Source organism: Rhinopithecus roxellana, chromosome 22 (assembly GCF_007565055.1).
Source record: "Rhinopithecus roxellana isolate Shanxi Qingling chromosome 22, ASM756505v1, whole genome shotgun sequence".
NCBI lineage: Eukaryota > Metazoa > Chordata > Mammalia > Primates > Cercopithecidae > Rhinopithecus > Rhinopithecus roxellana.
In genome coordinates, this window is record NC_044570.1 from 5,201,810 (window position 1) to 5,345,988 (window position 144,179).

At 36.6% G+C, this 144,179-nt stretch overlaps 1 protein-coding gene across 3 annotated transcripts; it reads right to left on the bottom strand.

The window, feature by feature from the left end:
* Positions 1-26,586: 26,586 nt before the first annotated feature.
* Positions 26,587-87,810, bottom strand: LOC104655798 (deleted in azoospermia protein 1-like). 3 transcript variants are annotated; one of them, XM_030926259.1, is made up of 25 exons: positions 87,772-87,810; positions 87,406-87,497; positions 86,336-86,387; positions 85,836-85,899; positions 85,600-85,748; positions 77,674-77,820; positions 77,306-77,397; positions 76,697-76,748; positions 76,197-76,260; positions 75,961-76,109; positions 60,204-60,350; positions 59,543-59,634; positions 58,934-58,985; positions 58,430-58,493; positions 58,203-58,342; positions 56,752-56,823; positions 54,341-54,412; positions 51,913-51,984; positions 49,482-49,553; positions 46,959-47,030; positions 44,543-44,614; positions 42,127-42,198; positions 39,712-39,783; positions 34,893-34,964; positions 26,587-26,601 (listed from the first exon to the last, which is right to left on the bottom strand). In XM_030926259.1, the coding sequence occupies exons 1-25, from the start codon at positions 87,808-87,810 to the stop codon at positions 26,587-26,589; spliced, it is 2,058 nt and encodes a 685-aa protein (XP_030782119.1). The 3 variants fall into 3 exon arrangements, with proteins under 3 accessions (XP_030782119.1, XP_030782120.1, XP_030782121.1); XM_030926260.1 differs by lacking the exons at positions 58,203-58,342; positions 58,430-58,493; positions 58,934-58,985; ... (5 more) ...; positions 77,306-77,397; positions 77,674-77,820 and adding exons at positions 27,430-27,498; positions 30,119-30,190; positions 32,470-32,541; positions 37,297-37,368; positions 83,596-83,667; XM_030926261.1 differs by lacking the exons at positions 39,712-39,783; positions 42,127-42,198; positions 75,961-76,109; ... (7 more) ...; positions 87,406-87,497; positions 87,772-87,810 and having other exon boundaries at positions 60,204-60,242.
* Positions 87,811-144,179: the final 56,369 nt, after the last annotated feature.

Below are 144,179 nucleotides of genomic sequence, written 5' to 3' on the forward strand. Positions count from 1 at the left end.
GAAACTGCATAACACCAAATACCTATTTTGCAAAAAAAGAAATGACTCAAGGCAATGACTTCAGGATCAATCTCAAGAAATAAATAATATAAACAAGAGTGTAAACTAAACTCAAGTGAAGCAGACATTAAGAAATAATAAAGATTAAAAGATAAATCAATGTGCAAAAATCACAAGCATTCTTATACACCAGTAACAGACAAGCAGAGAGCCAAATCAGGAATGAACTTCCATTCACAATTGCTTCAAAGAGAATAAAATACCTAGGAATCCAGCTTACAAGGGATGTCAAGGACCTCTTCAAGGAGAACCACAAACCACTGCTCCGTGAAATAAAAGAGGACACAAACAAATGGAAGAACATACCATGCTCATGGATAGGAAGAATCAATATCGTGAAAATGGCCATACTGCCCAAGGTTATTTATAGATTCAATGCCATCCCCATCAAGTTACCAATGAGTTTCTTCACAGAATTGGAAAAAACTGCTTTAAAGTTCATATGGAACCAAAAAAGAGCCCACATTGCCAAGACAATCCTAAGTCAAAAGGACAAAGCTGGAGGCGTCACGCTAACTGACTTCAAACTATACTACAAGGCTACAGCAACCAAAACAGCATGGTACTGGTACCAAAACAGAGATATAGACCAATGGAACAGAACAGAGTCCTCAGAAATAATACCACACATCTACAGCCATCTGATCTTTGACAAACCTGAGAGAAACAAGAAATGGGGAAAGGATTCCCTATTTAATAAATGGTGCTGGGAAAATTGGCTAGCCATAAGTAGAAAGCTGAAACTGGATCCTTTCCTTACTCCTTATACGAAGATTAATTCAAGATGGATTAGAGACTTAAATGTTAGACCTAACACCATAAAAACCCTAGAAGAAAATCTAGGTAGTACCATTCAGGACATAGGCATGGGCAAGGACTTCATGTCTAAAACACCAAAAGCAACGGCAGCAAAAGCCAAAATTGACAAATGGGATCTAATTAAACTAAAGAGCTTTTTCACAGCAAAATAAACTACCATCAGAGTGAACAGGCAACCTACAGAATGGGAGAAAATTTTTGCAACCTACTCATCTGACAAAGGGCTAATATCCAGAATCTACAAAGAACTCAAACAAATATACAAGAAAAAAACAAAGAACCCCATCAAAAAGTGGGCAAAGGATATGAACAGACATTTCTCAAAAGAAGACATTCATACAGCCAACAGACACATGAAAAAACGCTCATCATCACTCGCCATCAGAGAAATGCAAATCAAAACCACAATGAGATACCATCTCACACCAGTTAGAATGGCAATCATTAAGAAGTCAGGAAACAACAGGTGTTGGAGAGGTTGTGGAGAAATAGGAACACTTTTACACTGTTGGTGGGATTGTAAACTAGTTCAACCATTATGGAAAAGAGTATGGCAATTCCTCAAGGATCTAGAACTAGATGTACCATATGACCCAGCCATCCCACTACTGGGTATATACCCATAGGATTATAAATTACTCTACTACAAAGACACATGCACACGTATGTTTATTGTGGCACTATTCACAATAGCAAAGACTTGGAATCAACCCAAATGTCCATCTGTGACAGACTGGATTAAGAAAATGTGGCACATATACACACCATGGAATACTATGCAGCCATAAAAAAGGATGAGTTTGCGTCCTTTGTAGGGACATGGATGCAGCTGGAAACCATCATTCTTAGCAAACTATCACAAGAACAGAAAACCAAACACTGCATGTTCTCACTCATAGGTGGGAACTGAACAATGAGATCACTTGGACTCGGGAAGGGGAACATCACACACTAGGGCCTATCATGGGGAGGGGGGAGGAGGGAGGGATTGCCTTGGGGAGTTATACATGATATAAATGATGAATTGATGGGTGCTGACGAGTTGATGGGTGCAGCACACCAACATGGCATAAGTATACATATGTAACAAACCTGCACGTTATGCACATGTACCCTAGAACTTAAAGTATAATAAAAAAAAAGAAAAAAAGAAAAAAGAAAAAAAAAGAAAAAAAAAAGATAAATCAATACAATAGAAGACAGCAAAACAAAGAAAATCAACAAAACAAAGTTGGTTCTTTGACAGGAAAAATAAAATGAAGCTGGGCATGGTGGCTCATGCCAGTAATCCCACCACTCTGGAAGGCTGGGGCAGGTGGATCACTTGAGGTTAGGAGTTCGAGACGAGCCTGACCGATATGGTGAAACACCATCTCTACTGAAAAATGCAAAAATTAGCTGGGCTTGGTGATGTACACCTATAATCCCAGCTACTCAGCATGCTGAGGCAGGAGAATTGCCTAAACGCAGAGGTAGAGGTTGCCCCATTGAGCTGAGATTGCCCCCTTGCACTCCAGCCTGGGCAACAAGACTAAATCACCATCTCAGAGAGGAAAAAACCAAAAGAAAATGGATAAACCTCAAGACAGACTGATTAGGAAAAAGGACAGATCAAAATTTTTCATATTAGGAATGAAAGAATGGGTATCACTAGTTTCTAAGATATTAAAAAGGATAAAAAGGGAGTATCATTTTAAAAATTTTATGCTCATAAATTTTACAATGGAAATGAAATTAACAAATCTCCTAAAACACATAGGCAGGGCGCAGTGGCTCAAGCCTGTAATCCCAGCACTTTGGGAGGCCGAGACGGGCGGATCACGAGCTCAGGAGATCCAGACCATCCTGGCTAACACGGTGAAACCCCGTCTCTACTAAAAATACAAAACATTAGCTGGGCATGGTGGCGGCGCCTGTAGTCCCAGCTACTTGGGAGGCTGAGGCGGGAGAATGGTGTGAACCCGGGAGGCAGAGCTTGCAGTGAGCTGAGATCCGGCCACTGCACTCCAGCCTGGGTGACAGAGCAAGACTCCGTCTCAAAAAAAAAAAAAAAAAAAAAAAAAAAAACACACACACACACACAGAAAATATCAAAGCTCAGTCACAAACAGGTAATAGCCTTCTATTTTAAAAAATGTTCAATATAGGCTGTGCACGGTGGCTCATGCCTATAATCCCAACACATTGGGAGGCTCAGATGGGCGGATCATCTCTGAGGTCAGGAGTTGAGGCCAGGGTGACTAACATGGCAAAACCCTGTCTCTACTAAAAATTCAAAAACAGTAGTTGGGCTCACACCACTGGACTCCAGCCTAGGCGACAGAAAGAGACTCCACCTCAGAAAATAAATAAATGTATAAATAAAAATAAATTTAAAAATTTTCAATTTGCAGTTAGAAATCTTCCTACAGAGAAAATTTGAGACCCAGATAGCTTTGCCAGTGAATTCTACCAAATATTTAGTGAAGAAATAATGCCAATTCTATACAAACGATTCCAGAGAATTTATGAGGTGGGAATACTTATAAGAGACCAGAATTACCATGATACAAAAATCTTACAAAGATGTAACGAAAAAGCAAACTATAGGCCAAGTTCCTTCATGAATATATATGGAAAAAATAAATTTTAGCAAGTTGAATTCAAAATACGTAAAAAGAATAAAATATCATGATAAATTAGGATTTTCCTTCCTAGGAATTCAGGATCATTTTACACTGAAAATACATCAATACAATTCTCCACGTTAGCAAAAAGAAAAATCATACGATCATCTCAAAAGTCACAGAAAAAGCAAGTAGCAAAAATCTAACACATATTATTAAATAAAAACTTTCAGCAAACTAAGTATAGAAAAGCATTTCCTCAAACTCATAAAGGGCATCTGTGATGGTTAATACTGAGTGTTAACTTGACTAGATTGAAGTATGCAAAGTAATGTTCTTCAGTGTATCTGTGAGGGTGTTGCCAAATGAGATTAACATTGGGGTCAGTAGACTGGGAGAGGCAGACCGGCCCTCATTCTGGGTGGGCACAATCTAATCAGCTGCCAGCACAGCTAGAATAAATCAGGCAGAAAAACATGTAAGAACTAGACTTGCTGAGTCTTCTGGTTTTCATCTTTCTCCTGTACTGGATGCTTCCTGCCCTCAAACATCGGACTGCAGGTTTTTCAGCTTTTGGACTCTCGGGCTTAATGTCAGTGGTTTGCTAAGGGCTCGCAGGCCTTCAGCCACAGAATGAAGGCTGCACTGTTGACTTCCCTACTTTTCAGGTTTTGGGGATCAGACTGGCTTTGTTGCTCATCAATGTGTAGATGGCCTATCATGGGACTTCACCTTGTGATCATGTGAGTAAGTACTCCTTAATAAACTCCCTTTCACATATACATTTGTCCTATTAGTTCCGTCCCTCTGGAGACCCCTGAATAATAATACAGCATCTATGAAAAATCTATAGCTAACAACATACTTAATGATAAAAGACTGAATGCAATTCCTTTGTGATCAGCAGTAAGACAAGGATGTCTGCTCTCACCACTTGTATTCAACCTTGTGCTGGAGATTCTGGAACACATAATCAGACATGAAAAAAAATGCATACTGAATGGAAGAAATAAAACTGTGTTTATATATAGCCAACATAATTGTCCATGTAGAAAATCTAACAGAAACCACAAAAAATTAGAAGTAATAATTGATTTTAGCTAAGGTTTTAGGATAAAATATCGATAAAAAATCAATTGTATTTTTACAGACCAGCAAAGAACAATCAGAAGTTGAAATTTTAAAAATACTTTGAACAACATAAAAATATGAAATACTTAGGGATAAATCTTACATAAAATGTGAAAGACCTGTACACTATAAACCATAATACATTGCCAAGATAAATTAAAGACCTATATAAATGGAGAGATATACCATGTTTACGGATTAAAAGACTCATTATTATTAATACGCCAATTATCTCCAATTATGGATTCAGTGGAATCACAATCAAAACCCTAGCAGACATTTTATAGAAATTGACAAACTGACTTAAGATTACTGTGGAAATGAAAATGACCTATACTAGACAAAACAATTTGGGAAAAGAAGATCTAAGCGGATTAACACTATCTCACTTCAAGATTTATTACTAAGCAAAAGTAACCAAAATAGTGGGTACTGACATCACAATAGACAAGGGATATCATTAAAAAATATAGAGAGCCCAGAAAGAGACCTACACATATAGGGTGTGTGTGTGTGTGTGTGTGTGTGTGTGTGTGTGTGTACAAAGTGGAGAAAGGACAGTCTTTTCAACAAATGGTGCTAGAATAATTGGTTACCATATGCAAAATCCAAAATTCACACTGTACACAGAAATGAACTGAAAAATGGGTCACAGGCCTAAGTTAGAAACCAAAAACGATAACATTTCTAGAAGAAAATCTCTGTGACTTTGCACTGGGCAAAGATTTCTTAACTATGACACTAAAAGCATGATCCATAAAAGAATTAACTGATAAACTGGATTTCATCAAAATTTAAAACTTCTGTTCTTCAGGTGATGCGATTAAGAGAATGAGAAAACAAGCCAGACTGGGAGAAAATATTTGCACAGAATATGTCTGATAACAGCCCTCATCCAGAATGTATAAAGTACTCTCAAAACTCAGTTAGAAAAACAATAAAACAATGGGCAAAATATTTGAACAGACACTTCCACGAAGAAGATATATGTAAGGGAAATAAGCATAAGAAAAGATGTTCAAAATCATTAGTAGTTAGGAAAATAAAAATTAAAAGTACTATATGCCTATTACAATAGCTAAATTTATAAAGATTGACAATACCAAATGTTGTCAAGGAGGTGGAGGAATTGTAACTGCTATACTGTTGGAAACGAAAAATGGAAAACAGTTTGGCAGTTTCTTAAAAAGTCAAACATATACCTACTATATGATCCAGCACTTGTATATCCAAGAGAACTACAAACATATCATAAAATGACTCATATATAAATGCTTATAGTAGCTTTATTTGTAAAAGTCCCACACTGAAAACAACCCAAATGTCCATAACAAGTAACTAGAAAAGTAAACTTTGGTGTGTTTGTACAATGAAATACTATTCAGCAAAAAAAGAAAGATCTATGGATACATATAACAATATGAATGAATGTGTTAAAGTAATTATGCTGAGTAAAAGAAGCCATACCAAAAGAATTTATTGTATTATAACATTTTTAGTAGCCTCTGGAAAATTAAAACTAATCAATATGACAGAAAGAAGATCAGTGGTTGCCTGAGAAGACTGCACATAGAGAGAGACAGGAAGGAGAGATTACAAAGGAGCACAAGGATACATTTTGGGGGTTACACGTATGTTCACTATATTGATTGGCTTCATGGGTATATACATACATCAAAATTTATCAAATTGTACACTAGATATATATGCTGTTTATGTCACTTATACTTCAAAATGCTGTTAAAACTCTCACCAAATTAGGTATGGAAGGAATGTTCCTCAATAGAATAAAGGCCATATTTGACAAGCCCAGAGCCAACATCATACTCAATGGTAAAAAGCAGAAAGCTTTTCTCCTATGATCAGGAACAAGGGTGCCCACACTCACCACTTCTGTTGTGCATAGTACTACAAGTGCTACCTAGAACAGTTAGGCAAGAAAAAGAAATAAAAAGTGTCCAAATCAGAAAGGAAGTAGCAAAATTGTCTCTGCAGATGACATGACCTTGTATATAGAAACTCTATGAAGAAACTGTTAGACCTAAAAAAAGAATTCAGTAAAGTTGCAGAACACCAAAATCAACACAGAAAATGAATTGCACTTCTAGAAACCAACAACAAACTATGTGAAAAAGAAAGAAAGAAAACAATCCTACTTACAGTAGCATCAACCACAATAAAAATACTTAGGAATACATTTAATCAAGAAGTTTAAATATCAGTATATTGACAACTATAAAACAGTGAGAAAATAAATTGAAGATGACACAAATAAAAATAAAGATATCACTTGTTTATGTATCAGAATTAATATTATTAAAATGTCCATACTACCCAAGGTGATCTATAGGTTCATTGCAATCTCTATCAAAATTCCAATGGCTGCATTCTTCATAAATAGAGAAAAAATAATTCTAAAATTCATACGGAATCACACACACACACACAAACCTGAATAACCAAAGCAATCTTGAGAAAGAAGAGCAAAGCTGGAGGCATCACATTTCCTGATTTCAAACTATGTTACAAAGCTATGTTAATCTAAAGAGTACATGGTACTGGCATAAAAACAAACACATAGACTAATAAAACAATATGACTTTGAATGGTACAGTCCACTTACATGTGAATTGTCTTCTGTGTCTGCCACACCTGAGACAGCAAGATCAATCTTCCTCTTCCTTCTCTTCCTCAGTCTACCCAACAGGAAGACTATGGGCATGAAGACCTCTCCATTTTGACTTAAGGAATAGTAAATATACTTTATTTTCCTTATGATTTTCTTAATAACACCGTCTTTTCTATAGCTTACCTTAGTGTAAGAATACAGTATATAATACATATGCAAAATACATGTTAATCAACTGTTTACGTTATTGATAAGGCTTCTGGTCAATACTAGGTTATTAGTAGTTAAGTTTTTGGAGAGTCAAAAGTTTTATGCAAGAGCTGGTCACAGTGGAATACATCAGTAGTCCTAGCTACTCAGGAGCCTGAGGCAGGAGGACCCCTAAAACCCAGTAATTCAAGGTCAATCTGGGAAATATAGTGAGACCCCATGTCTTAAGAAAAAGTTTTATGCTGATTTGGGACTATGCAGGGGTCAGTGCTCAAACTCCATGTTTTTCACTGTTCACCAGCATATTATATGCAGAATCTAAGACAGTCAAACTCGTCAAAACAGATTACAATGGCAGTTGCCAAGGAATGGGAGTGGGGTAAATGGGTAGATTTTGACCAAAGGGCACAAGCTTTCAGTTATAAGATGAGCAATTTCTGAGAATCTAATGTATAGCATGAGTGGCAATGCATGTATTAATTAATTTGATTGTAGTAATCATAATCACAATCAAACCACATTTCATTCAAATTATAATTATAATCAAACTAATTGCACCAACCTAATATATGTATATCAAACAATTACATTACACACCTTGCGTATATACAACCTTCATCAATTAAATAAAAATAAAAGTTTTCAGATGAGTTTAATGATTAAGAATCTGAAAGTGGGAAAAGTCAGTTAAAATTTTACTTGTAGTTAGAGAATAGAGCCAAATATGTACAATTTCCTTGTTCAATGAAAAATCACTAAAAAATTAACACTAATGTGAATGTATGCTAATTGTGCAATGGTTTTGTACAGAGTGGTAATCTACAAGTTCAAATGCTACACATTCATTTAAAAAATCATTGTGAAAATGTTTATGGTCCAATGCTAACTGAGTAAAGGAGACTGAAAAATTGTGCCTAAACCCATGGATGACAATTTTCCTTCTTACTATTGAAACTGGTTTTGAGCAATAATTAGTAATAAAATAGGAATGAAAACATTTTAAGGCTATTAATTTTTAATCAATGACTTAAAGATAGTCACTTTTTTTTTTTTGTTTTCCTAAATGATTCCAAACCTAAACAGGTTGTATGGAGGAAAGCCCTGCACTTTTTGAGGAGTGTGAATAATCAGGCAATTGACCACATCAAACAAATTAATCTCTAGGCAGAGGTTGAAAATCCCTTCTCCAAAATGCTTGAAACCAGTGTGTTTCAGATTTGGCATTTGGTTGGTTGGTTGTTTTGGTTTTGATTTTGGAATATTTGCATATACATAATGAGCTATCTGGGAGCGACACCTAAAGCTAAACATGAAATTCATTTATGTTTCATATATACCTTAGGCACATAATCTGAAAGTAATTTTATACAACACTTTAAATAATTTTGTGTATGAAACAATGTTTTTGTACACTGAACCATCTGAAAGCAAAGGTTTCACTATCTCATGTTAGCACTCAAAAACTTTCAGATTCAGGTGCATTTTTGGAATTGGGATTTTTGTGTTAGGGATGCACATCCTGTATTGATTTTAAAAGAAAGCTTTCCAGGGAATGATGCAGCCCAATAGTAACGGCAACTGCCATTAAAAGCAAAAAGCTAGATTGAAATATTATCAGAATAAGTTGCCACATCACTGATTATTCACTGAAACACTTCTATTCAAAAGGCCCAATTTTTGTAGATTGCTGAAGTAGGACCCGAGACAAGGCATTACAAATTTACAACCTTACCACTTAAGCTTTTTAAAACTTTCTTACCAGGATCCCTGGTCTTCTGGGTGCCATGGCAACTCCAACTAGAAAAAGAAATGAAATTCCCTTTGGCTGGAAACTGTTCATGTCATTCATGAGCCCCCTTCCCCACCCCAGGTGACTATTGAAGATTATATAAACTACAGTTCACAAATGCACTTTGCATTTGTTCCACAAACGTATTGAACACCTGTTTTGTAGCAGATTCCACATGCTGGGCATACAAGAATGAATAAAATACAGTCTCTGCCCTGGAAGAATTTACAAAGAAATAGTGGTACTACAGGTGCTGTGGAATGGCAAAGAGTGCATAAATATTAGCTTAATGGTATCTTTCTAACATCAAACTTTTTATTTTATTTGTTCTGTTTTCACATTCTCATTGCAAAAAACCTCAAACAATTCAGAAAAGAATAAACAAGAAAATTTAAAATCTCTTTGAAATCCTACCATCAAGTAATAAGCATCACTAACATTTGGTGAATATCTTTCTTAAGTATTCATGTATTAAATACATGAGAATTATACTCTAAATGCTATTTGTATAAACTCAGTGCTATTTTTCAACATTCCTTTTCCTAATCAGCAGCATGAGTAGATCTCATGAGATGTTGCTTTTTTTTTTTTTTTTTTTTTTTTTTTTTTTGAGATGGAGTTTTGCTCTTGTTGCCTAGGCTGGAGTGCAATGGCACAACTTTGGCTCACAGCAACCTCTGCCTCCCGGGTTCAAGCAATTCTCCTGCCTCAGCCTTCCGAGTACCTGGGATTACAGGCATGCATCACCATGCCTGGCTAATTTTGTATTTTTAGGAGAGATGGGGTTTCTCCATGTTGGTCAGGCTGGTCTCTCGAACTCCTGACCTGAGGTGATTCGCCCGCCTCGGCCTCCCAAAACGCTGGGATTATAGGCGTGAGCCACCGTGCCCGGCCGATGTTGCATATTTTTAATGTGATGTCAGCTATTATCATTTATATGCATTGGCCTGTCATAAAAGTCATGTCATGACCATGCTGACTCCTTTATGTACTATGTATGGCCATTTCTGTGCTACAATAGCAGAATTGATTATTTCTGACAGAAACCATATGGCCCAACATATGGCCCAACATAATATTTGCTGAATATTTGCTAACATAGTTAGAGAATCTAACTCTAGCCACCTATGTTCATTCACCTCCACCTTATCTTGCAGGTGCTGCCTGTTGTCCCAGTGTGGAAGGAACCCTGACCTTGCAATTGAAAGGCTTTGCTTCTGGTGCTGATCATGTTCTGACCCTCGTCTATCCCTTACTTAACTCCCTAAGTTCCAGTGTTCTTTTCTGTAAAATGAGGGTTGTAAATATTTGACCTGCTTGCCTTCTTCCCACTGGCTATGCCCTCTACCAAAACTCGGCTACTTGACCTCCAGGAATCTACAGTCCAGTGGGGGAGACAGGTAAGAAAAAATGAAATTGCAAAACACCCTCAAGGGCTACCTCACCCTAATATCCTAACAGTTTGTTCTCAACTCATATCTACAGAGTGACTCTTTAAATATGTAAATCAAATCTTGCAACTTGTATTAGTATGTTCTCTTGCTGCTAATAAAGACTGGATAATTTACAAAGAAATAGAAGTTTAATGGACTCGCAGTTCCATTAAGCTGGCTGGGGAGGTCTCACAATCATGGCAGAAGGCAAAGGAGGAGCAAAGGTATTTCTTACATGGTGTCAGGCAAGACAGTGTGTTCACGGGAACTGCCCTTTATAAAACCATCATACTTCATGAGACTCAGTCACCATCATGAGAAGAGCATGGGAACAACCTGTCCCCAGGATTCAATTACCTCCCACCAGGTCCCTATCATGACATGTGGGGATTATGCAAGCTACATTTCAAGATGAGATTTCAGTGGGGACACAGTCAAACAATATCACTACTGCTCTACTCAAAAATATTTCAGTGGCTACGAACTCATTCAGAGTAAAAACCGATGTCCTCACTATGATCTCTGAGGGCATTTGTGATCTGGCCACCCATTACCAATCTGTCCTCACTCCTGCCACTGTGTTCCTCCCTCACTCCACCTCAGTCACACAGATAACCTTGCTGTTCCTCAAGATCACCAGAAATGCTTTTCCCTCAGACCCTTTGCAATGGCTGTCCCCACTGTCTGCAATGCTCTTCCCCAAGATATCAGTATGATTTCCTACTTCAAGTCTTCGCTTATTTGTAACTTTCTGAGTAAGGTCTGCTGCGACCATTTCCATTTAAAATGGAAATCCCACCCTGCTGAATCCATGTGGATCTCCCTTGCTATCGTGCTCTGGTACTACTTGATAGTCTTGCATATGTGTCACTTGTTATTCTCCTTATCGTCTTTCTCCTTCACTAGAACATAAGCACTACAAGGGCAAACATTTTTGTATGCTTTGTTTCCTGATATTTGTGTCTAGAACAATGTCTAGGGTAGTAGCTGCCAAACAAATGCTTGTTGAATTCATTGGACACAGCTGAACAGAGAATGGAAGGTGGGAAGACTGCCTTGTCACACGACTCTGGTGGCACCCTTCACATGGTAGTTCATGTGATGGCATCTCCTGGAATTGTGTAACTGCACAGGCTTCACAGCTGTGCAGCAACCCCAACAGCAACCATGGAAGTACTTTGTCAAAGAGTATGAATTATTAAATAAAAATATTTTTTCTAGTAATGAAAAATATATAAAAAAAGGAAAACAATCATTTCAAATTCTCCAACTTAGTAGTAATACCTTCATTAATATTTGCTGAACATCCTTCTAGACACTTCTGTACTGATATGTATACATACCAATCTTCATTTTGCTAAGTGACATCATACCATAAATGCCATATTAATATCTGCTTTTGTTTTTACCCAATAGTATGTTACAATCGGCTCTCTGTGTCAGTAAATACAAATCTGTATCATCTTTGTAAAACAGGGGGTCTGCAAATTAAGGCTCATATGCTAAATCCACCTGGGTTTTTATTTTTTTTGTAAATAAAATTTTATTGGAAGATGACCATGCTGACTCCTTTATGTACTATGTATGGCCATTTCTGTGCTACAATAGCAGAATTGATTATTTCTGACAGAAACCATATGGCCCATGAATCTATAATATTTACTATCTATTCTTTTCCAGAAAAGTTTGCCAGCCCTGCTTCATAGCTGAGTATTAAATGGTATGAAAATAATCTATTTGAATTATTGCTCTATTAGAAAATATTTAGCTTGTTCCAAATTTTGTGGATGAATGCGTGGTATACACATCTTTCGACTCGTGTCCAGTATATCACCTTAAGATAACTTCCTAGCAGTGGATTGGCTGGGCCAGACATGAACTCCATAAAGATCCTTGATACACGTGATTAAAACACCCACAACGTGCAACCTTCATCTATCTCTGTGCTTTCGTATTTTCTTTGTGTATTTCAGTTTTGTTTAGTTGGCTCGAGTAAAATTATTTCCTTTTGGAAAAGTTCAGCTTGTATGAACTCAACTAAGGGTATCAGGAATTTCCACCCACAATCCAGCTAGGAGTTTGCTAAAGGCCAGGAGAGCTCCTGTCCAGGCAGCTCCAAAGAGGCCAGGGGTCTGGTGAGGAATGGAGAAGAGCAAGGCTGAAAACTTAGAAGAGAGCAGCCAGGGACTGATGAAGGATCCTTTGACCCTGCCAAAATAAATGAACTCTGGCCCACTTCTGTCCTTTTGACCCCATCAAGTTACTGAGAGTTTAGCCATCCATGCTCCACAGAACTGTAGTTTTTCTTCTTCTTCTGTGCACCTGTAACTCTGTCTCATCAGATTGCTCTGAATTTTGTTATTGATTACCTAGGAAAGAAACACAATCAACTTTTTGCCTATTTCCCAATTGTTATGGCTGGTAGAAATAATCAGCATAAAATAAAATTGACAACAGATGGCAACATTGCTATTAATTAAAAATGGAAGGAAGGCTTGCATCTTTTTAATAAAATTTGTTCAAATTTTATTTTTTGTTTTTGTTTTGATTTTTTATTTCAATAGTTCTAGGGGTATATATGGTTTTCTGTTACATGGATGAATTGTATAGTGGTGAAGTCTGAAATTTTAGTGCACCCATCACCTGAGTAGTGTATATTGTGCACAACACGTAGATTTTTACTTCTCATGCCTCACACCCTTTCTCCCCATCTTGATTCTCTGATGTCCATTGTATAACTCTGAATGCCTTTGTGTTCTTATAGGTTAGCTCTCACTTATAACTGAGAACACATGGTTTTTGGATCTCCATTCTTAAGTTACTTCATTTAGAATAATGGCATCCAGTTCTATCCAAGTTGCTGCAAAAGACATTTTCTTGGCCACATTTAGACTCGCAAAATTTGATGTCAGGGAGTTTTGGATTTGGAAAACAAAAGCAAAAATTGTAGTGGTTGAAACTAAATAGGGAAAATTTAATGTGATACAAAAAACTGATCAATGAATCTAATTTGTGTAAAAACAGTGAAAATAAGGATAGAATGGTAGTGAAAAGAAATTTCAACAAAATAAAAATAACAATAGCAAACATGGAAACTGGCTTTGCTGCATGGCACAGAACACAATCAAGGGATTAAATTGACTTGACATTGTGCTGGAAAATATTTTCTAGACGAAAAGCTACCTATGTTGGGGATGAAATTTCTTTAAACCAAGAGTTAGACAAATAACTTTCTACTCATTATTGGACTTTTCTTATTAGTCAAATTTTCACAAGAATGTTGGGGTCTCTGAAATCATTAAAGCCCCAGTAGAAAGGAAAATGGAATCTCCTAGTAGTTGCTGTATGCACAACCTTTTTTGCAAGCAAGTGGTAGCCAATGTTAACACTTCTCACACTGACCTTACCAATTCCTAGAATATTAAAAAGATTCTGCACAGAAATTAAGGATTATGTACTTATTTCTAACAATTCCAAGGACGTAAACATTAGTGTACAATTTCTTTCTTTTCTTTTTTTTTTTTTTTTTTGAGATGGAGTCTCGCTCTGTCGCCCAGGCTGGACTGCAGTGGCCGGATCTCAGCTCACTGCAAGCTCCGCCTCCTGGGTTTACGCCATTCTCCTGACTCAGCCTCCCGAGTAGCTGAGACTACAGGCGCCTACCAACTCGCCCGGCTAGTTTTTTGTATTTTTTAGTAGAGACGGGGTTTCACCATATTAGCCAGGATGGTCTCGATCTCCTGACCTCATAATCCGCCCGTTTCGGCCTCCCAAAGTGCTGGGATTACAGGCTTGAGCAACCGCGCCCGGCCTATTGTACAATTTGAAAGTCTTTTTATAGTGTATGTTTAATAGCAAATAAGAGAATATTTTACAATTTGATTACATAATTTTACATATGAATTTTGTTGGATTTGTAGGCCATATTTTTTACCCATCTACTATACTTCTTTAATAGGCTTCTGGTGAGGATTTTATAATGTTACACTAGTTTGTCTTATTTTTATTAGAATATGCTTTTTATTGACGATTTCCTATATCAAAGACACAAACAAAGGAGAAAAATAAAATTCAAAAATTAGAAATCAGCCTTGGCCTCCATCGAGTGCAGTCACCAACGTGCCAATTCCAGAGGCAAAGTTTTTTTTGTTTTATTTTTATTTTTATGACTCATGTGGTGACTTCATTTAAAACTACTGTTCCCAAAGCTGAATTACGTAGGAAAGCAAATACAGGAGACAGGCAGCAGGGAAGGAAAAGAGTAAAATCAAGCAAGAAACATCTCATATAGCGTGAATGATTCTGTTATTTTTTTCCCCCTCATCAGGACTGACTCAAGGCCAGGGTTGCAAAATACAGAGAAAGACCAATTAAAAACTAAACTATCTGAAATGACTATGGTCACACAGGTGAAATTTTGTTTTCTTAAGAGAAAAAAGAAACTTGTCAGCTTCTTGAGGGCAGAAATATTGTTATAGCATCTCTATATTGCCAACACTTATTTTCACTCATATATGGGAGCCAAAATAATTGATCTCATGGAGGTAAAGAGTAGAACAGTAGTTAACTGAGGCTATAGAGAGTGAGTGTTGGGGTTGGGGAATGGGAATTAAGGGAAGTTGTTTACTGGATACAAAAATACAGTTAGAAGGAATAAGTTATAGTGTTTGACAGCAGAGAAGGGTGACTATAGTTACAATAATTTATTGTGTCATTCCAAATAGGTAGAAAATTAGTATCGTTGTTTTACAAAGGAGGAAACCGAGGCTCAGTGAGAAGCTCATCCAGGCTTACTTAGGAAGTATTTGGGACTGGGATTTAAGGTTCACTCTTTTTTTTATGATATTCTAGTATCAAAATGTTCAGAGGCATTTAAGAATGTTCATAGTAGCACAGTTTGTAACAGTAATTAACCAACCAACACAATTTAAACAATTAAAATAAAAAAAAATAACATCCAATTGTCCCCCAGCAAGGGAAATAATAAACCATAAAATATTCAACGGATACAGCTAAAACGCAGTGAAAATAAATACAATCTCCCAGTCAACATGGATGAGTCTAACAATGTGCCAAAAAAAAAAAAAAAGTTTCAGTGTAATGTTCTCTTGAAGTTCAAAATCATGTGAAAAGAAACCTTTTAAACAGCAGATAATTAAACCAAAATTCAATTTAGTGGTTTCTTCTTCTTGGGGAGGAAGAGGTTGTGATCAGGGAGCGAACATTTTTTAATTAATGAAACGTTCTATTTCTCAAGCTAACTTGGGTATTTATTCTTTAAATAAATATTTTTATACTTTTGAGTGAATTAAGTGTGAAATTTTAAAACACACACACACATACAAAAAAGAATATGGATATCAAATGCCTAAGGCTGTCTCTGTAACTTGATCTCAACATTATTTTGATATTGATTTGTTATTATCATTCTTGCTTAATGATGTAAGAGGTATTAGTTAATTCCCCAGCAGGGAAAGGAATAATGACAGGCCGAACTTTTCTAAAAACCATGCATAATACTATTTGTAAAGTTTGTCAAGTGGGTCAAAGGCATTGTTTTTCACTCCAGGAGGCAAGCACAGTGTCTCTGTCTCCACCGTATCCACTCTGCCCCTTCCTGCTCGAGCCTAGTCCCTCACCCTTGGCTTGCCTGCTGCTCTTGGCCTTGGAATCCAGCTTTGCCTCTGTAGTCACTCCCTCCTGTCACTGATTTCTGGCCACAAGTCTTGGTTTTCAAACTTTTTATGCATCCTCTTTCAGCCCATTCATGAGTCATCCTTGCCCATGGAAAGCTGACATTCCCAGGCACAGGCTTGGCAGGGAAAGATGAATTTGGTGAATTAAGTCAACGAAATCCTTTATGAAAGTCATAATGGACCTGACAGGGCTGTTTCTACCCTAAATCCAGGGGTATCTTGAGATGATATAATGAGAGCTCCCCAACTGAGGCCATATTTCTCAAAGTATGTGTTACAATCATCAGAATCACCTGGGGCACATGTTAAAAATGCAGATTACTGGATCCATCCAGGGCATTAGAATAGGAGCATGTGCGAATGGGGCCTAGGATTTGGCCTCTCTGTAAAACACTCCTGATGATATCTCTGATGCTCTTTGATTTCCCTGTAAAATTGGTATCAGTGAAGAAACCTGACCTATCAAGTATTGGGTTGATCTAATCATGGACACAACATCGGATGGTGAGCATACGGGTTTGTCAATGGAAGACATATCACCAACAAAAATGATGAGCAGTAACCGAGTCATGTTCGGAGGGGTGGGGGGGAAGTGCAGGTCACACTTTTCTCATATAGCAGGTTTACTGCTTAAACACTGTTCAGATTTTACTCACAGTGATGCTGCTCCAACAGTAGGTAGGGGATCAGCATAGACAGAGCAAAAACAAAGAATGTCCTCTGCCTTTTAAATTACCTCTCTCCATTCTTATTGGCCCAGTCAGATTTATGGACCGTGTGGAGGAGGCGGGAAGAGTCTTAACAAAATTTTTAAACAAATGTAAAGGGCAGAGGAGACATGTCCACTTCAACAGCTGGCCTGGCTGTATCAGTATCAACTGCCTTTCTTCTACAGTAGAGTTTCATTTAAGATTGAGCCAGAATGGAGTGTGTCTCTATCCATTTTATTTTGGACAAAGACAACAGATGTGATTAGAACCTTGTTTTTGCTAGACTTCTCTGTATTAGCTTATATATATATATATAAGCTAATTAAGGATTATAAAACCTCCAACTTTCCAAAGTGCTTAAAATGTTACTATTGCTTCAAATTTATAAAGAGCGTTCATGACCTCAATATCCCAGTCATGTAAGCATTTGTTCTATTGTTAAAGACCTAGTGAGCTGGTATCTGGAAGTTTTGTGTGGATAAATGCACATTCCTGGCATGCAGCATTAACGAAAGTGCACATAAGATAAAAAGCCTTGTCTTGGGAAAATGAACCGCAGACTTAACTAGAAAAATGCTTCAGACCAGTTAAAAATGTAAAATATAGCTACTGTAGAGTTTAATTTTACAGTGGTAATTTCAACTTCTGTTTCGAGTTTTTTTTTTTTTTTTTTTTTTTTGCATTTTCTTGGGATTGGCCCACAGCTACAGCCATATTGGACAGATGTTTTTAACTATAAATGCAATGTTGAATTACCTATTATTTCTTTGCTATGCAGACTTGATATTTTGCATGAGCATTTTAAAACATGTTTATAGTTTCAACTACTTATGTCTATTGTTTTATACTACAAAATGTACTGCCTACAGATGGAAAATTCTGTCTTTGATGACTGGTAAGGAACTGCTCAGAACAATCAGTTACATACAGGGACATACTACACATATTGGGAAGGAACAGTTATCAAAACATGTACAGGAAAAATCCTTATCTAGGGATTCCAAATGATCATACTCAACAGCTGGCCCATTAGCAAGACTTAGTCAATGGAAAATACTGCTCCTTTTCTCTCCCGTATGTTTCCCCACATTCTCTATTGCCATCTTTGTGAAAGCAGAGTGGTACGCTGCCTTACCGTTGCTGCTCCTTTATAACCTCAACTGACAGCAATGAAAGCAGGCAAGGTGATTAAGCAATGTGGCAGCCCATTTTTATCAGTTTACCTTTAAAGCCAAGAACATTTTAGTGAAAGACTAGAGGTGCTTTATAATGACAGGGAAGTGCTGTGGAGTATTTACGAGTCAATGACCTCCTTACAAGACAGGTACTATCAATTTTGAAGTTGTTTTGAATTAAAGGCAATCTGATTTTAGAAAAAGAAAAATCCAGTATGCAGAATACACTTAGGGTGGTGACCAACATTTTTAGAGTTGCTTGATTTTGCCATAACTTGAGCTTTTTTTTTTTTTTTTTTTTTTTTGAGACGGAGTCTTGCTCTGTCGCCCAGGCTGGAGTGCAGCGGCCGGATTTCAGCTCACTGCAAGCTCCGCCTCCTGGGTTTATGCCATTCTCCTGCCTCAGCCTCCCGAGTAGCTGGGACTACAGGCGCCCGCCACCACACCCGGCTAGTTTTTTGTATTTTTTAGTAGAGACAGGGTTTCACTGTGTTAGCCAGGATGGTCTCGATCTCCCAACCTCGTGATCCATAACTTGAGCTTTTTACAAAAAAGTGCTGAACTGTATATTTCAATTCCAAAGATTTGATTTTGTGTTAATAATACGAAACTATAAACATGTTTGAAATAACAAGATGGTATACAAAGCAATCATCTTATCTATATGTAGTTTAGTTTTGGGATCTGAAAATGCTATATACAGCTTGATCAACTAGAACCAAATATTCTGGATAATGGTTAGTATGTATCCACAGATATATGCATATGCAAACACACATATGTATACACATATTCACATAAAATAATTACTAATTTTTAGCCTATTATTGGACACTAAACATCACAATTTAATCTTTGGTGATGCAGAAAGCACTGTTTGGTATTCTGTAGATCCTTGGAGTCAACTTTATAGTTATGAATCAGTAAGCTTACTAAATAATGAAATACAAGAGTGTCTGAGGAATTTCCTCTCCACTGGACTCAGCTTATACAACTGAGTACTAGTACTAGAGCTAGAAGACGTGGTACTGATTTTTTTGATTGTATCCGCACGAAGTACATGCAATATAAAAAATTCAAGCTCTATTAGGCAACTGCAATGCCCTGAAATAAATGATCTAGAGACTAGTCCCAAAATGTACAATAGACAAAATGTTTCATAGTGTCCAAAATGTGAGGGACCTTAGCCGTGAGACATAAAAAAAGCTGCAGCATTAATACCAGTATTTTGCACAATTTGACACACAGCCATTAAGTTTGGCATTTTAAGGAACATTTTTTTTTTTTTACAAAAAAGAATGGTAACTCATTGAGAAGGTTACATACCTAGTAAATAGTAAAGTTTAGTTTGTCTTGTATTCTTTAAAAAAATCAGGCCCAGAATTTTAGTTATCCTAATTACCATCCCAGTCAAACTTGATATATATGTGTGGACTCTAGATAAAAGATAAAGTATTTTGAATAAATGTATGACTCACTGATTGGACTGTTTGCTTAAAATCTGTTTTACTGGGTTTAGATAAGAAGACTGTAATAAAGCTAACTATATATTGAGTTCCACTGATTAAAAATGTAGTTTTAAAAATTCTGCTTTTGTGGCAAATTTCTAGATAAATTATAAATGCAAAGCTCAATACTGTAAACACTGTACTGTTCACAGGCACTTTTGGAGAAGTGAAATGCTTGCGTTCAGACTATCAAAATTCTTACCCTTCAAATCAGGTTTTAAAAACTTTCATTGAAAATCAGTATTTGCTTTTAAACTCTTAAAATGCAAGTTTCAATTTTTTAAAAATACTTGCAGATACATCTTACTGTTCTTTCAATCTCAATTATTTTTTATTTTCAATCATATTAAACACAGAACAAGGTTCTGAATAAACATCTAATGAAGAACAGTTTCAACGTAAAATAAAACTTGAGAGTCTAATACAACTTATGCAGAAAGTTTCAGTGTGATTTAGCAAAATTCAGAATTTCGATAATTGTGGAAAACTTTTAGCTTAATATTCAAAACCAGCAACTTCGAAAGAAACTAGATAACTGAGAGGATCAAAAAGATTTAAATACTGCCAAACTTCCTCTGAAGTGATGCACTCTTTTATCCTGGAAAAGACAGAAATAGTCCTTTTATTTTACTGAAAATTTCTGATGACTACTATGGATCTGAAAGTTGTCAAAACTTAAATCATTTGTTTAAGATTTGTTTAGGATTTAAACGTTATAAATAATGAGAAAAAAAGATGATTCTTTTCAAGGAGCATATTTGAACACTAGGATAACAAATGTACCAAGATGGCTAGTTTTATTGAACAGTTTAAAAAAGAAATCGATAATAAAAAAATAATCCCAGTAAACTCAGAAATAACAGGACTTAAACTCAGTGTCATTTTATGTACTTCTTAGTTAATAATTTTGCAGGAATGTCCCAAAGACAGCTGGTAGAAAATGTAATTGTAAAAAATACTGTTTACACTAACTGAACTGCACTTAATAGGAACCACAGCTTGTGAACCGCTCTCCAAACTGAAATGTCAGGCTTTTAGGTTAAAATATGTAAGTTTTGGCATTTAAAGACACATCATTAACCTGTGAAGATATATCATTCCTTAGAAAGGAAGGTAAAAATGTAAAATACATGCAAAACTTTCTTTTCAGTCTATGTTGCCTACAGATGTGTAGAGAGAAGTGAGAGAGGACTTACAAGAAAGAATGGGAAAGAGCGAATGAGTAGTAACATAATAGTATTTCCTTTTCTACAAAGCTAACTGTGCCCTTTTTTAAGGACTTCAGTTTCATTTTCATATAAATAAAAGTGGCTTCTGAAAGTTAACTCATCTGTCAAAAGAGTGATATCCTATTTAGGTGAAAATCTAGAAAACTGGTCACTGACACCTATCTTCAGAGGTCATGTAGGAAACAAGATTGTGAAGGGGCTAGGGAATTAAAACAATGAAGAGTGAAATTAGCTATGGAAATTGTAAATAGATTCAAAAATACCTCAGGCATTCTAATTCAATGTAACAACATACAGTCAATCAGAATAGGTCTAGATGTCAGGTAACTACAGGATGCCAACTTTTGATTCCTCTCCCAATTGAGCAGAAAACTCTCTAAGTTTTAAAGGGAGTCTTTTGTCTAACACCAGGTGACAACTCAAGTTTAAAAATATATATTTTTAAAAAATATTAAATATATAAGTGGCTCACGCCTGTAATTCTAGCACTTTGGGAGGCTGAGGCAGGCAGATCACTTGAGTCCAGGAGTTCAAGACAAGCCAAGACAATATCGTAAGATTCTCTCTTAAAAAAAAAAAAAAAAAATCTTTTGACCAGGCACGGTGGCTCATGCCTGTAATCCCAGCACTTTGGGAGGCCAAAGAGGGTACATCACAAGGTCAGAAGATCGAGACCATCCTGGCTAACACGATGAAACCCTGTCTTTACTAAAAATACAAAAAGTTAAAAAGCATGGTGGCGGGTGCCTGTAGTCTCAGCTACTTGGGAGGCTGGGGCAGAAGAATGGCATGAACCTGGGAAGCAGAGCTGACACTGAGCCGAGATCATTCCATCGCACTCCAGCCTGGGTGACAGAGCAAGACTGTGTCTCAAAAAAAAAAAAAAAAAAAAAAAAAAAAAAATCCTTTTAACTAGTCAAGTGTGGTGGTGCAGGTCTGTAGTCCTAAGTATTTGGGAGGCTGAGGCAGAAGGATCCCTTGAATGTAGGAGTTTGAGGTTGTAGTAAGTTGTGATTGTGACACTGCACTTCAGGCTTCATGACCAAACGAGGTCACCATAAAAAAACAAAAAAACAAAAAAAACACACACACAACCCCCCCCCCACCCCCCCGCAACACACGACTTTGGGCAAGATAAGCTGATGTACAATTCCAGTTCTTTCTTTTCTAAATTACACTATCTATGTAGAATGAATCAACAAGAGAACAAATGTCCATTTTAAATATGTTTACTCCCTGTTGCAAAGATGTTAAGAGCTTAATTCTACTATTTGGGTCTACTCTTCTACATTATACAGGAGATCCATAATATAACCCTGTAAAAAGGCTTAGGCTTCATCTTATATCCATTCACAGATGAAAAAAAAGAAAAGCTAGTTCTGTTTTAAGACACAAAGTGATGGTTAAACATTTCCTTTTGAACGTAAAGTGTGTAGCCAGTTTTGACAAATCTGGCAGTTCACTAAAGGTTAAATATGACTTAGCAATTCCATTCCCAAGTATATACACAAGAGAAATAAGAACATGTCCACACAATAACTTGTGCGTGAATGTTCATAGCATTATTTAAACAGCTAAAAAAAAGGAAATAATCCAAATGTCTTTAACAGATGAATGGATAAACTGAATGAGGTAGTATCTATAAATAAAAAGAAATGAAGTTCTGATATGTGCTAGCGCATTGATGCACCTTAAAAACATTCTGCTGAGTGAAAAAATCCAGTCACTAAAGGCCACATTATATGATTCCATATACATGAAATGTCCAGGACAGGAAAATCCTTAGAGAAAGAAAGTAAATTAGTGGTTGCCTAGAGATACACAACTTCCAGGAAAACAGCAGCTGACTGCTAAGGTAGGGGGGTGATTTTTGGGGTGATTTAAATATTCTAAAATTGTGGACATGGTTGCAAAACTTTGAATATATTAAAAAAACAGGGAAGTGCACACTTTAAATACATAAATTGTATACTAGTATTATTTCAATAAAACTATCATTTAAAAACGCCTTCCCTTTATTAATCATATTATTTCTCTCCCACTGGACTGTTAGTTCTTTTTCATATTTATAGACTTAAAACCACAGGGACCCAGAAACCTTTAGTCCTGTACCTTCTCATTTTACACTTGTAAAAACTGGAGCCTTAAGATTTATCTATACAACATGGATAGAAAGTGGGATAAGAAATCACATCTTTCTGGAATTCAACTAGTCACATTCTCTTCCATTTCACCAACTCTAAATCAACCTTTCTTCTTTATACTGCTTCATTTTACCCCTTTTCTCCCTTTACACTGTTCAGGTATATCATCTGAATAAACCATTTCTTTTCTTCTCTTTAGTCCAATATGCATGTATTAAGTTCTACTTTTTTTGTCTCTTTTTTTTTCAGACAAGGTCTCCCACTCTGTTGCCCAGGGTGGCGTACAATAGCACGATCGTGGCTCAGTGCAGCCTCAGGTTCCCAGGCTCAAGTGATCCTCCTACTTCAGCCTCCTCTGGAGTAGTTGGGACTACAAACATAAACGATCACAACTGGCTGATTTTTGTAGAGATGTGGTTTTGCCATGTTACTCAGGGTGGTCTTGAACTCCTGAGCTCAAGCAATCCACCCACCTCAGCCCCCAAGTGTTGGAATTACAGGCCTGAGCCACAGCACCTGGCCAAGATCTGCTTTCTATATCTAAAATTTTCTTTTACTATTTGGTCAAGGTAGTCAACTAACTCTCTTCTCTGGTAAACCCTTTCAATTACAAATTTCTGCTGCAAGATTCTTCCCTAAATGTAACTATATTATATATCAAGGTTCGGCAGCAGAAAATACACTGCCAGGTAAAACCCACTCTGGTTTACTGGGTTACAATCAAATGCCAACCATTCAATTAAACGCTCTAGGCTAGGTGCAGTGGCTCACGCCTGTAATCCCAGCACTTTGGGAGGCCGAGGTGGGCGGATCACGAGGTCAGGAGATCGAGACCATCCTGGCTAACACAGTGAAACCCCGTCTCTACTAAATATACAAAAAAATTAGCCGGGCGTGGTGGCGGACGTCTGTAGTCCCAGCTACTCAGGTGGCTGAGGTAGGAGAATAGCATTAAGTAAACACAGGGGGTGGAGCTTGCAGTAGGCCTAGATGGCGCCACTGCACTCCAGCCTGGGCAACTCACTGTCTCAAAAAAATAAACAAACAAAAAAAAATGCTCTAAGAAATCTCAAAATACATATACCACAAGGAAAACACCTAACTTAAAAACTAAGAAGTGTGCTTTTTAATTATGATAGCGTTCCTTTCATACCTTGAAGTAGTCATGTTGAGTAACAACAGAATTTCTCAACCTGTTTTCTGGATTAAACAGACAAGATACCCGTTTGTATGCTTCGGTCCACAGATTTCTGAAACACAGAAGTTTTCAGTAATGTAAAGACAATTCTTTCTTTCACTCACTTTTAATACTTTTTTTTTTTTTTTTTTTTTTTTATTGTTTAGTGAACATACTAATTTACTTCTAAAGAAATGCAAAAAAATGCTAAAAGAGCCTGGGAGCGGTGACTCACACCTGTAATCCCAGCACTTTGGGAGACCGAGGTGGGCGGATCACCTGAGATCAGGAGTTCAAGACCATCCTGGCCAACAAGATGAAATCCCTTCTCTACTAAAAAATACAAAAATTAGCTAGGTGTGGTGGCGGGAGCCTGTAATCCCACCTACTCAAGAGGCTGAGGCAGGGAGAACTGCCTGAACCTAGGAGACGGAAGTTGTAGTGAGCCAAGATCACACCACTGCACTTCCAGGCTGGGTGACACCGTAAGACCCTGTCTTAAAAAAAAAAAAAAAAAAAAAAAAAAAAATCATCATAAAAATGCGACGTAATTCTTACCACGTATCACTCAGTAAGTTTTCTGACAAATCAAAGAATTATTTTAGAACCTTAGTGACAGAACACTGGTTTAAAAAGCTGAATTTGTTAAATCCCTAAGTGAACTCCAATATTTCAAGAAAAAATACTCAGACAAAACCTGACAATTATACTGTAAGATTATGTTTTAATATTTATTTGCATTTTAAAATCAGGTATCAAATCAAGAAATTTACACTCTGATGGGACTTCTTTGATATTATACATATTACCAGCACATCAACTACTCCCACACTCCCACCTATTTAACAGAACATATGTGACATAACAGTGACAATATTATTATAGAAATTTGCATTAATGATAAAAAGAAACAACCCTGTTTTAGTATCTGAATAATTACTACTGAGTTCACCACTGTTGGGAACTTCTGCCACATACAATGTTACGGAGAATGCCATAAACAATATTTTTCACTGCTTAAGACTGAAGCTGTTGTAAAAGAAAAGAGATATATAATTCATACTAATTCTTTTGAGTAGGATTCTAGAGGAAACCCTCTCATAGCATTCTGCTAAATCATATTAATACAGTATTTATTAAAGAACTTTTTTTAAAATTAGTGGAACTGAAATATAGGAAAGGATGGCTGAATTAGAAACTTCATGTATATACTGAAAATTTGGGGTATCTGAAATTTCAATGTTTACATCAACTGCTGAATATCAATTCATTATTTAAGCTCTGTGATTTATGGCTAACATCTTTAAATTTGGGCAAAAATATCTGCTTCTCAAAAAACCATTATTAAAACTAGAAAAAAATATGAAATACATATTAAGAAAAAAAAAATAGATGTTTGTTTTTTGTGGGCCATTTCCAGAGGGTGGGGTAACTCCATGAATTGAGCATTCATTTGGCACAGCACCACCTCCTGTATCAAATTCACTACAGTGGTAGTTAAGAGCTGAATAAGCCTATGTTTAAAATAATGAAAGTGTAATTAAACAGATACACACATATGTTTAAAAGCCACTTATTTATTCCTCAAAAGAGTAAGCTGGTATTGAAAATTTCAACATAGGCTGTATTGAAATTCAATTGCATTACTTCAGAAAACTTGTTTTAAATGAAAAGTTGAAATACATTAGTCTTTTGTTTTAAAATGTCTTCCAGGCATCAATATAACCAGAAGTAGAAGGACTCTAAGAAACGAACGTAGTAAGGGAGTGTTTGAGAATTTTAACACTTACATCATTCAAATATCCAGTGTGATGCAAGACAGCAGCTCTGGTGTATCAGATGTAATACTCTTGTTTTATTCCTATTCTTATTTAAGAGTAACAGCAAAACATTTCTATTTCTCTTCAACAAATGTTTTTATGGCTGGTAAAGCCAGAGGTATTCTAGGAAGACACATTCTAATTCTAAAGTCACATTAATACTACCCCATTCTTGGATTAGATCATTTATCAACAAGTAACTGAACACTTATCATTATGTGGACCAGCCACTGTTTCAGCACACAAAAACCTAAGACACAAAAAGGCACTGCTGCCTCCATGGGAGTTTATAATTTAGTTAAAAATAAAGTAACAAAACGTAAAACATTAATATAAAGACTATTTAAAAATATCTACAGACATATATGGCATAGAGAAAAGTCAAGAAAAATGAAAGTATATGTAAAGCTAATTCACTTTATCCCATAACCCCTTTTGCTCCCCAACAGGCTACTGCGGTGGCATCTTAAAAAACAACAAAAAAAAGAAAACCAAAACTATTAAAATATTCCCACACATTTTCAAAAACACATGAGATACACAATATTGAAGCACTTATCATGCTGGCTCCTTTGTTATAAAATGAAAGAAGCAGAGTAGAAAAAAGAAGCACTTTATGTTTCTAACCCCTGACATTCTTGCTACTTCTATATATAAAAACCTCACCGTTTTCCCAATTTTCTGAAGTTAGCATTGCAGAAATCTCAAAGATACTAGTGATGTTTTTGTTACTTCTATATATAAAACCTCACCATTTTCCCAATTTTCTGGAGTTGGCATTGTGGAAATCTCAAAGATAATAGTACTTACAGTTTTTTATTACCAAATATATGATTATGGGTTATAGATACAGTCATACTGATGAAAAGAGGCTGAGAGAACTACTATCATGAAGCAGCAAACTAAAATGAAAATGTAATTGGAATTCTGTGCTCTAGGAATGGGATACTTTTATTTCACTCTATCTCCCTTAAAAAAACATGAAAGTCAGTCTGGATGTTTCAGCTATTTGACAGCAAAGATGAAAAAAGTACATGCTGAAATATAAAACGGGACAACAAATCTCAGAAAACGGTTCTACAGAAAAGTTATTGCTAAGTATATTACTGTCAAAATGTTAATCCATTACTTTTAAATAATACAGAGGGCTTCATTCTAGACCAACTATAAGTATTTTCTTAAATTTTAGGTACATTTCATTAGTTTAAAATGACTATTCAGGCTATTTGTATGAACAAGTTAAAGGCCTCAATAATTTCTGAAAATAAATCATTTTACTCCCCCTTCAATTACCTGGTTATACACAGACAACTGATACCCAGTGGTGACCTGACCTGGTGAATTTGGATAAGTAGGATATGTCTGAAAGTTTACAGAAAGAATGAATGAATATGGTAAAATATTTTTTTAAATTACAAAGAAACATTACTCCCAATATAAAAATATGAAAATCTTTAAAATATTTATACTTTTCTATATACAACAATGCAGAGTTCTAAATGAATGAAGGGAGGAAGAAAGAAATATTATCTGCCAAGTGCTAAGCCCCTTTGGGTAGGGCAGGGAAACAGACGAATGACAAAGTAGTGACTATTTCACCAAAGTTTCCCTTACTTAAACTGTGTACTTATTCCCACCTAGAAGTTATTTATTACACTGCTGATAAGGCTCCATTGAGACAGATTTCAATGTAAGTTAAGTTAATACACTTTCTATTTCTTTGTCGATATATTTCCAGACAGTTTTGTGTTTGAAAATAATAGAGGAATATGTAGTTCTTCTACAGATGTTAAGATTTTTTCTGTACTTTATTTCAAAAAACTAAGGGCAGTATATAATCCAATACTGGAGGACAGTACAATGTCTTGTATGTTTCCATAAATCCTTCTGTTTGAAACATACAGGAAGCAGCATACATGAATACACCCAGATTCAGTAACAGCTTACTGTAAATGTCAGAAACACATAGGGCTTTTTTTCTAGCCATTGTCCAGAGAAGGGAAAAGAAGAAGTATACTCTACACATTTCACGTGCAAGGAACATGTCAATAAATGAGAGACACTGAAAAACGATTTCACTACTATTTTGTTACTTTATTTTCCATAGAATAAAATGTCTTTTAAACTAAGACATTAAATAAAACAGACTATCACCAATAAGTGACACAGTATGTCAAATCCTGCTTTAAATATCAAAGTAACCAGTATCAGAGAAATTAGATGCCAGAAATTCATAGGATTTACAGGTATAGTAAAACACATCAGAAATCTATCCATTCCAGAAACAGAATATATCCAGCAGTCAGCAGTTTATATGAGGAGTCACCTGGAAATCATTGCAAGTAAAGAAAAGCAAGATTAATTGCTAACCTTAGAGAAGAAAAAACTAGGCAGAAACGTCAGAACAGGTGTTTTCAAATATTTTCAGAACTAGTTCTAAGGGGGGAAAGAAGCTCATGTGTTTTAGAGGTTAATACACCTTTTTATTCCTATTTTTATTTAAGAGTTATTAACAGCAAAACATTTCTGTTTCTCTTCCAAAAAAATTTTTGTGGCTGGTAAAGCCAGAGGCAGACTCTAGGCAGATATATGCTAATTCTAAATTAACATTAATACTACCTTTCTTAGATTACACAGTCTATCAACAAGGAACTGAACACTTATTATGTGGACCAGCCACTGAGAGAGAAACAGGCACTGTTGTGCCCATGGGAGATTATAATTGGGTTAAAAAGAAAGTAAAAAAATGTAACACATTAATATAAAAAACCATTTAAAAATATTTACAGGCATATATGATATGGAAAATAACTCAAAAAGAACAGAGAGGATATGGTAGGATAATTCACTTTACCCGAGGTACAACTTACCTCCTTTGCTCCCCAACAGGCGACTGTAGTGGCATCTTAAAAAAAAAAAAAAAAAAAAAAAAAAAAGAAACGAAAATTATTCAAATATTTCTAAACATTTTCAAAAACACATGAGATATATAATATTGAAGTACTTATGCTGACTCCTTTGTTATAATAAAAGAAACAGAATGGATAAAAGTACTTCATAGTTTTAATCCCTGACATTCTTGTGGTTACTTCCACAGATAAAACCTCACCTTTTCCCCAATTTTTTGGATTTGGCATTGTGAAAATCTCAAAAATGTTACTTATTTGAATTTATTATGATAGATATGATTATTGGTCATAGATACAGTCATATCTATGAAAAGAGAACCAGAGAACAACCGTTGTGAAGAGGCTTGCTATAATGAAAACTTAAATTCTGTGTTCTAAGAATTGGGTAATTATTTTACTCACACTATATCCCTAAAAAATTCACGAAAGTCACTCTGGAGGTTTCATTTAGCTATTTGACAGCGAAGATGAAAACTACATCCTCAAATATAGAAGGGCCACATCTCAGAAAACTGTTCTACAGAAAAGTTATTGCCAAGTATATTCCCATCAAATTACTATTCCACTACTTCTAAGTAATACAGACGTCTTCATTCTAGACTAATCCTAAGTGTTTTCTTAAATTTTAGGTAGAATTCACTAGTTTTTTTTTTTTTTTTTTTTTTTTTTTTTTTTTTTTTTTTTTGAGACGGAGTCTCGCTCTGCCGCCCAGGCTGGAGTGCAGTGGCCGGATCTCAGCTCACTGCAAGCTCCGCCTCCCGGGTTTACGCCATTCTCCTGTCTCAGCCTCCCGAGTAGCTGGGACTACAGGCGCCCGCCTCGTCGCCCGGCTAGTTTTTTGTATTTTTTAGTAGAGACGGGGTTTCACCGTATTAGCCAGGATGGTCTCGATCTCCTGACCTCATGATCCGCCCGTCTCGGCCTCCCAAAGTGCTGGGATTACAGGCTTGAGCCACCGCGCCCGGCCAGAATTCACTAGTTTAAAATGACCAACTATTCATGCAATTTGTATAAACAAGTTAAAGGCCTCGATAATACGTGAAAGTAAATCATTTTACTCCTTTTTACATTACCAGATAATTACATACAGGCAACTGATATCCAGTAGTGACCTGAACTGGTGAATCTGGATAAACACGAAATGCCTGAAAATAAAGGATATAGAAAAAAAGAAAATGGTATACATTTTTTAAAATTAGAAAGAAATATCATTCCTACCATAAAAATATAAAAAACTTTTAAATATTTAAATACTGTTTTTCTATATAAAACAATGCAGAATTCTAAATGAATGACTATGAAGAAAGAGATATTCTCTGTCAAGTGCTGCATTTTGGGTGTGAGGGGGGAACAAATGACAAAAGAATTGACTATTTCACCAAAGTTTACCTTATTTATACTGTGTACTTATTCACACCCAGAAGTTATTTCTTACATTGCTGATAAGGCTCCATTAAGACAGATTTCACTGTAAGTTAAATTAATACATTTCCTATTTCTCTGTAAAAACACTTCTAGACTGCTTTGTATTAGACAATATTACAGGGTAATATGTAGTTGTACAGATGTTATGGCTTCTTCTGTGATGTTATGGCTTTTTCTGTACTTTATTTTGAAAAACTAAGTGCAGTATATAATCCAATACTGGAGAAAAGAAAGTATAATGTCTTATATGTTTCAATAAATACCTACTGTCTGAAAACATAGGGGCAGCAGCATACATGAATACCCCCAGATCCAGTAATGGGTCACATTACTGAATCAGTAAACGACTCACAGTAATGTTAGAAACAAGTGGGCTTTTTTTCTAACCATTGTACAGAGAAGGAAAAAGAAGAGGTATACCCTACACATTTTAAAGTACACAGAAAATGTCAACAAATGAGACACACTGAAGAACTATTTCATTACTATTTTATTACTTTATTTTCCATCAAAGAAAATGTCTCTTAAACTAAGACATAAATAAAATGAACTAAGAAGAATAAAGACATTATTTATCACCAATAAGTGATGAGTATGTCAAATCCTCATTTAAATATCAATGTAACCAGGAACAGAGACGTCAGATGCAAGTTATATAAGGAGGCATCTGGAAATCACTGCAAATAAAGAATAGCTAGATGAACTGCTAAACTTAGAGAAGAACAAAGTAGACAGACACATAAGGAGAGCTGCTTTCATTCTCTTTGCAACTTGTTATATGGGGAGGGGGGCGGAAAGCAGCTTGGGTGTTTTAGAGGCAATACTCTTTCTTCTTCCTGTTCTTATTTAAGAGTAATTAACAGCAAAACATTTCTATTTCTCTTCAACAAATGTTCTGTTGCTGGTAAAGCCAGATGCAGATTCTAGGCAGATACACACTAATTCTAAAGCCACACTAACTACCTGTTTTTGATTATATAGTCTATCATTATGTGGACCAGCCATTGCTTAAGAACACAAAAAACTGAGAGAGAAAAAGGCATTGTTGCTCCCATTGGAGTTTATAATCAGGTTAACAAGAAATGAAAAACATGAATATAAAGAACCATTTAAAAACATTTATAGGCATATATAATTTGGAAAAAAAAAAGGATGAACAGGAAGTATATGTTTGGCTAATTCACTTAACCTCAAGTACAGAATAACCCCTTTGTTCCTCAACAGGCCACTATGGTATCATTTTCAAAAAACAAAACAAAACAAAACAAAACAAAAAACGAAACCAAAACTATTAAAATATTCCTACATATTTTCAAAAACACATGAGAAACACAGTATTGAAGTACTTACCCTGCTGTGTCCTTTTTTATTATAATAAAATTAACAGAATGGAAAACGTAACTACTTTGTTTCTAGTCTCAGATGTGATCGTAACTTTTATATATAAAACTTCAACTTTTTCCAAATTTTCTGGAGTTGGCATCGTGGAAATCTCAAAGTTACTATCTCTTTCAGTTTATTACCATAGATATAATTATGGGTCACAGATATAGTCACATATATGAAAAGGGATCCAGAGAACTATTACCATGAAACAGCCAGCTAAAATAAAAATATAATTGGAATTCTGTGCTCTAAAAAGTGGGTAATAATTTGATTTCACTCTAAAAAAATGTATGAAAATCAGTGTGGGTGTTTCTTTCGGCTATTTGACAGCAAAGATAAAAACTACATCCTGAAATAGAAGAGAACACCAAATCTCAAAAAACTGTTCTACAGAAATGTTATTGCTAAGTATATTGCTGTCAAAATATTACTCCATTACTTCCAAATAGTACAGAGGTCTTTATTCTAGACTAATTCTAAGTTTTTTCTTAAACTTTAGGTACACTTCACTAGTTTAAAATGACCAACTATTCAGGCAATTTGTATAAACAAGTTAAAGGTCTCGATAATATGTGAAAGCAAAAGCAAATCATTTCACTCCTTCTTACATTACCTGATAATTACACACAGGCAACTGAGATCCAGTAGTGACCTGAACTGGTGAATCTGGATAAACACGAAATGCCTGAAAATAAAGGGTACAGAGAAACAGAAAATGGTAAACCATTTTTTAAAATTAGAAAGAAATATCATTCCCAACTTAACAAAAATATAAAAAGACTATTAAGTATTGTTTTCCTATATAAAACAATGCAGAATTCTAAATGAATGATTTTAAGAAGAAAGAATATTCTCTGTCAAGTGCTACATTTTGGGTGTGAAGGGGGAAAAAATGACAGAAGAATTGACTATTTCACCAGGCAAAGCTTACCTTACTTATACGGTGTGCTTATTCACACCCGGAAGTTATTTCCTACACTGCTGATAAGGGTCCATAAAAACAGATTTCACTGTAAGTTAAATTAACACCTTTGCTATTTCACTGTAAAAATACAATACTTCTAGACTTTTGTATTAGACAATATTATAGAGTAATATGTAGTTGTACAGATGATATGGCTTCTTCTGTGATGTAATGGCTCTTTCTGTACTTCATTCTGAAAATCTAAGTGCAGTATATAATCCAATACTGGAGGAGAGAAAATACAATGTCTTATATGTTTCAATAACTACTTATTGTTTGAAAACCTATAGGTAGCAGCATACATGAATACACCCAGATTCAGTAATGGCTCACAGTAAATGTTAGAACCAAGTAGGGCTTTTTTTCTAGCACCTTTCAGAGAAGGAAAAAGAAGAAGAGGTATACCTACACGTTTCAAGTACATGGAAAAATGTCAACAAAGGAGAGCCACTGAAGAAACATTTCATCACTATTTTGTTACTTTATTTTCCATCAAAGAAAATATCTTTTACACTAAGACATAAATAAAATGAACTAAGAAGAATGTAGACGCTATTTATCACCAATAAGTGATAAGAGTGTGTCAAATGCTACTTTGAATATCAACGTTACCAGGATGAGAGACGTTAGATGTCAGAAACTCACGGGATTCATATACACATAGTAAAACACATCAGAAATTTACCCATTCCAGAACCAGAATACATCCAGAAGTCAGCAAGTTATATGAGGAGGCATCTGGACATCATTGCAAATAAAAATAGCTAGATGAACTGCTAAACTTAGAGAAGAATAAAGTAGACAGATACATTAGGAGAGCTGCTTTCATTCTCTTTAGCAACTTGATATATGGGGAGGAGGGCAGAAAGTAGCTTGGGTGTTTTAGAGGCAATACTCTTTCTTCTTCCTATTCTTATTTAAGAGTAATTAACAGCAAAACATTTCTGTTTCTCTTCAACAAATTTTCTGTTGCTGGTAAAGCCAGATGCAGATTCTAGGAAGATACACGCTAATTCTAAAGTCACAGTAACACTACCTTTCTTTGATTATATAGTCTATCATTATGTGCATCAGCCATTACTTAAGAACACAAAAAACTGAGAGGAAAAAGGCACTGTTGCTCCCATTGGAGTTTACAATTGGGTTAACAAGAAAGTAAAACAAGTAAATAAAACATTAATATAAAGAACCATTTAAAAATATTTATGCGCACATATGACTTGAAAAAGAAAATAAAGAATGAACAGCAAGTATATGTGTGGCTATTTCACTTAACCTGAAGGACAACATAATCCCCTTTGTTCCCCAACAGGCCACTATGGTGGCATCTTAAAAAAAAAAAAAGAGTAAACAAAAACTATTAAAATATTCCTACACATTTTCAAAAACACATGACAAACGCAGTATTACGGTATTTATGCAGTTGCATCCTTCTGTATTATAATAAAAGTAACAGAATTGAAAACGTAAGTACTTTATGTTTCTATGTTGTCATAACTTTTATATATAATTCTTCACCTTTTTCCAAATTTTCTGGAGTTGGCATCGTGGAAATCTCAAAGATACTATCACTTTCAGTTTATTACCATAGATATAATTATGGGTCACAGATACAGTCATATATATGAAAAGGGATCCAAAGAACTACTATCGTGAAACAGCCAGCTAAAATAAAAATATAATTGGAATTCTGTGCTCTAAAAAGTGGGTAATAATTTGATTTCACTCTACCTCCCTAAATAAATTTATGAAAATCAGTGTGGGTGTTTCTTTCGGCTATTTGACAGCAAAGATGAAAACTACATCCTGAAATACAGAAGGGGACACCAAATCTCAGAAAACTGTTCTACAGAAATGTTATTGTTAAGTGTATTGCTGTCAAAATGTTACTCCATTATTTCTAAATAATACAGAGGTCTTTATTCCAGACTAATTCTAAGTGTCTTCTTAAATTTTAGGTACACTTCAATAGTTTAAAATGACCAACTATTAGGGCAATTTGTATAAACAATTTTAAAGTCTCGATAATATGTGAAAGCAAAAGCAAATCATTTCATTCCTTCTTACATTACCTGATAAGTATACATAGGCATCTGATATCCAGTAGTGACCTGACCTGGTGAATTTGGATAAACAGGAAAAGCCTGAAAATAAAGGGTACAGAAAAAAAGAAAATGGTATACTATTTTTTAAAATTAGAAAGAAATAGTCCCAATATAACAAAAATATAAAAAACTAAATATTCTTTTTCTATATAAAACAATGCAGAATTCTAAATGAATGACTTTATTATTAAAGAAATATTCTCTGTCAAGTGATATATTTGGGTGTGAAGTCGGAACAAATGACAAAAAACTGACTATTTCACCAGGCAAACTTAACTAACCCTGTGCTTATTCACACCCAGAAGTTATTTCCTAAATTGCTGATAAGGCTTCATTAAAACGGAATTCACTGTAAATTAAATTAACACATTTGCTATTTCACTGTGAAAATACTTCTAGACTGTTTTATATTAGAAAACATTATAGGGTAATATGTAGTTGTAAAGATGTTATGGCTTCTTCTGTGATATAATGGCATTTTCTGTGCTTCATTCTGAAAATCTAAGTGCAGTATATAATCCAATACTGGAGAAGAGAAAATACAATGTCCTATGTGATTCAGTAACTACTTATTGTTTGAAAACCTATAGCTAGCAGCATACATGAATACACCCAGATTCAGTAATGGCTCACAGTAAATGTCAGAACCAAGTTGGGCTTTTTTTCCAGCAATTGTTCAGAGAAGGTAAAAGAAGAGGTATACCTACACGTTTCAAGTACATGGAAAAATGTCAACAAAGGAGAGCCACTGAAGAAACATTTCATCACTATTTTGTTACTTTATTTTCCATCAAAGAAAATATCTTTTAAACTAAGACATAAATAAAATGTACTAAGAAGAATGTAGACGTTATTTATCACCAAGAATTGACAGTGAGTGTCAAATCCTACTTTAAATATCAACACAACCAGGATAAGAGACGTTAGATGTCAGAAACTCACGGGATTCATATACACATAGTAAAACACATCAGAAATCTATCCATTCCAGAATCAGAATACATCCAGAAGTCAGCAAATTATATGAGGAGGCATCTGGAAATCATTGCAAATAAAAATAGCTAGATGAACTGCTAAACTTAGAGAAGAATAAAGTAGACAGATACATAAGGAGAGCTGCTTTCATTCTCTTTAGCAACTTGGTATATAGGGAGGGAGGCGAAAAGCAGCTTGGGTGTTTTAGAGGCAATACTCTTTCTTCTTCCTGTTCTTATTTAAGAGTAATTAACAGCAAAACATTTCTGTTTCTCTTCAACAAATTTTCTGTTGCTGGTAAAGCCAGATGCAGATTCTAGGAAGATACACGCGAATTCTAAAGCCACACTAACACTACCTTTCTTTGATTACATAGTCTGTCATTATGTGGACCAGCCATTGCTTAAGAACACAAAAAACTGAGAGAGAAATAGGCACTGTTGCTCCCATTAGAGTTTACTACAGGGTTAACAAGTTAAAAAAAGTAAATAAAATATTAACATAAAGAACAATTTAAAAATATCTATGTGAATATATGACTTGGAAAAAAAAATCAAGAATGAACAGCAAGTATATGTGTGGCTATTTCGCTTAGCCCGAAGGACAACATAACCGCTTTGTTCCCCAACAGGCCACTATGGTGGCATCTTAAAGAAAAACAGAAAACCAAAACTAATAAAATATTCCTACACATTTTCAAAAACACATGAGAAACACAATGTTGAAGTACTTATCCTGCTGTGTCCTTTTGTATTAATATAAAAGCAACAGAATAGAAAACGTTAAGTACTTTATGTTTCTAGTCTCAGATATTGTCATAACTTTTATATATAAATCTTCACCTTTTTCCAAATTTTCTGGAGTTGGCATCATGGAAATCTCAGATACTATCTCTTTCAGTTTATTACCATAGATGTAAACTATGGGTCACAGATGTAGTCATATATATGAAAAGGGATCCACAGAACTACTATCGTGAAACAGCCAGCTAAAATAAAAATATAATTGGAATTCTGTGCTCTAAAAAGTGGGTAATAATTTGATTTCACTCTACCTCCCTAAAAAAAATTTATGAAAATCAGTGTGGGTGTTTCTTTCGGCTATTTGACAGCAAAGATGAAAACTACATCCTGAAATACAGAAGGGGACACCAAATCTCAGAAAACTGTTCTACAGAAATGTTATTGCTAAGTATATTGCTGTCAAAATATTACTCCATTACTTCTAAAAAATACAGAGGTCTTTATTCTAGACTAATTCTAAGTGTTTCCTTAAATTTTAGGTACACTTCACTAGTTTAAAATGATCAACTACTCGGGCAATTTGTATAAACAAGTTAAATGTCTCGATAATACGTGACAGCAAAAGCAAATCATTTCATTCCTTCTCACATTACCTGATAATTACATATAGGCATCGGATATCCAGTAGTGCCTTGAACTGGTGAATTTGGATAAACAGGAAATGCCTGAAAATAAAGGGTACAGAAATAAAGAAAATGGTAAATTATTTTTTAAAATTAAAAAGAAATATCATTCCCAATATAACAAAAATATAAAACACTTTTAAATATTGTTTTTCTATATAAAACAATGCAGAATTCGAAATGAATGACTTTATGAAGAAAGAAATATTCTCTGTCAAGTGCTACATTTTGGGTGTGAGGCGGGGAACAAATGACAAAAGAATTGACTGCTTCACCAGGCAAACTTTACTTACACCGTGTACTTATTCACACTGGGAAGATATTTCTTACGCTGCCAATAAGGCTCCTTTGAGACAGATTTCACTGTAAGTTAAATGAATAGATTTGCTATTTCCCCGTAAAAATACTGCTACGCTGTTTTGTATTAGACAATAATACAGGGTAATATGTAGTTGTACATATGTTATGGCTTCTTCTGTGATGTAATGGCTTTCTCTGTACTTCATTCTGAAAATCTAAGTGCAGTATATAATCCAATACTGGAGAAGAGAAAATACAATGTCTTGTATGTTTCAATAACTACTTATTCTTTGAAAACCTATAGGTAGCAGCATACATGAATACACCCAGATTCGGTAATGGCTCACAGCAAATGTTAGAACCAAGTAGGGCTTTTTTTCTAGCCATTGTTCAGAGAACGTAAAAGAAGAAGAGGTATACCTACACGTTTCAAGTACATGGAAAAATGTCAACAAAGGAGAGCCACTGAAGAAACATTTCATCACTATTTGTTACTTTATTTTCCAACAAAGAAAATATCTTTTAAACTAAGACATAAATAAAATGAACTAAGAAGAATGTAGACGTTATTTATCACCAAGAATTGACAGTGTGTGTCAAATCCTACTTTAAATATCAACGCAAACAGGATAAGGGACGTTAGATGTCAGAAACTCACGGGATTCATATACACATAGTAAAACACATCAGAAATCTATCCATTCCAGAATGAGAATACATCCAGAAATCAGCAAATTATATGAGGAGGCATCTGGAAATCATTGCAAATAAAAATAGCTAGATGAACTGCTAAACTTAGAGAAGAATAAAGTAGACAGATACATAAGGAGAGCTGCTTTCATTCTCTTTAGCAACTTGGTATATAGGGAGGGAGGCGAAAAGCAGCTTGGATGTTTTAGAGGCAATACTCTTTCTTCTTCCTGTTCTTATTTAAGAGTAATTAACAGCAAAACATTTCTGTTTCTCTTCAACAAATTTTCTGTTGCTGGTAAAGCCAGATGCAGATTCTAGGAAGATACACGCGAATTCTAAAGCCACACTAACACTACCTTTCTTTGTTTACATAGTCTGTCATTATGTGGACCAGCCATTACTTAAGAACACAAAAAACAGAGAGAGAAATAGGCACTGTTGCTCCCATTAGAGTTTACAACAGGGTTAACAAGTTAAAAAAAGTAAATAAAATATTAACATAAAGAACAATTTAAAAATATCTATGTGCATATATGACTTGGAAAAAAAATCAAGAATGAACAGCAAGTATATGTGTGGCCATTTCGCTTAGCCCGAAGGACAACATAACCGCTTTGTTCCCCAACAGGCCACTATGGTGGCATCTTAAAGAAAAACAGAAAACCAAAACTAATAAAATATTCCTACACATTTTCAAAAACACATGAGAAACACAATGTTGAAGTACTTATCCTGCTGTGTCCTTTTGTATTAATATAAAAGCAACAGAATAGAAAACGTTAAGTACTTTATGTTTCTAGTCTCAGATATTGTCGTAACTTTTATATATAAATCTTCACCTTTTTCCAAATTTTCTGGAGTTGGCATCATGGAAATCTCAGATACTATCTCTTTCAGTTTATTACCATAGATGTAACTATGGGTCACAGATGTAGTCATATATATGAAAAGGGATCCACAGAACTACTATCGTGAAACAGCCAGCTAAAATAAAAATATAATTGGAATTCTGTGCTCTAAAAAGTGGGTAATAATTTGATTTCACTCTACCTCCCTAAAAAAAATTTATGAAAATCAGTGTGGGTGTTTCTTTCGGCTATTTGACAGCAAAGATGAAAACTACATCCTGAAATACAGAAGGGGACACCAAATCTCAGAAAACTGTTCTACAGAAATGTTATTGCTAAGTATATTGTTGTCAAAATATTACTCCATTACTTCTAAAAAATACAGAGGTCTTTATTGTAGACTAATTCTAAGTGTTTCCTTAAATTTTAGGTACACTTCACTAGTTTAAAATGATCAACTACTCGGGCAATTTGTATAAACAAGTTAAATGTCTCGATAATACGTGAAAGCAAAAGCAAATCATTTCATTCCTTCTCACATTACCTGATAATTACATATAGGCATCGGATATCCAGTAGTGCCTTGAACTGGTGAATTTGGATAAACAGGAAATGCCTGAAAATAAAGGGTACAGAAATAAAGAAAATGGTAAATTATTTTTTAAAATTAAAAAGAAATATCATTCCCAATATAACAAAAATATAAAACACTTTTAAATATTGTTTTTCTATATAAAACAATGCAGAATTCGAAATGAATGACTTTATGAAGAAAGAAATATTCTCTGTCAAGTGCTACATTTTGGGTGTGAGGCGGGGAACAAATGACAAAAGAATTGACTACTTCACCAGGCAAACTTTACTTACACCGTGTACTTATTCACACTGGGAAGATATTTCTTACGCTGCCAATAAGGCTCCTTTGAGACAGATTTCACTGTAAGTTAAATGAATAGATTTGCTATTTCCCCGTAAAAATACTGCTACGCTGTTTTGTATTAGACAATAATACAGGGTAATATGTAGTTGTACATATGTTATGGCTTCTTCTGTGATGTAATGGCTTTCTCTGTACTTCATTCTGAAAATCTAAGTGCAGTATATAATCCAATACTGGAGAAGAGAAAATACAATGTCTTGTATGTTTCAATAACTACTTATTCTTTGAAAACCTATAGGTAGCAGCATACATGAATACACCCAGATTCGGTAATGGCTCACAGCAAATGTTAGAACCAAGTAGGGCTTTTTTCTAGCCATTGTTCAGAGAACGTAAAAGAAGAAGAGGTATACCTACACGTTTCAAGTACATGGAAAAATGTCAACAAAGGAGAGCCACTGAAGAAACATTTCATCACTATTTTGTTACTTTATTTTCCAACAAAGAAAATATCTTTTAAACTAAGACATAAATAAAATGAACTAAGAAGAATGTAGACGTTATTTATCACCAAGAATTGACAGTGTGTGTCAAATCCTACTTTAAATATCAACGCAAACAGGATAAGGGACGTTAGATGTCAGAAACTCACGGGATTCATATACACATAGTAAAACACATCAGAAATCTATCCATTCCAGAATGAGAATACATCCAGAAGTCAGCAAATTATATGAGGAGGCATCTGGAAATCATTGCAAATAAAAATAGCTAGATGAACTGCTAAACTTAGAGAAGAATAAAGTAGACAGATACATAAGGAGAGCTGCTTTCATTCTCTTTAGCAACTTGGTATATAGGGAGGGAGGCGAAAAGCAGCTTGGGTGTTTTAGAGGCAATACTCTTTCTTCTTCCTGTTCTTATTTAAGAGTAATTAACAGCAAAACATTTCTGTTTCTCTTCAACAAATTTTCTGTTGCTGGTAAAGCCAGATGCAGATTCTAGGAAGATACACGCGAATTCTAAAGCCACACTAACACTACCTTTCTTTGTTTACATAGTCTGTCATTATGTGGACCAGCCATTACTTAAGAACACAAAAAACTGAGAGAGAAATAGGCACTGTTGCTCCCATTAGAGTTTACAACAGGGTTAACAAGTTAAAAAAAGTAAATAAAATATTAACATAAAGAACAATTTAAAAATATCTATGTGCATATATGACTTGGAAAAAAAATCAAGAATGAACAGCAAGTATATGTGTGGCCATTTCGCTTAGCCCGAAGGACAACATAACCGCTTTGTTCCCCAACAGGCCACTATGGTGGCATCTTAAAGAAAAACAGAAAACCAAAACTAATAAAATATTCCTACACATTTTCAAAAACACATGAGAAACACAATGTTGAAGTACTTATCCTGCTGTGTCCTTTTGTATTAATATAAAAGCAACAGAATAGAAAACGTTAAGTACTTTATGTTTCTAGTCTCAGATATTGTCGTAACTTTTATATATAAATCTTCACCTTTTTCCAAATTTTCTGGAGTTGGCATCATGGAAATCTCAGATACTATCTCTTTCAGTTTATTACCATAGATGTAACTATGGGTCACAGATGTAGTCATATATATGAAAAGGGATCCACAGAACTACTATCGTGAAACAGCCAGCTAAAATAAAAATATAATTGGAATTCTGTGCTCTAAAAAGTGGGTAATAATTTGATTTCACTCTACCTCCCTAAAAAAAATTTATGAAAATCAGTGTGGGTGTTTCTTTCGGCTATTTGACAGCAAAGATGAAAACTACATCCTGAAATACAGAAGGGGACACCAAATCTCAGAAAACTGTTCTAAAGAAATGTTATTGCTAAGTATATTGCTGTCAAAATATTACTCCATTACTTCTAAAAAATACAGAGGTCTTTATTCTAGACTAATTCTAAGTATTTCCTTAAATTTTAGGTACACTTCACTAGTTTAAAATGATCAACTACTCGGGCAATTTGTATAAACATGTTAAATGTCTCGATAATACGTGACAGCAAAAGCAAATCATTTCATTCCTTCTCACATTACCTGATAATTACATATAGGCATCGGATATCCAGTAGTGCCTTGAACTGGTGAATTTGGATAAACAGGAAATGCCTGAAAATAAAGGGTACAGAAATAAAGAAAATGGTAAATTATTTTTTAAAATTAAAAAGAAATATCATTCCCAATATAACAAAAATATAAAACACTTTTAAATATTGTTTTTCTATATAAAACAATGCAGAATTCGAAATGAATGACTTTATGAAGAAAGAAATATTCTCTGTCAAGTGCTACATTTTGGGTGTGAGGCGGGGAACAAATGACAAAAGAATTGACTACTTCACCAGGCAAACTTTACTTACACCGTGTACTTATTCACACTGGGAAGATATTTCTTACGCTGCCAATAAGGCTCCATTGAGACAGATTTCACTGTAAGTTAAATGAATAGATTTGCTATTTCCCCGTAAAAATACTGCTACGCTGTTTTGTATTAGACAATAATACAGGGTAATATGTAGTTGTACATATGTTATGGCTTCTTCTGTGATGTAATGGCTTTCTCTGTACTTCATTCTGAAAATCTAAGTGCAGTATATAATCCAATACTGGAGAAGAGAAAATACAATGTCTTGTATGTTTCAATAACTACTTATTCTTTGAAAACCTATAGGTAGCAGCATACATGAATACACCCAGATTCGGTAATGGCTCACAGCAAATGTTAGAACCAAGTAGGGCTTTTTTTCTAGCCATTGTTCAGAGAACGTAAAAGAAGAAGAGGTATACCTACACGTTTCAAGTACATGGAAAAATGTCAACAAAGGAGAGCCACTGAAGAAACATTTCATCACTATTTTGTTACTTTATTTTCCAACAAAGAAAATATCTTTTAAACTAAGACATAAATAAAATGAACTAAGAAGAATGTAGACGTTATTTATCACCAAGAATTGACAGTGTGTGTCAAATCCTACTTTAAATATCAACGCAAACAGGATAAGGGACGTTAGATGTCAGAAACTCACGGGATTCATATACACATAGTAAAACACATCAGAAATCTATCCATTCCAGAATCAGAATACATCCAGAAGTCAGCAAATTATATGAGGAGGCATCTGGACATCATTGCAAATAAAAATAGCTAGATGAACTGCTAAACTTAGAGAAGAATAAAGTAGACAGATACATAAGGAGAGCTGCTTTCATTCTCTTTAGCAACTTGGTATATAGGGAGGGAGGCGAAAAGCAGCTTGGGTGTTTTAGAGGCAATACTCTTTCTTCTTCCTGTTCTTATTTAAGAGTAATTAACAGCAAAACATTTCTGTTTCTCTTCAACAAATTTTCTGTTGCTGGTAAAGCCAGATGCAGATTCTAGGAAGATACACGCGAATTCTAAAGCCACACTAACACTACCTTTCTTTGTTTACATAGTCTGTCATTATGTGGACCAGCCATTACTTAAGAACACAAAAAACTGAGAGAGAAATAGGCACTGTTGCTCCCATTAGAGTTTACAACAGGGTTAACAAGTTAAAAAAAGTAAATAAAATATTAACATAAAGAACAATTTAAAAATATCTATGTGCATATATGACTTGGAAAAAAAATCAAGAATGAACAGCAAGTATATGTGTGGCCATTTCGCTTAGCCCGAAGGACAACATAACCGCTTTGTTCCCCAACAGGCCACTATGGTGGCATCTTAAAGAAAAACAGAAAACCAAAACTAATAAAATATTCCTACACATTTTCAAAAACACATGAGAAACACAATGTTGAAGTACTTATCCTGCTGTGTCCTTTTGTATTAATATAAAAGCAACAGAATAGAAAACGTTAAGTACTTTATGTTTCTAGTCTCAGATATTGTCGTAACTTTTATATATAAATCTTCACCTTTTTCCAAATTTTCTGGAGTTGGCATCATGGAAATCTCAGATACTATCTCTTTCAGTTTATTACCATAGATGTAACTATGGGTCACAGATGTAGTCATATATATGAAAAGGGATCCACAGAACTACTATCGTGAAACAGCCAGCTAAAATAAAAATATAATTGGAATTCTGTGCTCTAAAAAGTGGGTAATAATTTGATTTCACTCTACCTCCCTAAAAAAAATTTATGAAAATCAGTGTGGGTGTTTCTTTCGGCTATTTGACAGCAAAGATGAAAACTACATCCTGAAATACAGAAGGGGACACCAAATCTCAGAAAACTGTTCTACAGAAATGTTATTGCTAAGTATATTGCTGTCAAAATATTACTCCATTACTTCTAAAAAATACAGAGGTCTTTATTCTAGACTAATTCTAAGTGTTTCCTTAAATTTTAGGTACACTTCACTAGTTTAAAATGATCAACTACTCGGGCAATTTGTATAAACAAGTTAAATGTCTCGATAATACGTGACAGCAAAAGCAAATCATTTCATTCCTTCTCACATTACCTGATAATTACATATAGGCATCGGATATCCAGTAGTGCCTTGAACTGGTGAATTTGGATAAACAGGAAATGCCTGAAAATAAAGGGTACAGAAATAAAGAAAATGGTAAATTATTTTTTAAAATTAAAAAGAAATATCATTCCCAATATAACAAAAATATAAAACACTTTTAAATATTGTTTTTCTATATAAAACAATGCAGAATTCGAAATGAATGACTTTATGAAGAAAGAAATATTCTCTGTCAAGTGCTACATTTTGGGTGTGAGGCGGGGAACAAATGACAAAAGAATTGACTACTTCACCAGGCAAACTTTACTTACACCGTGTACTTATTCACACTGGGAAGATATTTCTTACGCTGCCAATAAGGCTCCATTGAGACAGATTTCACTGTAAGTTAAATGAATAGATTTGCTATTTCCCCGTAAAAATACTGCTACGCTGTTTTGTATTAGACAATAATACAGGGTAATATGTAGTTGTACATATGTTATGGCTTCTTCTGTGATGTAATGGCTTTCTCTGTACTTCATTCTGAAAATCTAAGTGCAGTATATAATCCAATACTGGAGAAGAGAAAATACAATGTCTTGTATGTTTCAATAACTACTTATTCTTTGAAAACCTATAGGTAGCAGCATACATGAATACACCCAGATTCGGTAATGGCTCACAGCAAATGTTAGAACCAAGTAGGGCTTTTTTTCTAGCCATTGTTCAGAGAACGTAAAAGAAGAAGAGGTATACCTACACGTTTCAAGTACATGGAAAAATGTCAACAAAGGAGAGCCACTGAAGAAACATTTCATCACTATTTTGTTACTTTATTTTCCAACAAAGAAAATATCTTTTAAACTAAGACATAAATAAAATGAACTAAGAAGAATGTAGACGTTATTTATCACCAAGAATTGACAGTGTGTGTCAAATCCTACTTTAAATATCAACGCAAACAGGATAAGGGACGTTAGATGTCAGAAACTCACGGGATTCATATACACATAGTAAAACACATCAGAAATCTATCCATTCCAGAATCAGAATACATCCAGAAGTCAGCAAATTATATGAGGAGGCATCTGGACATCATTGCAAATAAAAATAGCTAGATGAACTGCTAAACTTAGAGAAGAATAAAGTAGACAGATACATAAGGAGAGCTGCTTTCATTCTCTTTAGCAACTTGGTATATAGGGAGGGAGGCGAAAAGCAGCTTGGGTGTTTTAGAGGCAATACTCTTTCTTCTTCCTGTTCTTATTTAAGAGTAATTAACAGCAAAACATTTCTGTTTCTCTTCAACAAATTTTCTGTTGCTGGTAAAGCCAGATGCAGATTCTAGGAAGATACACGCGAATTCTAAAGCCACACTAACACTACCTTTCTTTGTTTACATAGTCTGTCATTATGTGGACCAGCCATTACTTAAGAACACAAAAAACTGAGAGAGAAATAGGCACTGTTGCTCCCATTAGAGTTTACAACAGGGTTAACAAGTTAAAAAAAGTAAATAAAATATTAACATAAAGAACAATTTAAAAATATCTATGTGCATATATGACTTGGAAAAAAAATCAAGAATGAACAGCAAGTATATGTGTGGCCATTTCGCTTAGCCCGAAGGACAACATAACCGCTTTGTTCCCCAACAGGCCACTATGGTGGCATCTTAAAGAAAAACAGAAAACCAAAACTAATAAAATATTCCTACACATTTTCAAAAACACATGAGAAACACAATGTTGAAGTACTTATCCTGCTGTGTCCTTTTGTATTAATATAAAAGCAACAGAATAGAAAACGTTAAGTACTTTATGTTTCTAGTCTCAGATATTGTCGTAACTTTTATATATAAATCTTCACCTTTTTCCAAATTTTCTGGAGTTGGCATCATGGAAATCTCAGATACTATCTCTTTCAGTTTATTACCATAGATGTAACTATGGGTCACAGATGTAGTCATATATATGAAAAGGGATCCACAGAACTACTATCGTGAAACAGCTAGCTAAAATAAAAATATAATTGGAATTCTGTGCTCTAAAAAGTGGGTAATAATTTGATTTCACTCTACCTCCCTAAAAAAAATTTATGAAAATCAGTGTGGGTGTTTCTTTCGGCTATTTGACAGCAAAGATGAAAACTACATCCTGAAATACAGAAGGGGACACCAAATCTCAGAAAACTGTTCTACAGAAATGTTATTGCTAAGTATATTGCTGTCAAAATATTACTCCATTACTTCTAAAAAATATAGAGGTCTTTATTCTAGACTAATTCTAAGTGTTTCCTTAAATTTTAGGTACACTTCACTAGTTTAAAATGATCAACTACTCGGGCAATTTGTATAAACAAGTTAAATGTCTCGATAATACGTGACAGCAAAAGCAAATCATTTCATTCCTTCTCACATTACCTGATAATTACATATAGGCATCGGATATCCAGTAGTGCCTTGAACTGGTGAATTTGGATAAACAGGAAATGCCTGAAAATAAAGGGTACAGAAATAAAGAAAATGGTAAATTATTTTTTAAAATTAAAAAGAAATATCATTCCCAATATAACAAAAATATAAAACACTTTTAAATATTGTTTTTCTATATAAAACAATGCAGAATTCGAAATGAATGACTTTATGAAGAAAGAAATATTCTCTGTCAAGTGCTACATTTTGGGTGTGAGGCGGGGAACAAATGACAAAAGAATTGACTATTTCACCAGGCAAACTTTACTTACACCGTGTACTTATTCACACTGGGAAGATATTTCTTACGCTGCCAATAAGGCTCCTTTGAGACAGATTTCACTGTAAGTTAAATGAATAGATTTGCTATTTCCCCGTAAAAATACTGCTACGCTGTTTTGTATTAGACAATAATACAGGGTAATATGTAGTTGTACATATGTTATGGCTTCTTCTGTGATGTAATGGCTTTCTCTGTACTTCATTCTGAAAATCTAAGTGCAGTATATAATCCAATACTGGAGAAGAGAAAATACAATGTCTTGTATGTTTCAATAACTACTTATTCTTTGAAAACCTATAGGTAGCAGCATACATGAATACACCCAGATTCGGTAATGGCTCACAGCAAATGTTAGAACCAAGTAGGGCTTTTTTTCTAGCCATTGTTCAGAGAACGTAAAAGAAGAAGAGGTATACATACACGTTTCAAGTACATGGAAAAATGTCAACAAAGGAGAGCCACTGAAGAAACATTTCATCACTATTTTGTTACTTTATTTTCCAACAAAGAAAATATCTTTTAAACTAAGACATAAATAAAATGAACTAAGAAGAATGTAGACGTTATTTATCACCAAGAATTGACAGTGTGTGTCAAATCCTACTTTAAATATCAACGCAACCAGGATAAGAGACGTTAGATGTCAGAAACTCACGGGATTCATATACACATAGTAAAACACATCAGAAATCTATCCATTCCAGAATCAGAATACATCCAGAAGTCAGCAAATTATATGAGGAGGCATCTGGACATCATTGCAAATAAAAATAGCTAGATGAACTGCTAAACTTAGAGAAGAATAAAGTAGACAGATACATAAGGAGAGCTGCTTTCATTCTCTTTAGCAACTTGGTATATAGGGAGGGAGGCAGAAAGCAGCTTGGGTGTTTTAGAGGCAATACTCTTTCTTCTTCCTATTCTTATTTAAGAGTAATTAACAGCAAAACATTTCTGTTTCTCTTCAACAAATTTTCTGTTGCTGGTAAAGCCAGATGCAGATTCTAGGAAGATACACGCGAATTCTAAAGCCACACTAACACTACCTCTCTTTGATTATATAGTCTATCATTATGTGCATCAGCCATTACTTAAGAACACAAAAAACTGAGAGGAAAAAGGCACTGTTGCTCCCATTGGAGTTTACAATTGGGTTAACAAGAAAGTAAAACAAGTAAATAAAACATTAATATAAAGAACCATTTAAAAATATTTATGCACACATATGACTTGGAAAAAAAAAATCAAGAATGAACAGCAAGTGTATGTGTGGCTATTTTACTTAACCTGAAGACAACATAACCCCCTTTGTTCCCCAACAGGCCACTATGGTGGCATCTTAAAAAGAAACAGGAAACAAAAACTATTAAAATATTCCTACACATTTTCAAAAACACATGAGAAACGCAATATTAAAGTATTTATCCGGTTGCGTCCTTCTGTGTTATAATAAAAGTAACAGATTGGAAAACGTTAAGTCCTTTATGTTTCTTGTCTCAGATGTTGTCGTAACTTTTATATATAAACCTTTACCTTTTTCCAGATTTTCTGGGAAGTAACAGAATGGAAAACGTTAAGTACTTTTATGTTTCTTGTCTCAGATGTTGTCCTAACTTTTATATATAAACCTTTACCTTTTTCCAGATTTTCTAGAGTTGGTATCGTAGAAATCTCAAAAGTTACCATCTGTTTCAATTTCTTACCATAGATATAATTATGGGTCACAAATGTAGTCATATATATGAGAAGGGTTCTGGAAAACTACTACCGTGAAACAGCTAGCTAAAATAAAAATGTAATTGGAATTCTATGCTCTAAAAAGTGGGTAATAATTTGATTTCACTCTACCTCTCTAAAAAAATTTATGAAAATCAGTGTGGATGTTTCTTTCGGCTATTTCACAGCAAAGATGAAAACTACATCCTGAAATACAGAAGGGGACACCAAATCTCAGAAAACTGTTCTACAGAAATGTTATTGCTAAGTATATTGCTGTCAAAATATTACTCCATTACTTCCAAATAGTACAGAGTTCTTTATTCTAGACTAATTCTAAGTGTTTTCTTAAATTTTAGGTACACTTCACTAGTTTAAAATGACCAACTATTCAGGCAATTTGTATAAACAAGTTAAAGGTCTCGATAATATGTGACAGCAAAAGCAAATCATTTCATTCCTTCTTACATTACCTGATAATTATATATAGGCAACTGATATCCAGTAGTGACCTGAACTGGTGAATTTGGATAAACAGGAAATGCCTGAAAATAAAGGGTACAGAAAAAAAGAAAATGGTAAACCATATTTTAAAATTAGAAAGAAATATCATTCCTAATATAACAAAAATATAAAACACTTTTAAATATTGTTTTTCTATATAAAGCAATGCAGAGTTCTAAATGAATGACTGACTTTATGAAGAAAGAAATATTCTCTGTCAAATGCTACATTTTGAGTGGTAAGGGGGAACAAATGACAAAAGAATTGATTATTTCGCCAGGCAAAGTTACCTTACTTATACTGTGCACTTATTCACAGCCGGAATTTATTTCCTACACTGCTGATAAGGCTCCATTAACACAAATTTCACTGTAAGTTAAATTAATACATTTGCTATTTCCTTGTAAAAATACTTCTAGACTGTTTTGTATTATATAATAATATAGGGTAATATGTAGTTGTACAGATGTTATGGCTTCTTCTGTGATGTAATGGCTTTTTCTGTACTTCATTCTAGAAATCTAAGTGCAGTACACAAACCAATATTGGAGAAGAGAAAATACAATGTCTTATATGTTTCAATAACTACTTATTGTTTGAAAACCTATAGGTAGCAGCATACATGAATACACCCAGATTCAGTAATGGCTCACAGTAAATGTTAGAACCAAGTAGGGCTTTTTTTTTCCAGCCATTGCTTACAGAAGGAAAAAGAAGAAGTATACTCTACATATTTCAATACATGGAAATATGTCAACCAAGAGAGCCACTGAAGAAATATTTCGTGACTATTTTGTTACTTTATTTTCCATCAAAGAAAGTCTCTTTTAAACTAAGACATAAATAAAACGAACTAAGAAGAATATAGACATTATTTATCACAAATAAGTGATAGAGTATGTCAAATCCTACTTTAAATGAAAATGTAACTGTGATCAGAGATGACAGATGCCAAAAACTCATGGGATTTATATACATATAGTAAAACACATCAGAAATCTACCTATTCCAGAACCAGAATACATCCAGAAGTCACCATGCTATAAGAGGAAGCATGTGGAAATCACTGCAAATAAAGAATAGCTAGATGAACTGCTAAACTGAGAGAAAAAATAAGTAGACACATACAGAGAGATGTTTTCTTTCTCTAGCAACTGGTTATATGGGGGAATAGGGTGGAAAGCAGCTTGGGTGTTTTAGAGGCAATATTCTTTCTTCCTCCTATTCTTATTTAAGAGTAATTAACAGCAAAACATTTCTGTTTGCCTTCAAGAAATTTTCTATTGCTGGTAAAGCCAGATGCAGATTCTAGGCAGATACACGCTAATTCTAAAGCCACATTAACACTACCTTTCTTTGATTATATGGTCTATCATTACGTGGACCAGCCACTGCTTAAGAACACAAAAAAACGAGAGAGAAAAAGGTACTGTTGTTCCCATTGGAATTTATAATTGGGTTAACAAGAAAGTAAAAAAAAGTAAATAAAATATTAATATAAAGAACCATTTAAAAATATTTATAGGCACTCTGACTTGGAAAAAAAATCAAGAATGAACAGGAAGTATATATGTGACTATTTCACTTAACCTGAAGGACAACATAACCCCTTTGTTCCCCAACAGGCCCCTATAGTGGCATCTTAAAAAAAAAAAAAAAAAAAAAAAAAACAGGAAACCAAAATTATTAAAATATTCCTACACATTTTCAAAAACACATGAGAAACACAGTATTAAAGTACTTATCCTGCTGTGTCTTTTTTACTATAATAAAAGTAACAGAATGAAAAACTCAAGTACTTGATGTTTCTAGTCTTTGATGTTAACGTTTCTTTTATGTATAAAACTTTAACTTTTTCCAAATTTTCTGGAGTTGGCATTGTGGAAATCTCAAAGATACTATCTCTTTCAGTTTATTACCATAGATATAATTACGGGTTACACATATAGTCGTATATATGAAAAGGGATCCAGAAAACTACTATCGTGAAACAGCCAGCTAAAATAAAAGTACAATTGGAACTCTGTGCTCTAAAAAGTGGGTAATAATTTGATTTCACTCTACCTCCCTAAAAAAAATTTATGAAAATCAGTGTGGATGTTTCTTTCAGCTTTTTGACCACAAAGATGCAAACTACATCCTGAAATACAGAAGGTGACACCAAATCTCAGAACACTGTTGTACAGAAATGTTATTGCCAAGTATATTCCTGTCAAAATATTACTCCATTACTTCTAAATAATACACAGGTCTTCATTCTAGACTAATTCTAAGTGTTTTCTTAAATTTTGGGAACACTTTACAAGTTTTAAATGACCAGCTATTCGGGCAATTAGTGTAAATAAGTTAAAAGCCTCGATAATATATGAAAGCAAATCATTTTACTCCTTCTTACATTACCTGATAATTATATACAGGCAACTGATATCCAGTAGTGACTTGAACTGGTGAATTTGGATAAATAGGAAATGCCTGAAAAGAAAGAATACAGAAAAAAAGAAAACGGTAAACTATTTTGTAAAATTAGAAAGAAATATCATTCCCAATATAACAAAAATATTTAAAAATTTTAAATATTATTTTTCTATATAAAACAATGCAGAATTGTAAATGACTGACTGACTTTATGAAGAAAGAAATATTCTCTGTCAAATGCTACATTTTTGGTGGGAAGGGGGAACAAATGACAAAAGAATTGACTATTTCACCAGGCAAACTTTACTTATACTGTGTACTTATTCACACCCGGAAGTTATTTTTTACGCTGCCAATAAGGCTCCATTAAGATAGATTTCACTGTAAGTTAAATGAATAGATTTGCTATTTCCCCGTAAAAATACTTCAACGCTGTTTTGTATTAGACAATAATATAGGGTAATATGTAGTTGTACAGACGTTATGGCTGCTTCTGTGATGTTATGGCTTTTCCTGTACTTCCTTCTGAAAAACTAGGTGCAGTATATAATCCAATACTGGATAAGAGAAAATACAATGTCTCATATGTTTCAATAAGTAGCTACTGTTTGAAAACGTATAGGTAGCAGCATACATGAATACACCCAGATTCAGTAATCGCCCACAGTAAATGTAGAACCAAGTAGGGCTTTTTTTCTAGCTATTGTTCAGAAAGGAAAACCAGAAGAGGTATACCCTACACGTTTCAAGTACATGGAAATATGTCAATAAAAGAGAGACACCGAAGAACTATTTCACTACTATTTTGTTACCTTATTTTCCATCAAAGAAAGTATCTTTTAAACTAAGACATAAATAAAATGAACTAAGAAGAGTATAGACGTTATTTATCACCAATAAGTTACAGAGTATGTCAAATCCTACTTTTAATATCAATGTAATCATGATCAGAGACATTAGATGCCAGAAACTGAGGGGATTTATATACATATAGTAAAACACATCAGAAATCTATCCATTCCAGAACCAGAATACATCCAGAAATCACCAAGTTGTATGAGGAGGCATCTGGAAATCACTGCAAATAAAGAATAGCTAGACGAACTGCTAAACTTAGAGAAGAATAAAGTAGACAGACACGTAAGGAGAGCTGCTTTCATTCTCTTTAACAACTGGTTATAGGGGGTGGGGTGAAGAAGCTTGGGTGTTTTAGAGGTAATACTCTTTCTTCTTCCTATTCTTATTTAAGAGTAATTAACAGCAAAACATTTCTGTTTCTCTTCAACAAATTTTTCATCGCTGGTAAACCCAGATGCAGATTCTAGGAAGATACACGCTAATTCTAAAGCCACCTTAACACTACCTTTCTTGGATTATGTAGTCTATCTTATGTGGACCGGCTATTGCTTAAGCACACAAATATCTGAGAGAAAAAAAGGCACTCCTGCTCCCTTTGGAGCTTACAATTGGGTTAACAAGAAAGTAAAAATAAATAAATAAATAAATAAAACATTAATATAAGAACCATTTAAAAATATTTATAGGCATATATGAGTTGGAAAAAAGATCAAGAATGAACAGGAAGCATATGTTTGGCTATTTCCCTTAACCTGAATGACAACATAACACCGTTGTGCCCCAACAGGCCACTACGATGGCATCTCAAAAAAAAAAAAAAAAAAAAAAAAGGAAACCAAAACTATTAAAATATTCCTAGACATTTTCAAAAAGACATGACAAACACAATATTGAAGTACTTATCCTGCTGTGTCCTTTTCTATTATAATAAAAGTAACAGAATGGAAAACGTAAGTATTTGATGTTTCTGGTCTCTGACGTTATCATTATTTTATACATAAAACTTCATCTTTTTCCAAATTTTCTGGAGTTGACATTGTGGAATTCTCAAAGACACTAGCTCTTACAGTTTATTACCATACATATAATTATGGGTCTTAAATACAGTCCTGTCTACAAAAATATATCCAGAGAACTACTATCATGTAAAGTCAGCTAAAATAAAAATATAATTGGAATTCTGTACTCTAAAAACTGAGTAATAATTTGATTTCACTCTATCTCCCTAAAAAATTTATGAAAATCAGTGTGGATGTTTCTTTCAGCTATTTGACAGCAAAGATGAAAACTACATCCTGAAATACAGAAGGGGACACTAAATCTCAGAAAACTGTTCTACAGAAATGTTATTGCTAAGTATATTGCTGTCAAAATATTACTCCATTACTTCTAAATACTACAGAGCTCTTCATTCTAGACTAATTCTAAGTATTTTCTTAAATTTTAGGTACACTTCACTAATTTAAAATGACCAACTATTCGGGCAATTTGTATAAACAAGTTAAAGGCCTTGATAATATGTGAATGCAAATCATTTTACTCATTCTTACATTACCTGATAATTATGTACAGGCAACTGATATCCAGTAGTGACCTGAACTGGTAAATTTGGATAAATAGGCAATGCCTAAAAATAAAGGATACAGAAAAGAAGAAAATGGTAAACCATTTTTTAAAATTAGAAATATCATTCGCAATATAACAGAAATATAAAAACTCTTAAATATTGTTTTTCTATATAAAACTGCAGATTTCTAAATGACTGACTGACTTTATGAAGAAAGAATTATTCTCTGTCAAGTGCTACATTTTGGGTGTGAAGAGGGAACAAATGACAAAAGAATTGACTATTTCACCAAGCAAATTTTACCTTACTTATATTGTGTACTTAGGCCCACCCAGAAGTTATGTCTTACACTGGTGATAAGGCTGCATTAAGACACAGTTCAATGTAAGTTAAATTAATACATTTGCTATTTCCCTGTAGAAATACTTCTAGACTGATCTGTATTTGACAATAAGGTAATATGGTAGTTTTACAGATGTTACAGATTTTTCTGTACTTCACAGTGAAAAAAATAATACAGTACATAATCCACAACTGGAAAAGAGACATTACAATGACTGTTATGTTTCAACAAATACTTATTGTTTGAAAACATATAGATAGCAGCATGCATGAATACCCCCAGATTCAAGTAATGGCTCACAGTAAATGCTAATTAACAAGTCGGGCTTTTTTCTAGCCATTCCCCAGAGAAGGAAAAAAAGAAGACAGGTATACCTTACATGTTTCAAGTACATGGAAAATGTCAACAAATGAGAGGCACTGAAGAACTATTTCACTACTATTTTGTTACTTTACTTTATTTTCTATCCAAGAAAAATGTGTCTTTTAAACTAACACATAAATAGAACGAATGAAGAAAATAAACGTTACTTATCACCAATAAGTGATACAGTATGTCAAATCCTACTTTAAACATCAAAGCAACCAGCATCAGAGAAATTACATGCCAGAAACTCACAAGATTTATAGGTAGAGTAAAACAGATCAGAAATCTACCCATTTCAGAACCAGAATATATCCAGAAGTCATCAATTTATATGAGGAGGCAACTGGAAATCATTTCAAATGAAGAATAGTTAGATAAATTGCTAAACTCAGAGAAGAATAAAGTAGGCAGACACATAAGGAGAGCTGCTTTCAAATATTTTAGGAACTAGTTAAATGGTGGAAAGCAGTTCAGGGGTTATAGAGGTAATACTCTTTTTAATCCTATTCTTATTTAAGAGAAATTAAGAGAAAAACATTTCTGTTTCTCTTTGTCAAATTTTTTACGGTTGGTAAATCCAGATGAAGAGCCTAATCAGATACATGTTATTCTAAAGCAAAATTAATACTACCTTTCTTAGATAAAGCCACATTAGGATGATCTTTCTCAGATTAAATAGTGTATCAACTGAACACTTATCATTATGTGGATAAGCAATTGCTTAAGCATACAAAAACCTGAGAGACAATAAGGCACTGTTGCTCCCATGGGAGATTATAATTGGCTTAAAAAGAAAGTAAAAAAACGTAACACAGTAATATAAAGAACCTTCTAATTTTTTTATAGGCATATATGACATGTAAAAATCAAGAAAGAAGAGGGAGTATATGCTTCCCTAATTTGCTTTACCAGCGGTACAACATAACTCCTTTACTTCCCAAAAGGCCAGTGTAGTGGAATCTTAACCAAAAAAAAAAAAAAAAAAGTAACCAAAATTACTCAAATATTTCTATGTATTTTCAAAAACATGAGATACATAATACTGAAGTATTTATCATGATGGCTCCTTTGTTATAATAAAATAAACAGAATAGAAAAAAGACGTACTTTAGGTTTCTATTCCCTGAAGTACTTGTTGTTACTTCTATACATATAACCTCGTTTTTTTTCAGAATTTTCTGGAGATGGCATTGTGGAACTCTCAGAGTTCCTTGAATTTATTACCAAAGATATGATTATGAGTCACAGATACAGTCACATAGTTGAAAAAGACCCAGAGAACTACTACCATGAAGTAGGCAAACTAAAATAAAATTATAATTGGAATTCTGTGCTACAAGAATTAGCTAGTAATTTTATTTTACTCTATCTCCCTTAAAAACTGGAGAAAGTCAGGATGAGTATTTCAGCTCTTTGACAGCAAAGATAAAAAATACATGCTGGAACAAAGGGAACACCAAATCTCAGAAAACTATTCAACAGAAAAGGTACTGCTAACTATATTGCTGTAAAAATATTATTTCATCGCTTGTAAGTAATACAGAGGTCTTCATTACACTACTTTGTGTTTTTTTAAATTTTAGCTATGTTTCACTAGTTTAAAATGAAAATTATTCAGGCAATTTGTATAAACAGGTTGAAGGCCTCAATAGTGCCTGAAAGTAAATCATGTGACTCCCCAGGCAATTACCTGATAATTATATACAGCCAACTGATTCCCAGTGATGACTGCACCTGGTGAATTTGGGTAAGTAGGATATGCCTGAAAATAAAGTTTACAGAAATAATGGATTAACATGGTAAAACTTTTTTTTTTTAAAATTAGAAAGAATTATCATTCCCAATATAAAAAATATGAAAAACTTTAAAATATTATTTTTCTATACACAGCAATGCAGAATTCTAAATGAAGGACTGACTTTATGAAGAAAGAATTATTCTCTATCAAGTGCTACCACTTAGGTGGTGAGGGGGAACAGACAAATGACAAAAGAAGTGATTATTTCACCAGGCAAAGTTTACCTTATTTATACTGTGTACTTATGCTCACCCAGAAGTTATTTCTTACACTGCTGATAAAGCTCTATTAAGATAGATTTCAACCTAAATTAAATTAATACCTTTACTATTTATTTGGCAAAATATTTTGACTGATTTGTATTACGTAATATTATAGGGTAATATTGTAGTTCTTCTACAGATGTTATGGCTATCTCTGTACTTCATTTCCAAAAATTAAGAGCAGTATATAATCCACAACTGGAAAAGAGACAGTATAAAGTCTTCAATGTTTCAATAAATACTTACTAATTGAAAACATACAATGAGTAGCATGCACGAATACACCCAGATTCAGTAATGGTTCACAATAAATGTCAGAAACTAGTAGACCTTTTTTTTCCAGCCATTGTTCAGCAAAGGAAAAAGAAGAGGTATAACTCACACGTTTAACGTACATGGAGAATAAGAAACTGAAGAACTATTTCACCATTATTTGGTTATCTTATTTTCCATCAAAGAAAATGTCTTTTAACTAAGACATGAAAAAAATGGACTAAGAAGAAAATAAACATTATTAATCACCAAAAAGTGATGAGCATGTCAAATCCTACTGTAAATATCAAAGCAACCAGCATCAGAGACATTACATGCCAGAAACTCATAGGATTTACAGATAGACTAAAACAGATCAGAAATCTACCCCATTTCAGAACCAGAATATATCCAGAAGTCACCAATTTATATGAGGAAGCATCTGGAAATCACTGCAAGTAAACAGTAGCTAGATTAACTGCTAAGCTTAGAGAAAAACAAACTAGGCAGACAAGTAAAGAGAGCTGTTTCCAGATACTTTAGGAAAAAGCTATATGGGGTGAAAACGGAAGACACAGGAAGAGATGTGTTCATGTGTCTGCAGAGGTCATTTCTAAGAGAAAGACTTACAAAGTATATTGAAGATTTTTAGCTCATATAACAAACACTAAGAGTAAGAAATTTTTAACAACAGTAGTAAATTTCCCATCACTCAAAGTATTCAAACAGGGATTCTATTGCCACTTACTGGGGAAAGTACAGATACAATTCCACAGAGGGTACGATGACTACGATAAACAAGAGAACAAGAACATAAGCACTTCTTACCTGAACGTACTGAGTTACAGGATTCACTGCTATTGGGGGCGGAAGGTAATTTTCAGCATTTGGATTACTGCAGACATTTTGAAACTGTGGTGGAGGAGAAGGATTAAATACCAAAGGACGTGGCTGCACATGACAAGCACCTTATAAAAAGCAAGAATAAAAAGCCCAGTTTTAGTTATTTGAAAAGCTACACGTGTCAAAAAATAACAATTTCTTTTCCTACTCACATAATTTTTGTTTCCTGATTGCAGGGCCCAGCTTCAGCTTTTTACCATGGAAATGCATCTGTGACTGAAAATAAAACAGTAACAAAATGAGAATCAATTTTCAAGTCTTGACTTCCAAGACCTGGGTAAATACCTAAAGCCTTCTCAAGTTCCTATTATCAGAGAAGATCAGTGACAACTACACACCAAATTAAAATTGGTCACCCTGAAGCTACCTTACTTACCCTTACTACTCTAATCAGTATCAAGAGGCATCAAGTGAACGTGGATCAGAAACTTTTCATCACCCTATCTCCAACCCTTCCTGTCTGCAGTTCATGAACCTAGGTGACCAGTCAAAAGTAAACAGGATCTAACAAGTTATGCGAGGTTACTCTAAGTTTCGGTTTTGAACAGAAAGAGTATCGTATCTTTCTCCAAATTTTACATAACACTGACTATATCACTAAGTCTAAATGTCATATCAATAAAATAAATAAGAGATTTTTCTATTAGATTACTCACTTCTAGTATCTTCTGGACATCCACGTCATTAAAAAAGGAAACAAATCCATAGCTATAAAGGCAGAGAATAGGTGAAGTATAAAATAACCAGTATACAGTACATGGTCAAGAACTTCTACTATTCTATATACAGAAGGGATCATAACAAAAGATGAGTAACATATCATGATAAGTATTTGTTAACACGTACATGATAGATCCTCTACAAATACTACCTTTTCTTAAGCGGAACTATGTCAAAGTGTGCTAAGGTTAGGGCAGTGTGAAAACTTTATTGATTAACAAAAAATTCATTATCTGTGAACCTGAATTTCACTTACTATCTAAGACAAGGTGGTTAAAATTTAATATACTGTGCAGCGTATGAAGAAAACAATTATCTGAGAAAACTGATTAATTCATTTGTATGAAATAAAAATTGGGGACATTTAAAAACAAATACTAGAAAAATGAGGAAATAAAAGAGCTGGCAATAACGTTATCCCCTACATGAGAGAAATTAACAACGCAAAAAATTTCATTTACACAAGTGTCGGAATATCAATTTTTAAGTCTTCTCTGATACCTATAGGTGACTAGAGTTCAGATATTTTTGATAAAATTACTCACCCTTTGGACGCACCAGTTCGAGCCATGATTACCTTTACTTCTTTCACTGAACCATATCTACCAAAGTAGCTTCTAATCTCAGTTTCATCCATCTATGGAAAAGAATTGAAATTCAAGAGTAAGAAGAGCATTCAAAAATTTCTACTTCACCACAACTTTACTACCATAAGGTGAAAATTTCTCCTCACATTTATCCCCAAATGATGAGTGGTTCTTTGTCAAACATATTTTTAGGGCCTGGCACAGTGGCTAAGCCTGTAATCTCAGCACTTTGGGAGGCCGAGATGGGTGGATCACGAAGTCAGGAGATCGAGACCAACCTGGCTAACCTGGTGAAACTCCATCTCTATTAAAAAATACAAAAAACTAGCTGGGCAAGGTGGCGGGCACCTGTAGTGCCAGCTACTCCGGAGGCTGAGGCAGGAGAATGGCGTAAACCCGGGAGGCGGAGCTTGTAGTGAACTGAGATCCAGCCACTGAATTCCAGCCTGGGCGACAGAGCGAAACTCTGTCTCAAAAATCTTTTTAGTATCTATGGGTCAAACATAAAACCAATTCTAAACCTCCATGAAATACAAAAAAAAAATTACATCAGTAACAGGGCCCAAATCCCATTGTTCATAATGCATTTTAAGATAAAAATGAAATACGAATACAATACCCTATTATCAATTCCACCAACAAAAACAGTGTTTGGCATGATTTTGCCTTCTGGTAAAACATGGCCTTGGCTAGCTGCAGCTGATGCAGACTGGGTGCTGGCCTCTCTGGAGATGGTTGAGTTTGGAGCCTCAGGATTTGCAGCAGACTGTAATTTAGAAAGTAGACATCATAATTACATATATGGGCAAAACCCAAACATGATGTGAAATACAATTTTTGTATTTTAAGTATAAAATATTTTATATAAATTATTTTCATTGTAAATTAGTCACTAGTGCCGTTTAGTTCAGGCTCAGGATTTAAACTAACCAGAGTACATCAGCATGGAATTTTAACCAAAGCATACAGCACTTTCTTAAACCCAGTGCCATTCATCACCGAGTCTTGTACAATATTGTGGAAGAATACTCATTTAGTATTTGTGAAAATACAATGTGAATTAGTTAAACTAGGAAGTTCAGATTTTTAAAAATTAGTTACTAAAATCATCCTGTTCTATAAAAATAAACTACACTCTACTGAGTAGACTAAGATTAAATCTGAAAACAAAAAAGCCACACCAAAAAGAAAGTAAGTCTTAAAGTTTTAAACCAATTTGTCTTGCTTTGCCTTTTTCACCAAAATTAACATGAGTTTTTATAATGTTAACACTCCCTGTATTCGTATGCCTGCTTTACTTTGGAAATGGATCATGGAAACATTACTTGCTCAGATGTCACAGCTCCTTCTAAAAAAAGGGTTATAATCCTCTTCCCTAATGCCCGGGTGTTCAAAGCACCTTTGAAATCACATTTTTCTTCCTAACACCAAATCGGTACGATGATAATTCTAATTTTCACAATGGGCTGACAGATATAAATGATACCATCTTCAGTTTCAGTTAAAAAAACCACATACATATAACTCATTAATTTTCTAGGTTCTGATCAGAACTGTCTTTATACTTTCCACAGTAGACTCTAAGGTTAATGAAAAATTTTCTGAAGTAGTATTCATAAGTACTATCCATGTTGGAGAAACAATATAGCATAGTGAAACAAAAATTAATTTAGCCAGGAAAGCTAAGTTTATATCCCTTACAGGAAAGTGGTTATAAGAGGCTGACTTGCCAGCTGTGTATCTCTGGGAAAACCGCTTTGAGAATGAAATGAGATAACTTCTGTAAATTCATTTCGTACGTATATAGTGGTAAAAGCGGTATGTTAGTGTAAGTTAGTGTCTTGTTATTTGAATTAATATTTTCAGCAGATGTTTTCTCAAGTTTCTTTTCAGGCTTTACTATTATAGCTGACTTATTTTGAAGAAATTTTAATTAAGAACTAATTGAAACATCAGGAAATTGTAACACATCATTAATTTAAAAATCATTGGTGAAGTGCCTGTTGACTATAAAAGGTAACTACAAAAGGCTGTAAAAGAGTAAGTTATTACACATATACCTGTTTGAAAGAAAACAAAAGAAACTGTGTATCCTTTTGAAAAGCACAGTGATGTTACAGAAGTTAATAAGTAAGAGTTCCTGCTTTGTTAATTAGATGCTAGAAGTTACTAATTCTACACAGCTTTACTAGAGATGAAATCTAAATTGTCAAATCAACAAATGCCAAGTTTACTGCTTTTCTCTATTCTTTTGTGCTTGTCCTTGCTATTTTGGGTTTGTAACTAATTCCTAATTCTTTCCTTTAACAGGGCTAGCTCATGACAATGATGTGGAAGAAAAATTTTAAAAATGATTTCTAAAGTTCTAAAAATGTCTTACCATATCATTTTTCTAAAGGATATTAAACTGTATTATCCTGATTAGAACCTGATTGGAACCTGATTAGATTTCCCTTCCCTACAGACAATTTACCAACCCTTTCTCAGTTCATTCAGAAATCCCAAACAGAATAAAAAAAGAAAAAAGAAAAAAGAAAGAAATTCTGAAGTTCTTGTAGTTTCTTTTTCTCCTTTTCATTTCCCCCTTGCTTTGTGGATGAACTCTGGATATGTTTGCCTTTGATAAACAAGCTATATTACAGCATTGTCTCTGCACCACAGTGTTTGGACGTATTTTGAGAAGTGAAACGTGGCAGAAAACTGTGTCAGATTATGAGAGGATTTGGAAATGTACTGATTCTCAACTGGGGAAGAATTTTGAGCCCCAGGGGCAATTAGCGATGTTTAGAGATTGGTTGTCACAACTGAGATCTATTCCTGGAATCTGTTGGCCTGAAGGGCCAGGAATACTACTACTGCACATCCTATAATGTAAAAACAGCCTCCCACAATAAGGAATTATTTGGTCCAAAATTTGAAAAGGGTGTCGTTAAGAGACCTTGTGACAGTGCCACAAGAACTGAAGAGGAAAATTGTTGTTTGGGAAGGACCTGATTTCCACTGCTTAGTAAAGTAAATCTTTTCATGACCTCAGTTTCAATTTCCTTGTTTGAAAATGAATGGTTGGAAAAGATCCAGGGTCTCTTCTGATTCTCATACTCTACACAATTGTAAAATGGATACTGGAAACAACAGTAGTTTGGTAAAGAGCAAAAAAGCATTTGATATTATAAGAAATTTGACTTTAGCTTGGATCTTGCAAACTAGCTGCCTGCTTAACTGGAATCCTACATACAAAATTCACCGAATCACTTTAAAAGCGCCATTAACATTTTAAATTAAGGAAGTCACCATCATGTCCTAGTACTCAGCCAGCAGCCTGCACTCAAACATAGCAAAAAATCAATGTACTTCAATTTTTGCAATGGACTTCATTTTTACTATGGTTTTATTGGCAGTAATTGTTCAATTTCTACTGTGTACGTATTTATACATACTTATATAATTTACAATAAAAAATCTACAATCAATAGACTACCTTTGGGTAGTTTTAAACTATGACCAACAATATAAATGAATTCTTAGGATAAACAAAAGTTTCATTTTAAAGACAGTGCTATCGCAACCGTCAACAGCATTCTGAAAACAAACTGCATTAAATAGATAATTTTCTTAATCATATCTTCAAGCGAGTTGACAAATTTTGAAATGAGAAATGTTGGAGTAGTAAACAGGCATGAGCTTCAAGACTATCATATACACAACTCTCATTGCTACTTAGAGCAAATATATTCCTTGTTATATGTGGACAACCAAGTGACAAAGACGGCTAAAAGCTGGAAAAAAAATCATCATTATTTAAACTCCTAGGATGTCAGCTCCTTTGCCAGTATTACATAATTCAATTACTATGTGAACATGGAAGCAAACTGATATTTAGATAAACTGACCAGGAAAAAGTCTATCATTAGTAGTCATCAAAGTTACACTCACAGCAACAGGAAGAGGAGCAAATAAAGAGAATGGAGAATGCTAAAGTTAAGAAAACATGACGTGAAAATCAGAATCACTACTTTCAGTAAATCCAAAAGCAGACACTCAGGGAGCGGGGGTGTGGAGGATTAAATTCAAGCAGTGAACAATCCTGGCAAAACTAAGCAAGAAAAAGCAAGAAAGCAAAAGTATATATGAGACCTGCAAAATGGGTTGCGGCCACAGATAATAAAAGAATACTGTGCACAAACTCTGTATTCAAAGAGGAAAAAAGTATTTCTCAACACATTTTACAAAGCTAAAAGCATATAAGTAACAAAGCCTCATCCAGATGATCCATCCCTGTCCTCAACACAAATGCAAAATTCCAGCAGCACATAAAGAGTTAAAGTTTATATTGGGAACGCAAGAATACTCCATTCGCAGGATACGTTACTTTAATTCATCACTGAATATCATCTGATAAGATACAGCATTCATTTTTAAATTTTTTAAAAACTCAACTGAAACAGAAATAGAGGAATCTTATTTTCTATCAATCTAATTCTACCCTGTCATCAAACTTGCAAGTGAAATAGTTGAGTCAACTCAACTGAAATTAGGAATAAGATAAAGGTTACCTTCTTACTACTACTATATATTTGTTCCCCTATGTATGACAAAAGTGAATACTAATACAAAGCTTTTATCAATCCATAAAAATAAAATTAAGAAGGTAATTTAAAAAGCTAACAATCAATGGTCAACTTCACTGATGATTTAAAAGAGTGCATATCAACATAATGTAATATTTTCCAGCTATTAGGCTGACAATTTAATAAATCCTAATAACTTTCACTGGAACGCGTGTGGAAAAGACAGTACTCTAAACACCATCAGTGAGAAAATACTACTACATGATTTACTAAGAGTTCCACGGAAAAAGGTGTATTATAATTTGACAGGCGAGGATACTCACCAGTACAGTAACGAGGAGAATTCGTTATAAAATTGTTATAAAAGGGGCAAAGTGCTTTCACCTAGCAATTCTACTCATAGCCATTAATCTCAAGTAATTAATAGGACAAGGGTTGCAAGATATTTACACAAAGATATTCATAGCATTTGTTATGTTTTTTATTTTGAGACTGAGTCTCCTTTTGTTGCCTAGGCTGGAGTGCAGTGGCAGGATCTTAGCTCATGGCAATCTGCTTCCCAGGATCAAGTGATTCTGCTGCCTCAGCCCCCTGGGTAGTTGGGATTACAAGTGTGCGCCACCACGCACCACCCCACTTGGCTAAGTATTGTAGCTTTTAGTAGACAAAGAAAACAAAAATCATTCAAATATTGCTTCACGTTTCACAAACACATGAGGTACACAGTATTTCTGAAGTATATACACTGGCTCCTTTCACTTTTTATTATAATAAAAGAAAACAGAACAGGAAAAAGAAGTACTTTAGGTTTCCAATCCCTAACGTTCTTGTTGTTACTTCTATATGAAAAACCTCACCTCTTACCCAATTTTCTGGGGTTGGTATTGTGGAAATCTCCAAGATATTTGTTATTTGAATTTATTACCATAGATATGATTATGGGTCATATATACAGTTATACCTATGAAAACAGACCCAGAGAACTACTGTCATGAAGCAGCCAGCTAAAATAAAAATGTAATTCAAATTCTGTGCTCAAAAATCTGGTGGTAATTTTATTTCACTCCATCTTTCTAAAAAATTGATAAAAGTCAGTCTGGATGTTTCGGCTATTTGACAGCAAAGATGAAAACAAAGTATGCTACAATATAGAAGGGCACACCAAGTCTCAAAAAAAAAAAACTGTTCTATAGTAAAGTTATTGCTAAGTACATTCCTGTCAAAATATTAGTCAACTGCTTCTAAATAATACAGAGGTCTTCATTCTAGATTAATTGAGTGGTTTCTTAAATTTTAGGTACCTTTCACTAGTTTAAAATAGCAAACTATTCAAGTAATTTGTATAAATAAAGGTCTCAATTATATCTGAAAGCAAATCATTTTACTCCCTCTTAACCTACCTGATAATTATATACAGGCAAATGATATCCGGTGATGACCTGAACTGCTGAATGTGGACAAGGAGGCTATGCCTAAAAATAAAAGTTTTCCAGTAGGAACGAATGCATACAGTAAAATAGTTTGTTAATTAGAAATACCATTCCCAAAATTAAAAAATATGAAAAACTTTAAAACATTGTTTTCTATATACAGCATTGCAGAATTCTAAATGAGTGACTGATTTTATGAAGAAAGAAAGATTCTGTGAATTGCTACCCTTTGGGTGGGGAAGGGGAACAGACAAATGACAAAAGAGACTATTTCACCAGACAAATTTTCCTTATTTATCATGTGTACTTTTATGCCCACCCAGAAGTTATTTCTTATGCTGGTGATGAGGCTCTATTTAAAACAGATTTCAATGTAAGTCAAATTAATATATGTGCTATCTCTTTGTTAAAATACTTCTAAGGAGTTTTGCATTTGACAATAATATAGGGTAATACGAAGTTCTCCTACAAATGTTATGATTTTTTCTGTACTTCACTTTGAAAAACTAAGTGCAGAATATACCTCAAAACTGGAAAAGAGACACTATAATGTCTTCTATCAGTAAGCATAAATGCTTACTGATTGAAAACGTATAGACAGCAGCACACATGAACACACCCAGATCAAGTTATGGTTCACAGCAAACGTTAGAAACACACTAAATGTTAGAAACAAGCAAGGTTTTTTACCTAGCCGTCGTTCCGAGAAAAAAAAAGAAGCAGAGGTATACCCTACATGTTTAAAGTACACGGAAAATGTCAACAAATGGAGAGACACTGAAGAACTATTTCACTACTATTTTGTTACTTCATTTTCCATTAAAGAAAGTGTCTTTTAAACTAAGACATAAATAAAAGAAACTAAAAAGAAAATAAACATTACTTATCACCAATAAGTGATAGAGTATGTGAAATCCTACTTTACATATCAAAGTGACCAGGATCAGAGAAATTAGAGGCTAGAAACTCACAGGATTTATAAATATAGTAAAACATATCAGAAATCTACCCATTCCACAACCAGAATATATCCAGAAGTCAGCAATCTATATGAGGAGGCATCTGGAAATCACTGCAAGAAAAGAACAGCTGGATGAACTGCTAACCTTAGAGAAGAATAAACTAGGCAGACACATGAAGACAGCTGCTTTCAAACATTTTCTGAACTAGTTCCTATGGGGGAAAGCAGCTCGGGTGTTTTAGAAATAATACATTTTTCTTCCTGTTCTTATTTAAGAGTAATTAACAGCAAAACATTTCTGTTTCTCTTCAACAAATTTCTTTTTTTTTTTTTTACGGATGGTAAAGCCAGAGACAGATTCCAGGAAGATACACGCTTATTTTAAGGCCTCATTAATACCACCTTTCATGGCTTATATAGTCTATTAGCAAGTAAGTGAACTCTTATCATTATGTGGAACAGCCATTGCTTAAGCATGCAAAATCCTGAGAGAGAAAAAGGCACTGATGCTCCCATAGAAGTTTATCATTGGATTAAAAAGAAAGTAACAAAACATACCACACTAATATAAAAAACAATTCAATATTTATAGGCATATGTGACATAGAAAAAAATCCAGAAAAAACAGGGAGTATATGTTTGGCACATTCACTTTACTGGAGGTATAGCATAACTCCTTTGCTCCCCAACAGGCCACTGTGGTGGCATCTTGAAAAAACAAAAATGAAACCAAAATTATTCATATATTGGTTTTCAATACCTACACATTTTCAAAAACACATGAGATGGACAATATTGAAGTACTTCTCATGATGGCTCTTTGGTTAACAAAAAAAAAAGATCAGAAAAAGAAGTACTTTAGGCTTCTCATGCCTGAAATTCTTGTTGTTACTTCTACATATAAAACCTCATCTCTTCCCTGATTTTCTGCAGATGGTATTGTGGAACTCTCAAAGATAGTAATTCTTTAATTTGTTACTGGAGAAATGATTGTGGGTCACAGATACAGTCATATCGTTGAAAAGAGACCCAGAGAACTACTATCATGAAGCAGCAGGCTAAAATAAAAATACAATCGGAGTTGTGTGCCAAGAACTGGGTAACGGTTTTAGTTCACTCCTTGTCTCTACAAAATTCATGCAAGTCAGTCTGGATGTTTCAGCTTTTGATAGCAAAGATAAAAAGAAAAAATACATGCTGAAAGAAAGAAGGGAACACCAAATCTCAGAAAACTGTTCTATAGAAAAGTTACTGCTAAGTATATTGTTGTAAAAATATTATTTCATCACTTCTAAATAACAGAGGTCTTCACTACACTAATTCTAAGTGTTTTCTTAAATTTTAGGTACATTTCACTAGCTTAAAATGATGAATCATTCAAGCAATTTGTATAAGCAAGTTGAAGGTCTCAATAGTATCTGAAAGTAAATCATTTTCCTCCCTATTCAATTGCCCGATAATTATACACAGGCAATTGATATCCAGTGATGACCGCACCTGGTGAATCTGGATAAATAGGATATGCCCGATGAAGCTGACAGAAATAATGGGTTAATATGGTAAAACTTTTTTTTAAATTAGAAATAAATATCATTCCCAACATAATAAAAATATGAAAAACTTTAAACTATTATTTTTCTATATACAGCAACGCAGAATTCTAAATGAAGGACTGACTTTATGAAGAAAGAAATATTCTCAGTCAAATGCTACCCTTTGGGTCGGGAGGGAGAACAGACAAGTGACAAAAGAAGTGACTACTTCATCAGACAAAGTTCACCTTATTTATACTGTGTACTTACACCCACCCAGAAGTTATTTCTTACACTGGTGATAAGGCTCCATTAGGATACCTGTCAACTTAAGCTAAATTAATACATTTCCTATCTCTTTGGCAAAATACTTCTAGATGTTGTGTATCTGACAACAGTATAGGGTAACAATGCAGTTCTTCTACAGATATTATGGCTTTCTCTGTATCTCATTACCAAAAACTAATGGCAGTACATAATCCACAACTGGAAAAGCAATAGTATAATGTCTTCTCTTTTTCAACAAACACTTACTAATTGAAAACATACAGGTAACAGCATTAACGAATACACTCAGATTCAGTAATGGCTCATAGTACATGTTAGAAACAAGTAGAGCTTTTTTTCTAGCCATTGTTCAAAGAAAGAAAAAGAAGTGGGGGGGCAGAGCAAGATGGCCGAATAGGAACAGCTCCAGTCTCCAACTCATAGCGCGAGCGACACAGAAGACCGGTGATTTCTGCATTTTCAACTGAGGTACTTGGGTCATCTCACTAGGGAGTGTCGGACAATCGGTGCTGGTCAACTGCTGCAGCCTGAACAGCGAGAGCTGAAGCAGGGCGAGGCATCGCCTCACCTGGGAAGTGCAAGGGGGAAGGGAATCCCTTTTACTAGCCAGGAGAACTGAGACACACAACACCTGGAAAATCGGGTAACTCCCTCCCAAATACTGCGCTTTAAGCAAACGGGCACACCAGGAGAATATATCCCACACCTGGCCGGGAGGGTCCCATGCCCACGGAGCCTCACTCATTGCTAACACAGCAGTCTGCTGCGATCTATCCGCAAGGCAGCAGCGAGGCTGGGGGAGGGGCGTCCGCCATTGCTGAGGCTTAAGTAGCTAAACAAACACACTGGGAAGCTCGAACTGGGTGGAGCTCACAGCAGCTCAAGGAAACCTGCCTGTCTCTGTAGACTCCAACTCTGGGGACAGGGCACAGCTAAAAAAACAACAGGGGAAGCAGCAGAGGCCTCTGCAGGCGCGAACGACTCTGTCTGACAGCTTTGAAGAGAGCAGTGGATCTCCCAGACAGCTTTGAAGAGAGCAGTGGATCTCCCAGCACGGAGGTTGAGATCTGAGAACGGACAGACTGCCTGCTCAAGTGGGTCCCTGACCCCTAAATAGCCTAACTGGGAGACACCCCCCACTAGGGGCAGTATGACACCCCACACCTCACAGGGTGGAGTACACCCCTGAGAGGAAGCTGCCAAAGTAAGAATCAGACAGGTACACTCGCTGTTCAGCAATATTCTATTTCTGTAACCTCTGCTGCTGATACCCAGGCAAACAGGGTCTGGAGTGGACCTCAAGCAATCTCCAACGGACCTACAGCTGAGGGTCCTGAGTGTTAGAAGGAAAACTATCAAACAGGAAGGACACCTACACCAAAACCCCATCAGTACGTCACCATCATCAAAGACCAGAGACAGATAGAACCACAAAGATGGGGAAGAAGCAGGGCAGAAAAGCTGGAAATTCAAAAAATAAGAGCGCATCTCCCCCTGCAAAGGAGCGCAGCCCATCGCCAGCAACGAATCGAAGCTGGTCAGAGAATGACTTTGACGAGATGAGAGAAGAAGACTTCAGTTGATCAAACTTCTCAGAGCTAAAGGAGGAATTACGTACCCAGCGCAAAGAAACTAAAAATCTTGAAAAAAGAGTGAAAGAATTGACAGCTAGACAATTAATGCAGAGAAGGTCAGAAACGAAACCACAGAAATGAAAACCATGACACGAGAAATACGTGACAAATCCACAAGCTTCAGTAACTGACTCGATCAACTGGAAGAAAGAGTATCAGCGATTGAGGATCAAATGAATGAAATGAAGCGAGAAGAGAAACCAAAAGAAAAAAGAAGAAAAAGAAATGAACAAAGCCTGCAAGAAGTATGGGATTATGTAAAAAGACCAAATCTACGTCTGATTGGGGTGCCTGAAAGTGAGGGGGAAAATGGAACCAAGTTGGAAAACACTCTTCAGGATATCATCCAGGAGAACTTCCCCCTAGTAGGGCAGGCCAACATTCAAATTCAGGAAATACAGAGAACACCAGAAAGATACTCCTCCAGAGGAGCAACTCCAAGACACATAATTGCCAGATTCACCAAAGTTGAAATGAAGGAAAGAATCTTACGGGCAGCCAGAGAGAAAGGTCGGGTTACCCACAAAGGGAAGCCCATCAGACTAACAGCAGATCTCTCAGCAGAAACTCTACAAGCCAGAAGAGAATGGGGGACAATATTCAATGTTCTTAAAGAAAAGAATTTTCAATCCAGAATTTCATATCCAGCCAAACTAAGTTTCATAAGTGAAGGAGAAATAAAATCCTTTACAGATAAGCAAATGCTTAGAGATTCTGTCACTACCAGGCCTGCCATACAAGAGACCCTGAAGGAAGCCCTAAACATGGAAAGGAACAACCGGTACCAGCCATTGCAAAAACATGCCAAAATGTAAAGACCATCGAGGCTAGGAAGAAACTGCATCAACTAACGAGCAAAATAACCAGTTAATATCATAATGGCAGGATCAAGTTCACACATAACAATATTAACCTTAAATGTAAATGGACTAAATGCTCCAATTAAAAGGCACAGACTGGCAAACTGGATAAAGAGTCAAGACCCCTCAGTCAGCTGTATTCAGCAGACCCATCTCACATGCAGAGACAAACATAGGCTCAAAATAAAGGGATGGAGGAAGATCTACCAAGCAAATGGAGAACAAAAAAACAGGGATTGCAATCCTAGCCTCTGATAAAACAGACTTTAAACCATCAAAGATCAAAAGAGACAAAGAAGGCCATTACATAATGGTAAAGGGTTCAATTCAACAGGAAGAGCTAACTATCCTAAATATATATGCACCCAATATAGGAGCACCCAGATTCATAAAGCAAGTCCTTAGAGACTTACAAAGAGACTTAGACTCCCATACAATAATAATGGGAGACTTCAACACTCCACTGTCAACATTAGACAGATCAACGAGACAGAAAGTTAACAAGGATATCCAGGAACTGAACTCATCTCTGCACCAAGCAGACCTAATAGACATCTATAGAACTCTCCACCCCAAATCAACAGAATACACATTCTTCTCAGCACCACATCCCACTTATTCCAAAATTGACCAGATAATTGGAAGTAAAGCACTCCTCAGCAAATGTAAAAGAACAGAAATTATAACAAACTGTCTCTCAGACCACAGTGCAATCAAACTAGAACTCAGGACTAAGAAACTCAATCAAAACCGCTCAACTACATGGAAACTGAACAACCTGCTCCTGAATGACTACTGGGTACGTAACGAAAGGAAGCAGAAATAAAGATGTTCTTTGAAACCAATGAGAACAGTGTTACAACATGCCAGAATCTCTGGGACACATTTAAAGCAGTGTGTAGAGGGAAATTTATAGCACTAAATGCCCACAAGAGAAAGCAGGTAAGATCTAAAATTGACACTCTAACATCACAATTAAAAGAACTAGAGAGGCAAGAGCAAACACATTCAAAAGCTAGCAGAAGGCAAGAAATAACTAAGATCAGAGCAGAACTGAAGGAGATAGAGATACAAAAAACCCTCCAAAAAGTCAATGAATCCAGGAGTTGGTTTTTTGAAAAGATCAAAAAATTGACACACCGCTAGCAAGACTAATAAAGAAAAGAGAGACGAATCAAACAGACGCAATAAAAAATGATAAAGGGGATATCACCACTGACCCCACAGAAATACAAACTACCATCAGAGAATACTATAAATACCTCTATGCAAATCAACTAGAAAATCTAGAAGAAATGGATAATTTCCTGGACACTTACACTCTCCCAAGACTAAACCAGGAAGAAGTTGAATCCCTGAATAGACCAATAGCAGGCTCTGAAATTGAGGCAACAATTAATAGCCTACCCACTAAAAAAAGTCCAGGACCAGATGGATTCACAGCTGAATTCTGCCAGAGGTACAAGGAGGAGCTGGTCCCATTCCTTCTGAAACTATGCCAATCAATTGAAAAAGAAGGAATTCTCCCTAACTCATTTTATGAGGCCAACATCATCCTGATACCAAAGCCTGGCAGAGACACAACAAAAAAAGAGAATTTTAGACCAATATCCCTGATGAACATCGATGCAAAAATTCTCAATAAAATACTGACAACCGGATTCAGCAGCACATCAAAAAGCTTATCCACCATGATCAAGTGGGATTCAGCCCTGGGATGCAAGGCTGGTTCAACATTCACAAATCAATAAACGTAATCCAGCATAAAAACGGAACCAAAGATAAGAACCACATGATTATCTCAATAGACGCAGAAAAGGCTTTTGACAAAATTCAACAGCCCTTCATGATAAAAACGCTCAATAAATTCGGTATTGATGGAACGTACCTCAAAATAATAAGAGCTATTTATGACAAACCCACAGCTAATATCATACTGAATGGGCAAAAACTGGAAAAATTCTCTTTGAAAACTGGCACAAGACAGGGATGCCCTCTCTCACCACTCCTATTCAACATAGTGTTGGAAGTTCTGGCTAGGGCAATCAGGCAAGAGAAAGAAATCAAGGGTATCCAGTTAGGAAAAGAAGAAGTCAAATTGTCCCTGTTTGCAGATGACATGATTGTATATTTAGAAAACCCCATCGTCTCAGCCCAAAATCTCCTTAAGCTGATAAGCAACTTCAGCAAAGTCTCAGGATACAAAATTAATGTGCAAAAATCACATGCATTCTTATACACCAGTAACAAGCAGAGAGCCAAATCAGGAATGAACTTCCATTCACAATTGCTTCAAAGAGAATAAAATACCTAGGAATCCAACTTTCAAGGGATGTCAAGGACCTCTTCAAGGAGAACTCCCAACCACTGCTCCATGAAATAAAAGAGGACACAAACAAATGGAAGAACATACCATGCTCATGGATAGGAAGAATTAATATCGTGAAAATGGCCATACTGCCCAAGGTTATTTATAGATTCAATGCCATCCCCATCAAGCTACCAATGACTTTCTTCACAGAATTGGAAAAAAATGCTTTAAAGTTCATATGGAACCAAAAAAGAGCCCGCATTGCCAAGAGAATCCTAAGTCAAAAGGACAAAGCTGGAGGCGTCACGCTACCTGACTTCAAACTATACTACAAGGCTACAGTAACCAAAACAGCATGGTACTGGTACCAAAACAGAGATATAGACCAATGGAACAGAACAGAGTCCTCAGAAATAATACCACACATCTACAGCCATCTGATCTTTGACAAACCTGAGAGAAACAAGAAATGGGGAAAGGATTCCCTATTTAATAAATGGTGCTGGGAAAATTGGCTAGCCATAAGTAGAAAGCTGAAACTGGATCCTTTCCTTACTCTTTATACGAAGATTAATTCAAGATGGATTAGAGACTTAAATGTTAGACCTAATACCTTAAAAACCCTAGAAGAAAATCTAGGTAGTACCATTCAGGACATAGGCATGGGCAAGAACTTCATGTCTAAAACACCAAAAGCAACGGCAGCAAAAGCCAAAATTGACAAATGGGATCTAATTAAACTAAAGAGCTTCTGCACAGCAAAAGGAACTACCATCAGAGTGAACAGGCAACCTACAGAATGGGAGAAAATTTTTGCAACCTACTCATCTGACAACGGGCTAATATCCAGAATCTACAAAGAACTCAAACAAATATACAAGAAAAAATCAAACAACCCCATCAAAAAGTGGGCAAAGGATATGAACAGACATTTCTCAAAAGAAGACATTCGTACAGCCAACAGACACATGAAAATTGTTCATCATCACTCGCCATCAGAGAAATGCAAATCAAAACCACAATGAGACACCATCTCACACCAGTTAGAATGGCAATCATTAAAAAATCAAGAAACAACAGGTTTTGGAGAGGATATGGAGAAATAGGAACACTTTTACACTGTTGGTGGGATTGTAAACTAGTTCAACCATTATGGAAAACAGTATGGCAATTCCTCAAAGATCTAGAACTAGATGTACTATATGACCCAGCCATCCCACTACTGGGTATATACCCAAAGGATTATAAATTATTCTACTACAAAGACACATGCACACGTATGTTTATTGCGGCACTATTCACAATAGCAAAGACTTGGAATCACCCCAAATGTCCATCTGCGACAGACTGAATTAAGAAAATGTGGCACATATACACCATGGAATACTATGCAGCCATAAAAAAGGATGAGTTTGCGTCCTTTGTAGGGACACGGATGCAGCTGGAAACCATCATTCTTAGCAAACTATCACAACAACAGAAAAACAAACACCGCATGTTCTCACTCATAGGTGGGAACTGAACAATGAGGAGACTTGGACTCAGGAAGGGGAACATCACATACTGGGGCCTATCATGGGGAGGGGGGAGCGGGGAGCGATTGCATTGGGGAGTTATACATGATATAAATGATGAGTTGACGGGTGCTGATGAGTTGATGAGTGCAGCACAACAACATGGCACAAGTATACACATGTAACAAACCTGCACGTTATACACATGTACCCTAGAACTTAAAGTATAATAAAAAAAAAAAGAAAAAAAAAAGAAAAAGAAGTGGTATACTCTACACATTTCAAGTACATTGAAAATTTTCAACAAATGAGAGACTCCAAAAAACTATTTCACTACTCTTTTGTTACCATATTTTCCATCAATGAAAATGTCTTTTAAACTAACGCATAAATAGAATGAAGAAGAAAATAAACGTTACTGATCACCAATGAGCGATAGAGTATGTCAAATCCTACTTTACACATCAAAGCAACCAGCATCAGAAAAATTACATGCCAGAAACTCATGAGATTTACAGATAGAGTAAAACAGGTCAGAAATCTACCCATTCCAGAACCAGAATATACCCAGAAGTCACCAATTTATATGAGGAGGCATCTGGAAATCACTGCAAGTACAGACTAGCTAGATTAACTGCTAAACTTAGAGAACAATAGGCCGGGCGCGGTGGCTCAAACCTGTAATCCCAGCACTTTGGGAGGCCGAGACGGGCGGATCACGAGGTCAGGAGATCGAGACCATCCTGGCTAACACGTTGAAACCCCGTCTCTACTAAAAAACACAAAAAACTAGCCGGGCGAGGTGGCGGGCGCCTGTAGTCGCAGCTACTAAGGAGGCTGAGGCAGGAGAATGGCGTAAACCTGGGAGGCGGAGCTTGCAGTGAGCAGAGATCCGGCCACTGCACTCCAGCCCGGGTGACAGAGCGAGACTCCATCCCAAAAAAAAAAAAAAAATAGAGAGAACAACAAACTACGTCGACACATAAGGAGTGCTGCTTCCAAATTCTACTTTAGGTACTAGTTATATGGGGTGAAAAAGGAAGACATAAGAAGAGATTTGTTCATGTGTCTACAGAGGTCATTTCTAGAAGAAAGACTTACAAAGTATATAGAAGGTTTTTAGCTCACATAACGCACACGAAGACTAAGACATTTCTAACAAAAGTAGTAAATTTCCCATCACCCAGAGTATTCAAACAGGGATTCTATTGCCACTTACTAGGGAAAGTGTAGATACAATTCCACAGAGGGTACGATGACTACGATAAACAAGAGAACAGGAACGTAAGCAGTTCTCACCTGAACAGGATTCAGCGTTATTGGGGGCTGCAGGTAATTTTCAGCATTTGGATTACTGCAGACATTCCGAAACTGTGGTGGAGGAGAAGGATTAAATACCAAAGGACGTGGCTGCACATGACGAGCACCTTATAAAAAGCAAGAATAAAAAGCCTAGTTTTAGTTATTTGAAAAGCTACACGTGTCAAAAAATAACAATTTATTTTCCTACTCACGTAATTTTTGTTTCCTGATTGCAGGGCCCAGCTTCAGCTTTTTACCATGAAAATGCATCTGTGACTGAAAATAAAACAGTAACAAAATGAGAATCAATTTTCAAGTCTTGACTTCCAAGACCTGGGTAAATACCTAAAGCCTTCTCAAGTTCCTATTATCAAAGAAGATCGGTGACTACTGCACACCAAATTAAAATTGGTCACCCTGAAGCTACCTTACTTACCCTTATTACTCTAATCAGTATCAAGAGCCATCAAGTGAAAGTCGATCAGAAACTTTTCATCACCCTATCTCCAACCCTTCCCGTTTGTAGTTCATGAACCTAGGTGACTAGTCAAAAATAAACAGGACCTAACAAGTTATGTTAAGTTACTCTAAGTTTCAGTTTTGAACAGAAAGTGTATCACATCTTTCTCCAAATTTTACACAACACTGAGTATTTCACTAAGTCTAAATGTCGTATCAATAAAATAAGAGATTTTCCTATTAGATTACTTACTTCTACTATCTTCCGGACATCCACGTCGTTAAAAAAGGAAACAAATCCATAGCTACAAAGGCAGAAGACAGATGAAGTATAAAATCATCATCATACAGCACATGGTCCAGAACTACTACTATTCTATACACAGAAGGGATCATAACAAAAGATGAGTAATATACCACGATAAGTATTTGTTAAGATGTACATGACAGATCCAGTATAAATATTACTTTTTCTTAACTGGAACTATGTCAAAGTGTGCTAAGATTAGGGTAGTGTGAAAACTTCACTGATTAACAAAAAATTCATTATCTGTGAACCTGAATTTCACTATCTAAGACAACGTGGTTAAAATTTAAGATACACTGTGCAGTCTAGGATAAAAACAATTATTTGAGAAAACTGATTAACTCACTTGTATGAAATAAAAATTGGAGACATTTAAAAACAAACATTAGAAAAATGATGAAATAAAAGAGCTGGTAATAACATTTTATCCCCTACATGAAAGAAATTAACAAGACAAAAAATTTCATTTACAAAAGTTTCAGAATATCAGTTTTGAAGTCTTCTGTGATACCTGTAAGTGACTAGACTTCAGATATTCTTAATAAAATTACTCACCCTTTGGACACACCAGCTCGATCCGTGATTATCTTCAATTTTTTCACTGAACCGTATCTACCAAAGTAGCTTCTAATCTCAGTTTCATCCATCTATGGAAAAGAATAGAACTTCAAGAGTAAAAAAAGAGCATTCAAAAATTTCAATTTCACCACAACTTCACTACCATAAGGCGAAAATTTCTCTCCACATTTATCCCCAAATGAATGAATGGCTCTTTGTCAAAGATATTTTTAGTACCTATGGGTCAAACATAAAACCAATTCTAAACCTCCATGAAATACAAAAATCATTAAATCAATAAAAGGGCTCAAATCCCATTGTTCATAATGTTATTTTAAGGTAAAAATGAAATATGAATACAATACCCTATTATCAATTCCACCAACAAAAACAGTGTTTGGCATGATTTTGCCTTCTGGTAAAACATGGCCTTGGCTAGCTGCAGCTGATGCAGACTGGGTGCTGGCCTCTCTGGAGATGGTTGAGTTTGGAGCCTCAGGATTTGCAGCAGACTGTAATTTAGAAAGTAGACATCATAATTACATATATGGGCAAAACCCAAACATGATGTGAAATACAATTTTTGTATTTTAAGTATAAAATATTTTATATAAATTATTTTCATTGTAAATTAGTCACTAGTGCCGTTTAGTTCAGGCTCAGGATTTAAACTAACCAGAGTACATCAGCATGGAATTTTAACCAAAGCATACAGCACTTTCTTAAACCCAGTACTGCTCATCACCGAGTCTTGTACAATGCTGTGGAAGAATATTCATTTGGTATTTGTGAAAATATGATGTGAATTAGTTAATATAAACTGGAAAGTTCAGGTTTTTAAAAATTAGTTACTAAAATCATCCTGCTCTGTAAACATAAACAACTTTCTACTTTACTAAGTAGACTAAGGATTAATCTAAAAACAAAAAAGCCACACTGAAAACAAAGTAAGTCTCAAAGTTTTAAACCAATTTGTCTTGCTTTGCCTTTTTCACCAAAATTAACATGAGTTTTATAATGTTAACACTCCCTGTATTCGTATGCCTGCTTTACTTTGGAAATGGATCATAGAAACATTACTTCCTCAGATGTCACAGCTCCTTCTAAAAAAAGGGTTATAATCCTCCTCCCTAACGCCAGGGTGTTCAAAGCACCTTTGAAATCACATTTTTCTTCCTAACACCAAATCGGTACGATGATAATTCTAATTTTCACAATGGGCTGACAGATATAAATGATACCATCTTCAGTTTCAGTTAAAAAAACCACATACATATAACTCATTAATTTTCTAGGTTCTGATCAGAACTGTCTTTATACTTTCCACAGTAGACTCTAAGGTTAATGAAAAATTTTCTGAAGTAGTATTCATAAGTACTATCCATGTTGGAGAAACAATATAGCATAGTGAAAGAAAAATTAATTTAGCCAGGAGAGCTAAGTTTATATCCCTTACAGGTAAGCGGTTATAATCTACTGACTTGCCAGCTGTGTATCTCTGGGAAAACTGCTTTGAGAATGAAATGAGATAACTTCTGTAAATTCATTTTGTACGTATAAAGTGGTAAAAGTGGTATGTCAGTATAAGTTAGTATCCTTTATTTGAATTTTATTTTCAGTAGATTTTTTTTCAAGTTTCTTTTTAGGCTTTACTATTTTAGTTGACTTATTTTGAAGAAATTTTAATTAAGAACTAATTGAAACATCAGGAAATTGTGACACATCATTAATTTAAAAATCACTGGTGAAGTGCCTGTTGACTATAAAAGTACAAAAGGCTGTAAAGAGTAAGTTATTACACATATACCTGTATGAAAGAAAACAAGACAAAAGAACTGTGTATCCTTTTGAAAAGCACAGTGATGCTACAGAAGTCAGTAAGAAAGAGTTCCTGCTTTGTTAATTATCTGCTAGAAGTTACTGATTCTACACAGCTTTACTAGTGATGAAATCTAAATTGTCAAATCAACAAAAGCTGAGTTTATTGCTTTTTTCTATTCTTTTGTGCCTGTACTTGCTATTTAGGATTTATAACTAATTCCTAATTCTTTCCTTTAATAGGGCTAGTTCATGACAATGATGTGGAAGAAAAATTTAAAAAACTATTTCTAAAGATCTTCCTTTCTAAAAACGTCTTACTTTATTGTTTTTCTAAATGATATTAAGCTGCATTATCTTGCACTGCTGGGAAGCTGATTAGAATTCCCTTCCCTACAATTTACCAATCCCTTCTCAGTTCATTCAGAAATCCCAAACAGAATAATACTGGAAAATAAGCTGCAATTCTGAAATTCTGAAGTTCTTGTAGTTTCTTTTTCTCCTTTTCATTTCCCCCTTGATTTGTGGATGCAATTTGGATATATTTGTCTTTGATAAACAATCTATATTACAGTATTGTCTCTGCACCATAGTGTTTGGATGTATTTTAATTGAGAAGTGTAACATGTGGCAGAAAACTGTGTCAGATTATGAGAGGATATGGAAATGTACTGATTCTCAACTGGGGAAGATTTTTGAGCCCCAGGGGCAATTAGCGATGTTTAGAGATTGGTTGTCACAACTGAGATGTATTCCTGGAATCTGATGGGCTGAAGGGCCAGGGATACTACTGCACATCCTACAATGTAAAGACAGCCTCCTACAATAAGGAATTATTTGGTCCAAAATTTGAAAAGGGTGTGGTTAAGACACCTTGTGACAGTGCCGCAAGAATTGAAGATTAAAATTATTGTTTGGGAAAAACCTGACTTCCACTGCTCAGTAAAGTAGATCTTTTCATGACCTCAGTTTCAGTTTCTGTGGTTCAAAATGAATGGTTGGAAAAGATCTCTGGGCTCTCTCATGATTCCCATAGTCTATACAATTGTAAAATGGATACTGGAAAAAACAGTAGTTTGGAAAGAGGAAAAAGGGCATTTGATATTATAAGAAATTTGACTTTAGCCTGGATCTTGCAAATTAGCTGCCTGCTTAACTGAAATCCTACATACAAAATTCACCAAATCACTTTAATAGCGCCATCATGTCCTCGTATTCAGCCAGCAGGTTGAACTCAAAGCTAGCGAAGTAAGCAATGTACTTCAATTTTTGCAATGTACTTCATTTTTACCATGGCTTGATTAGCATGAACAGTTCAATTCCTACTGTGTGTGTATTCATACTTATATAATGTACAATAAAAAATCTACAATCAATAGACAACCGTTGGTTAGTTTTAAACTATGACCAAAAATGTAAATGTATGCTTAGGATAAGCAAAAGTCTCATTTTAAAGACAGTACTATCACAACCGTCAACAGCATCCTGAAAAGAAACTGCATTAAAGAAATAATTCTCTTAATCATATCTTCAAGTGAGTTGGCAAATTTTGAAATGAGAAATGTTGGAATAGTAAACTGGGGTGAGCTTCAAGACTATCATATACACAACTCTCATTGCTTCTTAGAGCAAATATATTTCTTGTTATATGTGGAACAAACAAGTGATAAAGACAGCTAAGGTTGGAAAAAATTATCATTATTTAAACTCCTAGGATGTCAGCTCCTTTGCCAGTATTACCTAATTCAGTTACTATGCAAACATGGAAGCAAACTGATATTTAGGCAAACTGACCAGGAAAAAGTCTATCATTTGTAGTCATCAAAGTTACACTCACAACAACAGGAAGAGGAGCAAATAAAGAGAATGCTAAAGTTAAGAAAACAAGACATGAAAATCAGAATCAAAACTTTTTTTTTTTTTTTTTTTTTGAGACGGAGTCTCGCTCTGTCGCCTGGGCTGGAGTGCAGTGGCTGGATCTCAGCTCACTGCAAGCTCCGCCTCCCGGGTTTACGCCATTCTCCTGCCTCAGCCTCCCAAGTAGCTGGGACTACAGGTGCCCGCCACCTCACCCGGCTAGTTTTTTGTATTTTTTAGGAGAGACGGGGTTTCACCGTGTTAGCCAGGATGGTCTCGATCTCCTGACCTCGTGATCCGCCCGTCTCGGCCTCCCAAAGTCCTGGGATTACAGGCTTGAGCCACCACGCCCGGCCAAAACTTTAAGTAAATCCAAGAGCAGATTCTCAGGGAGCTGGGGTGTGGAGGATGAAATTCAAGCAATAAACAATCCTGGCAAAACTAAGCAAGAAAAAGCAAGAAAGCAAAAGTATATATGAGACCTGCAAAATGGGTTGCGGCCACAGATAATAAAAGAATACTACACACAAACTCTATTTTCAAAGAGGAAAAAAGTATGTCTCAACACATTTTACAAACCTAAAAGCATATAAGTAACAAAGCCTCATCCAGATGATTCATCCCCGGCCTCAACACAAATGCAAAATTCCAGCAGCACATAAAGAGTTAAAGTTTATATTGGGAATGCAAGAATACTCCATTCGCAGGATACGTTACTTTAATTCATCACTGAATATCATCTGATAAAATACAGCATTCATTTTTAAATTTTTTAAAAACTCAACTGAAACAGAAATAGAGGAATCTTATTTTCTATCAATCTAATTCTACCCTGTCATCAAACTTGCAAGTGAAATAGTTGAGTCAACTCAACTGAAATTAGGAATAAGATAAAGGTTACCTTCTTACTACTACTATATATTTGTTCCCCTATGTATGACAAAAGTGAATACTAATACAAAGCTTTTATCAATCCATAAAAATAAAATTAAGAAGGTAATTTAAAAAGCTAACAATCAAAGGTCAACTTCACTGATGATTTAAAAGAGTGCACATCAACATAATGTAATATTTTCCAGCTATTAGGCTGGCAATTTAATAAATCCTAATAACTTTCACTGGAATGGGTGTGGAAAAGACAGCACTCTAAACACCATCAGTGAGAAAATACTACTACATGATTTACTAAGAGTTCCATGGAAAAGCTGTATTATAATTTGACAGGTGAGGATACCCACCACTATAATAACGAGGAGAATTCGTTATAAAATTGTTATAAAAGGGGCAAAGTGCTTTCACCTAGCAATTCCACTCATAGCAATTAATCTCAAGTAATTAACAGGACAAGGGTGCCAAGATATTTACACAAAGATATTACACAAAGACTGAGTCTCCCTTTGTTGCCTAGGCTGGAGTGCAGTGGCAGGATCTCAGCTCATGGCAATCTGCTTCCCAGGATCAAGTGACTCTGCTGCCTCAGCCCCCCGAATAGCTGGGATTACAAGTGTGCACCACCCCACTTAGCTAAGTATTGTAGTTTCTGGTAGACACAGAAAACAAAGATCATTCAAATATTCCTTCACGTTTTCAAAAACACATGAGATACACAACATTCCTGAAGTACATATTCTGGTTCATTTGTTATTGTAACAAAAGAAACAGAACAGGAAAAAAAAAACCTACTTTAGGTTTCCAATTCCTAACGTTCTCGTTGTTACTTCTATGTGAAAAACCTCACCTCTTCTCCAGTTTTCTGGGTTGGTATTGTGGAAATCTCAAATATATTTGTTTTTCGAATTTATTACCATAGATATGATCATGGGTCATATATACAGTCATACTTATGAAAACAGACCCAGAGAACTACTATCATGAAGCAGCAAGCTAAAATAAAAATACAATCGGAACTGTGTGCTCCAAGAACTGGGTAACGGTTTTATTTCACTCTCTATCTCTACAAAATTCATGAAAGTCAGTCTGGATGTTTTAGCTCTTTGACAGCAAAGACAAAAAACGAAACACATGCTGATACAAAGAAGGGAACACTAAATCTCAGAAAACTGTTCTATAGAAAAGTTACTGCTAAGTATATTGTTGTAAAAATATTATTTCATCACTTCTAAATAATATAGAGGTCTTCACTACACTAATGCTAAGTGTTTTCTTAAATTTTAGGTACATTTCACTAGCTTAAAATGATGAATTGGCCGGGCGCGGTGGCTCAAGCCTGTAATCCCAGCACTTTGGGAGGCCGAGATGGGCGGATCACTTGGTCAGGAGATGGAGACCATCCTGGCTAACACAGTGAAACTCTGTCTCTACTAAAAAAATACAAAAAACAAAACTAGCCGGGCGAGGTGGCGGACGCCTGTAGTCCCAGCTACTCAGGAGGCTGAGGGAGGAGAATGGCTTAAACCCAGGAGGCAGAGCTTGCAGTGAGCTGAGGTCCGGCCACTGCGCTCCAGCCTGGGCGACAGAGAGAGACTCTGTCTCAGAAAAAAAAAAAAAAAAAAAAAACAAAAAACTGATGAATCATTCAAGCAATTTGTATAAGCAAGTTGAAGGTCTCAATGGTATCTGAAAGTAAATAATTTTCCTCCCTCTTCAATTGCCCGATAATTATACACAGGCAACTGATATCCAGTGATGACTGCACCTGGTGAATTTGGATAAATAGGATATGCCTGAAAATAAAGTTGAAATAATGGGTTACTATGGTAAAAATTTTTTTAAATTAGAAAGAAACATCATTCCCAACAGAACAAAAATATGAAAAACTTTAAACTATTATTTTTCTATATACAGCAATGCAGAATTCTAAATGAAGGACTGACTTTATGAAGGAAAAAATATTCTCAGTCAAATGCTACCCTTTGGGTCAGGAGGGAGAACAGACAAATGACAAAAGAAGTGACTATTTCACCAGACAAAGTTTACCTTATTTATACTGTGTACTTATGCCCACCCAGAAGTTACTTCTTACACTGGTGATAAGGCTCCATTAGGATAGATTTCAACTTAAGCTAAATTAATACATTTCCTATCTCTTTGGCAAAATACTTCTAGATGTTGTGTATTTGACAACAGTATAGGGTAACATTACATTTCTTCTACAGATATTATGGCTTTCTCTGTACCTCATTACAAAAACTAATGGCAGTACCTAATCCACAACTGGAAAGGAGACAGTAAAATGTCTTCTCTTTTTCAATAAACATTTACTAATTGAAAACATACAGGTAGCAGCATTAGTGAATACACCCAGATTCAGTAATGGCTCATAGTACCTGTTAGAAACAAATAGAGCTTTTTTTCTAGCCATTGTTCAGAGAAGGAAAAAGAAGAAGTGGTATACCCTAAACGTTTCAAGTACATGGAAAATTTTCTTTTTTTCTTTTTTTTTTTTTTTTTTGTTTATTATACTTTAAGTTCTAGGGTACATGTGCATAACGTGCAGGTTTGCTACATATGTATACTTGGGCCATGTTGGTGTGCTGCACCCATCAACTCGTCAGGACCCATCAATTCATCATTTATATCAGGTATAACTCCCAATGCAATCCATCCCCCCTCCCCCCTCCCCATGATAGGCCCCGGTGTGTGATTTCCCCTTCCCGAGTCCAAGTGATCACATTGTTCAGTTCCCACCTATGAGTGAGAACATGCGGTGTTTGGTTTTCCCTTCTTGTGACAGTTTGCTAAGAATGATGGTTTCCAGCTTCATCCATGTCCCTACAAAGGACGCAAACTCATCCTTTTTTATGGCTGCATAGTATTCCATGGTGTATATGTGCCACATTTTCTTAATCCAGTCTGTCACAGATGGACATTTGGGTTGATTCCAAGTCTCTGCTATTGTGAATAGTGCCGCAATAAACATATGTGTGCATGTGTCTTTATAGCAGGATGATTTATAATCCTTTGGGTATATACCTAGTAGTGGGATGAAAATTTTCAACAAATGAGAGACTCCAAAAAACTATTTCACTACTATTTTGTTACCATATTTTCCATCAATGAAAATGTCTTTTAAACTAACGCATAAATAGAATGAAGAAGAAAATAAATGTTACTGATCACCAATGAGTGACAGAGTATGTCAAATCCTACTTTATATATCAAAGCAACCAGCATCAGAAAAATTACATGCCAGAAACTCATGAAATTTACAGAGTAAAACAGGTCAGAAATCTACCCATTCCAGAACCAGAATATACCCAGAAGTCACCAATTTATATGAGGAGGCATCTGGAAATCACTGCAAGTACAGACTAGCTAGATTAACTGCTAAACTTAGAGAACAATAAACTACGTCGACACATAAGGAGAGCTGCTTCCAAATTCTACTTTAGGTACTAGTTATATGGGGTGAAAAAGGAAGACATAAGAAGAGATTTGTTCATGTGTCTACAGAGGTCATTTCTAGAAGAAAGACTTACAAAGTATATAGAAGGTTTTTAGCTCACATAACGCACACTAAGAATAAGACATTTCTAACAAAAGTAGTAAATTTCCCATCACCCAGAGTATTCAAACAGGGATTCTATTGCCACTTACTAGGGAAAGTGTAGATACAATTCCACAGAGGGTACGATGACTACGATAAACAAGAGAACAGGAACGTAAGCAGTTCTCACCTGAACAGGATTCAGTGTTATTGGGGGCTGCAGGTAATTTTCAGCATTTGGATTACTGCAGACATTCCGAAACTGTGGTGGAGGAGAAGGATTAAATACCAAAGGACGTGGCTGCACATGACGAGCACCTTATAAAAAGCAAGAATAAAAAGCCTAGTTTTAGTTATTTGAAAAGCTACACGTGTCAAAAAATAACAATTTATTTTCCTACTCACGTAATTTTTGTTTCCTGATTGCAGGGCCCAGCTTCAGCTTTTTACCATGGAAATGTATCTGTGACTGAAAATAAAACAGTAACAAAATGAGAATCAATTTTCAAGTCTTGACTTCTAAGACCTGGGTAAATACCTAAAGCCTTCTCAAGTTCCTATTATCAAAGAAGATCGGTGACTACTGCACACCAAATTAAAATTGGTCACCCTGAAGCTACCTTACTTACCCTTATTACTCTAATCAGTATCAAGAGCCATCAAGTGAAAGTCGATCAGAAACTTTTCATCACCCTATCTCCAACCCTTCCCGTTTGTAGTTCATGAACCTAGGTGACTAGTCAAAAATAAACAGGACCTAACAAGTTATGTTAAGTTACTCTAAGTTTCAGTTTTGAACAGAAAGTGTATCATATCTTTCTCCAAATTTTACACAACACTGAGTATTTCACTAAGTCTAAATGTCGTATCAATAAAATAAGAGATTTTCCTATTAGATTACTTACTTCTACTATCTTCCGGACATCCACGTCATTAAAAAAGGAAACAAATCCATAGCTACAAAGGCAGAAGACAGATGAAGTATAAAATCATCATCATACAGCACATGGTCCAGAGCTACTACTATTCTATACACAGAAGGGATCATAACAAAAGATGAGTAATATACCACGATAAGTATTTGTTAAGATGTACATGACAGATCCAGTATAAATATTACTTTTTCTTAACTGGAACTATGTCAAAGTGTGCTAAGATTAGGGTAGCGTGAAAACTTCACTGATTAACAAAAAATTCATTATCTGTGAACCTGAATTTCACTATCTAAGACAACGTGGTTAAAATTTAAGATACACTGTGCAGTCTAGGATAAAAACAATTACTTGAGAAAACTGATTAACTCACTTGTATGAAATAAAAATTGGAGACATTTAAAAACAAACATTAGAAAAATGATGAAATAAAAGAGCTGGCAATAACATTTCATCCCCTAGATGAATGAAATCAACAACGCAAAAATTTTCATTTACAAAAGTGTCAGAATATCAGTTAAAAGACATTTAAAAACAAACATTAGAAAAATGATGAAATAGGCTGGCCACGGTGGCTCACACGTGTAATTGCAGCACTCTGAGAACCGCAGGTGGGCGGATCATGATGTCAGGAGATCGAGACCACTGTGGCTAACACTGTGACACCCCATCCCTACTAAAAATACAAAAAAATTAGTAAGAGTGGTGGCAGGTGGCTGTAGTCCCAGCTAGCTGGGAGGCTAAGGCAGAAAAATGGGGTGAACCCATGAGGGGGAGCTTGAAGTGAGCCGAAATGGTGTCACTGCAGTCCAGCCTGGGAGACAGAGTGAGACTCCGTCTCAAAAAAAAAAAAAAAAAAAAAAGGAAAAGAAAAAGAAAAATGATGAAAGAAAAAGAGTTGGCAATATCCTTTTATCCCCTACATGAAAGAAATCAACAATACAAAAAATTTAACTTATACAAATGTCAGAATATCAGTTTTCAAGTCGTCTCTGATACCTATAGGTGACCAGAGTTCAGATATTTGTGATAAAATTACTCACCCTTTGGACACACCAGTTCTATCCATGATTATCTTCACTTCTTTAACTGAACCATATCTACCAAAGCAGCTTTGAACCTCAGTTTCATCCATCTATGGAAAAGAAATGAACTTCAAGAGTAAAAATGCAGCATTCAAAAATTTCATATTTACTACAACTTTACTACCTTAAGGTGAAATTTCCCCCCTCACTCATCCCCAAATGACCAGTAGGTCTTCATCAAAGATATTTTTAGTACCTATGGGTCAAACATAAAACCAATTGTAAACTTCTGTGAAATACAAAAAAAAATTACATTAGTAACAGGGCCCAAATCCCTTTGTTTTTAATGTATTTTAAGGTAAAAGTGAGGTATCAATACAATACCCTATCATTAATTCCACCAACAAAAACAGTGTTTGGCATGATTTTGCCTTCTGGTAAAACATGGTCTTGGCTAGCTGCAGCTGATGCAGACTCGGTGCTGGCCTCTCCGGAGATGGTTGAGTTTGGAGTCTCAGGATTTGCAGCAGACTGTAATTTGGAAAGCAGACATCATAATTACATATACAGGCAAAACCCATACATCAGGTGTAACATAATTTTTGTATTTTAAGTATAAAATTATTTTAAATAAATTACTTCCATTGTCAATTAGTCAAAGTGAGGCTAAGTTCAGGTTCAGGATTTAAACTAATCAGAGTACATCGTCATGGAATTTTAACCAAAGCATATAGTACTTTCTCAAACCCAGTGCTTCTCATCACCAAGTCTTGTACAAAGATGTGGAAGAATACTCATTTAGTATTTGTGAAAATACTATGTGAATTAGTTAAAAAAAAAAAAAAACTAGGAAGTTCAGATTTTTAAAAATAAAATTTATTAAAATCATCCTGTTTTGTACTCATAAACAACTTTGCACTTTACAGAGTAGACTAAGGATAAATTTTTAAAAAAGAAAGAAAAACAAAATGCCGCACCAAAAAGAAAAAAAGCCTCAAAGTTTTAAACCATTTGTCTTGCTTTGCCTTTTTCACCAAATTTAACATGAGTTTTCACAATGTTAACACTCCCTGTATTTGTATGCCTGCTTTACTTTGGAAATGGATCATGGAAATACTACTTGCTCATATGTCACAGCTCCTTCTAAAAAAGGGGTTATAATACTCTTCCCTAAAGGTAGTGTGTTCAAACTATCTTTGAAATCATGTTTTTCTTACTAATATCGAATCAGTCCAACTGATAATTCCAGTTTTCACAATGGGCTGATAGATATAAATGATACCATCTTCATATTCAGATAAAAAACCCACATACATATAACTCATTAATTTTCTAGGTTCTGATCAGAACTGTCTTTATTCTTTCCAGTAGATTCTAGGGTTAACATAAAATTTTCTGAAGTAATATTCATAAGTAATATATATATTGGAGAAACACAGCATAGTGAAACAAAAATTAATTTAGTCAGGAGATCTAAGTTTATGTCCCTTACAGGTAAGTGGTTATAACCTACTAACTTGCCAGCTGTGTATCTGTGGGAAACTGCTTTGAGGATGAAATGAGATAACATCTGTGTATTCATTTTGTACATATGAAGTGGTCAAAGTGATATGCCAATGTAAGCTGGTGTCGTATTATTTGAATTTATTTTCAGTAGACTTTTTTCAAGTTTCTTTTTAGGCTTTACTATTTTAGCTGACTAATTTTGAAGAAATTTTAATTAAGAACTAATTGAAACATCAGGAAACTATGACACATCATTAATTTAAAAATCATTGGTGAAATGACTGTTGACTATAAAAGGTTAAGTACAAAAGGCTGAAAAGAGAAAGGTATTACACATATACCTGTTTGAAAGAAAACAAAAGACAAAAGGAACTGTGTATCTTTTTGTAAAACACAGTGATGTTACAGAAGTTAATAAGAAAGTAGAGTTCCTGCTTTGTTAATTGGATGCTAGAAGTTACTGATTCTACACAGCTTTACTAGAGATGAAATCTAAATTGTCAAATCAATGAAAGCCAAGTTTACTGCTTTTCTCTATTCTTTTGTGCTTGTACTTGTTATTTCGGGGTTGTAACTAATTCCTAATTCTTTCCTTTAATAGGAAAGAATGACAATGATGTGGAAAAATTATTTTAAAAAACTGTTTCTAAAGTTCTTCCTTTCTAAAAATGTCTTATTTTTTTTCTAAATGATGTTAAGCTGCATTATGTTGAGCTGCTGGGAACCTGATTAGATTTCCCTTCCCTACAGACAATTTACCAATCCCTTCTCAGTTCATTCAGAAATCCCAAACAGAATAATACTGGAAAATAAGCTGAAATTCTGAAATTCTGAAGTTCTTGTAGTTTCTTTTTCTCCTTTTCAATTCCCCCTTGATTTGGGGATGAACTTTGGATATGTTTGTCTTTGATAAACAAGCTATATTACAGTATTGTCTCTGCACCATAGTGTTTGGATGTATTTTAATTGAGAAGTGTAACGTGGCAGAAAACTGTGTCAGATTATGAGAGGTTATGGAAATGCATTGATTCTCAACTGGGGAAGATGTTTGAGTGCTAGAGGCATTTAGGGATGTTTAGATGACTATCACAACTGAGATGTATTCCTGGAACCTGATGGGCTGAAGACCAGGGATACTACTGCACATCCTACAATGTCAAGACAGGCTCCTACAATAAGGAATTACTTGGTCCAAATTTTGAAAAGGGTGTGGCTAAGAAACAGTGCCACAAGAATTGAAGAGGAAAATTATTGTTTTGGAAGAACCTGATTTCCATTGCTCAGTAAAGTAAATCTTTTCATGATCTCACTTTCAGTTTCCTTGCTTGAATACGAATGATTGGAAAAGATCTCTGGGGTCTCTTCCGATTCTCACGCTCTATACAATTGTAAAATGGATACTGGAAACAACAGTAGTTTGGTAAAGAGGAAAAGGGGCATTTGATATTATCAGAAGTTTGACTTTAGCTTGAATCTTGCCAACTGGCTGCCTGATCAACTGGAATCCTACATATAAAATTCACTGAATCACTTTAATAGCGCCATAATATTTTAAATTAAGGAATTCTACCCTATCATCATGTCCCAGTACTCAGCCAGCAGGTGGCGCACAAAGCCAACAAAGTAGGCCATGTACTTCACTTTTTGCAATGTACTTCATTTTTACCATGGCTTGATTAGCTGGAATTGTTCTGTTTCTACTGTGTGTGTATTTATACATACTTATGTAATGTACATATAAAAATCCACAATCAATAGACAACATTTGGTTAGTTTCAAACTACAAGCAAAAATATAAATGAGTGCTCAGGATAAGCAAAATTTAATTTTAAAGAAAGTATCATCATAACCATCAACAGCATTCTGCAAACAAACTGCATTAAAGAAGTAATTTTCTTAATCATACCTTCAAGTGAGTTGGTGAATTATGAAATGAGAAATGCTGGAATAGTAAATAGGGGGAGCTTCAAAACCATCACATACAAAACTCTCACTGCTACTTATAGCAATATATTCCTTGTTATATGCGGACAACCAAGTGACAAATTTAGCTAAAAGCTGGAAAAAATATTATTTAAACTCCTGGTATGTCAGCTCCTTTTCCAGTATTATCTAATTCAATTACTATGTGAACATGTAAGCAAACCGATATTTAGAAAACCCGACCAGGAAAAAGCCTGTCATCTGCAGTCATCAAAGTTACATTCACAGCAGTAGGAAGAGGAGCAAAAAAAGATAAGGCTAAAATTAAGAAAACAAGACGTGAAAATCAGAACCAAAACTTTGAGTAAATCCAAGAGCGGGTTATCGGGGAGTGGTGGGTGTGGAGGATGAAATTCAAGCAATACATTATCCTGGCAAAACTAAGCAAGAAAAAGCCAAGAAAGAAAAAGTATTTATGAGAACTGAAAAATGGGTTGTGGCCAGAGGTCATAAAAGAATGTTATGCACAAACTCTATAGGAATAAATTTGGAAATCCAGCGCACGGTAAACTTGTAGAGAATTTTTAATTTTTACTAAACAATCTTGAAAAAGAACACCAAATGATATCTGACACAGGTTCCCTGGGAGTTGTTTCAACTTGAAAAGAAACAGGTGACTTGGGTGCATGTGTTGTGTCACAGAGAAGTGCACACACACACCAGGAACCTGAAATAAAGTTATAATACCCAAGAGATTAAGATATTTAAACACTTTTCTTCAGTTTTCAAAGAGGAAAAAAGTACTTTTCAATGCATTTTACAAAGTTAAAAAGCATATAAGCAACAAAGCCTCATCAAGATAGTCCATCCCTCCCCTCAACACAAATGCAAAATTCCAGCAGTAAAGAACCTAGTTTACATTGGCAATGAAAGGATACTCCATTCGCAGGATACGTTACTTTAATTCATCATTGAAGAAATGTTTAATAAAATACAGCATTCATTTTTAAATTTTTAAAAAACCTAAGTAAAATAGAAATAGAGGAATCTTATTTTCTATCAATCTAATTCTACCCTATCATTAAGCTTAAAGTGAAATACTACAGTCATCTCCACTGAAAATAGGAATAAGGTAATGGCACTAGGGCACCTCATCATTACTACTATATATATTTTTCCACTATATATGTCAAATGTGAACATTAATACAAAGTTTTTACAAGCCAATAAGAAAAATAAAATCGAAAAGGATATTTAAAAAGTTAATGATGAATGATCAACTTCACTGATGATTTTAAAAAGTGCACATCAACATAGTGTAACATTGTTCAGCTATTAAGTTGACAATTTAAAAAATCCTAATACCTTTCATTAGAAAGGGTATGAAACAGAGATCACTCTACACACCATCAGTGGGAAAATACTGATACATGCTTTACTAAGAGTACCTTGGAAAAGGAGTATCGTAATTTGATAAGTGAGGATACTCACCACTACACTAATGAGGAGAATTAGTTATAAAATTGCTATAAAAGGGCAAAGCGCTTTTACCCAGCAACGCCACTTACAGCAATTCATCTCAAGGAATTAATAGTACAAGCATGCCAAGATATTTACACAAGGATATTCACAGCACTTTTTCTTTTGAGAGTGAGTCTCCCTTTGCTGCCTAGGCTGGAGTGCAGTGGCACCACCTCAGCTCACTGCAATCTGCTTCCCAGGTTCATATGATTCTCCTGCCTCAGCCTGCCAAGTAGCTGGGATTACAAGTGCACACCACCACGCCTCGCTAATTTTTTGTATTTTTAGTAGAGATGTGGTTTCACCATGTTACTCAGGCTGTTCTCGAACTCCTGACCTCAAAGTGATCCGCCTGCCTCAGTCTCCCAAAGTGTTGGGATTACAAGCATGAGCCACTGAACCCAGCCAGGATAGTTTTAATACTGAAAAAGTATTCATAAGGGAATTTAGTAAAATAATGGTATAATTTTTAACATGATATACTGAAAACTAAAGTTATCTTCAGAATAATGCCCACATTAATTGAAAGCTACAAGCTGTAAAACAGTATTAAGTAGTATGATGTAATTTTTGTAAAAATTGTCCTATCTATACGCAATTGCAACTGCATAAAAATAAGCTGGAAGGGCATTCATGTATCAAAATTTAACTGTGGTTATGTGTGTTGGTATTAAGATGGATTGCTATTTTTTTTACTGTGATTGTTTTCAAATGAGTAAATATACTACTTTTTTAATCAGAAAAAAACCTAATGAAACTATTAGCATTACTTCCCTTTACCTCTAAAAATGAAAAGTATTATTGTAAATAATTACTACTTACAACTCATGGTGTTTTTTTATTAGCACGGATAACTACATGTTATACACTTACTACACATAATAGTTGCTCAATTATATATTTTATTTTAATGTTTATACATAGTCATATAAACTGTGTATAAATCTCCTCCTTTTACCTCTAAAAATTTAAAGACTGAGAATTATCAATGCAGAAACCCACAGAGCATGTAACACGCATGTTTGTGACTCAGTGGTTGGTTAGCGTATTCAGAGCCACATCTGTTGTTGCTCTCGATCAACGCTGGGCATTTACCACTCACAGAAATGCACACCCAACATTATCTACCAAACGGACAGTTTGTCAAAGATTCCTGGTTTATCTAGAGCGGAAAAACTGTGCCTGGTGTTCAGAAATTCTAAAATTCTCCATGGCAACTACTGAAGCCGACCTCATGCCACAAAAATGGCGTCAGGCGAGCTTTTGGGCCTGTCGCCGCAGCAGGAGGGAGCCGCCATCAGCAAGTCCCCAGAAGCTGGCAGGCGCCAAAGGACCAGAGGTACTTCCCGCCCAGCCCCCTCAGCTAGCGCGCCATGCCTTCAGGGCTCCCCTACAAACCACATTCAGGCCCCCACAAACTCCACCCGGTACACGGACCAGGAGGGAACTTCTTCACTTCCTGAAGAAGTTCAGGCCCTCCCAGTCCAAGGAGACAAGTTCCTCAGCCGGCCTGCCGCCATCTTGAGGAGCCACCTGGAGAGCGTCAGAAATCAAGTTGGCGGAGTGGGGATGCTCGAGCATGCGGAAAAGGGAAAGGGGAAAGGGTGCGGGGGAGGGGGGCGTGTGTGTGTGTGGGGGGGGGAGTCGTGTAGCGGGGAGGGGTGTGTAGGGGGGGCGTCTGGGGGGGGCGTGTGGGGGGGCATGGGTAGGGGGGAGGTGGAACCCGCACCCCAAACCGCTACCAGGTGAGAACCCGGGGCAGGAAATGGGTGCCGCACAAAAGCTGTGGCCTTTGCAAGTGGCCTATAACGCAGCGCGTCCTCAGGGCCCTGCCACACTCGCTGTCCCGCCACTTCCATGCCGGCCTCTGTGCAGGCCAGGCCACTGCCAGGCCGCCTCTTACCACCCTGCGGGCCACAGCTCCTAGTACTTCCAAGCGGGTGCCCCCGAAAAGGGAAAGCCGAGAGTGAGGCGGAGCCTGGTTTCACCCACCGGTGAAGACCCCACAGGCCTTGCCCCTCAGGCCTCTCCCTCAACTCACCATGATGGCGGCAGGCAGCAGTTCCTCACAGGCTCAAGGAGGAACAGACGCTGTGCTTCACGCACCACTTCTGGGTCTGCTGGTGAAGTCCGCTGGCACTTGCTGCGGGCCTTCGAGTGGTCAAAGGCGCCAAAGGCGAAGGTGTAAGTTAAACCAAGGGCAGGCGACAAAGCTAAAGAGCCTCTAAAGGTGAACCCGCCAGGCTGAGGAACGCAGGCGGACTGAGGCGTGGACCGCGGGATTCTGGGAGGTGCCTCCAGGATCGGGTATCGGGGCGCGTGGTATCGGCCTCAGCCAATGGGTGGCAGCGCCCCCGCCCCCTGCTGGCGTTAGGTGGGGGCCTGTGGGGGACGACGGCGTCCCCCACGCTGTGGTTGTGTACGGTACGCAGGGTACGCAGTGCGTGTGTGCAGGGCCGGTGCCTGGGGTCCCAGGGAGGCACCGCCCTCACAGGGACAGATACACGCACACATCATCTCCAAAACTTCCTTGAAATAAGTATGCATACTGAAATATATGGGATGGTTTTGAAAAATGATAATCTAATGTGTCCAGTCTGTAGTTTCAAGTCGGCTTCTGGAATGCACAGGGTTAGCACAATCACTGTTAAGTTTCACACTCACCCCCAAATCTTTTAAAAATACCTACAGAAATAAACAGAAGCAAGCCTGTGGAAAACGGAAGGAGACATCATGGGCCAGAAGCTTGGACTACTTTCTGTCAAGTTTGAGATAGAAGGGGTTGGATGCGAGGACATGCCGGTTTGACATTCAGAATGTTCTTTCAAGAAATAGTTACTGAGTGCCTGTGATTACCAGGTACTGCAGATGCAGGGGTGAATAGAATAAAAGAATATCTCTTTGTTCAGGGATTTTACATTTTAATGGGAGAATTCACCTGGGATTCACAGGAAGATGCTAGGCCTCCCTAGAGAATGCTGGAACATTTTCAAGATCAGAGCAAGAGCCTGGAGCAGGAGCAAGCTATGGGATAGATGGTGGAGCCAATCACGTAACGTTGGGGACCACTGCAGCACCTTGTTATACACACAGGGCTAAGTGGCTATAACCTTTATCCTCAAACTTCACTTCTGTACTGAGGGAAAGCATTAAAATGTTACTTTATGAACTGGCAAAATGGTGGACTTCTATAATGTGAGAAAAGTCTCATTACTAACACCTAGCAATGCGGGATTTATGTATGTATGTATGTATGTATGTATGTATTTATTTTTGAGACGGAGTCTCGCTCTGTGGTCCAAACTGGAGTGCAGTGGCCAGATCTCAGCTCACTACAAGCTCCGCCTCTCGGATTTACGCCATTCTCCTGCCTCAGCCTCCCAAGTAGCTGGGACTACAGGTGCCCGCCACCTCGCCCCGCTAGTTTTTTGTATTTTTTAGTGGAGATGGGGTTTCACCGTGTTAGCCAGGATGGTCTTGATCTCCTGACCTCGTGATCCGCCCGTCTCGGCCTCCCAAAGTGCTGGGATTACAGGCTTGAGCCACCGCGCCCGCCGGTAATGCGGGATGTAAAAAAAAAGTAACGTTTTGCTTTCAATAGGCAGATAAACCTATTAGAAAAGAAGGGAGATTGCAAGTACCAAAAATAAACCGAAAACCAGAGCAATGACTTGTGCAACTAATTCTTCTCTGCCCTGGATATGGGGGCTGGGTTGTAGGGCAGCCAGTAATACTAGTTTGCCCAGGACTTACTGGTTTTAGGACTGAGAAATTCCTGCCTCTCCTCTGTAAGGAAACCAGAAGGATTGGTCCTCCTCGGTGTGGGCAAAATGTTACTCTCTCTAACTTGAGGTCTGGATGTTTAGAGGCACGAGCGAAGGGCTCAAAGTGGGAGCTGGAACGAGTACTCTGCAAAAAGCCATCGTCCCTAAAATCCTTAGGAAAAGGATGGAGTGGGGCAAATGTAAATCACCCATGAACGAACAAATGAGGAAGCTTGTCCCATATCTAGATGAAGAAAATAGGTATTTAACCCTCATTAATTTTTGAAACCCTAGACCTGCATTTCATCAAAGTTTGGAGTTTAAATCTATAACGTATTGTTGGAATCCGCAAGCCAAGAAATGGATCCTCCTACACCATCACCTTCTCTCCTGCCTAAAGAGATCCTAGACATGGGTCATCTAGAAGGCCTAGGAGAAGCTGATTTGGATGAGTGCTTCTACAACCTAGGCTGAAAGCGATTCTCATAAGAAAATGATCCCTTAAGGATACACTCACAATAAAAATTTATACAACAGTGCTTGCTTTGAATTAGAATGGCATACAAAAACGAAAGTTAAAACTTACAGAAGAAGCTTCTCAGTAGCAATAGAAACTAGAAGATAACAGTAGTATGCTCAGAAGAAGACTTATAGAAGAAGCTTTTTTTGGATTGTTTGTATTTTTTTTGTTTTTTTCTCACATTTTTTTCCTCAACTTATTTGGAGTAATGCAGTCTATATTTTTAAGTGACTGTTTTGCTATTTTAAAATGTAAACTGAAAATATAAAGCTAATAAATAGCTCTCCTTTCCTCTTGAATAATACAAATACCTTTAGAATGTTTTAGCTCTACACTCCCTCCCCTCTCTCAGTTTATATGTTATTCACTACTTTACCTGGTTTCATCATATAAATGAGACATCGTTTTTTAGACACACCCACATATGTAATAACATTTTGCTTACCACTTATTTGCATATCTTAGATCTGCCTTCTGAATCATTTTCCTTTTGCCCGTAGCAAATTCTTTATAATTTCCTTGTGTGACAGTGTGATGTGGTAAACTCTTGGGTTTTTTTGTACCTAAAATACTTTGATTTTGCCCTGTTATTTCATGATAATTCTACTGAATATATAATTCTAGGTTTGAAAGTGTTTTCCCTCTCAGAATATTGAACATATTACACTGTTATCTTCTAGTTTCTATTGCAACTGAGAAATCTACTGTCAGTCTTTTTGCATGTAAGATCAGGTTTTCTTTGGTGTTCTGAACTTTCACAATGTAAGTAGGTGTGGAGTTTTAAAAAATTTCTCTTGCTTAGGAGTTCTAACCCTTTCTGGATTTCTCTGTTAGTTCTTAACAATTCTGAACAGTTTCACCCATTTTCTTATTAAAGGTTAGCTGGTTAAGGGATCAAACACTATTTGTATTTTGTATTTCATAAATGATTCTTAGAATTGCCTTTAGATCATGAATTTTTCAAAGGTTGGTGCTGTTTTCTTGAAATCTTATGAAATCTCTTAATAAAATGTTTTAGGTTCAAAACTGATTATATCTATTTCAATGTGTTAAGTAAGATTAGTGGCATAATTCATATCAGCTCAGAAATAAATCTGTGTATTTCTTTCTGTGTGTTGTGGGAGAAGAAAAAATGCTGGTGTTTTTGAACACCTCTGCCAGTTCTTCTGTGCTCTGAAAGCGCAGTAGGCTTTGGAAAGAAGGCTATGTTTGTATAGGCACACTTAATTTCAATCACTTGTGAATCATTTTCAAGATTTTTATTATATCTGCCATGAACCTCTATTATTTACCTGTTTTTTAAAATTAACTTCTTGTCTTAAACTATAACATTTGCAAGATCAGATGTACTGTCTTACCTACATTTTAAACAATGACATTAAAACAAATACAGAACGATTCGAGTTTAAAACAATGTTTGTTTATGCATCACTTCATATCACATTCTACCAGGGCAACAGGTAACTTAATTTTGGGAAACAAAAGCTCTATAGCAGAACTCTATAGAGTTTAGATATGCAAAGGTAGGCCCAAAGGACTAAAGAGTAGAGTTTCAAATTGTTCTGCCAAATAAATGAGAATAATCATATTACAAGGGGAGAAACCAAGCAAGAGGGGGAAACTGGAAGTCCTGGAAGCTGAAGAAAAGAAGTAATCATGCAGGTTGGCTTGTTTGCTCACATGTGTAATCCTCACACTTTGGGAGGCTGAGCCTGATGGATCACCTAAGTTCAGGAGTTTGAGACCAGTCTGGGCAACATGGGAAAACCCTGTCTCTACCAAAAATTTGCTGGGTGTGGTGGTGTGCACCTGTGGTCCCTGCTCCTTGGGAGGCTGAGGTGGAAGGATCATTTGAGCCTGGGAGATGGCAGTTGTAGTGAGCCAAGATTGCCCCTACTGCATTTCAGCCTGGGTGACACAGTGAGACTCTTTCTCAGAAAAATGAAATTAAAATAACCTTGCAAAGAGACAAGAAGTTGGAGCCTGCAGTGAAAGGTATCTGAGTACATTAGAATCATCTGGGAAACTTTAAAATATTTATATGTCCATGCCTCACCCCAAACCAATTAAATCAACTGAGGCCAGGGCTCAGAAGTTAGTATTTTTTTTAAGGAAGCGTTTCTTTTGTTACTCCAATATGCAGCCAAATTTGAAAATTGGTGCTATGGAGGCTTGCTACTCAATGTATGATCCTCAGATCAGTAGCTTCACATCCCGTGGGTGCTGTAGAATCTCAGGTCCCATACCAAACCTACTGAATCAGAATCTGCACTTTAACAAGATCTCTGATGGCTCACGTGCACAATGAAGGTCAAGAAACATTGCCATAGAGAGCTCTTGCCATAAACAAGTTGCCCCCCCACCCCAACCCCTGGATTTGAGAATGCTTCACCTTACAAATAAAGAGTCTGCTTTCTAAGCCTTTCTAGCATCTACAGCTTGGGACGTAACCTACACAACACCAGTGAGATGCACCCATCCTAATTTTGAATAGGGGACTACTGATGCCACAAAGAGGGGACTGCAGAGAATACTTTCTGGGGAAGAGTATCAACAGCAGCGGCAGCAGCCATAGTATTGGTTAGAGCTGCAATGGCCACTACTGTCAGTTATGCAAGCCATGATGTAACTCAGTGCCCGGTGGTGACAGCTGAGGTTTCTTCACTGGACAAGTTCTGCAGCATGATTTTGTGTCATTCCTGGAGACAACTTGACTCTTTGGTTCATTTGGAGATTCTGTGAGCTAGTTACCCAATACATTTTAATAAGTTGTTTTCCTGCTTAAACCAGCCAAAACTTCTGTGACTATTGCTTGCAACAAAGCATCTTGACTACATTAGGCGATGAGTGAGGTCAGCCAAACTGCTTTTAAAAAGAAGGTTAACAGCTGAAAGATTTATGACTCTTTGCTGTGATTAGGTAGCATAACGTCCTGCTATTGTGTCCAACCTTTAGTGAGCTTCCAGTAGACACCCAAATGCCTTATGTCAGTGGTTTTTTGTGAGAAGTGTCAAGGACACTGTCCGTTGCAACATGGGACAGGGCCAGCATGCTGATCCACAGCAAGATGATAGAGAGATGAAATAATTCAGCAGGAACAGTAGCTTATAGCCATAAGTGACCTGGAAAAGCAAAAATCATAAGCTCAGTATGCCCAGGAAGATGGAAAGAAATGTATGCTATTCCCATTGCATGTTAGCGGATGTTTAAACCAATTCCATTTAAATCTCAGAGTATGGTGCCTCATCTTCTATTGGGCCACCATTCATGTGGTCCAGCATAGCAACACACACCTCATGTACACTTGTACATACTTGCAGAGATGTCTATCAACTGACCTATGTTGCTGAAGCCCTGCTTTACCCCTGCTACCTGCAATAATAGTTGATTCATTCCAAACTTAAATTTCCTAAGCAGATTGTCTGAATTTTGGGGTTGGTTTAAAGCAAACTGACATAATCTTCACGATGGCCTCGTGATACTAAATACTAAATATTTAACTAAAAAAAATTATTGACTTGTTAAAAGTAATAACATTGACACCAGGCACTGATACTGATATAGTGCATATTATGTGGCAGGCATTATTCTAATCATTTTACTTCTAGTCCATCTAATCCTCATAACAATACGAGGTGCTATTATTATCCCAATTTTACGGAGAAGGAAGTAAAGGTACACAGATGTTGTATAACTTGTCTGAGACCCTAGTTGGTAGGCATCAGAGTTGTGATTTAAATCCAGTCAGACTTTAAAGTCTGAGTTCTCAACCACTAAGCTATATTAGCAAATGACATGGTGGAATAAAGGGGTGATATCGTGGGAAAAAGTTATATATTAAATCTCTTGTTCCCTTGACAGTAGCTAAACAAAGAAGCAAAACAACAAATCTAAGCCCCAAACAACATTGTGGTCTGAATGTTTGCCCCCTGTCAACCTCTCACCTACACATATGTTGAAAATCTAGTCCCTGAGGTGATGGTATTAGGAAGTGGAGCCTTTGGGAGATGATTAGGTCATGAGGGCAGAGCTTTCGTGATTGGTATTGATGCCCTGAGAAAAGAAGACTGAGGCAGCTCGTTACTTATTCTACCATGTAAGAATACAGCAAGAAGTTGGCAGTCTAAACCCCAGAAAAGTGTCCTCACCAGAACCTCACGATGCTGACACCCTGGTCTAAGACTTGCCAGTCTCTGGAACTGTGAGATACAAATTTCTGTTGTTTATAAGCCACCCAGGTTCAGATATTTTTTATTATAAGAGCCTGAACAGATTAAGAAAGATGGTACTGGGAGAGGGATGCTGCTATAATAAATGACTAAAATTATGGAATCAGCTTTGGAACTGGGTAATGGGTAGAGGCTGGAAGAGTTTTGACATGTATCCTAGAAAAATCCTACGTTGCTGTGAAGAGACCAGGCCATAAAGCGCGATTCTGGTGATGGCTCAGAAGGAGAAAAGGAGAGCTATAGAGAAAGCTTGACTCTTCTTAGAGTACCTAAGTAGTTGTGAGTAGACTTAGTAGAAATATAGACAGTAGAGGCCATTCTGATATGAGGAACATGCTATTGGAAACTAGAGGAAAGAGAGTCCTTGTTACAAAGTAGCAACAAACTTGGATAAATCATGTTCATGTACTATTGTTTTGTGGAGGATTGCTTTTATTATAGCAGCCTGAACAGATAATACATCTGTCTACACTAATAAATTGCTCCCAAACAATTGGCCCTTGAGGAGCCTATCTGCTTAACAAAAGTAAAATTTCCACATTTCCTTCTAAATTTTGCCTGTTAACAAATCTTTCAGTACTTTTTTCAAATGTTGGAATTAATCTTATCTCTACAACACTGACTCCCTACTCACACACATACTTCTCCTAGTTGCTTTGAAACTGCTTTTTCTGCATCAAGTGGCATCACTAGTGAGCAAGCCCTTGCAAATCACAAGTTGAACACTTGTGGAGGAAGCAGGGAGAAAAAGCTGGTATAACTCTTTTTCCTTTCCTCATCCCTAATCACTGTCACCTTCATTTCCATAGTTTTATTCTATGTTAATTTTTTGTTGCTTATCCTTTTTTGACAGTATGAGTAATACATAATATGTGTCCCTTTCTTTAAAATATTAAAAATATTAAGGTAGGCTTAAGTTACCTTTTGACTACCAGCTCTACATCCCAGATCCATTCCCAGAGATTCATAGTTTGGTGTAAATCCTTTCAGATATTTTTCTAGATGATTACTTTTATACACTTATATAGAACATTTGATGTGTGAACTTACAGAACATATTTACTAACATAAAATATGTGTGACATTTTTATTATACTTGTAATATAGAAATTATATTTATATAATAAGTAAAATATATACTTATGGAAAATATATGCTTGCACCGTATATTTATACTTAAAGGTATTTAGAGAGAATATATATTATTTTGGGGTATATATTCTTGAACAAAAATGCTATTAAAATGTACGTAACTTGATTTTTTTCCTCCAAGAACATGACTCAGAAATATCTACATTAATAGGTAGATTTTTTTTTTTCCTTTTTAGAAATGGAGTCTTACTGTGTTGCCTAGGCAGGCCTGGAACTCCTGGGCTCAACTGATCCTCCTACCTCAGTCTATGAGTATCTGTGACTATAGGGGTATACCATCACACCCAGTTCCTCAGAAATTTCTAATGTCAGCATATAGATCTATTTAATTCCTTTTAACTTTGGCGTAATTTTACATAATATAAATATGCTATAGTTATTAGCCATCCCTTGGTCAATGGACATTTAGGTCATTTGCACTTTGTCATGGCTATAAATAATATACAATGAAACTCTCTCATTGGAGCCAAATGAGTATTTATTTTTTCTGGGGTGAACACCAAGATGTGTCTGACAGGTCATGTATATGCACGTTTCAAATTTTAATAGATATCAGAAAATTGCCCTTTAAAGTGTTGTACCAGTGTGTACCAATTTACACTCCACCACTTGTGAGTTATTCATTTGTCTATTCACTTTCCAATATTGATATCACCACTCTTTAATTTGCCAACTTGATGGTCAATAAGTGGCATCTCATTTTCATTTTATTCTGGATTTCCCTGATTGCTCATGGAGTTAAACTTTTTTCTACTCTTTGTTGACTTTGGATTCCTTGTCTTTGAATAACTTGTTCATGGCCTGTGGTCATTTTTCCTGTGAGTTGCTTGTCTTTGTCATTTATCATATTGTTTTGTGGGGACTCTGGCTTTCTTCTTTTTTTTTTTTTTTTTTTTTTTTTTAGACAGAGCCTGGCTCTGTCACCAGGCTAGAGTGCAGTGGCACAATCTTGGCTCACTGCAACCTCTGCCTCCCGGGTTAAACCAATTCCCCTGCCTCAGCCTCCAGTATAGCTGGGACTACAGGCACACACCACCACACCTGGCTAATTTTTGTAATTTGAGTAGAGATGGGGTTTCACTATATTGGTCAGGCTGGTCTCAAACCCCTGCTCTTAGGTGATCCATCCACCAACCTCAGCCTCCTGAATTGCTGGAATTACCAGCATGAGCCACCACACCCAGCCAGCTTCCTTCTTTATCTTCTTCCTCAGTCCCTCAGGCAAAGGTGCAGTGGTATTGGTGCCTCTTTGAAGTTCCACTTCAGTGTAATGAACGACAGTTACATTTATTTTCGAAAATTTCTTTTCCTAAACTGGAGAGATTTAAGCCATGAATCAAAGAGAAAGGGAAATCTCTGGTGTAAACGTTAATTAACCACTGAACCTTTCAATGTCTTTGAACCCATCAACTCTACTGGACCTCTTTCTAAAAAAACAGGTGAGAGTTGTTACTTAAGTCAGTTAGCCCCGTACTTTCAAACATTTTTTTTTTTTTAGGCACTCAAGGAATTGCCAAAGAGAAAGAGAACTGTTAGCTGTGATTTCTAAAAATCTTTCCTAAATATTGCATTTTTTAGGCAATGTTACAATCTCAAAGCACTTTGCTAAGGGAAACATTGTGCTGTGCTCTAACAACTGTTAAATTTCTCATCTTGCCCCAATTCCCTTAATTTACAATGAGAATATCTGTAGAGAAAAGAAAGAGCTGAGACATCAGGTGAGTAAATACACATTGACAGGGCCAGCATTTACAGATTAGCAGGAAAGGTTCTGACAACAGCTTGATTAATGCAAAGCTCAATTAATCTCTGATCACCATGAAAAGAGAAGCTGAGCTGTTTCTTTTTTCTCATGAAGGATTTTTTTTCTGAGTCTTATGTGGCATTGACTGAAAAAAAAGTTCACAATTTCAAAACTCTTTTGGCAAAAACTTTGTGTACCTATAGCTAGCATTTCATCCAGCATGAGCAAGTATGAGGAAGTGAAAGGAATAAGAAGAGAATACAGTCAAAGGAAAATCATGGAATAAAGAAAGACCAGACACAGAGATGATATACTTACTTTAAAAAAAAAAAAAAGGAAGGAAGTTGAGGGAAACTTTTTTTGTTATTTCCAATACCTAATCAGGCAACAAGTTTTAATTTGTTTTGTTTTGTTTTTAGACATAGGTCTTGTTCTGTCACCTAGGCTGGAGTACAGTGGTGTTGTCATAGCTCACTGTAGTCTCAAATTCCTGGGCTCAAGGGATCCTCCCACCTCAGCCTCCCAAGTAGCTAGTACTATGTGTGCCTGCCACCATGTCCAGTTAATTTTGTTTTTGTTTTTGTATTCTTTGTAGAGATGGAGTCTAATACGGTTAGACTTTGTGTCCTCACCCAAATCTTATCTGGAATTGTAATCCCCATAATCCCCACATGTCAAGGGAGAGACCAGGTGGCAGTAATTGAATCATAGGGGACAGTTTCCCCCATATTATTCTAATGATAATAATTCTCATAAGATCTGATGGTTTTATAAGGGATTCTTCACTCTTCCCTTGGCACTTTTTCCTGCTACCTTGTGAATAAGGTGCCTTGCCTCCCCTTCACCTTACATCATGACTGTAAGTTTCCTGAGGCCTCTCCAGGCATACTGAACAATAAGTCAATTAGACCATTTTTCCTTTATAAATTACACAGTCTTGGGCAGTTACTTACAGCAGTATGAAAATGGCCTAATACAGTAAGTTGGTACTGCAGAGAGTGGGGTGCTGCTATAAAGATACCCCGAAATGTGAAAGCAACTTTGGAACTGGGTAACAGGCAGAGGTTGGAACAGTTTGGAGGGCTCAGAAGAAGACAAGAAAATGAAGGAAAGTTTGGAACTTCCTAGAGACTTGTGGAATGTCTTTCACCAAAATGCTGATAGTGATATAGACAATGAAATCCAGGCTGACGTGGTCTTAGATGGCGATGAGGAACTTGTTGGGAAACAGAATAAAGGTGACTATTGCTATACTTTAGCAAAGAGACTGGGAGCATTTTGCACCTACCCTAGAGATCTGTAGAACTTTGAACTTGAAGGAGATGATTTAGGGTATGTAGTGGAGGAAATTTCTCAGCAGCAGTGTGTTCAAGAGTTGACTTGGATGCTTTTAAAAGCATTCAGTTTTATACATTCATAAAGAGTTGGTTTGGAATTGGAACTTACGTTTAAAAGTGAAAAGAAATGTAAACGTTTGGAAAATCTGTAACCTCGTCATGTGATACAAAAGATAAACCCATTTTCTGTTAAGAAATTTGAGCTGGCTGCAGACATTTGCATAAGTAACAAGGAGCCAAATGATAGTAACCAAGACGAGGGAGGATGTCTTCAGAGCATGTCAGAGAACTTCATAGCAACCCCTCTATTACAGGCCTGGAGGCCTAGGAGGAAAAAATGGTTTTATGGGCTGGCACAGGGCCTTGCTGCTTTGTGCAGTCTTGGAATTTGGTGCCCTGCATCCCAGCCATGGGTAAAAGGGGATAACATAGAGCTCAGGCTATTGTTTCAGAGGCTGTAAACCCCAAGCCGTGGCAGCTTCCACATGGTGTTGAGCCTGTGGGTGCACAGAAACCAAGAAGTTAGATTTGGGAACCTCTGCCTAGATTTCAGAGGATGTATGGAAGTGGATGGATGTCCAGGAGAAGTTTGCTGCAGGGGTGAAGCCCCCATGGAGAACCTCTGTCAGGGCAGTGTGGAAGAGAAATGTGGGGTTGAAGTCCTACGTATTCCCCACTGAGGCACTGCCTAGTAGAGGTGTAAGAAGAGAGCTGCTTTCCTTCAGACCCCAGAATGGTAGATCCACTGACATCTTGCACTGTACTCCTGGAAAATACACTCAATGCTACCCTGTGAAAGCAGCCAGGAAGGGAGTTGTACCCTGCAAAGCCACAGTGGTGGAGCTGCCTAAGGCCATGGGAACCCATCTCTTGCATCAGCATGACCTAGATATGAGACATGGAGTCAAAGGAGATCACTTCAGAGCTTAAGATTTGACTGCCCTGAAGATTTCAGACTTTGCATGGGGTCTGCTGCACCTTCATTTTGGCCAATTTCTCCCATTTTTAATGGTATTTACTCAAGGCTTGTACCCCCATTGTATCTCGGAAGTGACTAACTTGCTTTTGATTTTACTGGCTCATAGATGAGACTTGCCTTGTCTCAGGTGAGACTTTGAACTTGGACTTTTGGGTGAAACGTTGGAATGAATTAAGACGTTGGGAGACTGTTGGGAACGCATGATTGGTTTTGAAATGTGAAAAGGACATGAGATTTGGGAGAAGCCAGGGACACAGTGACATGGTTAAGCTTTGTGTCTCCACCCAAATATCATCTTGAATTGTAATCCCCATAAATCCCCACATTTTGAGGGAAAGCCCAGGTGGAGGTGATTGAAAAATGGGGGGTCACTTTCCCCCATGCTGTTCTCAGTATTGAGTGGGTTCTCATGAGATCTGATGGTTTTCTAAGGGACTTTTCCCTCTGCACTTTACACTTCTCCTGGCTGCTGCCTTGTGAAGAAGGTGCCTTGCTTCCCCTTTGCCTTCTGCCGTGATTGTAAGTTTCCTGAGGTCTTTCCAGCCATGCTGATTCATGAGTCAATTAAACATCTTTCTTTTATAAATTGCCCAACCTTAGGCACTTCTTTATAGCAGTGTGAAAATGGACTAATGTGGGATCTCACGGCATTGCTCAGGTTAGTCTTGAACTCCTGCTCTCAAGCAGCCCTCAACATTTGCATCTCAGAGTGTTAGAATTGTATCCCATCATGCCAGGCCAACAAGTTCTTTAATTGGATTCTCTAACAAATCTTCCTTTCCATTTTACCACTTTCTTTTGGACCATAAGACACATCCTTGGTTAAAAGAAAACCAGATCATGTTCTCTTTATTTTGGAATATTCCAGTACCTATATTACTGCTATTCATGGCACTTTAAAACTATCAAACACTACTGTCAATATATTGCTTTTCTGCTGTGCTCAAAAACCTTCCAGATGTTGCAGGTGGACCACAGATGTCTCCAAAATAACAAAAAGGAAATACATCTTTTTGTTTTGATTCCAAGCAGAAAAAAATCACCACTTATGAATTCACATTAGGACCACAAAAACAAATAAACTCTTATATTGCATAAGGAAACACCATTGTTTTAGCAAAGTGCTGCAAGGCCTGATATTATATAAGTATCATGCCTTCCTATGACAGGATGGTAGCAGATATAGAGATTTGTCCTCTTTAGAAAACCACTGCCATTGATTTTATAAGAGTTGTCAGGATCAAATATTCACCCATGCTACCTTGAGTGTGTGAGCAAAAGGAAGCTTCCTTTTAACTATATTTAACTTTCATTGACAGCCCCAATGGGGTGGGATGGAAATGGGAGGGAGGCAAGCTCTCATCTGACCTGTAGGTAATATTCCAGGCTCTGCTGCAGTCATCCCTTTGGGGTAAATTTATTCCCTGTGTCTCAGTCTCAAAATAAAGCTTCTTGCCCCAGATTCTCTCAAAAATGGCAGCCGGTTGATATGCCTTTTGTAAGACCTCAAGGCGATGGAGGAAGAACCTCTGCTCCATGCTGGGCCCTCACTGGTTTTGGCTGCAGGGTGGCTAGCCCTGCCTGCTGTTTCTTCTGGTGGCCCCTGGGAGAGCAACCTGGCTTAATTTTAATAATATGGATACATGTATCAGTAACTACACAATATGTTACCTATTGGTAGTGGTTCAAAGCTGCTTTGAATACGTTATGGGTAAGTTTATAATAAATAGATTAATAAAGAAAAATAGAAATACTAGTTACATCTTCTTTGTATCTGAAATTGAGGTCATATAGCTTAACTAGGCTCCCCCAGAAAAATCCTGCATATTGTTTGAGACAAAATAATTAGCTAATCGTCGAGTTAAAACATTGTTTTGGTCATGAATGCCATTTTCTTAATATTCTTATGTATTATATCTACAAATACATCTTGGGCATGCATTTGGCAAATTTCGAAGACTGAATGTGTCGATTGGGATGGGCAGAGTTACATTCACACCCTAAGCATTCCCTCATTTTACCTGCAGATGTAGTTGCACATTGATTACATATCTGTCTTGTCTTCAAGGTCTCCATAGAGAATATTTCCTATTTTCAGGATTTTTTTTTTCCTGAGAAGATAAATTCCAAATTCCATTTTTCTACTTCTTACCATGTATTTTTGTTGGAGAGGAAAAAATGGCAATGAAGATGACAGAAATAAGACCTCAGTTTGTGTTTGCAGAGTTTTTGGAAATCATAAGCAGCTACAGTGTTGAGTCTTCTGGGGTTTCTCAACTCAAAATTAAGTGTGCAGTTTTGTCTCCTTTCTATTCCTGGGATTTCTTTCCTCCATGAGCAATAGATAGAGGATCTGAGGACAGCAGTCATAAGCCATGGGCTGCTTTGAAGACCAGCAGATGGGAGAGATTGGTGTTCTGAGACATTCTCTCTTTGGTATCCTCAACAGTACTGTCAGTGTGTTTGTTGGAAGGCATGTGATGTTGCTGCAGAAAAATGAGGTGAGGACATGCACAGTGCACATAACCCTAATTAGCTGGGTGTAGTAGTGTGTGCCTATATATCCCAGCTACTCAGGAGGCTGAGGCAGGAGAATCTCTTGAACCATGAAGGTGGAGGTTGCAGTGAGGAGAGATTGTGCCAGTGCACCTCAGCTTCGGGCACAGAGTGAAACTCCATTAAAAAAAAAAAAAAAAAGTGGTACATATACACAGTGGAGTAGTATTCAGCCATAAAAAGAATGAGATCATGTCATTTGCAACAACATGGATGGAACTGGACATCATTGTATTACGTGAAATAATCGAGGCACAGAAAGACAAACTTAACATGCTTTCACTATTTGTGGGAGCTAAAAAATTAAAACAAATTCACAGCAGCTAGTAGAATGATGGTTATCAGAGGCTGAGAAGGGAAGTAGGGTGGTTTGGGGGAAGTGGGTACAAAAAATTATTAGAAATGAGTAAGATGTATATTTGATAGCACAATGGGGTAACTATAGTTCATAATAATTTAATCGTACTTTTAAAAATAAGAGTATAACTAGACTCTTTGTAACACAAAGGATAAGTGATTGAGGTGATGGATACCCCATTTACCATGATTTGAGTATTATCCATTATGTGCCTAAAGCAAAATATCTAATATATCCCATAAATATAAACATCTCCCAGGTACCTACAAAAATTAAACACTAAAAAAATACAAGCAGGCCCTTCATATGGGCTATATTGGTACATTTTAGTAGGTCAGATAGTGAGGAGTTAAACAGAATAAAATATTTCAGTGTAATCAGGTTCAATCAGTATTTTAAACATCAGTAGTTGGAGGAAAAGTGAGGTTGAACCAGAAACAGAATAAAAAAATACAAGATTAGTGAAAATTCGATAGTTTAGGTTAATACTGATGGGCATCTCTCCAATATAACAGAAAGAAGACATGTTGTTCATTGCATGCTTTTGATTACCAAAAGTGATCAAAGAATATTACAGCTTACATGCAGCTGGGTGAAACCAATTGACATTAGGCTGCTCACCAAGTAAGGAAAGAAAGGAAGTTTGGTACACTAAACACTTTCTGTAGGATACTCATGTGGTTTCAGAAGGAGGTGAATGTAAATGCTTCATTTGGGCACTGAAGTAGGTAATATTGTGGAGATTGTACAAACAAGACAGAGATACTGGGTAAAATCCCTCAAATGAGGGATAGTGGCAGATATAGGCTGGCTGACCTATAATCAGCATCTAACTCCCTCTCCCTCAACTGTCTCCACTACTGAGACTGTAAAAGCTGAACATTTGATTTTCTAGCCTCTGTTACAGCTAGGGGACCAAATGACACACTTGAGATAAATGACACACAGGCAGAAGCCCTTGGAGGAGCCCCTAGTGTGTCACTTTCTGAATAAAAAGCTAGAGCCTCTTGAAGGGAAAGCCCTTTGCCCATGGTCCCTTCCTCTTTTCCTTCTTGGACATGGTAGTGAGGCTTGGAGGGGCAGCAGCCACTGGAGGACCATGGAATGGCTAGCATGGACATGAAAAGCATTACATTAAAGATGGAGAAGAAGAAAAAGTGAAAGAGCCTGGGTCTTTTATAGCATCATTGAGCTTCTTTCTGTAACAGCTCTGCTCAGCTTAGAACTTCCTGTTATGTGAAACAAACTTCCTGACTTAACTACCATTTTTGCAGTCTCCTTCATTTGCGAGTGAATGCAATGTTAACTGTTATAGCGGTCAAAGAAGGGAAAGGTTAGATTTAGAATAAATACATAAATGTAAGCATGCATGCTTGAGAGCTTCTTGAGTGTTGTAGACATATCACTTCTGCTGACACTAGTTAACATCCTATTGTTTTATAATCAAAGGTATGTCACTTATTCTGTAAGTACTCAACATCACTGCATGGAGGAAATCATGAAGAGGGAAAGCATAGTAGCTCAAGCTTCTGGAGCCATCCATGAGTTGGCCTGGAATTCGAGCTAGCTATGTAACCTACTACTCATATGGCTCTGTTACCCAGACATTGCCTCTGAGTGTGGAGTAGAAACAGCAGTCAACAGAATGCCACACGCATTGTTAAAAAGGAAGGAGAACAATTTTTACAAGGACCCTAGGGTATTCTTAGAGGGCAGAGTCTGAGACTCCAATCCCTGTTCTCAGAGATTCAAGGTTAGGGACATGTGATGGGGTAGAATGAGATGGCCTTGACCAGGAGCAGTTGTTCCAGTGCAAAAGAACTCGTAAGATGCCAAAGAAGAACTCACTGAAAGGAAGAGAAAGTATGGTTTGTTGACTTGGCTGCTATACAGGGATCCAAGGGTTTGTGAGGTTTGCGGGTTCTGGCCCTGTAGCTGACTTATTGACGATCCACTCACATTCATTGCTCCTCACTGTAGTGCTCCTTCTTATAAGAGGATTAAATATCTCAAGACTATGAACTTGGACACCACACTGACTGTAGTATTCATTTTGGCCAATGAAATGTAGAAATAGTGATGTGTCTCAGTCACTTCTGGGTAAGACAGAGAGCTAGCTAATATGTGGTGTACTCTACTCTTTTTCCTCTGGCTGGTGGCTACTCTATCAGTTGAAGTCATGGAGTGAAGATGAGGCAGAGCAGAGCCACAGCAGACCCACATGGACCAGGTGAGAAAGAAACCTTTGTGATTATAAGCCAGTTTAATGTTGGGATTGTTTGGTTCTGCAACAAAGCCCAGCTATCCCTACTACTCCATTGGAACTAATGGAGAGCACTTTACTATACTGAAATAAGATCCTCTGTGCCTACATGCTTTGAGTGCTTCATTTCTCAAGCCGGGTTCCATGGAAGGCTAAAGCTGTGCCAAGTATTAATACAATTCAGTGGACGAAAATTGATAAGAGTAAAATTTTTCTTCTTAAATATCTAAGAAAAATATCAAAACTATAGTTATCCTTAATTGCATGGGATAATTAATTTATCATTATAAATGGGATGATATTACTGAGAACATGGCTGTGGTGGAATAATATTGAGAATTAGCAATTGGTGCTCTTACATTCCTCCTTCCACTTTAATGTTGTATATCAAAACAATTTCCTTTACTTGGACCTTTCATCCCTTCTTTCCCGCAATCCAGGCACCCTCTCCACCAGGTAGATGGAGCACAGAAGACAAGAAAATAAAGGTGGCACATTTGAGTCTTTAACTGGTATATGTCAAAAATTACAGAAGTAGTTAAAGGCAGAACTCTTGGGATGAAAAGGGGTATATGGGAAAGAATTGGGAGAAACCATTTGAGAGGGGTACAACATACAAACGAGAGACTGTAAGCTCCCGCAGAATCAGCACAATGTGGTATCAGTCCCCAAAGGGTTACAAAAGTCAAGTATGGGCCTTCTGTGCTTCCAGTAGCAGTCCAGAGAGGGCTGTCAATAGACCTTTGTCAGCACAGTTCTCATCAGTTATCCTGCATGAGTGATGAGCATCTCACCATGAGTGGGTAACAGTCAGGACGCTCAGCAGCCCCCATGAAATGCAGCATAAGGCATGGATACTTGGTGGTGGTGATAGTGGCTTGAAGGGAAAGCTCCTGCCTGGACCAAGTTGGGATGAAAAAAGGCATCTGGAAATTTCCCTGTTCTCCAGGAAGTCAAGTCATCCCTGACGCAGAGGCAGAGCATTTAATCTGCATTTTATTACATGTACAGAATTTATCCAAGTCTATGCTTAAAGTATTTTACAATAAAACTTATTTTTTGTCTTAAAATTTTACTTAATCCCCCCCCCACAAAATGGAAACATATTTTCACACAAATACTTGTATATATTAATAAATTCTCATAGTAGCATATTTTCTAATAGCCAAAAAATGGAAACAACCCATATGTCCATCAGCTAATGAATAAAGAAAATATAGTATGTAGTATATCCTCCATACAATGGGATATTTTTCAGCAATAAAAAGGAGTGAAGTACTTATTCATGCTATAGCATGGAAGAACCTTGAAAACATCAAGCTAAGTGAAATAAACTAGGACAAAGGGACTCATGTTGTATAATTTCGTTTATAAGAAATGTCCAGAAAAGGCAAATTCATAGAGACAGAAAGATAAGTGGTTGCCAAAAGCTGGAGAGACAGGTAAATGGGGAGTGACTGCTAATGGGAATGGGATTTCTTTTGGGAGTGATACAAATAATCTGAAACTGGTAGTGATAATTGCATGATTTGTGATTATACTGAAAACCACATTAAAAGGTTGTGGTACATTATATTTCAATAAAAATCAATTAGTAATATTTAGTTTCATTGAATGTAAAAATATTTGTAGTACCTAAACTTGACTCTTGTGGATCTGATATTGGAAATTTTAAATAAAAAGTAGAGTCTTGATAGTGTACAAACTGTGTCTATCTCAAACAAGGAAAAATGATGAGTGCTTCAAAATGAAAATGAAAAATCACAGACTTTGTTTGCTTTAAAAAAAAAGGAAATGAGCTATTTAGGATGAAACAATTGAATTTTGGAGAAGTCTGCTTCACTAGTCCCCAAAGTACTTTGATCATATTGTTTTTCAGCTTGAGAGAAATATTATTTTTTCAGTTTATAACACAGTAAAGACAAACTTTAGGAATAGACTAAATGCTGTTCTTGATAATCAGCATTATTTCTTATATATTGGACTCAGGATTTCTAAAAAGTCACCAAAACAGTATTCTCATGAAAAAATTTTGATGAAGCATGATTTATTTTAAGAAGTAAAAAAAAGATCTTGATATAGTTTTTCTCAACATAAAATGATAATTTTGCTTTGTGCTATAAAAAATGAGACATGCAAATTAAATGTTGATCATTAGCTCAACTGATTATTGTGACTATTTTTTCTGTCTTCATTAATATAATCTAAGTATGCATTATACCTCATGAGCTCACATTAATATCCTGTCAATAAAGTACACTTTCAAAAGTGTTCTGTGGTCTAGGAAGTTTGGGAAATGCTGCTGTGGCATAGTTCTTTGCACAAGTTTAAGTCAGAAAATTTTACCTGACAGTGTGTTAGATGGCTAAAGGAATTTACAATCCCCAAATTTCAATTGCTTATTTGTAAAAAGGAGCTCACTTTCTATATCTCAGGTGGGTCAGCACGTTAGCTCACAGTCTGCATGACAGCAGTTCAGTCTTCATATTCACTTCAGCAATTTCCTTGGAGGGCATTGCAGTGTTGTATTGGGGCAACTACATACACTGCCCGGAAGCAGCATGCCTCTTCCACTCACATGTTATTAGCCAAAGCAAATTATATGACCACACCTAATTTCAAAGGGGACAGGAATATGCAATTCTACTATGTGCCTGGAAAGAAGATAACCCAACTAGTAAATGGCCCCAGTATCTATCCTCTAGTCTAGCCATTGTCCAATAGAACTATAATGAGAGCCATAAAAGTAATTTCCAACTTACTAGTATCACTATTAAAATTATGAAAAAGAAGCAGGTTAGATTAATTTTAATAGTGCATTTTATTTAAATGAATTATGGAAAATATTTCAACATGTAGCCATACCAAAATTATTTAGATATTTTATTCCTTTTCTCTACTAAGTATTTGAAATCTGGTGTGTATTTTATGCTTACAGGATATATATACACATACCCAACGGCATCCCATCCAGAAAATCCTGAGACATGTGCTTAGCATTGCACAGCCACTTAGGAGAGCTGGTGTTCTGGGCCCCACCACTCACATGCAGTAGGATCTTGTGTAAGTCACTTTGCCTTTCTGGGCCATTATGGTCCTCATTTATGAGCTATTGATTACAGACAATAAATGTTATAGTTTTAGGGCCTGAAGAGACCCTTGGGACTCATAGACATCAGAAGATTCCCTGACAACTGATCTGGGCATCACATCATGCATGCAAAGAAAGATTTAACAGCACCATGGCAGAGCCATGCATAGGAGCACATAATCATCCAAGCTCCAGGACATGAGAGGGTAAGGAATCATCAGCTCTAAGAAGGGCAAATTCCAGAAGGTCTTCTAGAGGTGACCCTTGAGCCATGTTAAAGATGGAAGAGGTCATACCTTTTTCAGAAGTAGCAGAGAGGACGACCTGGAGAGTGCAAAGACAAGGAGAAAAGAATGCTGAAGCACTGTGCTGATGAATGATAGGGTCTTTTCCCATGGGTGGACAGGTTGAAGGGGGTCTTGATGAGCAGGCAGAAGTGGATAGGCTTGACAAGTGAACAATGAGCAAATGCAAGGTACCCTGGCAAGAGAAACATGGTAAATGTGGTTTAAGGTAGCTATTTGGACAATAATTGCTTTTGGTCTTTGAACAAATAATTAGGAAAAATAAATATTTAACTTTTATTCTGAAGTAAACTTAGAGAAAAGTTGCAAACATAGTACAGAGATTTCCCATTTACCTTTCAAGCAACTTCGCCAATAATGTCACATACCATTAATACCATTATCAAACCCAGCAAATCAGCATTGGTTAAATGTTATTAAATAATTTGCAGATTATTATTCAAATTCCTTCAGTTTTCCCATTACTCACTGTTGTTCCAGGATCCAATCCAGGATTCCACTTTGCATGTAGTTATTATGTCTCTTTAGTCTTCTCCACACTGAGACATTTCCTCAGTTTTTTCTTTGTCTTTCATGACCTTAATACTTTTGGAGAGTCCAGGCTCATTATTTTGTAGTATGTCCGTCAGTTTGGGTTCTCCTGGTGTTTCCTTAGGATCAGATTGAGATTATGGATTTTTGGCAAGAATACCACTGAAGTGATGTTGCCTTCTGGGCACATCTCATCAATGGGTACATGGTGTCAGTATGTCTTATTATCGGTGATATTAATTTTGAGTATTACATGGCCAAAATAGGCCTACCAAGTTTCTGCAATGGAAGTTACTATTAGGAAAAGAAATGGTTTGAAATCACATTTCATGGGATCTTACTAAGTTCTTACAGATTGATCTGATTATACATTTGTCTTTAAAATGGATTGCTCATTCAGTCATTCAGTTATTACTTACTGAGGACTGACTATGTGTCAGGCATTGTGCTGGAAATGGCCATGAATAAGACAGATGGGGTCCCCACCCTTGTGGAATTTAGTGAGAGAAAACATTAAACTGAACATCCCCAGACTGGAGTAGAAATATGTAAAAAGGGGCTCTAAGTAGTTTGAGAGGAGGGAAATGCATGGTGGCCAGATGAGGGGAAGATGGTGAAACTGAGACCTGAAGGGCAATGAGAATTATTCAGGGGAAGGGGGATTGACTCGTAGGAGGGAGCTCCTTTCTAATTATTTTTTAGCTTCAATTTTTAATTAGAGAAATTTATATCCATTATTAGAAAACATTGAAATTAAGACTGCAGTATTTAAATATCTGGAGTGATAAATTATAAATTGAGATAATTTAATTGACAAGTTCTGTCTTGTAAACTCATTTGTTAAATAAAGGTATTCTGAATGGAGACAGTAAAGCAATACATGTTAAAATATTTGGGCGGTGGCCAGACACAGTGGCTTATACCTGAAATCTCAGCACTCTGGGAGGCCAAGGTGGGAGGATAATGAGGTCAGCAGATATAGACCATCCTGGCTAACATGGTGAAGCACTGTCTCTACTAAAAATGCAAAAGAAAAAAAAAAAATTGTCTGGGCATGGTGGCGGGCGCCTGTAGTCCCAGCTACTAGGGAGGCTGAGGCAGGAGAATGGCATGAACCTGGGAGGCGGAGCTTGCAGTGAGCTCAGATGGTGCCACTGCACTCCAGCCTGGGACGATAGAGCGAGACTCCATCTCAAAAAAAAAAAAAAAAAAAAAAAAAATTGGGCTGAAAGACTTACATATTTGTACTAAAATATTAGACTTGAGACTGTCTTCCATTTAGCAGAATTGACTGTGAGTTTACCAGGTACCTCAACACCTATAGAAAGAATATTTTATCAATTAAGAATAGTATGGTATACAGAAAAAAGTCATTAAAGGTATCAACAATTTTAAAATATTAGCCATAACACGCACCTATGAAGAAGATTACAGGTTATTTTTTGAAAATAAGACCACATTAAAAATACACTGAGAAATATCTCTTATGGTGTTAGAGACAGTAACAGTTAAGAAACAGATTTAAATGCATGAACATGTATCCAAAATAATTATTTTACTTGGGTTATATTTTAATCCTCAGATAATCAAAATAAGGCAGTTTTAAATATTGCTTTAATGTGTATAGTATATGTTACTTTTTAAAAATTAACTTATTTTTGAAAATAGTTTTTGAACTGTTTTAAAGATCAATATAACAAGATAAAATAATCACTTAAAAATATTTCACAGAGGTACCTAATTTGAATTTTTACCCCTTTTACCTTCAAAAAGTATAAATTATGTGATCTCTCCACCTATGTCCTCACCAACAAATCCAAGCCCCAAGGCAGGTAGTAAGCTAAAGAAAACAGGCTTTTCCCTTCTTAGAAGGCAGGAAAAAGTTGTGAATCCTCATTGTTGTCCTGTTGCCTGTTTTTTTTTTTTTTTTTTTTTTTTTTTTCTTGCAACTGTCTATTTCCTCATAAGGTCACATAAATTGAGCGCTATGTGCTCAAGAGCTGTCCGAAGCACACTGCATGAATCAACTCATTTAATCATTAAGGTAGCCTATGATAGATACTGTTATTATGCTTATTTATAGATAAGGAAATGGAGGCTTTGTCCAAATTAACTTGCCCAAAAGTACATAGTTTACAGATGGCAAACCTGAGATTAGGATCCTGAACCTCTGTCATTAACTACCATCTATATTTCCCTTTTAAAAAGTTCTGCTTCACCTGCCAAATTTCCAGATGTCTTGAAACGACTGTAGTCCTTCAAGGATCTTCTTTCAGTATCTTTATTATTCTAAGTGCCCACACTTCTTACTGGTGCCAGAAAATTATCACTACCACCTGACCAAGTGAACTCTGAATGGAGGGACATGCTGTATGTAGTACTTCTATCTATGGGCAACAGCTCTTGAGAAAACATCTTAGGTTCATGTAGAGCTGTATCATCAACTGAGCCTTCATTGCAGACATTTGTCAGTGTCTTGTTGAAGTCGACCGGAACTCCTTTTAAGAACAGCATGGAAATCCTGCTGATTTGGAGTCAGAAGATCTAGTTTTCAAATTGTGGCTTTCAATTCCTCACTAACAAGATGAGCACTGTTTGTATCCTTAGCACAACTGTTTTAGTCATCAATTAAATTGCTTAAAAGTATATTATAAACTGTAAGTGCTATCGAATGTTAATTATTGTTCTACAAGTCATCATGGAATAAGACTTCATATTTGTACTTTCCCATAATCCCTATGTGTTCAGGTAGGATGTGATTGGTTGGTGAAGGCAGTTTCCCCATGCTGTTCTCATGATAGTGAGTGAGTCTCATGAGATCTGATCATTTTATTAGAGGCTCTTGCCCCTTCTCTACTTCCTCTTCTCTCTCTTGCCTGCCACTGTGTAACATATGCCATCCTTCTACCATGATTATAAGTTTCTGGAGGCCTCCCTAGCCATGCAGAATTGTGAGTCAATTAAACTTCTTTTTTATAAATTACCCAGTGCCAGGTATGTCTTTGTAGCAGTGAGGAAAAGGACTAATGCATCCTTCTTCCTTTCAAAGTCATGAAGCTTGTAAGCAGCAAAGCTAAATATTAAATTAAAGTTTTCCAATTCCAAATCTTGAACTCTTTCCCTAAAACCAGAGGCATCTCACATTATTTTGAAACTGACTTCATAGTCAAGGCTTTCACCTGTTATATCTGGTACTTCTTATGACAGATTCCATCAATAGAGATTACAGTGTTTTCCTATCCATTTCTTTAGGTCTTGTGGCAATCAGATTTGAAAATATTCTTTCTTGGTAATAATTTCTTTATAAAAGGTACTAGCTAACAGGTCCTGAAATGAGCCCATCCAGAACCTCAGGAGTTGCCAAAAGACCTTCTCGTTTCAAGATGCACAATAATTTCAGAAATTATTAATATTATAGAAAAGTAGACCTTATAGAAATGGAAGTTTTGATCCCTTAACCTATGTAGTATAATATAATTTTTTTTAAAAAATCTTCTTATTTTTTTCATTTATAAAAAGCAGGGAAGCGAGGTGGGTGGATCACCCAAGGTCAGGAGTTTGAGACCAGACTGATCGACCTGAAGAAACCCTGTCTCTACTAAAATATATATCGTGTAATAAATATAGATACAGATATAGATGTAGATATAGATATATAACGTGAAATATAAAAAAACATTAGCTGGACATGGTGGCTTATGTCTGTTGTAATCCCAGCTACGAAGGAGGCTGAGGCAGGAGAATTGCTTGAACCTGGGAGGTGGAGGTTGTGGTGAGCCAAGATCACACCATTGCACTCCAGCCTGGGCAGGAAGAGTGAAACTCTGTCCTAAAACAAAAACAAACAAGCAAAAAATTAAAAAGCAAGAAAGCAATGATTTTTGTTTTCCTGGGAATTTTCATCTCTATAATCTTCTCTTCCTCCAGTTGAACACAGTGATCTGTTGTGATTAGCTTACGAACAGGAGTTGTCAGCTGCTTTTTTTTTACCTATCAATTCTTGTTGTTTCAAATTTTAGAATTTACTATTTTGCTTCTTCATCAGATGTTTTGAACGTGAAAAATCATTTGAAGTGTCTATTACACTTGAAGTACTTGCTCTTAACATTTTTATTTCTGCCTTACTTTATTTCTACCAAGAGAAAGACCAATTTGTTTTTTACTTTAACAAAGCATTCTAGCAGTTCGTTGCAGAAATATCCTGGGGAAGGTCTTTGAAGTTGCTAATGTTAGCAAACTAGAATATTTCTAAGAAGCCTGAACAACGTAAATTCTAAAACAAAGGTTTTTTTTGTGTGGACCAAATTCATCTGAAGTGAATTATTATTTACAATTTAGTTTGGGGTTTTTCCACATTAAAAACCTGTGCTCATTTAACCAGTATTGAGTACCTACTATGTCCCAAGCCCTGAGCTAGAAGCCAAAGATATAAAACTGAATAAAAATGGGTCTGGCAATAGTTGGATGGAGGTGAAAGAGTGTAAAAAATTCAGTGAATGGTATAATAGATCACACTCAAAGTTGTACCGAAGGTCTGAAGAGAGGGACCATTATTCCAGCTTCTTGAGGTTACTGAAGTACACCCTAAGAAATGCTTTAAGCAACTTGTTATGGTTAGTTTTATGCATCAATTTGTTTGGGTCTCAGGGTGCCCAGATATTTGATGAAACATTATTCTGATTTGTCTGTATGGAAATCTCTGGGTGAGATTAACATTTGAGGCCAGGCGCGGTGGCTCAAGCCTGTAATCCCAGCACTTTGGGAGGCTGAGACGGGTGGATCACAAGGTCAGGAGATCGAGACCATCCTGGCGAACACGGTGAAACCCAGTATCTACTAGAAAAAAAAAGTAAAAAAAAACTAGCCGAGCAAGGTGGCAGGCGCCTGTAGTCCCAGCTACTCAGGAGGCTGAGGCAGGAGAATGGCGTGAACCTGGGAGGCGGAGCTTGCAGTGATCTGAGACCTGGCCACTGCACTCAAGCCTGGGCGACAGAGCGAGACTCCGTCTCAAAAAAAAAAAAAAAAAAAAAAAAAAAAAACATTTGAATAGGAAGACTGAATAAAACAGATTGCTCTCCCTAATGTGGGTGTGTCTCATCCAATAGAACAAAAAGGCTGATTAAGAGAAAATTTCTTCTGCCTGTCTTCAGGCTGGGACATTGGTCTTTTCCTGCCTTCAACTCAAATGGAAACATTGAAACTTTTTGGGTCTTTAGCCTGATGACTTTCGGAATAAGATCTCAACTACTGCTTCTGCTGGTTCTCAGACCTTTGAAGTTGGAGAGGAACTGTGCCATCTACTGTTTTGGGTTTCCAGCTTTCTGATTGCAGATCTTGAGACTTGTTAGCCTTCATAATCATGTGAGCCAATTTCTTATAATACATCTCTGTCTCTGTCTGTCTCTTCCTCGCTCTCAAAACATACACACACACACAAACACACACACTCACACCCCTTATATTGCTTCTGTTTCTCTAGAGAACCTTAAATAATACATAACTCCTCCATGCATATCCTGTGTGTACCTTTATAAAATGTCAACTGGGCAAAGCTAAACTACATTTTCCACAAATTTCTTCCCTTTATGTTTAAAGTGGGCCACAAGAGATAATTGGCTTAGGATTTGGAAGCAGTGGCAATATTGCTTATATGTGCAAGACACAGAATTGGGGGTTGCAGAGGCGGTTGGTGTAGCGGCACAAGGTACTAGTTGCAGCTCACACATCTTGTTGCTATCTGTTGGCTCACCTTGGTGTGAAGCAGCAGCTGGGCTGGCAGCTTTTCCACCTGCCACTGGATCTTTCTTTGGCTTTTCTGGCTCTAGTGAAGTGCACTGTTAGCTCTTTGACAAAAGGCACTCACATCTGCGGCAGAACACCTGCATTGTTAAAGTTGGAAGCATTAGGAAGCATTGGTTCTAGTCCATCTTCTTGGGCACCAGCTTAAACTCATAGGTTCCAGTTTGTTCCTCACTTTATGTGGGAGTTTTTCAGCCTCAGCATTACTGACATTTGGGTTGTATAACTCTTAACTGTGGGGGACTGGCCTATTCATTGTAGGATATTTAGCAATGTCCCTGGCTTGTACTCAGTATAAGTCATAGCCTACACCTAGGTTGTGACAAGCCAGAATGTCTCCAAGCAGTGCCAAATATATTATGGGGGTCAAAATAGACTCTGGTTAAAAAACTCTGCCTTATCACCATATTCCTTTCCCAGCTACTTGCTGAAAACTTCAGGCTCTAACACTAGAGACAGATCCTTACAAAGGCTTTATAACCAAATCTCATAATTATGAAGGGTCACATCCCTGAATAAATCCTTTATTATCTATCTCTCTCCTAGTGGTTAAATCCAGACTGATATCCTTAGAGATGGCTGAATCTTCCTGAGTCTCCTGGACAGCTGTATTCATTTTCATGATCCCTTTGTATCAACAGTCTCCAGCACCATCCCTACTTTAGCCAGGCCCCAATCCTCAATACCCTAGTGAGGTAACTGCCTTTGGAAGAGGGACAATCGGATCCACAAAAAGCATGCTTGAACTAAAATCTCAGTGTAAACCTGCCATGTAGAAATATAGATTGTGTCCTGCCAGTGCTTCCAGGAGCTATCAGAACTGAGGACAGTGCTGTAGAGACTCAGTGGGACTTAGAATCACAGTGGATATTTTTGCTTTTTTAGGGATCTCAGCCTTAGAGGAACAGTTATAGGCTTTGTTTTCAAAAACTTGCAACATATTTTTATTCTATTTTTCCAAAGTGATTTCTATAGGAATAAATGGTAAACTGATGAAAATCATTTGCTGTTTAACTACTCTCTAGTTCCAGAGAACCTAAAAGTACATTATGTTTCATTTAGCCAAGTAAAAATCTATCATTAGCTTGGATCAAATACTTCACTTTTTTATAAAGAGATAAGAAAGTCCTTTTGAACAATTAGCAAAAGTAAGAAGTATGGTAAAATCAGATACATTCAGGTGTAAATGCATGTTATGAGCTGGGCAATGTGTCTGGTATGGGATACTGGTGACCAATCAGACAGATAAGATTTTTGACCTTGTGGAACTTACAGTGGAGTAGGAGAAACATTCATTACACAAATAATCACATAAGGAGAATATGAAGTTATATATGAAGTTCTATGAAGGAACAGTATAGACTCTTTACAGAGAGATCAAATATAGATGGCAGCAGTAGTGAGGAGGGCCATTCCTAAAGAAGTGACTTGGGCTCTGCAACCTAGAAGATTAGTTGGAGCTAGTGAGTCAGAAGTATATGGAAAAGACTTTCAAGCAGGGACAGCAAAGAACTGGGTACCTTCAAAAGTTATTAAGAGTGCTGCAGTGGCTGGGTCTAGTAAACAGGGAGAAAATAGGAGGGAAATGAGCCTGCAGAGAAGAGGAGCAGTTAGATTGTTCCAGGACTTGCAGGCCAAGCTTGGGTTTTACTCTTAGGGAAGAGCCATGGAAAGGCTTAAAGCCAATATTTCTCTGAGAAAATGATATTAATAAGGGAGTAAATCATAGAGCTACACATGATGAGGGGGTAGTCTAGAGAGGACCATCTCTATCCACTATCCTATGGACATATTAATGATGGAGTAGTCCAGAGAGAGGGAATACCAAATTCAGAACTCTGAGTGGCATTCCTAGTGGGTTCAGAAAACTCCACAGAGGCCAGTGCAGGTAGAGTGGAGCAAGCAAGGGGAGAATATGGAAATAAGTAGGGCCAGAAACTCCAGGTTTTGGTGTGCCATTTGAGGACTCTGACTTTTATCTGGAGGAAAATGGAGAACTACTGTATACACAAGGGACATGACTTGACTTACATTTTACAAGGATCACTCTGGCTGCTGTGTTGTAAAAGATGGTGGGCATGGGGCCAAGAGGGGGAAGAGGGAAGTCTAACTAGAAGGTTATTGTAATAACTGAGGTCAGATAATGGTGTCTTGGAGCAGAATGACAGCCATAGAGCAGGTGAGAAGCTTCTAGATCTCACTGCATTTTGGGATATTCACTTTTCTGAAATAAATTTTTATACCTTTCTCCTGTTTACTTGTCTACTGTCAGTTTATTTCATAGACTCAATCATCAAACTTTCAGAAGAGGGAAAGTTTTTCCTTCCCTAAAGTTCTGGCAGTGAAGGTGGTGCCAAATATTGCTAACTGTGAAGTTGCAGCTGAGAAACCCTGGCATCTGATAAAGGTAAGACTCCTTACCATATTAGTCTCTTGCATATCTGCCTGTAGAGTCCAGTCGAGTGAGGGTGGTATATTAGTTAGGGCTCTCCAGAGGGGCAGAACTAATAGGATATATGTATATATGAAAAGGAGTTTATTAAGGAGTGTAGACTTACACAATCACAAGGTGAAGTCCCATGACAGGCCACCTGTAAGCTGACGAGCAAGACAGCCAGTAGTGGCTCAGTCTGAGTCCCCAAACCTCAAAAGTTGGGAACCTGACAGTGCAGCCTTCAGTCTGTGGCTGAAGGCCTGAGAGCCCCTGGCAAACACTGGTGTAAGTTGCCAAGAGTCCAAAAGCTGAAGAAGTTGGAGTTCTATGTTTGAGGGCAGGAAGCATCAGCACAAAAGATGAACATGAGAAGCCTCAGCAAGTCAGCTCCTTCCACCTTCTTCTGCCTGTTCACTCTGAAGATAGTTTCTTTTACTGTGCAGAAGCTCTTTAGTTTAATAAATCCCATTTGTCAATTTTTGCTTCTCTTGCAATTGCTTTTGTCTTTGGCAATTTCATCATAAAATCTTTGACCACATCTGTGTCCTGAATGCTATTGTCTAGATTTTCTTCTAGGGTTTTCATAATTTTGGGCTTTACATTTAAGACTTTAATCCATCTTGGGTTAATTTTTGTATAAGGTGTGAAAAATGGGTCCAGTTTCAATTTTCTGTATGTGGCTATCCAGTTATCACAGGACCATTTGTTAAATAGAAAAACCTTTCCCCGTTGCTTGTTTTTGTCAAGTTTGTTGAAGATCAGATGGTTGTAGAGGTGTGGTTTTATTATTATCATTTTTTTATTATTTTTTTCAGACGAAGTCTCGCTCTGTTGCCCAGGCTGGAGTGCAGTGGCCGGATCTCAGGTCACTGCAAGCTCTGCCTCCCGGGTTTATGCCATTCTCCTGCCTCAGCCTCCCAAGTAGCTGGGACTACAGGCGCCCGCCATCTTGCCCAGCTAGTTTTTTTGTATTTTTTAGTAGAAACGGGGTTTCACCATGTTAGCCAGGATGGTCTCGATCTCCTGACCTCGTGATCCGCCCATCTCGGCCTCCCAAAGTGCTGGGATTACAGGCTTGAGCCACCGCGCCCGGCATGAGGTGTGGTTTTATTTCTAAGTTCTCTGTTCTGTTCCATTGGTCTATGCACCTGTCCAAAGCAAATTCTAAATTATGTTTTTTGACCTTGAATTAACATCAAGATTTTCTAGCTGGCCCCCTGAAAATCTTTGAAGGAGATATATTTCACTCTATAAAAGAGAAATTAAAATAGACTTATTTGACATGTTAAATTATAAGGGAAACATTGCCAAAAAGTAAGTGAGGCTAAACTTCTTTAAGTTATATTTATGGGTATGTTATTAATATAAGTATTCTAAAAATTGTATGAAATTCCTTGAAATCCAATCAGTCACAATTTTAGTTATGTTAAAATGTTGCATACTACAGAAATAACCAAATTTTCCTGCCAGTTATGCCATTATTACAATGAACTCTCATTATACACTGAACTATGGCCATTTAAAATATTTTGTAAACTATAAGGAGTTATTCTTTTACTTTGATTATTCTTAAAAGCATTTGCAGTCAGGCACAGTCCAAAATTACTTCCTCTTGAAGAAGATTTAAGGAAAGGACTCTGACAAGTGCTATCGAATACAGATTGCTGATGATTTTATTCGTATCAGGTAAGAATTTCTAAAATTCTAATGAAGAAACTGATAGCTTTATTAAGCAGAACAATAATTAATTCCATGAGGCTGGATGAACTGATGAGGATATTTTTTTGTTTGTTTGTTTTCTTTGAGATGGAGTCTCGCTCTGTCGGCCAGGCTGGAGTTCAGTGGTGTGTGTGCAATCTTGGCTCACTGCAAGCTCGACCACCCGGGTTCAGCAATTCTCCTGCTTGAGTAGCTGGGACTACAGGTGCCTGTTACCATGCCCAGCTATTTTGTTTGAATTTTTAGTAGAGACAGGGTTTCACTGCATTAGCCAGGATGGTCTTGATCTCCTGACTTCGTGATCTACCTGCCTCAGCCTTCCAAAGTGCTGGGATTACAGGCATGAGCCACAGCGCCTGGACAATAATGATTTTTATGATTTCAAATTTGTTGGTTTAAAAAAGATTTTATTTTCCAGATTTAAGAAAGCTTTTTTGAAACTCCTAATTTATCTATAGCTTACAACAATTTGGTAAATTATACTTTTATAAACAGCATTGAAACATTTACATTTTCTCCCTACCTGATCTTTCCAGAATTTGGAAATTTGGAAGTAAAATGAGTATTCTCATTTTATGGCATAAGGTTATTTGCTTAAGTCCATAAGAATCTGTTCTCTTTGTAAGAGGATACAATTGAGATCACTGTTTATAGTACCAAGGCTTTTAATAGTATGTCATATTTTTCTATTTGACCAGACAGTTTTAAGGAACTAAGGTCAACTTTATGAAGTCAATAAGGCCTCCCCCACTGGAAAAACTGTATTGGTCACTTGCATACATGGTTGTTTTACAGGGTTCCTAGCCTTGTGATGAGTAAAGAATGTTAACTCCTGGTAGGTTTAGGAACTTAAAAATATTTAGGGAAGAGAAAAATTAATCCAATTCTAATAGTATTATAGACTAAATCTTATAGTGAGTCATTGACTTGGCTTCCTAGCCTAGAGAAGCTTTTTAAAAGTCTAATACAAGATTTCCTTTAAGCAAAACAGATTTTAAAAGAGCCTGTAGGTCAATCATTGTTCTTGCCGCATGTATATAAATAATAAGGCCAAATTCAGTGATACTAAACTTATTTGCAATCTTTCTGTGATTATCTTTGGTAAAAACAGGAGGGTCCTATGGAGAGAAAGAATTATGTTAGAGAAGAAAACGATAGTACATCTGTTATTAGATTCTAGCTTATTGTTTTTCAGGGTTTGTTATTTGTATACAAACTGGACTGGATCCTGAATTCCTCTAGTTTCCTCCAACATCTGGCTTCAACTTTCCAAACTAATGTTTACAATTTTTCTTCCACCCATCTGACATGGAAATTGTGAAATTAAAACTGCCCTTTTCCTGAAGCTCTGCAAGCTAAAGCTGGATGACTTGACATAAACGTCAGAGAACTCACCACAACAACTTACATATGGACAATATTTGTGCCTATTGAAGTATGGACTACTCCAAAGGTTCACTGGAACCTCTGATATAAACTGCAAACCATGAAAATCTGTCAGATTGCCACTGCCTAACCCCACTCCAAGTGAAGGTGCTTCAAGCCCCAAATCTAGAAATATTCACAACTGGACACCCTCCAGACTCTGAAACTAGTTTACAAACTGCTCCAAACAACCAGCTTTATTTTTCTTTTGTTTCCATAGAAATGTATCTCATTAAATCCATGTTTGTGTGCACCATAAAGAGGCCTAATTTTGACAGGAACCCATCTGCAACACCACTTCTTGAAATGAGACGCAGCTCTTTAATTGGATTGACCAATTCCCATGTCCCTTCCACTCAGTTACTAACCTGACTTTTCTTTCCATACCAACTCATGTTTTAGTCTTTGAAACTCCTAGAGAAGTTTTAGACAGAGGAAATAAAGGAGTTCAGAATATGCCAAAATATGCCACTTTGGTATGCTGATTACTTCAGAAACTTCAAATACAGACAGAAGCTTTCTCTGAGCCCTCCTTATCTGCCTAAAGATGAATCCTTCAAAAGGAGCTCAGTTGTCATGAATCCCCTCCCCAGGAATCTTATTAACCAGGGAAGATTGAACTGGATCATAGGAAAGAATGCTCCATGCATAGACATTTCTTCTGATGACCCATTTAAAATTATTTACTATCGCTGCATCCCCACTTTCATGTCTTCTATGAAGAGGGCATATAAGCTTCTAGATCTGACTCCATTTGAAAGGTATACATTTTTCCTTCATATCATGTCTCTGTGCATGTAATAATTTTGTATACCTTTTCTCCTGTTAATTTGTCTCCTGTCATTTTATTTTATAGACTCAATTATTGAACTCTCAGAGTATAACAGGAAAGTTTTTCCTCCATTACATGAACAGCTGGATTTGAGTATTGGGTTAGGGGAACTGTTAGCTTTGCATAAAGACATGTGAGTATCATCAACATGTAAATGTATGTAAAGCCACAAAAGATTGAAGATCTCACAAAGAATGGATGGTCTCACAAGGACGTAAGGACTGAGGATCAATAGAGTTCTTCAGCCCAGGAGGAACCATCAAAGGGAGACTGAAAAGTCGCAAGTGAAGTAGGAACAGAAGCAAGAGGTCTTGAAAATCAAGTGAAGACAATATTTGAAGGATGAATGAGCAATCAATGTGTGAAGTAAGATTGGGACTAAACACTGATCATCGCACTTACCCACATAGCAGTTATTGGTGACCCTATAAGAGCAATCTGGGTTGCATGGTGGGATCAGAAGCCTGACTTCAAAAGATTAAGAAAGAATTGAAAGAGAGCAGTAGAAGACAGCAAATATAGGTAACTCTTCTGAGGAGTTTTTTTACTCTGAAGGCTAGGAGAATAATTGAGTGTTAGCTGGAAAGGTCAGTGGAGTCAACAGAAGGATTTGCTTGTTTTCTTTTAGAAAAAGGGAGATAATGCATATTTTAGTGCTAATGGGAATGATCCAGCAGAGAGGCTGCCATTCAGACAGAGAGGAGGAACTGGACTTGGATAGAAATAGTTCATGGGGAATCAGAAGAAAAAGCAGTATACATGGGAACACATACTTATGAGTAGGTAAACATGATGGAGATAATTGTAGAAAGTTCTCTTCTGATTGCTTTTATTTCCTCAGTGAAATCAGTCATTGGCTTAAAGTGTGGATGGGTAGGTGGTGCTGGAAGTTTGAAGATAGAGAAGGTATGAAACTATCAATGTAAGAGAATGGGAGAATGAATGAACTAGGGAAATGCCATATACCAGGTGGGCAGCATTGCAGTCCTATGTAATGATGGGTTTGCTCTGGTAATTTTTCTAGCCACATGGATGCGGGTTTGGGGTAAGCAGAGAGTCAGCTGTTTTGCCAAGTAAAAATAATGAAGCAAGAGTAGGGGGACAAAGAAGTTAATGGTTTATGAAAGACATTATTGTAATAATTGACCATGTAATTCAGGCTGGATAAGGAGGGAAATGAAGATATGAAGAGGATAAGGAAGAGTTCAAGTTGTGGGAACAATGAATTTTAGATCCTGAGGAAAGAAGTATTACTGGAGTTGGGACATGTATGGAGAATAATGGCCCCTCAAAGATGTCCATGCACTAGTCCTCTGAATATGTAAATAAGTTTGCTACATTATACAGCAAAGGGAAGTTAAGATTGCAGATGAAATTAAGAGACCTTAGAACAAGAAGATTATCAGTGTGGACTCAATGTAATCACAGGGTCTTTGAATATGAATGGTAGAAGAGAGTTGAAGGCAGATGTGACTACAGATAAAGGTCAGAGGGACACGATGTAGGAAGGACCTAATGTGCCATTGCTGGCTTTGAAGCTGGAGGAAAGGAGCTATGAAGCAAGGAATACAGGTAGCCTTTTGAGGCTGGAAAAGACAGGGGAATGGATCATTCCCGGACCCTACAGAAAGAAACATAGCTCTACCAACATCTTGATTTTAGCCCTGTGAATCCCTCATCAAACTTCTGATCTACAGACTGTAAGAAAAATTTGTGGTATTTAAGCCACTAAATTTCTGGTGATTTGCTATGACAGCAAGAAAACACTGTGGGTTGAGGATCCCTTTTCCGAAATGCTTAGGACCAGAAGTGTTTTGGATTTGGGCTTATTTTGGATTGTGGAATATTAACGTATATGTAATAAGATATCTTGAGAATAGGATTCAAGTCTAAACACAAAAATTCACTAATGCTTTGTATTCACCTTACACACATAGCCAGAAGGTAATTTTTTACAACATTTTACATAATTTTTGTACTTGAAATAAAGTTTTACACATGGCATGAGGTCACATGTCACATTTTCCACTTGTGGCATCATGTTGTTGCTCAAAAGTTTTGGATTTTGTAGCATTTTTGGAGTTTGGTTTTTAGATTGGTGATGCTCACCCTGTAATATAATATAAAATATTAGAGGAAATAAGCTAGACATTCAGATACCAAACCTCAAGGCTCTTCAAAGTTGGCATGAGTTTGATGGTAACAAGGTCAAGGATATGGCCATAGATGTAAGTCTGAAGGAAGGTGGTTAGCTACATTGTTGGAAGAGTACACCTCGTAGAACTACACAGTTTAGAACTAAAATTTTATCATGATTTCTATATATTGGTCAAAATTAAATGGTCAGTTATAAACATATTTTTTTGTTTGTCTGTTTTTGCACTAGTGGGCACACCCAGCAACAATGCCATCCCTTGCCTTCCTGCAGCTGATCTTTATTAGTGTTTACTGCTCACTGGTATAAACAGTATGATTCTGAATTGCACTGGGGGAGATCTGGTCTAAATTAAAGCTGTGATAAATGTACACTGTTTGCATTTCCTCACACCCTCCCTTCTCCACACACACACACACACACACACACACATCAAATTATTCTGGAAATAAAATGCAAAATAAAATGAGGAAGGGTTCTGTTCTTCATTGATGGGTGATTATAAAGTGCTGGCACTCCCCTGCTGGGTGGAAAAGTAAAGCCCATAGCAGGGGCAAGAATGCTTAAGGTTGGGACATTCTTCATTGCTAGTAACTGTAGGTGAATTATGATATTCACATTTTTACAAAGAAATGAATGAAAATGAAGACTTGGGTAAGATCTGTACCCCCTCATGGAATCATAATGAAGGGAGAAAAACAAGTGGGCACAACTGTTCACATTGTAAAACCAGAGCCCAGTGGTCTACTCTCTTTTGATTTCCTTGCTCTTACTTTTTTAAAAAATAAGCTAAATTTTAAGTGCCTTGTAAGTCAGCTTTAATTCCTCATTTTAAGCCACCTACTCTTTTATAAAAAATGCAGTAGAAGTGATAGAGATGTTCTCTATTTACTTTGATTTATTTTAAAGATAGTTAAAGTTAGATAGTTAAAGATAGAGTATCAGCCCTGGGAGGAGAGGGAGAGAAGTGACTCAGCACTCTACTTAGACCCTGGGATTGCATAAACCGTGAGTGTCTCAGGTCAGTTGTGTGGAGAAGTCATGCTCTCAGAACCTCAGTTTCTTCATCTGTATAATGCAGGTGAGAGTGGTCCAATGGGTCTCACAGTTATTGGAAGAATTTAATCAGACTATTGATAAAAAAATCCTAGCATAGTGCCTGCCACAGTGCTCAACAGAGGGATGTTATTATCATCTTTGTTCTTGGCAGTGAAGGAAGAAAGAAGAGGAAATCTGTGTCCTTCATTGCCATTTCCCTTCTCCCAATACTGGCCACCTTGGGCTTAAAACTTTGTATTTGATATAAAATTTGATTCTAAGTAATTTTTTATACACTACTTTCCCAAATAAGTAAAGGGAATAAATAAGAGGGAGTATCAACTAGTTTTTTGTTAATCCAAATAATGATTTGTGAAATATTTGTAAGGACACGTTGGCAAAAAGTCATGATGTCCTTTAAAGAGCTTATAAATGTTATTTAAGGATGGATCTGTACTTTCTAATAATAAGCCAGTCACCAGCCCCATGAGCTTACTTAACTGTAAACCAACTAAAATTAAATAAAATTAAAAATTCAACTTCTCAGTTTCACTAGGCACATTTTGAGTGCTCAATAGTCACATGTGGCTGGTGGCTACAATACTGGATGGTGAAGATAAAGCACATGTTCATCACTGTTCTGTTGCATTCATGATAACTGGACTAAATTGGAGTTGGAGAAGCACAGAATAGAAAATAAAAGATGGGGGGACACGGTGTTGAAAGACCAAATGGGAAGGTAAAGAAGAGGAATTTTATCAATTTCATAAATTTGTGTAGAAGTAGTCCTGCATTTTGCCATAATAAAGTCACAAACACTGTACAAAATTTCCCATAAGTTATCTGTGGATTGTGTTGGAAGGAATGCTCAATAAATATTTTCAGCTATCAAAAATTTTGCTTCATTTTGTAAACTTGTCTATTTCATTTTGCAGAATGATATTTCGTTCATTCGTTATATTTGAGTGTCTCCTGTGTACCATGTCCTAGGTGAGGGAGTGAGATATCTGGAGGAAGAGTGTTCCAGGGCTATGGGAAAGAAGCAGATCAAGAGAGGAACAAACAGGAAAGTAGAGTGAGAAATAGACAGAAGAGAGAGGGTAGGATAAAATAAATTGATCAGACAAGGCAGCCCTTAGCAAAGGGTCTCTGAGCAGGGTTTGAAGAAGGGAAGGAGGGAGTGATGTGATTACCTAGAAGAAGATTGTCCACAAGGGCACAGGACCGTAAGCAAGAGTGTGCCTGGCCTAAGCAAGGAACAGCAAAGGGCCCATGTGGCTGAGTTGAGTGGGTGAGAGAATGAGTGTGGAAATGAGATCTGGGAGGTAATGTGGAGAAAAGGCACATTATATTTTGTTTTACAGGACTTTGGTTTTTAGTCAGTGTAATATAGGGAGTTTTCAGAGGTTTTTAAGGTAAGACAGGCTGGTTTAAAGTACTGTATTAAAACAAGTCTTCTGTATCCAGAGTGGGCAGAGGATATCTTGGACCAGGCTGGTAGCATGTGTAGGTGAAAATAAATAACTTTTTCTCATCCATCACTACATTCATGGCTAAGGCCCCTATAACAAATGGGCAGATTCACAAGATAAAAGCATACACATTTATTTAATTAAAGTTCTACCTGACACAGGAACCTATATAAGAAAATGAATACCCCAAGAAATAGGTAAACTTCTGCATTTTTGTGCTTAGACTTGATGAAGTGTGGACAGTTGCTGTGAAATGTGATTGGAGGACAAGAATATGCCCTAAGTCATATTCTTAGGGCATATTCTAAGGCATAATTCTTAGGGCTAAATTCTGGAGGGATTTTAGCAAACTCTGTTTGTTCAGATTTGTCTCTGTATCTTTGTGTCTTCAGAGACACTATGGATTGGATGTTTGTGTCCCCTACAAATTCGTGTTGAAATTTAATCCCGAATGCTACCACATTAAGAGGTGGGACCTATGAGTACAGTGGCTCCTGTCTGTAATTCTAGCACATTCAGAGCCTGAGGCAGGAGAACTGCTTGAACCCAGGAGTTTGCTACCAGCCATGGCAACACAAACACAGTGAGACCTCGTCTACATAGAAAAAATACAAAAAATTACCCAGGCATGGTGGTATATGCCTGTAGTCCCACCTATTTGAGAGGCTAAAATGGGAAGACTGCTTGAGTCTGGGAGGTTGAATATTTTGCTTACAACCATTTAACCAGTCTCTAAAATGTTCCAAACTTTCCCGCACCCTCTGTCTTCTTCTGAGCCCTACAAATTCTTCCAATGTCTGCTCATTAACCAGTTCCAAAGCGATTTCAACATTTTCTATCTTTATAGTAATACCCCACTCTCAGTACCAATTTTCTGTTTTAGGCCATTCTTGGATTGCTATAAAGAAATACTGGAGACTGGTTAATTTATAAAGAAAAGAGGTTTGGTCATGGTTCTGCAGGCTGCATAGGAAGCATGGTGCTGGGAGCTGGTCAGCTTGTAGGGAGGCCTTAGAAAGCATACAATCATGGCAGAACATAAGAAGGGAACAGCATGTCACATGGTGAAAGCAGGAGCAAGTGAGAGAGAGAGAGCTGGGCAGGAGGTACCATATGCTTTGAAATGATTGGATCTCATGAGAACTCACTCACTATCACAAAGACAGTGCCAAGCCATGAGGGATCTGCCTCATGACTCCAACACCTCTCATCAGGCTCTACCTTCAACACTGGAGATTACAATTCAACCTGAGATTTTGTGGGGACACACATCCAAGCCATATCAGCCAGAAAACAAACTGACCTTAGACAATGTGGCAGAAGGGTTCCAATTGTTCAAGACTGTTTTCAACTTCTTTTATTACATGACCCTTCTATGGTATGGGCACTAAAACTAAAGCAAACAGTAGAAGTATTGGTACTCTATGGAAACATTTTTAGAGAAATGAAAAAGCAAAAAGTCAGACAGAAATTACAATAAACTTCCATGAAACTACACCGAGTGTGCCTGCTTCTCCTGCCTCCCCTTCCACCACTTCCATCTCTTCATTTCTGCCACCACTGAGACAGCAAGACCAACCCTCCCTCTTCCTTCTCTCCTTTGCCTCCTCATTGTGAAGATTACCAGAAAAAAGAAGGTTGACTTCCACTTAATGAAAAGTATCTAAATATATTTTTCTTAGGATTTTTTAGTTAACATTTTATTTTCTCTCATGTATTATTAATATAAGGATACATTATATGATACATATAACATTAAAATGTGTTAATTACTGTGTTTGTTACCAATAAGACTTCTAGTCAACAGTAGGCTCTTAGTAAGGTTTTTGGGGAGAACAATGTGATAAACAAATTTTCAAGTGGGTGGGAGTTGTGCTCTCCTAACCCCTGTGTTGTTCAAGCGTCCATTGGAAAATGCTAAAGTATTGCTTTTTCAGCTTAAAAGTTTTGAAAACAAATGGCTTTTCTTAGGAAGAAAGTCATTTGTCACATTTCTCCCCAGTGTCTTTTCAATTGTTAAAGAGATGATCCAGAAATCATTACTGCCATAAGCTATATCCTCCAGGGGCCTTCCCTCCTGCAGCAGGCATCTCTGAAACCTGTCCTAATAAAGAAGCTACATGACAAGGCTTTTGATTGGTTGTTCCCCACCCCTCCCCTCTCCGCTACTTGATTGAAAGCAGTAATTATGTCCACATTGTCTGACTAAATGCTGCTGGTGTATGCTGTTAGAGCTGGTTTCAGGCAACTTTTAGAGAGCAGTCTGCTGTCCTCCTGGAATAGATCATGAAGGTTGGGGCTGAACCCCACAGGTCTCTCATGTGACTTGACACCTTCACTTGCAAGATAAGAGAAAAGAATGGTTCTGAGAACCTTGGAAAGTGGGAGGACCCCTGCTGTTCTCTAAAAGGCATTCTAAGAAAATACTTCACAGAAAATCAATTGTTATCACTGTAGACCTTTCCTTTAACTCACTATATTCCATTGTACACTTATGTTTTTCTTCCAGTGGGACAAAGCAATATGTAAAAAATTGTGCAATGTCCCTGTGGGGTCTTGAAAGAAAGCTTATAAATTCTTAATATGCATTACTGTAAGTCAGGAGTCTCAAAGAGAATAGGGTATCAATAAAAATTATCCACAGGGCAGATGATGTTTTTGAAGCAGGGAGAAAGGATAGTGTTGGGACTGAATGATATGGATTCAGGAAAGATGACATGACTTTGAAGAAAGGAAAGTGTGAGGTGAGACACAAAGATTCCCACCCCTACCCTTTGAGAATTCCAGTTTCCAGAGGAATTAAGGGAAGATTTCAGATGGAAAAACTAGGTCCTATTGGATTTCCTGTTGGATCCATGGATTTGTTCCTTTTGCTCTGTCTGCCCCCAGTACTCCTTATTTTTTAAATCAAAGATTTTACATATACAGCCACTTTAACTCCAACTGCTATGTGGTTAACAGCATGGATTCTGGAAGCAAACAAACTCTGTGATCTAACCCCAGGCCTAATACTTCCTAGGTCTATGAACTTAGGCAGATTGCATAATCTCTCTGAGCCCTCTTTTCTTCCCCCTATATATTGGAGCACCGGTCATCTCTGTCTTGTGGGATGGTTGTGGTAGTGAATGTGGCCATACATATATGTTAGGTTGGGGGTCTGGCACATGATAAGTGGTGAGAAATGTTAGTTACTATTATTATAGGATGAAAAGGTGTTATTCTTTCACTTACTTATCATAAGGGTTATGGCAGATACTCCTATAACAAAAAACAGGTTAACAAGAGAAAAGCATAACATGTATTTAATCCAAGTTTTATGTGACATAAGAGTCTTCAGATATGAAGACCCAAACACCTAGGAAAACTGTCTATTTTTATGGTTACATTTGATGAAGAATAGACAGCCATATAGAAATGTGATTGGACAAAAGCATAAACCAAAACAAAACCACACTAAGCTGCTCAGCTAACTGAGTAGACAGTTTGGTCAAAAACTTTCTAAAATACACCTGAAAAACTAGTCCAGGCCATGATGGGAAAGGGAGCATGGACATACCTCATTATACCCTCCTTCTTCCTCTAACTTCTTTTGAATTCAGGCACAGCTAACCAGAATTCATTTTTAATACATGATTCCAACACGATTCTAGCACAGCATCACATGACAAAAAGCAGAGACTGCAATAAATCAAAGTATTTAACCCCAAAATATATTCCTTTGACATATTTTAAACAATGGCCCTGCAAAGCTGTCTCTTGTGGAGAAAAACTACATTCTGCAGAAAACCCCCCCTTCTCCAGGTCTTTACTTGATCCAGGAAAGATTTAGCTAAGAATCTAGCATTTTTTAAGGCCTGCTCAGAGACATGTAATAATATCTATTCTACATAATCAGAGCATTGGTCTCCACAACCCCATATTTTAACCCATATAGATGTTCCTTTCCTCTGAGTATAGAAAGGGCACATCTTGAGGGTCTTCTGACCTGCTTCAGAGGAGAAAAGCAGGGGAAAAGTGAGAGTGCCTTTTCTGTTTTTGCTGTTTTTTCAAAGTCCAAGGTGCCATGTTTTCGACTAGCATATCTTGAACCCTATCAAAGCCAAGTACCTTGTATAGGTTGTCCAGTGCCTTATTCCAAAATAAGACACATTAATTGATGTGATCTTCTAATATCTGTGAACTATAGAATGCTTGTTTTACATATAGTTTGTTCCCCAAAGTTATGCCTAATTTATAATAATAATGTTAGGGTTCAGAACACAATACCCAAAAGTATGGAACATTGGCATGTTGAATATTTTGAACTAAAGGAGCTTTCAAGGCCTCAGAACCGAGATCTCTTTGACCTTCTCTTTCCCTCCTGTCTCTTGCCCCTTTTTCTCCACAAGGTAAGTCATAGAAAGCAGAATTCCTCTTCCAGAATGCGAGTCATGGAAACAAGAATCCCTCTCCCCGCAAGCAAGCTATAAAGCCTCTCTCCTTTCTTCTCCCTTGAAGACCCTCATTCTAGGGGGTTTTGCCCCATACCCAGGAGGAAGAAATGCTACATCAAGAGAACAAGAAGAGTCTAAACAGACAGTCCTTGTTTTCATCCTTGGTTTATTATTATTAGATCATACCTTTGTATCAGTGAAAAAGAGTCAAACTCGGTGGGGGGCAGTGGCGCACGCCTGTAATCCCAGCACTCTGGGAAGCCGAGTCGTGTGGATCACGAGTTCAGGAGATTGAAACCATCCTGGCTAACACAGTGAAACCCCATCTCTACTAAAAATACAAATACAAATACAAATACAAATACAAATACAAATACAAATACAAATACTACTACTACTACTAATAATAATAATAGCTGGGCATCATGGTGAGTGCCTGTAGTCCCAGCTACTCAGGAGGCTGAGGCAGAAGAATGGCGTGAACCCAGGAGGCGGAGCTTGCAGTGAGCCAAGATCGCGCCACTCCAGCCTGGGCAACAAAGTGAGACTCTGTCTCAAAAAAAAAAAAAAAAAAAAAGAGTCAAACTCTATAAAATATTTGTAGATAATAATTCTGAGTCAAGTGTGAGAACTATGACACATGACACCATCCTAGGAGGTCCTGAGAACATGTACCCAAGGTGGTTGGGTTACAGCTTGGTTTTATATGTTTTATGAATACATAAGACAGTAGTCACTACATGTAAGGTATACACTAGTTCTGTCTGGAAAAGCAGGGCAACTGGAAGCAGGGGCTTACAATTCATAGGTGAATTCAAAGATTTTTTGATTGGCAATTGGTTGAAAGAGTTAGGTTATTATCTAAAGACCTGGAATCAATAGAAAAGAGTGTCTGGATTGAGAAAAGAGATTGTAGAGATCAAAGTTCTTATATCTAGAATCGATGGTAAATGTCTCTTATCAGGCTTTAAAAGGTGGCAGATTCTTAGTTAAATCTCTGTTGGATTAGGAAAGTACTTAGAAAGGAGATTCCTCAAAAGCAATTGCAACAAAACCAAAATTGACAAGTGGAATCTAATTAAACTAAAAACTTTCTGTGTAGCAAAAGAAACTTATCAACAGAGTAAATAGACAAGCTATGGAATGGGAGACAACATCTGCAAACCATTTATCCAACAAAGGAATATATATCCAGAATATATAAGGAACTTAAATCAACAAGAAAAAAAAAACCTCATTTAAGGTGGGCAAAGGACATGAACAGACACTTCTCAAAAGAAGATACATGAGTGAAAAAAACTTGAAAAATTGCTCCACATCACTAATCATCAAAGTAACACAAACAAAACCATAATGAGACACTGTCTCATACCAATTAGAATGGCTCTTTTGAAAAAGTCAAAAAATGCAGATATTGGTGAGGTTACAGAGAAAATGGAAGGGTTATACATTGTTGTTGGGAATATAAATTAATTCAGCTATTATGGAAAGCAGTTTGGGGATTCCTTAAATAACTAAAAATAGAGCTACCTTTTTAATCAGCAATCCCTTCACTGGTTATACACCCCAAGAGGAAAATAAATCATACCTAAAACACACACGCACTCATATGTTCATTGTAGCACTATCACAATAGCAAAGACATGGAATCAACCTAGGTATCCATAAATCGAGGACTGGATGAAGAAAATGTGGTACATATACACCATGGAATACTACACAGCCTTAAAAATTATATTATGTCCTTTGTAGCAACATGGGTGCAGCTGGAGGCCATTAACCTAAGTGAATTAATGCAGAAACACAAATCCAATTGATATGGTTTCGTTGTGTTCCTACCCAAATCTCATCTTGAGTTATAGTTGCCATAATCTCCATGTGTCATGGGAGGGACCCAGTAGAAACTAATTTAATCATGAGGCGGTTACCCTCATGCTGTTTTCATGATAGTGAGTGAGTTCTCACAAGATCTGATGATTTTATAAGGGGTTTTACCCACTTTTGCTCAGCACTTCTCTTCCTGCCTCCATGTGAAGATGGACACATTTGCTTCCTTCTGCCATGATTTTAAGTTTCCTCAGGCCTCCCCAGCCATGCTGAAGTGTGAGTCAATTAAGCCTCTTTCATTTATAAATTACCCAGTCTTGGGTATGTCTCTATTAGCAGCTTGAGAACAGGTCAATACACAAATACTGCATGTTGTCACTTATAACTGGGAGCTAAATCTTGGGTACACATACATATAAGATGGTAACAATAGACACTGGGGACTCCAAAAGGAGAGAGGAAGAGGGGAAAGGGCTGGAAAACTTCCTTTTAGATACTATGTTCCCTAGCTGGAGATGGGGATCAATAGAAGCCCAAACATCAGCATCACACAGTATGCCCTTGTAACAAACCTGCACATGTACCCCCTGAATCTATAATAAAAATGCATGTTTTAAAAAAGAAATAAACAAAAATAGCAGAATATTAACAATAAATCAGCAATTCCCAACATATGCATATACCATACAATATAGCTAGATGCTGTCAGTTGGATCTAAAAAGCATGCCCTCTACAGAGTGTAGGTGAGGAAGAATTGTATGTCTACCCATGTAGAATATGGACCTCTCTTCTTGCTGCTGTGTAAAAGCGCTTTCTAGGGCTGTTATGAGTATTCACAGGTTAATGCATAAAAGCCTTGGCTCAGTGTATGGCATGTGTTAGCCATTATTGTTAATATTCTTGTTATTGGACATTTTTGGCTGATTATAAATGGTTCTTTCAAGGGACATCAGCTGCATAGAGTCAAGAAACACTGGAATCAACATATTTGGTATTAGGTCATAGTCTTGACCCAAAATCTCCCACAGGAAGTTGGGTTTGAAGATTTCATAAAATCTGTACCTACCTCTAGACTCCCAGAATGTTGGCTCTTAGAGAAATCTGAGAACATTAACAGTTTATCCTCCTCTTTTGTAGAGAAGGAAACCCAGGCTCCCAGAGGTAAAGTTGTTTAAGATCCCACAGCCTAAGCACATCAAATTCAGTCCTAAAACATGAGGAATTTGTTAAAATATGTCCATTAACATATTTGCTTGGACTTTCTAGGGACCCTCTTTGTTGCTGTTCAGTATTTGAGCAGAAAGTCTATAATATGGTGCCCACGTCTGCTGGCTCACAGTGTAACCCCAGCACTTTGGGAGGATGAGGCTGGCAGATCACTTGAGTTCAGGAGTTTGAAACCAGCCTGGCCAATATGATAAAACCCTGTTTCTCCTAAAAATACAAAAAAAAAAAAAAATAATAGCTAGGTGTGGTCATTGCCACCTGTAGTCCCAGCTACTCTGGAGGCTAAGGCAGGACAATTTCTTGAAGCTGGGAGGCGGAGGTTGTAGTGAGCCAAGATCATACTACTGCACTTAAGCGTGAGAGACAGAGACAAAAATGAAAACAAAAAGTTTGTAATATGGTACACTGAAATAAAACAAGGCAGAATCTTAAGGCTTTGGCTGGACCACATTGGACACGAGAGAGAAAGACTCTTCAATCCTATTCGCTCCTACTCAAAGTGAGCAGGTTGGGACTCAGTAGTATTTTCATTTTTTGAGGTCTTAGATTTAATTCTTTAATCAATTTTGATTGATGTTTTTATATAGTGACAGATAGGGGTCTAGTTTCATTTTTCTGCCTATGGGTATCCAGCTTCCTCAGCACCATTTATTGAAGGGACTGTCATTTTCCCATTGCATTTACACGATATCTGATATGGTTTGGATCTGTGTTCCTGCCCAAATCTCACGTCAAATTGTAATCCCCAGTGTATGAGTGGGACGTAGTATAGTAAGAGGTGATTGGATCATGAGGGCCAAATTCTCATGAATGATTTAGCACCGTCTCCCTTGGTACTACTGTATAGTCAGTGAATTCTCAGAAGATCTGGTTGTTTAAAAGAATGTGGCACCTTGCCCCTCTCTCTCAGTTGTGTTCCTGCCGTGTAAGGTGTCTGCTCCCACTTTGCACTCCACCGTGAGTAGAAATTCCCTAAGGCCTTTCCAGAAGCTGACACTGCCATGCTTCCTGTAATGCCTGAAGAATTGTAAGCCAATTCAATCTCTTTTCTTTATAAGATACCCAGAGTCAGATATTTCCTTAGAGCAGTACAATAATGCACTAATACAATACTTTAATCAAAAATGAGTTCACTATAGCTCTGTGGATTTGTTTCTGCGTTCTCTATTCTGTTCCATTAGTCTGTATGTTTTTATTCCAGTGCCATGCTGTGTTGCTATTTCAGGCCTGTAGTGCAATTTGAAGTCAGGTAATATGATTTTTCCAGTGTTGTTAGTTTTGTTTAGGATAGCTTTGGCTATTATTGGTCTTTTGTTGTTCCATACAAATTTTAGGATAGTTTATTTTCTATTTCTGTGAAGGATAACATTGATATTTTAATAGGAATTGCATTGAAACTATAGATTGCTTTGGGTAGTACAGATGTTTTAACAATATTGATTCTTCCAGTCCATGAACATGAAAAGATATTTCATGTTCATACATTTTATGTTCTTTCTGTTCTCTTCAATTTCTTTCAGTAGTGTTTTATAGCTTTCACTATAGAGATCTTTCACTTCTTTTGTTAATTTCTAGGTATTTCATTTTATTTGTGGCTAATGTAAATGGGATTACTTTTTAGATATCTTTTTCAGATTGTTCACTGTGGACATATAGAAATGCTACCAATTTTTGTATGTGGATTTTGTATCCCGCAACTTTATTGGATTTATCAGTTCTGATAATTTTTTGGTGGCATCTTTAGATTTTTTCCAAATATAAGATTATATCACCTGCAAACAAGAATAATTTGATTTCTTCCTTTCCAGTTTGGATACATCTTACACCCTTCTATTGTCTAATTGCTGTGGATAGGATGTCCAGTGCTATGTTGAATGTCAGTGGTGAAAATGGGCATACTTATCTTTGTTGTGTTCCAGATTTTAGAGGAAAGGTTTTCAGTGTTTCTTCATTCAGTATGATACTATCTGTGAGTCTGTTAACTATAGCTTTTAAACTGTTGAGACATGTTCCTTCTATACCAAACTTTTTGAAGGTATTTATCATGAAGGGATGTTGAACTTTATCAAATGCTTTTTCAGGATCAGTTGAAATTATCAAATGATTTTTGTCCTTCATTCTGTTGATATGATATATCAGATTGATTCATTTTCATATGTTACATCCCAAGGATATAGCCCACTTAGTCATGATGAATGATCTTTTTAAGTGTTGTTGAAATCAGTTTGCTAGAATTTTGTTGAGGCAATGTTCATCAGAGATATTGTACTGTTTCACTTTGTTTCATTTTGTTTTGTTGTTGCTGTTGTTGTATCTTTCTCTAGTTTTGGTATCAGAGTAATACTGGACTCATAGAACAAGTTTGGAAGTATTCTTTCCTCTTCTATTTTTCAGAATAGTTTGACTATTAGTAGTAGTAGATTGGTATTAGTTCTTCTTTAGATGTTTGGCAGAATTCAGCAGTGAAGCCATTGGGGCCTGAACTTTTCTTTACTGGGAGACTTTTTACTATGGCTTCAATCTCATTACTTATTCTTAGTCTGGTCAGAGTTTAGATTTATTCATGGTTCAATCTTGGTAGACTGTGTGTATCTAAGAATTTGTCAATTTCTTCTAGATTTCCCAATTTATTGGCATGTAGTTGATCATAGTAGACTCTAATGTCCCTTTGAATTTCTGTGGTGTCAGTTGTAAAGTCTCCTCTTTCATCTCAGATTTTACTTACTTGGATCTTCTCTGTTATTTTCTTAGCCTGGTTAAAAGTTTGTCTACTTAACTTTTCAAATAAAAAACAATTTTCTGTGTCATTGATCTTTTGTAATTTTTAGAATTTTATTTATTTCTGCTCTGATCTTTATTTGCTTTTCTACTAATTTTCGGTTTGGTTTGCTATTGCTTTTCTTGTGCTTTAAGATGTATTGTTCGATTACTTATTTGAAGTTTTTCCTCTTTTTGATATAGGCACTAACAGCTATAAACTTCCCTCTTAGCTGATGCTTTTACTGTGTACCATATCTTTTGGCATGTTGTGTTTCCATTTTCACTTGTTTCGAGAAATTTTTCAGTACCTATCATAACTTCTTCATTGAACCACTAGTCTTTCAGGAACATATTGCTTAATTCTCATGTATTTGTATAGTTTCCAAAACTCCTTTTTTTAAATTGATTTCCAGTTTTATTCCATTGTGGTAGGCAAGATGCTTGATATTATTTCCATTTTTGGAATGTTTTAAGACTTGCTAGTGGCCATACACATGGTCTGTCTTTGAGAATGATCTGTGTGCCAAGGCAAAGATTGTGTATTTGGTATCCATGGTATGAAAGGCTTTCTAAATCGCTATTAGAGCTGTATGGTCTATAGTGCAGATTAAATTTGATGGGGTTTTTTTTGTGATTTGCTTTAATGCGACCCCCAGAGCAAATGCCAGAGAAAAGGCAAGTCGGCAAGGCAAAAAAAAACTTTATTTACAAGCCAATGTGAAGGAGGGAGCGAGGTTCACCGGTCTCCGGCGGTGGAGGCCGACGAAGTCGCTCCGGCCTTCTCTGGCGAGGTTCCTAGGTCCGCACAGGAGCAGGGGCCAAGGAAGTTTGCACCGTGTTCTCAGACGAGGTTCCTGGGTCCCGCGTATGAGGAGGGGCCAAAGAAGTTTGCACCGGCGTTCTCGGAGGAGGTTCCTGGGTCCCGCCTAGGAGGAGGGGCCAAGGAAGTTCGCACCGTAGTTCTCGGAGGAGGTTCCTGGGTCCCCTGTACAAGGAGGGGCCAAGGAAGTTCGCACCCTGCGCCCAGCGGGAGCGATTTTTATGTCCTGGGCCTGGGAGTGGGAGGGCAGTGGGCGGAACATAGGCGGGTCGGGGGCGGGGCGGTAGGCGTGGCTAGGCGGGTTCCGGTTCTTCTCCGTCAGAGGTCGGGTTGCGCCTGCGCAGTCGACCCGTGTCTTTCGAGGGCGCGGGAAAGTTGATGGTGAAGAACCGGAAACTGCGCCATCTTGCGTCCGTTTGTCCAAACATTTTGTTGTTGATGATTTTCTGTCTAGAACATCTGCCCAATGCTGAATGTGGGATGTTGAAGTCAAGCTACTATTTTATCGGAGCCTACACCCCTCTTTAGCTCTAATAATTGCTTTATGTATCTGGGTGCTCCACTGTTAGGTGAATATATATTTACAATTGTTCTATCCTCTTGCTGAATTGACCACTTTATCATCATATTTTCACCTTCTTTGTTTCTTCTTATAGTTTTTGTCTTGATATCTATTTTGTCTGATATATGTGTAGTGACTCCTGCTCTTTTTTGATTTCTATTGGCATGGAATATATTTTTTCATCCCTTTCTTTTCAGTCTTTGTGTATCATTATAGGTGAGGTGTGTTTCTTGTAGAAAAAAAGATCTATGAGTCTTATTTTTAAAAATCCATTCAAACACTCTAGTCTTTTGATTGGAATGTTTAGTTCATTTACATTCAATGTTGTTATTGATAAGTAAGGACTTACTCCTACCACTTTGTAATTGGTTTTGTGGTTTTCTCTTCCTTCTTTCTTTTCTTTCTGTATTTATTTTAGTGAAAGTGATTTTCTCTGGTGATATGATTTAGTTTCTTGCTGTTAAGTTTTTGTACATCCATTGTGTGTATATATATATATTTTTTGGTTT

Coding starts and splice junctions, on each gene's coding strand:
- LOC104655798 (XM_030926259.1), bottom strand. CDS start 87,810: ATGCCAAACACTGTTTTTGTTGGTGGAATTAATGATAGG. Junction 76,749..77,305: donor CGAGCTGGTGTGTCCAAAGG/GTGAGTAATTTT, acceptor CTGCCTTTGTAG/CTATGGATTTGTTTCCTTTT. Junction 51,985..54,340: donor TGCCTGTACATAATTATCAG/GTAATGTAAGAA, acceptor CTTTCTTTTCAG/GCATTTCCTATTTATCCAAA.